This window comes from Neoarius graeffei, chromosome 2 (genome assembly GCF_027579695.1).
Source record: "Neoarius graeffei isolate fNeoGra1 chromosome 2, fNeoGra1.pri, whole genome shotgun sequence".
In the NCBI taxonomy this organism is placed as follows: domain Eukaryota; kingdom Metazoa; phylum Chordata; class Actinopteri; order Siluriformes; family Ariidae; genus Neoarius; species Neoarius graeffei.
Genome location: NC_083570.1, coordinates 1,929,451 through 2,073,629, shown reverse-complemented (window position 1 = coordinate 2,073,629; position 144,179 = coordinate 1,929,451). Strand labels below are relative to the sequence as shown.

At 45.0% G+C, this 144,179-nt stretch overlaps 14 protein-coding genes across 14 annotated transcripts; all 14 read left to right on the top strand.

Annotated features, from left to right (window-relative positions):
• The first annotated feature begins 12,271 nt into the window (after positions 1 to 12,271).
• On the top strand, positions 12,272 to 13,264 carry LOC132871300 (trace amine-associated receptor 13c-like). The gene has a single exon (XM_060905418.1). The coding sequence runs from the start codon at positions 12,272 to 12,274 to the stop codon at positions 13,262 to 13,264; it is 993 nt and encodes a 330-aa protein (XP_060761401.1).
• Positions 13,265 to 33,656: 20,392 nt separating this feature from the next.
• On the top strand, positions 33,657 to 34,649 carry LOC132871286 (trace amine-associated receptor 13c-like). The gene has a single exon (XM_060905406.1). It carries the CDS (start codon positions 33,657 to 33,659, stop codon positions 34,647 to 34,649), a length of 993 nt encoding a protein of 330 aa, XP_060761389.1.
• Positions 34,650 to 40,113: 5,464 nt separating this feature from the next.
• On the top strand, positions 40,114 to 41,106 carry LOC132871279 (trace amine-associated receptor 13c-like). Its single transcript, XM_060905401.1, has one exon. It carries the CDS (start codon positions 40,114 to 40,116, stop codon positions 41,104 to 41,106), a length of 993 nt encoding a protein of 330 aa, XP_060761384.1.
• An 11,276-nt stretch (positions 41,107 to 52,382) lies between these two features.
• On the top strand, positions 52,383 to 53,375 carry LOC132871270 (trace amine-associated receptor 13c-like). The gene has a single exon (XM_060905393.1). It carries the CDS (start codon positions 52,383 to 52,385, stop codon positions 53,373 to 53,375), a length of 993 nt encoding a protein of 330 aa, XP_060761376.1.
• Positions 53,376 to 64,505: 11,130 nt separating this feature from the next.
• On the top strand, positions 64,506 to 65,498 carry LOC132871260 (trace amine-associated receptor 13c-like). The gene has a single exon (XM_060905384.1). It carries the CDS (start codon positions 64,506 to 64,508, stop codon positions 65,496 to 65,498), a length of 993 nt encoding a protein of 330 aa, XP_060761367.1.
• Positions 65,499 to 76,716: 11,218 nt separating this feature from the next.
• Positions 76,717 to 77,709, top strand: LOC132871249 (trace amine-associated receptor 13c-like). Its single transcript, XM_060905375.1, has one exon. The coding sequence runs from the start codon at positions 76,717 to 76,719 to the stop codon at positions 77,707 to 77,709; it is 993 nt and encodes a 330-aa protein (XP_060761358.1).
• Positions 77,710 to 83,525: 5,816 nt separating this feature from the next.
• LOC132875926 (trace amine-associated receptor 13c-like) lies at positions 83,526 to 84,518 on the top strand. The gene has a single exon (XM_060913085.1). It carries the CDS (start codon positions 83,526 to 83,528, stop codon positions 84,516 to 84,518), a length of 993 nt encoding a protein of 330 aa, XP_060769068.1.
• A 4,639-nt stretch (positions 84,519 to 89,157) lies between these two features.
• On the top strand, positions 89,158 to 90,150 carry LOC132871239 (trace amine-associated receptor 13c-like). Its single transcript, XM_060905363.1, has one exon. It carries the CDS (start codon positions 89,158 to 89,160, stop codon positions 90,148 to 90,150), a length of 993 nt encoding a protein of 330 aa, XP_060761346.1.
• Positions 90,151 to 101,361: 11,211 nt separating this feature from the next.
• On the top strand, positions 101,362 to 102,354 carry LOC132871229 (trace amine-associated receptor 13c-like). Its single transcript, XM_060905353.1, has one exon. The coding sequence runs from the start codon at positions 101,362 to 101,364 to the stop codon at positions 102,352 to 102,354; it is 993 nt and encodes a 330-aa protein (XP_060761336.1).
• Positions 102,355 to 108,447: 6,093 nt separating this feature from the next.
• On the top strand, positions 108,448 to 109,440 carry LOC132871220 (trace amine-associated receptor 13c-like). Its single transcript, XM_060905341.1, has one exon. It carries the CDS (start codon positions 108,448 to 108,450, stop codon positions 109,438 to 109,440), a length of 993 nt encoding a protein of 330 aa, XP_060761324.1.
• Positions 109,441 to 114,224: 4,784 nt separating this feature from the next.
• On the top strand, positions 114,225 to 115,217 carry LOC132871214 (trace amine-associated receptor 13c-like). The gene has a single exon (XM_060905329.1). It carries the CDS (start codon positions 114,225 to 114,227, stop codon positions 115,215 to 115,217), a length of 993 nt encoding a protein of 330 aa, XP_060761312.1.
• A 5,833-nt stretch (positions 115,218 to 121,050) lies between these two features.
• LOC132871207 (trace amine-associated receptor 13c-like) lies at positions 121,051 to 122,043 on the top strand. The gene has a single exon (XM_060905319.1). It carries the CDS (start codon positions 121,051 to 121,053, stop codon positions 122,041 to 122,043), a length of 993 nt encoding a protein of 330 aa, XP_060761302.1.
• A 4,633-nt stretch (positions 122,044 to 126,676) lies between these two features.
• LOC132871200 (trace amine-associated receptor 13c-like) lies at positions 126,677 to 127,669 on the top strand. Its single transcript, XM_060905312.1, has one exon. It carries the CDS (start codon positions 126,677 to 126,679, stop codon positions 127,667 to 127,669), a length of 993 nt encoding a protein of 330 aa, XP_060761295.1.
• An 11,234-nt stretch (positions 127,670 to 138,903) lies between these two features.
• On the top strand, positions 138,904 to 139,896 carry LOC132871192 (trace amine-associated receptor 13c-like). Its single transcript, XM_060905300.1, has one exon. The coding sequence runs from the start codon at positions 138,904 to 138,906 to the stop codon at positions 139,894 to 139,896; it is 993 nt and encodes a 330-aa protein (XP_060761283.1).
• Positions 139,897 to 144,179: the final 4,283 nt, after the last annotated feature.

The following is a 144,179-nucleotide window of genomic DNA, read 5'->3' as shown; positions in this document are numbered from 1 at the left end:
TGTGTTCTGCTAAAGGTAGAGATTCATTTAGTAAAAACAGGGATTGTTAGCAGAATTACAATTTCAAAATAGGTTTTAAAATGAACAGTATACTGCCAGTGCATACGCACACACATATTACAAAACTTCACGAGTCTCAGGGCGGAGTATACTTCAGGCATGAGAATTTTCCGCCGATCGGCGGATTTCCGACTTTTTCAGACCAAAATGATCGTTTTTGAGATCGATGTAAATCCGTTGAGAAATTTTTTTTTGGGGGGGTGTATGATTAACGATCTGTGGTCACCTTATAACGCAGACATCCCAAGTCTCCCGGAACTTCCGGGAGTCTCCTGCATATTGATAGACGTGAGCAAGAGCGTGCGCGCGCAACATTAAGGTCTGCATCACGCATCTTAGAATGTGCGCGCGCAAGGGAGACTGTGTGCAGTGTTGCCAGATACTGCTGACATTTTCCATCCCAAAATATGTTCAAAACCCACCAAAATGCACTTAAAACTGCCCAATGTGGCAACACTGCCTGTGTGCCTGTTCATGTAGCGCATGCCAGACAAAGAGCATCCTGATTGGGTTACTCAGCAAAATAAGCCAATCAGCTTTCACTGTGGGCGGGCTTTTATCCCTTTTCTTGAGGACCGAAGTTTTCAGTTGAGTCAGTGCGGCCTACAGGATCGTCATGGCAGAGAGAGCACGCGCCCCAAAAAACCAAAGTACAAAACCCACTTCACCTCAGATTACACAAAATAATCTCCCTGTCGAATAAGGGTCAACAATAATGACAGTTTCGCGTGATGTACTGTTTGCAACAGTGATTTCAGCATTGCCCATGGTGGCTTAAGTGATTGTAAAGGACATGTTGAGGTGTGGAGTGTCATTTCATGCGTGTAGTGGTTCAGTATTGGTGGGTGGAGCACAGAGGACGGCAGGACAGAGATCAGGTTCACAAAAGCATTTATTGCTAGACTTTTCAGGCTAACAACTTCCCACACTCAAACAGACACACACAACTGGCGTCTTGTTCAGGGCTGAGCTCCTTCCGCTCTCGCTCTCCCTCCTGATATAGGGCGCGGTCACTGGGAAGACACACAAACACAGGTTAATTGCTCTCAGGTGTAGTGATTCTGCCACTTACCTTCCCTGACTCCGCCCTCCTGTCACAGACCGGTGCTTGACCACGCCCCCGCTGCCACATACCCCCACCGCCCGACTCAGGCCGGGCGGCTGTCCGGCCTGCAGCCGACTCCCCCCCCCCGACGGGAGAGGAAGTCCGCCATGACCATCTGCGCCCCCGGCCTGTGGTCCACCTTGAAATTAAAAGGTTGGAGCGCCAGATACCAAGGGGTGGTCCGCGCGTTGGCATCTTTCATGCGGTGGAGCCACTGGAGGGGCGCGTGGTCCGAACAGAGGGTGAAAGGGTGCCCCAGCATGTAGTACCAGAGGGCAAGAACCGCCCACATGATGGCCAAACACTCTTTCTCTATGGTGCTGTAGCGCCCCTCACGCACCGACAGCTTCCTGCTGATATACAGGACAGGGCGGTCCTCCCCCTCCACCTCCTGGGACAAAACCGCCCCCAGCCCTCTGTCCGACGCATCGGTCTGCAACATAAAAGGGAGAGAAAAGTCAGGGGAGTGTAGAAGTGGCCCCCCACACAGTGCAGCCTTTACCTCTGAGAAAGCCCGCTGGCACTGCTCCGTCCACTGGACCGGATCTGGTGCCCCCTTTTTAGTGAGATCAGTCAGCGGGCTGGTGACGTCCGAATAATTAGGTATAAACCTAAAATAATAGCCAGCCAGCCCCAGGAACTGTCTCACGCCCTTTTTGGTCTTGGGCCTCGGGCAGGCCGCAATTGCTGCCGTCTTATTAATTTGGGGACGCACCTGCCCATTGCCCAAGTGGAAGCCCAGATACCATACTTCCACCCGCCCAATAGCACACTTCTTTGGGTTGGCTGTGAGCCCCGCTCGTCTCAGCGACCTAAGGACGGCCCTCAGATGTTCGAGGTGCCGCTGCCAGTCATTACTATAGATGATGATGTCATCTAAATACTCGGCCGCGTAAGTGGCGTGAGGGCGGAGGACTCTGTCCATCAGCCGCTGAAACGTAGCGGGCACCCCAAACAGCCCAAACGGAAGGGTGATGAATTGGTGTAAACCAAACGGTGTGGAAAAGGCCGTTTTTTTCTCGGGATAGTGGAGTCAAGGGGATCTGCCAATATCCCTTCGTCAAATCCAGCGTCGAATAAAAGCGAGCAGTGCCGAGTCGATCGAGCAACTCATCAATACGAGGCATTGGGTATGCATCGAATTTAGACACCGCGTTGACTTTTCTATAGTCCACACAGAACCGGACCGACCCGTAGGCCTTGGGTACCAAGACCACCGGGCTGCTCCAGTCACTGTGGGACTCCTCGACGATGCCCATTTCGAGCATGGTCTGAAGTTCTTCCCGAACCACCTTTTTTCTGTGTTCGGGTAGCCTGTAAGGGTGGCTACGCACTACCACCCCCGGGGGCGTCTCTATGTGGTGCTCTATGAGGGTAGTGCGACCGGGCAGGGGCGAGAACACATCCGAAAACTCGGTCTGCAACTGGGCGACCTCTGTGAGTTGGGTCAGGGAGAGGTGGTCTCCACAGGGGACCGGAGAGGTACGTGATGCCAATGTCCCTTTTTGAACCTCCGGCCCCAGCTCCGCCTTCTCCGGAACCACCAACACCAACACCACGGGGACCTCCTCATTCCAGAGTTTAAGCAGATTGAGGTGGTAAATCTGTAGCGCCCCACCCCTGTCCGTTCGCCTCACCTCATAGTCGACGTCCCCGACTCGCCGTGTGACCTCAAAGGGTCCTTGCCACTTGGCGATCAATTTGGAGCTTGACGTGGGCAACAGTACGAGTACCTTATCTCCCGGAGTGAACTCTCTAAGGCGCGTACCCTTGTTGTACAGGCAGGCTTGCCGTTCCTGGGCCTGCCGCAAATTCTCCTGAGTTAGGTGGGTGAGCGTGTGGAGTTTTGCGCGCAGGTCCATAACGTACTGAAATTCGTTCTTACTTTGTGAAGGTCCCTCCTCCCAATTTTCCCGCAGCACGTCCAGGATGCCGCACGGCTTACGCCCATATAATAATTCGAATGGGGAGAACCCCGTGGAGGCTTGGGGGACTTCTCGCACTGAGAACAGCAAGGGTTCGAGCCACTTATCCCAATTACGTGCGTCCTCACTTACGAATTTCTTAATAATATTTTTGAGGGTGCGGTTGAACCGTTCGACTAAGCCATCCGTTTGTGGGTGATACACACTGGTGCAGATCGGCTTAATCCCCAATAACCCATACAGTTCGCGCAGTGTTCGTGACATAAACGTAGTGCCTTGATCAGTCAGAATCTCTTTCGGGATTCCAACTCGGGAGATGACGCGAAAGCGTGCCTCTGCAATACTGCATGCTGAGATATTGCACAGAGGCACTGCTTCCGGGTATCGCATTGCATAGTCCACCAGAACTAATATAAAGCGGTACCCTCGTGCTGACCGATCTAATGGCCCGACGAGATCCATCCCAATTCTCTCAAACGGGGTCTCGATTAATGGTAGAGGGCGCAAAGGCGCTTTTGGAATGGCCGCTGGGTTTACTAACTGGCATTCGCGGCATGCCGTACACCACCTACGGACATCGCCGCGAATCCCCGGCCAATAGAATCGGGCCATTATTCGGGCTAGTGTTTTATCCTGCCCCAAGTGTCCAGCCATGGGATTAAAGTGAGCCGCCTGGAATACCAATTCCCGGTGGCTCTTCGGAATTAAAAGCTGCGTGACTCGCTCCTTAGTTTGAGTGTCCTGCGTCACTCGGTATAATCTATCCTTCATAATCGCGAAGTAGGGGAAGGACGGGGTGGCGTTCGGCTGGAGCGTTTGACCATCGATTACTCTCACTTGGTCAAATGCATGCCGCAGAGTCTCGTCTCGCAACTGCTCTAATGGGAAATCCGTGAGGGATTCCCCAATAGAGAGAGGAAGAGCCGGCAGCTCCTCACTCTGGCGCAGAGATGACGTAGATGGCTCTGTGACACCTGCTCCCGCCAAAGCAACACCGGGACCTCCCCCTGTCAAATGGCAGGACCCACTCTCTACTAGGCAAGTCATTAAACCCCGAAATCCCGGCCAATCAGTCCCCAAAATTAAAGAGTGGGTAAGGCGAGGATTAACCGCCGCCTTCACGATAAATTTTTCCCCTCTGAAAATAATGTGGACCGACACCAAAGGGTAGCAGTGAACATCCCCGTGCACACACAACACCTTCACCCCTTGTGCTCCCCCCAATGCCTCGTTTTGAACCAGGCTTTGGCGAATTGAGGTCTGATTACAACCAGAATCCACCAACGGCTGATATATAGCCCCTTGGATACTCACCGGTATGCGATACGCTCCGGCCCGATCGAGGGCTGCCTCTGGAGCGTGGGGGATCCGAACCACCGCGCCCACTTCCATTGCTGTGCACTGCTGTTGAAGGTGGCCCGGCTCCCCGCAGCGCCAGCAAACCGGCCCGGGCTTTCCCCCTGCACCGGTGATCTGGGGCTCACTCACCTGAGGTGGGGGAGAGACAGACACAGAAGGGAGAGACGGGAGGGCACCGTGGGTGTGGCGGGCCGGCTGGGGTGGCGCCGGCCCCCGCCTCCGCGGTGGGGGAATGGGGCGAGGACAGGACACAGGAGGAGGGGGAGAGAGAGAGAGAGAGAAGAGGATAGAAGAGATGATGCCATCTGCTGTCCTGCCGCTGGGACAGCCGCGAGATGATCCTCCACCAGCTCGACTGCCTGATCCAGCGACACCGGGCGGTGGCACTGGACCAACTCCGCGGTTCCTGCTGGTAAGCGGGCGATGAACTGTTCCAGTACCACCTGGTCGATGATTCCCTCGGCGTCGCGATCATTGGCCCTCACCCACCGCCAGCAGGCGTCCCGGAGCTGCTGGCCGAACGCGACCGGCCGGCCGACTTCCTCCAACCACAGCGCGCGGAAGCGCTGGCGCTGTTGTTCCGGTGTGCGCCCCACGCGCTGGAGGACAGCCCGGCGGAGGTCCGTGTAGGCTAGCCGGCGGTCGGCGGGGGGCTGTAGCACGGCCAGCTGTGCCTCTCCCGTTAGCAGGGGGAGAAGGCGCGCCGCGTGCTGCTCCATCGGCCACCCCAAGGCTTCGGCGACCTGTTCAAATAACATGAGGAACACCTCGGGGTCGTCCTGCGGGCCCATCTTGGTGACAGTGAGGGGAGACGGGCCCACGGCCGGAGCGCTGGTGGACCCCACCAACATGAGGAGATGCCGGAACGCCTCGCGATCTTCCTGCTGGGCCAGCACCAGGGCTTCGAAGCGCCGCTCTTGTTCCTTTCGGAGTGTGACGATCGCCTGGTGCTGGCTTTGCTGAGCCGTGGCGAGGGCGTGGACCAGGTCGGCGAACGGGGAGGATTCCATGGGGCTGCTGGGTTGGTGCTCCACTCCCGGGTTTCGGCACCACTGTAGCAGTTCAGTATTGGTGGGTGGAGCACAGAGGACGGCAGGACAGAGATCAGGTTCACAAAAGCATTTATTGCTAGACTTTTCAGGCTAACAACTTCCCACACTCAAACAGACACACACAACTGGCGTCTTGTTCAGGGCTGAGCTCCTTCCGCTCTCGCTCTCCCTCCTGATATAGGGCGCGGTCACTGGGAAGACACACAAACACAGGTTAATTGCTCTCAGGTGTAGTGATTCTGCCACTTACCTTCCCTGACTCCGCCCTCCTGTCACAGACCGGCGCTTGACCACACCCCTGCTGCCACAATGTGCATTATATTTAGGTCTACAACAGGCTGTCATGAAAAGACCAAACTTATTGAAGATTTCCGTAAAGTAACAATGTATGAATTTACATCATATATATCAAATACACGCCATATATGTGTGTATCTTTTTATAAATGGGGTTAGCTTGTCCAATGTAGCATGTTGGGGAGAATCATAGTATCGTATCTATATTTCTGATAAAATTTTAGGTATGATACCATGTATAACACTCCTACTTATTGCTCATTTCATAGGGGGACCGGGACGGGGGGATTGCTGGTATGTGCCGCGGGAGCGTCTGCCCAAATTTTTTAGGCCGAGATGAACTTATAGTTTTTGATTTAAAACATTTTTCCAATATGTAATGCCAATTGTACATGCCTGTTCTTTAACTCAAAATCACCATCTTGATCTTCAGATTGACCGTATGGTATCTGTATTACATTACACAACATCCTGTCCAGATAAAACCTCGTTAGTACACACAACAGTTGAAAGGGAAGTGATAAGTGATGTTGAATGTTGCCTGCTTAATATGCAAGAGCTCCTGCTACCATGATAACATCAGAAGAAAGCTTAAGAGAATTATATGATAGAACTTTTTTTCTGATTTACACTTCATTTTAAAGGATTAGAGTATTCAAAGACATGAATAGCTAAAATGCAGAAATATAATACTGTAGAGCTCGTTTATATTAAAAGGTGCATTGATTTTTTGAAATCATCAAATGTGAATTGATTAAAAACAAGTCTCTTGTACCATATTAATCATTTTCACCTGGTAGTCCACCAAGAAGGGGAATTTATTTCCAAATAAATGGCAACTTTTTGCTGATAAAATTAATGGTTTTGGGGTAAAAAAAAAAAAAATTGCCAAAAATCATTAGCCCCTGGAACCCCTGGGCCCCGCCCCGGTTTTTTCAGAGTTTTTAAATATTTTTCATTCTCATCCCTGATACTTCCATGGACATGGATTCTCACAACACGGACACGAACATGCACATGGCTGTCTCCAAAGTATTCACGATTTTCTGCTGTTACACAAGCTGAATGCATGTATACTCCGACTTTATTGTCACACCACTCTGGTCTTGAGTGAAACCACAGCTAATCTTACAGGAACCAATTCATTATCATTGCCTGGAGTGAAAGAAATGCTTTCACTGGGACGAAATTTCACCAGTATTGTGTCTTTAAAGCAGAAAAGGGGACAAAAACTCATCAAATGACATGAATATTGTGATACTTGGATGAGGTTACTGACCACATTTTTAACCAGGGAATTAGTAATTGTATTGAAATATATTTTAAAGTAACCTCCCAACCCTGACAATGCCTACTATGCCTATTTGTTCAAACAAGGTATGATATTCCCTAATATGTATTATGCTGTCACTCAAACTCAGGGGGCGTAATCTATTTCTATACTATAAAAGCACCAGAGCTGCATGACCCATAAGTTATTCAACTGTGACCTTACACACTGGTTTACAGTCGTAGCATGTGATACATGAGGGGTTTCTTTTAACTCTGTAGACATTAGTGAAATGCTGTATTCATGAACCTGATGGAGTTTAGACACAGTAGTGACACATACAGTGTCGAGTAAAAGCGAGCTGTGCCTAGCCGATCGAGTAACTCATCAATACGAGGCATTGGGTACGCATCGAATTTAGACACCGCATTGACTTTTCTATAGTCTACACCGAACCGGACCGACCCGTCGGCCTAGGGTACCAAGACCACCGGGCTGCTCCAGTCACAGTGGAACTCCTCGACGATGCCCATTTCGAGCATGGCCTCGAGTTCTTCCCGAACCACTTTTTTCTTGTCCTCGGGTAACCTGTAAGGGCAGCGACGCACTACCACCCCCGGGGGCATCTCAATGTGGTGCTCTATGAGGTTGGTGCGGCCAGGCAGGGGCGAGAACATGTCCGAAAACTTGGTCTGCAACTGGGCAACCTCCGCGAGTTGGGTCGGGGAGAGGTGGTCTCCACAGGGGACCGGAGAGGTACGCGATGCCAATGTTCCCTTTTGAACCTCCGGCCCCAGCTCCGCCTTCTCCAGAACCACCGACACCAATGCCACGGGGACCTCCTCGTTCCAGAGTTTGAGCAGGTTGAGGTGGTAAATCTGTAGTGCCCCACCCCTATCCATTCGCCTCACCTCATAGTCAATGTCCCCGACTCGCTGTGTGACCTCAAAGGGTCCTTGCCACTTGGCGACCAATTTGGAGCTCAATGTGGACAATAGTACGAGTACTTTATCTCCCAGTGCGAACTCCCTTAGGCGCGTACCCTTGTCGTACAGGCGGGTCTGTCGTTCTTGGGCCTGCCGCAAATTCTCCTGTGTTAGGTGAGTGAGTGTGTGAAGTTTTGCGCGCAGGTCAATAGCGTATTGGATTTTGTTTTTACTTTGTGAAGGTCCCTCCTGCCAATTTTCCCGCAGCACATCTAGAATGCCGAGCGGCTTACGCCCATATAACAATTCAAATGGGGAGAACTCCATGGAAGCTTGGGGGACCTCTCGCACTGCAATGAGCAAGGGTTCGAGCCATTTATCCCAATTACGTGCGTCCTCACTTAAGGATTTTTTAATTATGTTCTTGAGGGTGCGATTGAACCGTTCCATGAAACCGTCCATTTGTAGGTGATACACGCTGGTGCGGATTGGCTTAATACCCAAGAACCCATACAGTTCGTTCAGTATACGTGACATAAACGAGGTGCCTTGGTCAGTCAGAATCTCTTTCAGGATTCCAACTCGGGAGATAACGCAGAAGAGTGCCTCTGCAATACTGCGTGCTGAGATATTGCGACGAGGCACTGCTTCCGGGTATTGCATTGCATAGTCCTCTAGAACTAATATAAAGCGGTACCCTTGTGTTGACCGATCTAATGGCCCGATGAGATCCATCCCAATTCTTTCGAACGGGGTCTCGATTAATGGTAGAGGGTGCAAAGATGCTTTTGGAATGGCCGCTGGATTTACTAACTGGCATTCGCGGCATGCCGTACACCACCTACGGACATCGCCGCGAATCCCCGGCCAGTAGAATCGGGCCATTATTTGGGCTAGTGTTTTATCCTGTCCTACGTGTCCAGCCATGGGATTAAAGTGAGCCGCCTGGAATACCAATTCCCGGCGGCTCTTTGGAATTAAAAGCTGCGTGACTCACTCTTTAGTCTGAGTGTCCTGCGTCACTCGGTATAATCTATCCTTCATAATCGCGAAGTAGGGAAAGGACAGCGTGGCGTTTGGCTGGAGCGTTTGACCATCGATTACTCTCACTTGGTCAAACGCATGCCACAGAGTCTCGTCTCGCGACTGCTCTTATGGAAAATCCACGAGGGATTCCCCAATAGAGAGAAGAGGAGCCGGCGGCTCCTCACTCTTGCGCGGAGCTGACGTAGACGGCTCTGTGACAGCTGCTCCTGCCAACGCAACACCGGGACCTCCCCCTGTTAACTTATGGCAGGACCCACTGTCCACTAAATGTGTCAATAAATCCCAAAATCCCAGCCAATCTGTCCCCAAAATTATTGAGTGGGTAAGGCGAGGATTAACTGCCGCCTTCACTATAAATTTTTCCCCTAGAAACAAAATGTGGACCGACACTAGAGGGTAGTTGTGAACATCCCCGTGCACACACAACACCTTCGCCAATTGTGCTCCCCCCAATGCCTCGTCTTACACCAGGCTTTGGGGGATTGAGGTCTGATTACAGCCAGAATCCACCAACGCCTGATATGTATCCCCTTGGATACTCACCGGTATGCGATACACTCTGGCCCGATCGAGGGTGGCTCCTGGCATGTCGGGGATCCGAACCACCGCGCCCACCTCCATTACTGAGCACTGCTGTTGGAGGTGGCCCAGCTCCCCGCAGCGCCAGCAAACCGGCCCGGGCTTCCTCTCTGCACTAGTGATCTGGGGCTCACTCACCTGAGGGGGGGGGAGAGACAGACACAGAAGGGAGACACGGGAGGGCACCGCGGGTGCGGCGGGCCAGCTGAGGTGGCGCCGGCCCCCGTCTCCGCGGTGGGGGAATGGGGCGAGGAGGAGACACAGAAGGAGGGGGGAGAGAGAGAGAAGAAAGAAGAGAAAAGGTCGTCTGTTCAAGTTCAAGTTCAAGTGTACTTTATTGTCAAAAATCTATGTAACAGGGTTAGCACAGAAGTTTGAAATTGCGTTTGACCAGTCTCCAATGTGCAAGTTTAACTAAGCATACATATACTATTGATAAAAATCACCCACCCACCCACACACACACACACTGCAGTAAAACACACACACACTGCAGTGAAAACACACACACACACACACACACTGTGCAATAATAAGACATACTGATGGACAATAAATACACACACACACACACACACACACTGCAGTAAAACACACACACACTGCAGTGAAAACACACACACACACACACTGTGCAATAATAAGACATACTGATGGACAATAAATACACACACACACACACACACACACAGCAGCAGCAGCAGAGAGTACAATCAGTCGTCGTAAAGGTAGAGTCCTGCAGTATAGATGCAGTATATAAGGTGCGAAGGATAAGGTGCAAGGGCATGGTGAATAAATGTTCATGGAATGTTCTTGGTATCTTTGGAATGTTCATGTAGTTTTCCTCAGTGAGTTAAGGAGTCTGACAGCTTGTGGAAAGAAGCTGTTTCCCAGTCTGCTTGTGCGGCACCTGCCATCGGGACAGCCGCCAAATGGTCCTCCGCCAGCTCGATTGCCTGATCCAGCGACGCCAGGCGGTGGCACTGGACCCACTCTGCGGTTCCTGCTGGTAAACGCGCTATGAACTGTTCCAGTACCACCTGGTCGATGAGTCCCTCAGCGTCATGGTTGTCGGCCATCAACCACTGCCAGCAGGCGTCCCGGAGTTGCTGGCCGAACGCGAACGGCCGGCCGACTTCCTCCAAGCGCAAAGCGCGGAAGCGCTGATGTTGTTGCTCGGGGGTGCGTCCCACCCGCTGGAGGACGGCCCGGCGAAGGTCCAGGTATGCCAGCCGGCGGTCAGCGGGGAGCTGTAGCGTGGCTCTCCTGTTAGTAGAGGGAGGAGGCGCGCCGCGCGCTGTTCCACCGGCCACCCCAAGATCTCTGCTACCTGCTCAAAGAGCGTGAGGAATGCCTCAGGGTCGTCCTGCGGGCCCATCTTCGTGAGGGCCCGCGACGGTGGAGATGGTGGACCCCGCCAACGCGAAGAGGTGCCGGAACGCCCGACGATCTTCCTGTTGTGCCAGCACCAGGGCCTCGAGCCGTTGTTTTTGCTCCTTTCGGAGGGCGAGCAGCGCCTGGTGCTGGCTCTGTTGGGCCATGGTGAGGACGTGGATCAGGTCGGCGAAGGGGGAGGACTCCATGGGGCTGTTCTCTTCTGTGCTCTCCCGGGTTCCGGCACCACTGTGACAGTTCATGTAGGTGGGTGGAGCACAGAAGGACGGCAGGCCAGAACTGAGTTCACAAAATTCTCTTTTATTCAGCTTTTCAGCATTCATATATACTCTCACACACGCTCAGACACACGCACACACATCAGCCGTCTGGTTCGGGAGAGAGCCCCCTCTGCTCTCGTTCTCTCTCCTTAAATAGGGCGCGGTCACTGGGAAGACACACAAACACATTAATTAATGACAGGTGTAGTGATTCTGCCATTTACCTTCCCTGACTCCGCCCTCCTGTCACAGACCGATGCTTGACCACACCCCCGCTGCCACACGGGGATTGTTAGCAGAATTACAATTTCAAAATAGGTTTTAAAATGGACAGTATACTGCCAGTGCACATGCACACACATATTACAAAACTTCACGAGTCTCAGGGCGGAGTATACTTCCATGGACATGGCTTCTCACAACACAGACACAAACATGCACATGGCTGTCTCCAAAGTATTCACGATTTTCTGCTGTTACACAAGCTGAATGCATGTATAATTCGGCTTTATTGTCACACCATTCTGGTCTTGAGTGAAACCACAGCTAATCTTACAGGAACCAATTCATTATCATGGCCTGGAGTAAAAGAAATGCTTTCACTGGGAGGAAATTTCACCAGTATTGTGTCTTTAAAGCAGAAAAGGGGACAAAAACTCATCAAATGGCGTGAATATTGTGATACTTGGATGAGGTTACTGACCACATTTTTAACCAGCGATTTACTAATTGTATTGGAATATATTTTAACATAACCTCCCAACCCTGACAATGCCTACTATGCCTATTTGTTCAAACAAGGTATGATATTACCTCATATGTATTATGCTGTCACTCAAACTCAGGGGGCGTAATCTATTTCTATACTATAAAAGCACTAGAGCTGCGTGACCCATAAGTTATTCAACTGTGACCTTACACACTGGTTTACAGTCGTAGCATGTGATACATGAGGGGTTTCTTTTAGCTCTGTAGGCATTAGTGAAATGCTGTATTCATGAACCTGATGGAGTTTAACCAATCTGATCGCTGTGTGAATTTCTCCTGTCCAGAGAGATCTGTATCTCCTGCTGCTTATATCTTTCTGTACGTGTGTTCAGCTGGTGTGGTTCTTCTAACAGTGTGTGGAAATCTGCTCGTCATCATCTCTGTTTTTCACTTCAAGCAGCTTCACACACCAACAAACACACTAGTGTTCTCTCTGGCCGTGTCGGATTTCTTCGTTGGTGCTTTTCTAATGCCGCCGATATTGATCTGGATAATCGAGTCATGCTGGATATTTGGGAGAGACGTCTGTCTCTACCTTTTAATGATTTCTGGTTTCATCACAGTCGTGTCCATCTATAATATTGCTCTGATTGCTGTGGATCGATATTTGGCTCTCTCAAACCCCTTTCTCTACATGAACCATGTCTCTGTGAGGATCACTCGTGTTGTAATTGTTTTTGACTGGGGTGTAGTGATGGTCTATAACTTGGCACTCTTATATTTCAATGGAATCTTCATGAATGTTTTACTGTGTCCTGGAGAGTGTTTTTACTTTCTAAATGAGGTTTGGTCTGTAATTGATATTGTATTTTCATTTATCTTTCCACTTTCTGTCATAATCATATTGTATACTCGGGTTTTTGTGATTGCTAAGAAACATGCCACTGCGATCAGAGAGCTTAATAATCACACACGGCCTGAAACACAGAAAATCACATCACACTCGATGAAATCTGAGAGAAAAGCAGCTAAAGTCCTCGGCATTTTAGTTTCTGTATTTCTGGTGTGTTTACTTCCATATTTTATTTATAGCTTATTAGGTGATGTTATTGAAGTCCAGCAAGAAATTGTTCATCCAATCATTTTCATAATTTGTCTTAATTCCACCATTAATCCATTTATTTATGCTCTGTTTTACCCGTGGTTCAGGAGGTGCATTAAATTAATTATCACTCTGCAAATATTCCAAACAGACTCTGCATTAATCAATGTATTTTCATAAACAGCTGGGGCTTTCTTTGTTTGTTTTTTTGTTTTGTTTTAATTCCACCTGATCATGTTCCCAAATATTGCTGTTAACCTAGTAACAGAGGACGTAAAGGGAACATTAGAATTTGGTTCTCTGAAGGTTAGGTTATAACCAAACCAAAAACTACCATTTAAAGAACGTTCCCTTTGGTTACAGCAAAAACCAAACAAAGGCTAACGTTCCTTGAACTTTTAGGGAACCACTCATATGAAACGTTAGCCACTAGTTTTACTGCTACCACCACACAACATTATGCTTGGCTGTTTTTTGGTTGTTCTGAGATCCAGTGCTGACAGTTTTTGTTTCCTTGATATTTTACACTAGGCCAGCCTAGTGTGACATCATTTATTAATTTCTCCTGTTCATTTTTATGGTAGGGGTAAATTGGACCAAAGTGCAAATAGAGTAAAATACAAAAAGCTATGATATTTGTTTTAAATTCAGTGAAATGGAGACATACACAAAAGTAGGTCTAACTTACAAAGAGTGCAAAGAGTACCATACAAAGTGAATTATATTGCAAGTTGCATTCCAAACGTGGTTCCCCATTCATTGTGTGTGTGGTAGGCAAGAGCCTAATTACCTGATAATGCAAGCCATTGGTAGGCTGCTATTAAGATTCCACATATTAAATGGCTGATTAGCTGGCCATTGCATTTTATCTTTTGCAAACTTGTTTAAAGACAACATTATTGGTGCTGGATTTGGTGGACCCCTTGCATTTGTGGCCTTAAAAAACAATATTTCAAATTATATCCCGCAGTACAACAGTTTTTTCCCCCTAATGATTTGGTATGTTCTCTCCTTTTTCTCTTGGCTATGAAAAACTGTGTGCATATCACTGTATTAGTGCAGCCTTCATTCATTGTTTCTCCATTCATTGTTTTTATAGCACATTAATTGAACCAAAGCTGAAATAGAAAGAGTAAAGTAGGCTACAATAAAATAAGTACAGATGTCTCAAGTTCTTTTAAGTTGTTTTAAATTCAGTGAAATGCAGACACACATAAGTAGGCCAAGAGCCTATTTACTTGATAATGACAGCCATTGTTAGGCTACTGCTATTCAGATTACACACATTAAATGGCTGATTAGCTGGCCATTGCATTTTATCTTTTGCAAACTGGTTTAAATACAACATTTATTGATGCTGGGCTTTGTGGACCCATTGTATTTGTGGCCTTAAAAAACAATATTTCATTTTTTATCCTGCAGTACAACACAGTTTTTTCCCCTAATGACTTGGTATGTTCTCTCCTTGTTTCGCTTGGCTATGAAAAACAGTGAGCATATCACTGTATTAGTGCAGCCCACAGACCTAAAGTAAACTATAGACCCCTTTCACTGACGTCACCCGAAACCTGAAGTAAACAGACCCTGCGCCATTTTGGAAGACCAACAAACTCGTGATTAGGGCAGCGGTATGTGAACCCACGAGAATAAAGTGGAGTGGCAAACGACTTAAACAAATAAATCTGAGCTGTTTTATTTATGATTTATTGGCCCAACAGTAGACTTGGATGAAACCTGTGTGAGACTAGGCAAAAAACTGTGGATATAATGGATAAGTCTGTGCATGATCTGCAGACACTTTGAGGTAAGCAAACGCAAGAAATTCAAATTTAAAACATGCTAAATTGGCCTCAAGTTGATAACTGTATGAGGAGCAAGCCTCCCAGACTTCTACAATTTAATAATAATAATAATAATAATAATAATAATAATAATAATAATAATTTAGGATGGTTTGGGGCTTGCTCTCCCTCCTATTATATAAATAAAACATAGTTGTTGTGTAGGCATATATCATAAATACATATGTATAATTTGGATAAATTAACCTAAATTATGGATACCTTAATAGTAACAAAAAGTATTAATTTTTCAACTGAAAAGATATATTATTAAAAGATAAATATCAACAAGATTACCTTGGCCATAACTATGTGTAGGTTATTCTGAATAACAGCTGTAATATCACGAACCAAGCCACTAACAACATAATTGTAAGCCTGTAGCCCTTTGTAGGCTTTCAAGTCACCAGCAGTGTAGGCACTGGGTGTAAACAACAAATAGTTTACAATGTCTGGGTAGCAAACAGATGGCAGAATTGGTGTCCGGTCCTCCTTATGTATCTGACACGGAGAAATAATATAAATCGTGCTGCCTACCAGATTAGTCGTCTGTTTTATTGTATCAGTACTAGTATCACTTACTATACTCATCAGTCATAGATTAGTCCAGTACAACATGACCAGCTTGCTTTTTTGACTGTCGCAAGTTTTTTCAGGCTGGTACAGTCAAAAATTGAAAAAAGTTTTGGCCTACTAAACTAGTCATCGATTCTACTAGTGTATTAATTGGAGTCGACATGAAACCATTCAGTAAAAACTTTAAACCAGTACAATCTCTTCTTCAAAGTTTCATCAAATGGTTTTATTTATGCACTTAAAGCTCATAATACTGTATAACTTTGGTCGAGTAAAAACACGGAGCAAAAACATGGCTGAATCCTGAATGACTCCTATTTGTTTAAATAGGGGACTACATAGGTGGCAAAATGTAGTTTCTTTTTCCCTGCCATGGAAGCGCACTTGTAGTGGTGTGTCGTTCACGAACGAACCGTTCTTTTTGAACGAGTCTTTGAAGTGAACGACTAGAACTAGTTCACGCTGCCTCTCGTTCTCGGTCGTTCGCGAATCAGCAGTCTCTGCTCGCTGGCAGCAGGGCGGTCGCTGAATCTCGGTCGTTGGCGAATCAGCAGGATCTGTTCAGTAGCAGAAGGGCGTCCAACTTGCATTTTGATCTGTGCAGAGCAGCGCCACTTTACTTCTTTAAGGGCTATCTGAGCCCTATTATCAGAGCGTTGACACATGCCAGATCTTTAGTTTACAATTTAGAGCTCTCACTCAGCAATACTTTTCAGTTCACAGCGAACGAGCTCAGCAGTTCGCGAACGAACGAACAGCCAGCAGCCAGCCTGCCTGCTGCCATACTGGGCTGGGCGCATAGCAACGGTTTCCATGACTGTGATAAACAATGAAGAACGTGGCTCTGGAGATCGCGGCATACTGTGTTCGTTTTTTTAATGTTAATGCAATTTGTAATAAAGTGGTTTGTTCTTTGTAATGAGCGTTGCTGTTGAATATGAGCAAAATGGGTGTTACTTAAGGGGCGGCACGGTGGTGTAGTGGTTAGCGCTGTCGCCTCACAGCAAGAAGGTCCTGGGTTCGAGCCCCGGGGCCGGCGAGGGCCTTTCTGTGCGGAGTTTGCATGTTCTCCCCGTGTCCGCGTGGGTTTCCTCCGGGTGCTCCGGTTTCCCCCACAGTCCAAAGACATGCAGGTTAGGTTAACTGGTGACTTTAAATTGACCGTCGGTGTGAGTGTGAATGGTTGTCTGTGTCTATGTGTCAGCCCTGTGATGACCTGGCGACTTGTCCAGGGTGTACCCCGCCTTTCGCCCGTAGTCAGCTGGGATAGGCTCCAGCTTGCCTGCGACCCTGTAGAAGGATAAAGCGGCTAGAGATAATCAGATGAGATGAGATGGGTGTTACTTAATGGGTTTGAACAACTGCATGAAACAGTCTCTTGCTCGAACAGCTGGAAAAGGTCTCGCTAGACGTGACGTCAATCGAATGTTCGTGCATAACAACCGTTTCCATGTCCATGACCAGGCCAAACAATGAATGATCATGAATGCAGCAGAGAGACATCGCAGGCTACTGTTCGCTGAATACGATGACTTGTAAAGTTGTTTATTCTCTGAAATGAGTGTTGCTGTTAAATAAGCAATTTTTTTTTTGCTTAATGGGTTTGAGAGAACAACTGCATAGCCGGCAGACCATGGCTCTACTAAAATAAATATAATAAATATAAAAACAGCTTTATTCTCATCTACATTTAATTAACTTTCAGAGCTTTGTTTATGTAGTCTTTTTCAGATAATGCTAGGATAATGTTTTTCTTCCATCTTTTTCTCAAGCACATTGTAATGTATGAAAATCTATTGTGGATGGCACCTCTGCCACCTCTCGTTCACTCAAGATGAACTAAACTTCGGACGACAGCCATTGTTGTGCTGCTTTGGTGTGACGTCATCAAAATGAACGAGTGAACGAACTGAACGAACGAATTTCTTTGCTGAACTGACCGACATGAACGAACTGGCGGAAATGAATCGCCATGTCCCACCAATACGCACTTGTATACCGAGGAGGAAAGCAATTTGCATTACAGCCGTGAGGCGGCTCGGCTCAGTTTTCCCTTTCAGGCGCTCTCGTTTTCTGTTAGAATTTGGTAAAGAAAAAAAAATATATATATATATATATTATTTACCAGCTTACCGGGTCCATTAACATAAATCTGACAGCTGACAAGGTCAGGATATAAACGAACGTTTGCGTTAAACTGTGTGCTTGGATTCACATAATTTTTTCTGAGTCTTATCATATGGGTCAAACCCATCAATCACAGCCAGTTTCTCCACATACCATGCCCTTTCTGCAACTGGTAATGTACTCACATAACCCGAATTATCATCCATCGTGTCACTTTACTCTCGCTCGTACTTTGTTTTATATTGTGAGTGCATGTACTTGGTCTTCCAATATGGCGCCTAACAAAATCTTGCGGCGCGGTGACGTCATGTGAAAGGGGTCTATACTGGCAGTCGGTCACATGGTACCGGAATCTGCAGCCACCGTTTTTGGCTACCCCAGACTTTACTCCAGACTTCACACAGCAAACTGTTATTGCTGTGTAGCCTATAAAAAAATCAGCATGCAATGTGAAAATCCCTCCGAAAATAAATAAAATACTGTTAAACAACTCACAGCTGAGTTAGTCTGGGGTAAGATGGCGTCCAGTTTCCACCTAGTGTTTAGAACAGGCGCTGCCAGTCTAGTTCATTTTAGGTCTGTGGTGCAGCCTTCATTCATTGTTTCTCCATGCATTGTTTTTATAGCACATTAATTGAACCAAAGCTGAAATAGAAAGAGTAAAGTACGCTACAATAAAATTAAGTATATATGTCGCAAGTTGTATTAAGTCAAGTAGACTACAATAAAAAATAAAATGTAGATGTCTCAATAAGTATTTCAAACTGAGTTTTAAATTCACACAAAAAACTAGACCAAGAGCAATTAAGCTTAGCCTACTTGCTAATGACAGCCATTCAGAGGCACATGAAATGGCTGGGCTATTAAAGCCATTGTGTGTGCATTCTGGCTTTTGGAAACTGCTTCAACCAGTTTTTGTTTTTGTAACTGACAAAGCTGCTACAGCAACACTTTGCAAATTCAATAGATTGCCATATAACTCATGAGTTAACGTACACAACGGCATATTATTGTAGCAGTGGACTGAAATTATTAATCTACAAAATATGCAGTATGCCTTTAAGGCTACATCCACACGACAACGGCAAAGAGATGTTATTTAAAAATATATCGCGTCCAAATGGGCAACGGTCAGTAAAATATCAGGTCCATATGGCAACGCAATGCTTGCTGAAAACGATGCAATACACATGCCACACCTCTAGGGGCGCTGTAAGACGGTCCCTTCGGAGACACCAGAACAATAGAAGAAGTAAGGACGCATGCGCATAAACTATTATGCGCGAGACTTCATATTAGCCACAAAGTCAGAAAAATCTGTTCGTAAAATTACATTATAAAGACCAAATACAATGAAAAGTATTTTTCCAGTCTCACCTGTGAAAGGTAATCCCATGTGATCTCGTTTGGACGGCAAACCTGTTGGTACAGTTAAACGCAGCTAATCTTTATTCTCCGCTTTGACCTATCCAATATGGCGGCGAGGATGACGTATGATTCTACACGGAAGGCGGCGTCTTTAATGGTCCGGAATAAATTGAATGCTACACGTTGATGGATTAATTTTTTTTTCTCACCTGTGAAAGGTAATCCCATGTGATCTTGTTTGGATGGTAAACCTGTTGGTACAGTTAAACGCAGCACATGAATCTTTATTCTCCGCTTTGACCTATCCAATATGGCGGCGAGGATGACATATGATTCTACGCGGAAGGCGGCATCTTTAATGGTCCGGAATAAATTGAATGCTACACGTTGATGGATTAATTTGCTCTTCTACGCCCTTTTTGAGGAATGTATTGTAGGACTAAAACCAACATCTGAAGAGGTGAGATCGCTCCTTTTTTTCCCTATTTTTGCTGGCGGGATTGACTCTGCCCTAACTCACTCTCTCTCTCTCTCTCACTTTGCACCATTACACAATAAATATTCACAGTGAAAATATTTTGTAAGCGCGTTTCATGAACCAAGTTATAGGATTTGTTGACAACTCGCATCGAGTTCGTTACACTTCTACCCGGCGTGAAGCACTCACAGTCATGTGGTTGTGACATCATTGTAAACAAATCCGTTCTACTCATCCAGACGACTTCACAATGGCAACATTGCCAGATCTTTCCACTCTGGAACCCGTTCTCAAAAAGATTGCGTTTTGGGCACCCAAAACGCCAGTGCCATGTGGATGCCAGGCCTAAACGATAAGCAATTGTATCGGAGTCACCTGAATCCGTTGCCGTGTGGACAGGGCCTAAGACTGCCTCACGTGTGTGATGTCACGTCCTGTAATAGCCATGGTTAGAGAGCTCATTGGAAATGAGAGGACAACTGGATGTTTACATTTTTGCAGAGGTCTTTTTTTTCCCCTGTACACTAAACGAAAAGTCTAATGGCACAGCAATTCAGCATGCATCTATTTGAAAACGTTTCACCTTACGCCTACAGCAAGATCAACTGAAGGTATGTTGATAGTACAGCCATTTATTTAGCATGTTAGCTACCATGATGCCATCCTTTATGGAAAGAATCAAACTCTGCACTACAGTGAATTGTTATTACTAGAGTAATGCTGTAGTGCAGAACAGAATTACTACAGCGTTAGTGCAGTAAATGCTATAGTTTGGATAAAAATAAATGGCATACTGCAACGGCTCTGTACTTTAATGCAGAGGGCAATTTCGTGGACAGGAAACACTGCCGTCCTGCCGCAAGAAAAAATGTATTGTTTTCGCACAAGGGATATCTGCCTCTTGTTAGGACTTGGACTGTTTTGGCCTCTAGAGGCCACTGTTATTTCCTTTTCGTGTCTTGTTTATTTTGGCCTCTAGAGGCCGCCACTGTTCCTGTGTTTTGTGTTTTTGTTAATTGCCTGTTAGTCCTAATTATCTTCACCTGTGTCCTTAATTAGTTTGTGTATTTATACCCCTGAGTTCAGTCCTCTTGTCACGGAGTCTTTGTGCTGTTATGTTTATCTCCAGTTTCCTTTGTACTGTGTTTTGTGGATCTTCTGAGCTTTTGCATTTTTGCCTTTTTCTTTTTGAATTATACTCTTTGTTTTTGTTTTTTTTGTTTTGCCCTGGATTGTATATAGTGTACATAGTATAAATAAACCTTTTGTTACTTTTTCTACTTCCGCCTCATGCCTCTGCATTTGAGTCATTCCCCTGGTGGCCTAGTGGGGGTTTGCTGGATCATCACACCAACGAACCAGGTTCGAATCCCAGCAAAACCCTAACAGAAAGACTCCGTCATGACCGACTCAGCAGAGGCTGCTTCAACTGTCTACCCGGCCAACCTTCAGGGAATTATGGCAGCTTTGACACGCTTCGGAGCGACCATGGACGTACGCTCACCAGCCAACGTGAGGCCCTTGCTCGCCACGAGGAACTGCTTCAGCAAATTGGGAAAACCCTGGCACAGCTGACTTCTCTGCCTGCATCTCCTGCTCCTGATCCAGTTCCTGCTCCTGATCCAGCTCCCACTCCTGCTCCAGTGCCTCCTGCCATGCTGCCTTCTTCACCTCGCGAACCCAGCCTTCCTGCACCACAGAGGTATGACGGCAAGCACAGTGAGTGCCGAGAGTTCCTTACCCAGTGTCAACTCACCTTTGAGCTTCAGCCTACCACCTACACTACGGATCGCCGCAAGATTGCCTTTGTGATCACCTTATTAGCTGGTAAGGTGCGAGCCTGGGCTACTGCTATCTGGCAAAGACAGGGACCTGAGTGCTTTGATTTCCAGCTGTTTTCTGAAGAGATGCTTCGGGTCTTCGATCAGGCAGACATCAGTACCGACGCAGCCCGAAAGCTCATGTCCATCCGGCAAGGAGGAAGCGTCGCAGATTACGCCATCTCGTTCCGAACACTCGCAGCAGTAAGTGGATGGAACGAGACTGCCCTGGTGTCAGCCTTCCACCATGGTCTGTCTGACCCCATCAAGGACGGTCTGGCCTCTATTGGATGCCCAAGTGACCTCGAAACCCTCATCTCACATGCTATTCGTCTGGACAACAGGATGAGAGAACGCCACCAAGCCTTGAGCCCCCCCAGCCTCCCTACCTCTACCTGGAGACCATCTACCTCCTTCAGTGACTGTCCAGAACCCATGCAAGTGGGTCGTACTCGCCTCTCCGCATCTGAGAGGGAGCGCAGAAGGAGGGACAAGTGCTGCATCTACTGTGGCAAGCCTGGTCACTTCCGAGCATCATGTCCCGAACTCTTGGGAAAAGGACCACCCCGTCCAGCCGAGGGAGGGTTGTGACGGGGCCTACCCTCTCTCCCGGACTCCCTGGTCAAGGAATCTACATCCCGGTCTCCATCTCCTGGGGTGAGTCTGTCCACTCTTGTCAAGCTTTGATAGACTCAGGGGCAGCTGGGAACTTTATGGATATTCACTTCGCCCAAAGCATCAATATACCTACTGCACCTCTTGAAGTCCCTCTGTCTGTGTCTGCCCTCGATGGCCAAGCGTTAGGTGATGGAAGAGTCACCCAAGTTACTTCTCCAGTCTTCCTCCAGTCTCAAGGTCACAAGGAAGAAATATCCCTGCACCTGATTCCTTCACCTGAGTTCCCAGTTATTCTAGGCCTTCCTTGGCTTATTCGCCACAACCCTTGCATAGACTGGGTAACAAGCCAGGTTGTGGAATGGGGCCCTGCATGCCATGCCTCTTGTCTGCTCTCTAGCTCTCCTGTGTCTCCTGCCGAGCCCCCTGATCTCACCGAGTTATCTCAAGTTCCCACAGAGTACTGGGATCTCAAGGAAGTATTCAGCAAGAGCAGGGCCGCCGTTCTTCCTCCGCACCGGGCCTACGACTGTGCCATCGACTTGCTCCCTGGGACTACCCCTCCTCGTGGCAGACTGTTTTCCCTCTCTCAGCCAGAACGCAAGGCTATGGAGGAATACCTCAAAGACGCCCTGGTCTCTGGGTTCATTCGACCCTCCACCTCACCTGCTGGTGCCGGCTTCTTCTTTGTCGGCAAGAAGGATGGGGGGCTTCGACCATGTATTGACTACAGGGGCCTGAACAAGATCACTGTGCGCAACCGATATCCCCTTCCGCTGATGTCCACTGCTTTCGACCTGCTCCAAGGCGCCACCGTCTTCACCAAGTTGGACCTACGGAACGCATACCACCTCATCCGTATCCGACAGGGAGACGAGTGGAAGACTGCCTTTAACACCCCGTCTGGGCACTACGAATACCAGGTGATGCCCTTCGGACTCACCAACGCACCAGCTGTTTTTCAGGCCCTAATCAACGATGTCTTAAGGGACATGATTAACCTGTACGTCTTTGTCTACCTCGATGACATCCTTATCTTTTCCAAGACCATGCAGGAGCACCGCCACCATGTCCGCCAGGTTCTCCAGAGGCTGCTACAGAACAATCTGTTCGCCAAGGCCCAGAAATGCGAATTTCATGTTCCCGAGGTCTCCTTTCTGGGATTTATTGTACGGACAGGCCAACTCCAAATGGACCCTGCCAAGACCCTGGCCATCCGGGACTGGCCTACTCCCGAGTCCGTTAAGGAGGTTCAGCGGTTCTTAGGATTCGCTAACTTCTACCGCAAGTTCATCAGGAACTTCAGTTCTGTGGCAGCACCCATGTCAGACCTCACCAAAGGGACAGGTGGATCTTATGGCTGGTCTCCTCAGGCAGAAAAGGCGTTCAAAGACCTCAAGGCCCGCTTCTGCACGGCACCCATTCTGGTCCTCCCGGACACCTCCCAACCATTCATCGTGGAGGTGGACGCCTCGGACAGTGGTGTTGGCGCGGTACTCTCTCAACGTTCGGAAGGAAAGCTGCACCCCTGCGCTTACTTCTCCCACCGCCTGAGTCCTGCGGAGTCCCGGTACGATGTGGGGGATCGAGAACTGTTAGCAGTCAAACTGGCCCTTGAGGAGTGGAGGCACTGGCTGGAGGGAGCGCAACATCCATTCCTAGTTTGGACTGACCACAAGAACCTGGAGTACCTCCAGCAAGCCAAGAGACTGAACCCTCGACAGGCTAGGTGGGCCCTGTTTTTCAGTCGGTTTGACTTCACCCTCTCGTACCGTCCCGGCTCCAAGAACACCAAACCTGACGCACTGTCCAGGCTGTTCTCTGCCACTAACAGGGAGAATGAAGTCGGGCCTATTATCCCGGTGTCCCGGATTGTGGCCCCTGTCCGCTGGGGTATTGAGGAGGCTGTTCGATGAGCCCAACGCCAGGACCCCGGTCCTGGGACGGGGCCACCGGGCCTCTTGTACGTCCCACATCAAGCCCGGGCCAAGGTTCTCCAGTGGGGTCACTCTTCCCCTCTCACCGCCCACCCGGGAGCTCGGAGGACCCTGGACTTCCTGAAAAGACGCTTCTGGTGGCCTAACATGGAGCAGGAAGTAAGGTCATTTGTCCTGTCCTGTGAGGTTTGCACCAGAACCAAGAACCCACGACAGCGTCCCCAGGGTCTCCTGCATCCTCTGACCATTCCCTGGCGTCCCTGGTCCCACGTGGCAGTCGACTTCATCACGGGTCTCCCTGAGTCACAAGGTAACATGGTCATTTTGGTCATTGTTGACAGATTCTCCAAGGCCTGCCGCTTCATACCTCTGTGCAAACTCCCCTCTGCTCTTGAAACAGCGAAACTTATATTTAATCATGTCTTCCGAGTCTTTGGTCTTCCACAGGACATCGTCTCAGACCGAGGGCCCCAGTTCTCCTCCCGAGTGTGGCACGGGTTCTGCAAGGTCATCGGAGCCACTGCCAGCCTCTCCTCTGGGTTTCACCCACAGTCCAATGGTCAGACGGAGAGGCTCAACCAGGACCTGGAAACCACCCTGCGAGGCCTGGCTATGGATAACCCGACATCATGGAGCACCTGGCTGCCATGGGCAGAGTACGCCCACAACACCCTGCAGTCATCGGCCACCAAGCTGTCGCCATTCCAGTGCCAATTCGGGTTCCAGCCACCTCTGTTCCCGGACCAGGAGGAGGACGCGGGGGTGCCCTCAGTCAACCAATATGTGAGACGGTGTCGCAAGACCTGGAGCAAGGTCAGGAAGACCCTCATACAGACCTCCAGAACCAACCAGACTCAGGCCAACCGCCACAGAAGACCTGCACACACTTTCCGCCCTGGGCAGCAGGTTTGGCTGTCCACTAAGGACCTTCCGCTGCGGGTGGAGAACCGCAAGCTTGCTCCTCGCTACATTGGCCCCTTCAAGGTGGTGCGCAGGGTGAACCCTGTCTCCTACCGGCTCCAGTTGCCCCGGACTCTGAGGATCAACCCCACTTTCCATGTTTCCCTGTTACGGCCTGTACTGACGTCTACGTATGCCCCTGCCCCTAGGAACCCCCCACCCCCCCGCATCTTCCAGGGGCAGACTGTGTTCACTGTGCATCGCCTGCTTGACTCCCGCCGGGTCCGCGGCGGGTTGCAATATCTGGTGGACTGGGAGGGCTATGGTCCTGAGGAGCGCTGCTGGGTTCCTGCTCGGGATGTCCTAGATAAAGAACTGTGTCGGGACTTCCATTCGGCCCATCCGGATCGCCCTGGGAACGTCAGGAGACGCTCCTAGAGGGGGGGGTCCTGTTAGGACTTGGACTGTTTTGGCCTCTAGAGGCCACTGTTATTTCCTTTTCGTGTCTTGTTTATTTTGGCCTCTAGAGGCCGCCACTGTTCCTGTGTTTTGTGTTTTTGTTAATTGCCTGTTAGTCCTAATTATCTTCACCTGTGTCCTTAATTAGTTTGTGTATTTATACCCCTGAGTTCAGTCCTCTTGTCACGGAGTCTTTGTGCTGTTATGTTTATCTCCAGTTTCCTTTGTACTGTGTTTTGTGGATCTTCTGAGCTTTTGCATTTTTGCCTTTTTCTTTTTGAATTATACTCTTTGTTTTTGTTTTTTTTGTTTTGCCCTGGATTGTAAATAGTGTACATAGTATAAATAAACCTTTTGTTACTTTTTCTACTTCCGCCTCACGCCTCTGCATTTGAGTCATTCCCCTGGTGGCCTAGTGGGGGTTTGCTGGATCATCACACCAACGAACCAGGTTCGAATCCCAGCAAAACCCTAACACCTCTATATTTACTTGAATAAATGGTTGTTGTTGCAAACTTTATGCGGTAGGCTATGTGGGTAGAAAATAGAAATGTATTTTTAGAATGTGGTAGTTTTATATCATGAGAGGGTTCTATGGAAGTCATTTGTTAACATTTTACTATCTAAACATTTGTATCGCAATGACCGCCCTCCTCAGTTTGAAATGAACATAGACTGCTGATTGGCCACCAGGTTGCCTGACATGGTGGGGGTGTGGCTGTGAAGACATGGATAATTGGGTTGATCGCAATGAACAGAATCAATTGCTGCTATCTTCGGACGCAGAGAGCACCTTTTGCTTCGACAGCTTCTACTTTGACGACAAAGCTTTGGATTCTATACACGACTGGGATTCACTCTTGAAAAGGTAAGATTCATTTTATTGTGGTTGTATAAAGGCTAGTTTATATACACTGTCTCAGGCTGGAGCTTCACTGGATGTGGTGCGCTACGCTTAGTCAAGTTGAGTCAAAATACATGAAGCTGAAAAATAATGGGCTATTTTTAGAATGTTCTCTGTGCTGCCTTTTCTGGTGTAGCTAATTCCATTGATTATAGTTAAGACTTTAATATTATAGTAATAATACTATAATAGCTACTATAAAAGCTAATTCCATTGATTATAGTTAAGTCGTTGACTTAATGCATCCATTGTAGTCCCAGCTGCAGACACAAGTTGCCAACAAGTAATTGCAGAATATTTTATCTGCAACAGACCATTCTTTTGTTACACATTTGTTTTGCTTTCCTGCTCGATTGAATGCAATGCTACTGTCATGTTTGTCTCACACATTCTTACCTCATCCCCAGTTTTAATCCTGTGTGTATTTTTTCAAGTGCAAGTATGGTTGTAAACTGAAACACTGTGCTTAAATTTATGTTGTTGTTGTAATGTTGTATTTAAATTGTCCCCGCTTTTCATTGCAACAGGTGCACATTGTTTGGATGGTATTGCATTGCAGCCAATGAGTTCAAAGAGGTTGGCCAGACAGATCTACACAAAGGAATGGAAGAGGGCGCGGCGAGAGGTGTTGAATGTGCGAGCACTGGTGCGTGCCCAGCTGGATGCAGGAGATGCAGCAAACAGGGCAGAGGAGTCTGCGCAAGATGCAGCAAGCAGGGAAGAGCAGGCTGCACGAGATGCAGCAAGGACAGGCCAGGCTCTGCAAGAAGCAGAGCAACAACGTCATGGACCTCAACACATGCCAGAGATACAACCGGCGGAGATTGAAGAACAGCCTGAGTTCATGGCAGAGCCAACAAGTTCGGTCAGCAGCTCGGAGCAGGACAGCAGCAGTCCCTCAACCCATGTCAGTCCAGCACCCAGCCGTCGGACATTGGAAGAGTCGTACATTGAGGAACAAACATCATCCAACCCAGTTGAGGGTACATTTGCTTTGAATTTTATATTTACTATCTGATTACAAGTTCTTAACCAAGAAAGCAAACACTAACAATTTTCTTTTCAAGAACTTCAGGAATGACCCATGGCGAAGAGGAGGGGGCTTCAGGCATGGCTGCCGTAATATGGCGTAAGTACTTCATACACACTTGTTGTTGTTCACACAGGAAAAGTGTATTGGGTATAAAACTAAAATGAATTTCATCTCAATTTTACCTGTAGTCCTGGAGGAACAAAAGAGGCTCCTATTGAGGATGACGGATGACACAAAAAGAAGTAAGTACTATATACACGCATTTTCACATATGAGAAGTATATTATGTTCAAAAACTAAAATGAATTCTATCACAAATGTACCTAGCCATGGAAGAGCACATGGGGCGAATGACTAGGAGAATGGAGGCTATGGAGAGGAGGATGGAGGCTATGGAAAGGAGGATGGAGGGTATGGAGAGGAGGTCAGAGACATTGGAGGCTGCTGTGGTCTCGAACCCGCCTCAGCCTCCTCTGCAGGAAGATGTGCTGTTGGGCCTATGCAGCACAGTGGAGGAGCTAGACAGGAGTCTGGCTCAACCAGAAAGAAGGAACCAAATGGTAATTAATTGGACATAATTATATATGAAATAAATTGTCATTGGTAATGTATTGATTTGGCTAATGAAAGTAGACCACATAAGCTCTCCAAATTCATTTTCATTGTATACTTATGTTTTTCTTGTTTTTGTTTGTTTTTTTGTAGAAACGTTTCCTTGAAAGCCTGGGAGGGGCGAATCCGGGGGCAGCCATTCGTCGCATTCTACGCCAGGTGGCTACCAACAATGTCCTGGCGCAGTACAGCCTGAGGGGGAGGAGAGCAAAAAAGCCTTTCCAGAACTTAACCCTTTGCAAAATTATAACGGGTAAGTGTTCATACATTTTTCAAATCAGTGTTATGCCAAGTTTGACTGAGATTTAAATGTGTAACTTTTTTTTTTACTTCTATTTGTAGAGGCCTGCATGCAGAACTTGCCTGGCAAGAAGGTAGCTGATATTGAGGAGTGCATTGGGCATGCACTGAAGTTTGCACCACACAGACGGTAAATTAAACTTAAGTCTTTCTTTTATCAATCGCTGAATATTCACAATAATTAAATGAAATGTTGGCACTAAGTTGGTGTTAAACATTTTGTTTCTTATTCTTTTTAGGTCAGCTGGTCCTCAAGATTGAAGACGTACACCAACTTCAATGCACACGCACCCGTTTTTGGCATTTCTAAAATTTTTCTTATTTTTTGCCTTTATTGTATTTTATTAAGAAATGGTTTCATAATTGTCTATAGTTGTCAGATGTTTTATAATGTATAATAATGTTGCACTGTGTTGCTGATGTCCTTACCAATGTTGTATTCTTGATATTTTTTTCTATTAAACTTTCTAGTCCTGCAACATTTTCCTGGTTATTCATCACTGCTTATATGTTCTGAAGTAAATAGTTGTCATGCAACCAAAACTTTTACAATGAATTACATACTACAGAAATATGACAACATTATGGTGAGGGAAAGAACATTGGGGGAACACTGAGGGAACCAAACATGTAACCAGCAAGGTTACCAGAATGTTGTAGGGGAACCTTGTGGGAACCAACACATAATAAACAAGGTTGGGGGAACATCAGGAGCACGTCTAGGGAACCAAACATGTAACCAACAAGGTTATGGGAACAATATGGAAACGTTGAGGGAACAAACATGACATGAACAAGGATAAAGGGACGGTGTGAGAATGGTGAGGGAACCAAATGGGAACCACATGAGTAACGTTCTGGGAACCAAAATTAAACTTTCCTGCCAACCAAGTGACAACCTAAACAGAACCAAAAATGACTTTCAGGGAACGTAGCCAGAACCAAACTGGAACCAAAGGCTCGTGTTCCAGGAACATTCTGGGAACCAAAAATTGTTTCTTCTCCCTTGTCCAGCACTGCTGCCATGTCAGGGTCCATGTGGACCCTCTTGAGCCACATATATTAATTGGAGCATAGTTTTATGCCTGATGCCCTTCCTGCCACAACCCTCATTTCTGGGCTCAGGAAACAACCATTCACACCTATGGACAATAAGTAGCCAGTTAACCTAATTGCATGTCTTTGGACTGTGGGGGAAACCAGAGCACCCAGAGGAAACCCATGCTGACATGGGGAGAACATGCAAACTCCACACAGAAAGACCCCCGTTGGCCACTGGGCTCGAACCCAGAACCTTCTTGGGATGAGGCAACAGTGATAACCACTGCACCACTGTGCCACCCTAAATATTGCTGTTATATGTTATATTGCTAAGATAAATATAATTTCAGTTTGAGCTGGTCCACGGGCCTGAGGCACAGATAGCGGTGATGTACTACTTCTTCCAGTGGGGGGAGGGAGGGGGAAGCAGCAGGCCAGCAGGATCTGTGGCCTGAGATGGGTGGTGGGGGTCTGTGGAAGCAGAGGAGTGGTTGAGCACTGGTATGTGAATGGAGAGCAAAGCCAGGAAAAATGAATGGTAAAGAGTTACACCTGTGAGTGATTACCCATGAATGGGCATTGTGTTGCTGTCAGCAGCATGTGAGTGGAGTGTTGGAGGGGAAAAGGAGGGGAGAGATGAGAGCCACAGGTCAGAGAGAGAAAGCCAAGAACAGCACTGTGTGTGTGTTTCTCAGAGTGAAACTGTGAAATCTTTAGCACTGAAAAATGCAAGTAAAAAGAATAAACGACCTTTGGATTTGCTTGCCTGCTTTTGGCCACTTCACTCGCTGAACCCACAGTCCACACTGGCTAATGTGAACTAAATCAACAATGCATTGGCAGATTTTATTTAATATTAGTGAACACAACACATTCCACACTTACAGTTGTGGTCAGAAGTTTACATATTTATATGTAAAAAAAATATGGCCAGGCTTATACGGTAAGTCAAGTCCATGCCAAGGGAAAAAAAACAAACAAATTTAATTGAACTCTACCAATTCTACCATGAAGAGTTGTGAAATATCCAACCAGAATTCTGCCAGAAGCTTGTTCAGGGTAAACAAAAATGTTTGGTCACGGTGAATCTTGTGAAGGGACATTTTTCCCAAATATTAGGTGTGCTGTATGTATATTTTGACCCTGTGTGTATAATTTTGACTCTGTGTTGATTTAAAAAAAAAAAAAAAAAGAAAATTCAAACTTGTGCACCAAATTCTCGTGTTTTTTTTTTTTTTTATCAAACATGTATGCTGTACATTCTGCCACAGAAAAAGAACAGTTCAAAGAAATTACTGAAAGCCCAAATATTGCCATGACATTCATGTCACTGTATATAAACTTCCAAACACAACTGTACCTTGACAGAAAGCAAGGGCCCCCCAACAGTGCACTCAAGATAATGTAAGCTCTGGGAAGGGCCAGGATTTCCAGGAAGTGTCAGTTAATATCAGAATCCATAACACCTGCATGAGTCATCAGAAATGGGAAGAAATGGGACAGAAGGATTTAAGTTTCCTTAAAGCCAGATAACACCACTGCCTTGTTGGTTTTGAACAAAACCCCTACTTGTACTTTGTCCGTGTTACGGCAAGGGCCTAAAAGAATAATTTAGATTGCCAGAATAAAACACTCATCTCATCTCATTATCTCTAGCCGTTTTATCCTGTTCTACAGGGTCTCAGGCGAGCTGGATCCTATCCCAGCTGACTACGGGCGAAAGGCGGGGTACACCCTGGACAAGTCGCCAGGTCATCACAGGGCTGACACATAGGCACAGACAACCATTCACACTCACATTCACACCTACGGTCAATTTAGAGTCACCACTTAACCTAACCTGCATGTCTTTGGGGGAAACCGGAGCACCCGGAGGAAACCCACGCGGACACGGGGAGAACATGCAAACTCCGCACAGAAAGGCCCTCGCCGGCCACGGGGCTCAAACCTGGACCGTCTTGCTGTGAGGTGACAGCGCTAACCACTACACCACCGTGCCGCCCCAGAATAAAACGCTATGCAACATTATTTAACACGTAATACAGAAGCAGAATTTCTTTTTCATGACAGATGGCCTGAGATACTTGAGTCACTATGCTACTGAAACAAATAGTGTTGAGATTTTATCCCAGCAACACTTCTTACTAATGATAACTGTACTGAATATAGCAATTATACACAAAAAAGCCGAAATATAGCAATATGTTCCTTTATCATATGTGGAGGCGGCACGGTGGTGTAGTGGTTAGCGCTGTCGCCTCACAGCAAGAAGGTCCAGGTTCGAGCCCCGTGGCTGGCGAGGGCCTTTCTGTGAGGAGTTTGCATGTTCTCCCCGTGTCCGCGTGGGTTTCCTCCGGGTGCTCCGGTTTCCCCCACAGTCCAAAGACAAGCAGGTTAGGTTAACTGGTGACTCTAAATTGAGCGTAGGTGTGAATGTGAGTGTGAATGGTTGTCTGTCTATGTGTCAGCCCTGTGATGACCTGGCGACTTGTCCAGGGTGTACCCCGCCTTTCGCCCATAGTCAGCTGAGATAGGCTCCAGCTTGCCTGCGACCCTGTAGAAGGATAAAGCGGCTAGAGATGATGAGATGAGATCATATGTGGAGAATTTTTTTTGATAGCAGAGCCCCATACTTAAGAGAATACGGTAATACATCGACTTGATTTTTGATGGCTTGACCATGTGGAATCTGTGTGTACAAACGTGTACCACCACAGGGAGCCCAATCATAAGTACAAGGCAACGTCTCTCATAAACACGACCACTGGACAACAAAATTTGTATCTTTATTTAAACAAGACTGAAGGAGTGTTTTTTATACAGTGCTTATTTTTAATTTGCTTTTTAAAAAATGATGTGGAATTATTTACAAACACATTTTATGGAAAATATTCACAACAGTTTCATATAAAACTAGTGTCTCAGGGGTACAACCACAATTAATTAATTAATTAATTAATTAATTAATTAATTAATTAATTAATTAATTGATTGATTAAAAATAGGTTATCTAATATCCTAATTGTGGCTCCTATTTATGATGATCATACTGCATCAAATACTGTGTCTAAGATCATGGCATGTTAGCTGGCATGTTTTTGGATAGTATTTCAGATGGCAGTGTGGCAGTTTGCATGAAGAGACACAGCCACTCACTCACTATCACGTAATGATTTATTCTGAAAATGTGTTTGTCATCCTTTTCCACACTTATTCTTGATCTACAAGCCAGGTTTTCTCAGGATAAGCACTTTTTTTGCTGTGTAGTTGTTCGACAGATTTGCATACTGATTGGCTATAATAATAATAATAATAATAACAAGTGTTGCCAGGCAAACAGACCTCGCGTGGTAGCACCAATGACTTGACCCGCCTGATATTTGACCCCCAACCACAAAGAAACTATGAGAGATACCCCATCATGTAGCATATCAATGGAAGCAGAATTGAAAGATGAACAATTTGGATTTGGTTTGAAGTAAATATGATGAATATGAAGGAAGATATCGCAAAAAAATTATTTTGACCTTTTTGGTGACCTTAACCTTGAACGGATGACCCTTAAAATATTGGAGGTTATATTTGAGACCAATACCCATCTATCCTGCAAGTTTCATGATGATTGGTCCAGCAATTTTTCCATAATGTTGATAACAAAATAACAAAGAAACAAACAAAGAAACCCCACCAAAAACAATACCTCGCCACCTGGTGGACTCCGTCCCAGGCAAGGTAATAATAATATATACAGTATGTGTCCACAACTTACATATCATTTGATGTTTTGGAATTAAGATACAAAAAGATAACTGTGTTCTGCTAAAGGTAGAGATTCATTTAGTAAAAACGGGGATTGTTAGCAGAATTACAATTTCAAAATAGGTTTTAAAATGAACAGTATACTGCCAGTGCATACGCACACACATATTACAAAACTTCACGAGTCTCAGGGCGGAGTATGCTTCCGTGGACATGGCTTCTCACAACACGGACATGGACATGCACATGGCTGTCTCCAAAGTATTCACGATTTTCTGCTGTTACACAAGCTGAATGCATGTATACTCTGACTTTATTGTCACACCACTCTGGTCTTGAGTGAAACCACAGCTAATCTTACAGTAACCAATTCATTATCATGGCCTGGAGTGAAAGAAATGCTTTCACTGGGAGGAAATTTCACCAGTATTGTGTCTTTGAAGCAGAAAAGGTGACAAAAACTCATCAAATGACATGAATATTGTGATACTTGGATGAGGTTACTGACCACATTTTTAACCAGGGAATTAGTAATTGTATTTGAATATATTTTAAAGTAACCTCCCAACCCTGACAATGCCTACTTTGCCTATTTGTTCAAACAAGGTATGATATTCCCTCATATGTATTATGCTGTCACTCAAACTCAGGGGGCGTAATCTATTTCTATACTATAAAAGCACCAGAGCTGCATGACCCAAAAATTATTCAACTGTGACCTTACACACTGGTTTACAGTTGTAGCATGTGATACATGAGGGGTTTCTTTTAGCTCTGTAGGCATTAGTGAAATGCTGTATTCATGAACCTGATGGAGTTTAACCAATCTGATCGCTGTGTGAATTTCTCCTGTCCAGAGAGATCTGCATCTCCTGTAGTTTATATCTTACTGTACGTGTGTTCAGCTGCTGTGGTTCTTCTAACAGTGTGTGGAAATCTGCTCGTCATCATCTCTGTTTTTCACTTCAAGCAGCTTCACACACCAACAAACACACTCGTGTTCTCTCTGGCCATGTCGGATTTCTTCATTGGTGCTTTTGTTATGCCGCCGATGTTAATCTGGATAATCGAGTCATGCTGGATATTTGGGAGAGGTGTCTGTCTCTACCTTTTATTGATAAGTTGTTTCCTCACAATCGTGTCCGTCTATAATATTGCTCTGATTGCTGTGGATCGATATTTGGCTCTCTCAAACCCCTTTCTCTACATGAACCATGTCTCTGTGAGGATCACTCGTGTTGTAATTGTTTTTGACTGGGGTGTATTGATGGTCTATAACTTGGCACTTTTATATTTCAATGGAAACTTCATGAATGTTTTACTGTGTCCTGGAGAGTGTTTTTACTTTCTAAATGAGGTTTGGTCTGTAATTGAGCTTGTATTTTCTTTTATCTTTCCACTTTCTGTCATAATCATATTGTATACTCGGGTTTTTGTGATTGCTAAGAAACATGCCACTGCGATCAGAGAGCTTAATAATTACACACGGTCTAAAACACAGAAAATCACATCACACTCGATGAAATCTGAGAGAAAAGCAGCTAAAGTCCTCGGCATTTTAGTGTCTGTATTTCTGATCTGTTTACTTCCATATTTTATTTCCAGTTTTTTAGGTTATGTTATTGAAGTCCAGCAAGAAACTTTTACAACAATCATTTTCATAATTTGTCTTAATTCCACCATTAATCCATTTATTTATGCTCTGTTTTACCCATGGTTTAGGAGGTGCATTAAATTAATTATCACTCTGCAAATATTCCAAACAGACTCTGCATTAATCAATGTATTTTCATAAACAGATGGGTTTTTTTGTTTTGTTTTGTTTTGTTTTAATTCCACCTGATCATGTTCCCAAATATTGCTTTTACTGTATATTCATCATTATCTTCTTCTCCCTTGTCCAGCACTGCTGCCATTCTGGCTCCATTTGGACCCTCTTGAGCCATGTCATAATAACTGGATCATAATTTTAAGCCAGATGCCCTTCCTGCCACAACCCTCACACCGGTTCATCAGAGGGTTCACCATCTTGCTTAAGAAAGGTCCCAAGCACTTCGAGTGGAACAAGGCTGCGGAGGATGCCTTCAAAGAGCTCAAATCAGCCATCACAATAACACCAATTCTCAGACATCCAGACCCTTCAAATCATTCATCATGGCTGTAGATGCCTCCGAGACAGAAATGGGAGAGGTGTTGTCACAGCGCTTTGGGGAGAAGCCCAAGCTACACCCTGTTGCCTTTTTTTTTCGAAGAAACTCTCAACAGCTAAACAGAATTATGACATCAGGAATCTGGAACTTCTTGCAGTAAAGCTTTCCTGAGAGGAATGGAGACACTGGCTTGAGGGGGCCACACATCCGTTTGTTATTCTCTCTGATCCTAAGAACCTTCAATATCTAAAGACAGCAAAATGGCTGAATCCATGTCAGGCAATGTGGGCACTCTTCTTCACACCTTTCCAGGTCACCATCTCCAATGGTACTGGTTCCAGAAACACTAAGGCCAATGCATGATCCATAATTCAGACATCTACAACCATCAACCATGAACCCACTCCTATCCTGCAACCTACATTGTTTTATAAAAGTATTTATCCCCCTTGTTGTTTGTCCCATTTTGTTGCATTACAAGCTGGAATAAAAATGGCTTGTTTGGGGCGCGGGGGGTTCGCATCATTTTATTTATAAAACATGCCTACCACTTTAAAGGTGCAAATTGTTTTGTTTTTTTATTGTGACACAAACAATAATTAAGAGGAAAAAACAGAAATCTGGAGTGTGCATAGATATTCACCCATTTCATATGAAATCCCTAAATAAGAGCTGGTCCAACCAGTTAACTTCATAAGTCATATAATTAGTTGATTAAGATCCACCTGTGTGCAATAAAGTGTCCTATGATCTGTGACATGATGTCTGTTTAAATCAACCTTCTCTGGAAGGCCCCTGACTCTGCAACATTACGAAGCAAGCAACATGAAAACCAAGGAGCCTCCAAACAGGTCAGAGACAAAGTTGTGGAGAAGTATAGATCAGGGTTGGGTTATAAAAAAAATCCCAAACTTTGAATATCCCACAGAGCACCATTAAATCAAATATAGCAAAATGGAAAGATTATGGCACCACTACAAACCTGACAAGAGAAGGCCCCGCCCACCAAAATTCACAGACCAGGCAAGGAGGGCATTAATCAGAGATGCAACAAAAACACCAAAAATAAAACTGAAGGAGCTGAAAAGATCCACAGCGGAGATGGGAGTATCTGTCCATAGGACCACTTTAAGCCATACGCTCCACAGAGCAGGGCTTTATAGAAGAGCGGCCAGAAAAAAGCCATTGCTTAAAGAAAAAAAATATATATAAGAAAACACATTTGGCGTTTGCCCAACAGCGTGTGGCAGATTCCCCAAATACATGGAAGAAGATTCTCTGGTCAAATGAGACTAAAGTTGATCTTTTTGGCCATCATGGGAAACAACATATGTGGTGCAAATGCAACACTTTCCATCACCGTGAGAACACCATTCCTACAGTGAGCCATGGTGGTGGCAGCATCATGCTGTGGGGATGTTTTTCATCTGCAGCGACAGGAAAGCTGGTCAGAATTGAAGGAAAGATGGATGGCACTAAATATGGGGCAATTCTGAAGGAAAACCTGTTTGAGTCAGCCAGAGTTTTGAGACTGGGATGAAGGTTCACATTCTAACAGGACAATGACCCTAAACACACTGCTAAACCTACATTACAGTGGTTTAAAGGGAAACATTTAAATGTCTTGGAATGGCAGAGTCAAAGCCCAGACCTCAATCCAGTTGAGAATCTGCGGCATAACTTGAAGGTTGCTGTACACCGACGCAACCCATCTAACTTGAAGACTTGGAGCAGTTTTGCCTTGAGGAAAGGGCAAAAATCCCATTGGCTAGATATTCTAAGCTAATAGAGACATACCCCAAGAGACTTGCAGCTGTAATTGCTCTACAAAAGTGGCTCTACAAAGTATTGGCTTTGGTGAGGGTGAATGCCTATGCACACTCCAGATTTTTGTTTTTTCATCTTAAGTACTGTTTGTGTCACAATAAAAAAGTACTTGCACTTTTTAAAGTGTTAGGCATGTTGTGTAAATGAAATGTTGCTCAACCCCCCCCCCCCCCCCAATCCATTTTAATTCCAGCTTGTATTGCAACAAAACAGGACAAACAAGAAGTGGGATGAATACTTTTGCAAGACACTCTAAGTGCTTTGCTAATGCCGTCACATGGGAAATTGAGAAGGAAATAGTTCAAGCCCAACCTTGCGACCCTCCAGAAGCCTGTCCTCCTGGTCTCGTGTTCGTCCCACCACAGTTCCCAGGCCAACTCATTATCTGGGCTCATTCATCCCCTGCCACTGGACATCCCAGTAGTCAACGTACATATCAGCTCAGCTGAACTAGGCATTGGTGGGAGAACATGATGTCTGAGTTCAACAGGTTCATTTCCACTTGCTCTGCCTCTGCCTAAGCCATGGTACCCAGTGTTGGGCACGCTACTTTCAAAAAGTAATTAGTTATAGTTACTAGTTACTTTTCCCAAAAAGTAACTGAGTTAGTAATGGAGTTACTTTGTCATAAAAGTAACTAATTACCAGGGAAAGTAATTATTCCGTTACATTTTGTGTTACACCCCCCACAAAAAAAAAATCAAATTCAATTAGTGTAATCATAATAAAAGTGAATGTTAAATGTGTTTAATGACTGAAATGGACACTTAACAGAACCAATTAGTAACGTTATCTACACTATATTAATATTTTTGTAGGACAATGTGAGATAAGGCATCTATCAAATTTAATATATTTTTGTAGTTATTAAAATTATGTTACTAATTACTGGCCACTGACGAGGACAAACGCTTTGTTCCTCGACATAATGTGCATTGCACGTAGACATTTTTGCCTTTTATTTCAAGTAATGAAAAGTAATGGCTGTATTTCCAATGTGAAAACGCAGTGCTGGGCTGACCGCTCGCCATCGCTGTGTCTTCTGATTGAAAGAGCGCGCAGTAGTGCAGTAGGCGGAGCCTACCTACGTATGTTGTCCAAATCTACTCTGATTGGCTTACTATGCCGTTGTCTCGCATCTCCCCGCCACACACTAAAGCAGAGGAAAGAAAGGCTGAACGAGCAGCGTGCCAGATGAGAACAGCTTTAATAAAGTAATGCATAGTATTTTATTGTAAGTAACGGGAACGGCGTTATAACGATGTAAAAAGTAATTAGTTAGATTACTCGTTACTAAAAAAAGTAACACCGTTAGTAACGCCGTTTATTTCTAACGCCGTTATTCCCATCACTGATGGTACCTCGGGCTACACCCATGGGTCAACTCCGTCTGCTGGCTACACCCCAAAGACCCTGGTCCCATCGGGCCATAGATTTCATTACGGATATACCCAAGTCAGAGAGCAACACAGTCATCATGGTGGTCATTGACTGATTCTCCAAGGTGTTAAGGCTCATCCCCTTGCTTGGTCTACCCACTGCCTTTGAAACCACCGAACTACTCTTCTCACATGTCCTCCAGTACGATGGGATCCCTGAGGACATTGTAAGTGAATGGGGCCCCCAGTTCACTTCCAGGGTGTGGACTAAGTTCATTGACAAGCTCTGGGTTTTGGTGAGTCTAACATCAAGACACCACCCACAGTCCAGTGGCCAAGTGGAATGCGCCAATCAGGAGATCGGGTGCTTCCTGAGGGTGTTATCTCTGGAAACCCCAAAGACTGGTCACAATTCCTCCCCTGGGCTGAATGAACCCAAAATTCTATGAAACACTCTGCCACCCAGCTCACACCAATCCGGTGCATCCTTAGATATCAGCCACCATTGTTTCCATGGGACGACTCACCCTCACAAATCCTGGCAGTGGACTCCTGGTTCTGAAGCAGTGAACAAGTGTGGCAAAGTGTTCACCAGAGGCTAGAACAGGTGGCCGGCAGGTATAAACTCTATGCGGACAAGCACAGAGGGGAAACACCTGTGTACTCACCTGGAGATAGTGTGTGGGTGTCCACAAAAGACCTGTGAGATCCCAACACATGGCAGAAGCTCTATGCCTGATACATGGGTCCTTTCAAAATCCTCCACAGAATTAAGAGTCTTACAGACTTGAGCTCCCACAACATTGATGCCTGTCACCTACTTTTCATGTGTCATGCCTCAAACCTGCCATACAAGGACCCCTAGCCACCACGCAACTAGGACTGAACCTCCCTTGCCCATAGAACTGGAGGAACAACCAGTATATCAGGTCCATAAGATCATCAACTCCCATTGTAGACATGGCAACCTGGAATATCTGGTGGACTGGGAGGGGTATGGTCCAGAGGAATGCAGCTGGGTGCTTGCCAACATTATCCTAGACTCGCTTCTCACTCAATAATTCTATACCAAACATCCCAAAAAGCCAGCACACAGGAAAAGAGGTCATCCCAGAAAAGAAAGTGCTCCCAGAATGAGCACCTTGGGGTGTTGAGTGCCCTCCCTCTGCTGAATATTGATTGAAGACACACCTGTTCCATATTTCCTGTAATCAGCTCCGCCTGTTGAAGGACACCAAACACACCCATTGTGATGGATGGTTCAGTTTATCCATACCTGATCATACTGAGCTGTTGTTCCGACCTGACTCCCAGTGACTCTGACCCTATTTTCTGTTAATCCCTGACTCTGAACGCTCGCCTAATCTCTGACATACTGTCTGCACATCGACCGACCTCTTGCTCGACTGTGACCTCATCATTTGTCTCACGATTTGGATTTGGCTGCCAGTTTGTGACACACCCGTTCTCCCCTGCGACTGCATCCATAAGTGCAGACACTGAATATCGATAGAAATCTTGTTGATAGTAGTTTGAAATGAAACTATGAAGTGACAGGGACATACACCGACTCTGGCATCTTGATTTATTCATAAGATGTCTTTTCATCACCCTTTTTAAAACTTTCATTATCCATAGGGCAGGTTCTTAACATAACAACTTTGTTTAAATGTAGGCTTTGTTACATGAAATTTGGCATGATGGCGTATATTATTCTCTGGCCTGTACCTACGAGGCCTTTTTCTCAACAAAGCATGACATCATTTATTATGTTGTCAAAGAAACTGGGGAGGCGTGATCAATTTCTGAACTATAAAAACACCAGGGCTGTTTGAGTCATAAGTCATTTAATTACTTACTGTTTTCCTTGAAGCTCTGTAGGCATTAGTGAAATGTTGTATTCATGAACCTGATGGACTTGAACCAATCTGATCGCTGTGTGAATTTCTCCTGTCCAGAGAGATCTGTATCTCCTGCTGCTTATATCTTACTGTACGTGTGTTCAGCTGCTGTGGTTCTTCTAACAGTGTGTGGAAATCTGCTCGTCATCATCTCTGTTTTTCACTTCAAGCAGCTTCACACACCAACAAACACACTCGTGCTCTCTCTGGCCGTGTTGGATTTCTTTGTTGGTGCTTTTGTAATGCCGCCGATGTTAATCTGGATAATCGAGTCATGCTGGATATTTGGGAGAGATTTCTGTACCAGTTTTTTATCGATTAATGGATTCCTCACAGTCGTGTCCATCTATAATATTGCTCTGATTGCTGTGGATCGATATTTGGCTCTCTCAAACCCCTTTCTCTACATGAACCATGTCTCTGTGAGGATTATTCTCGTTGTAATTATTTTTGACTGGGGTGTAGTGATGTTCTATAACTTGGCACTCTTATATTTCAATGGAATCTTCATGAAAGTTTTACTGTGTCCTGGAGAGTGTTTTTACTTAGTAAATGAGGTTTGGTCTGTAATTGATATTGTATTTTCATTTATCTTTCCACTTTCTGTCATAATCATATTGTATACTCGGGTTTTTGTGATTGCTAAAAAACATGCCAGTGCGATCAGAGAGCTTAATAATCACACACGGTCTAAAACACAGAAAATCACATCACACTCGATGAAATCTGAGAGAAAAGCAGCTAAAGTCCTCGGCATTTTAGTTTCTGTATTTCTGGTGTGTTTACTTCCATATTTTATTTACAGCTTATTAGGTGATGTTATTGAAGTCCAGCAAGCAACTTTTCATACAGTCATTTTCATAATGTATCTTAATTCCACCATGAATCCATTTATTTATGCTCTGTTTTATCCATGGTTTAGGAGGTGCATTAAATTAATTATCACTCTGCAAATATTCCAAACAGACTCTGCATTAATAAACGTACTTTCATGAACATTCTTTTTCTGCTCCACTTGATGTTCCCAAATATTCTTTCGATTACGCTCATTATGCCATATATTAAATATGTTTTATATATATATATATAAAACAGTCCTTAATCTATATTTCAGCTTTCATTTCCTGATATTTACATATAGAAGTATTAAACAGACAAGAACATGACATCACTGGTGTGCCAAAGTATACAAACTGATAGTCTTTAGGTAAATTAAAGTAATTAACACTTAATATTTGGTTGCATATCCCTTGTTTGCAATAACTACATCAAGCCGGTAACCCTGTGACATCACCAAACTGTTGTTGTATTTTTGTAATGGGTTTCCAGGCTTGTAGCACAGCTTCTTTCAGTTTTATCACTTCTCTCTATACATGAGTGACCTCTGGCCTCATGAGGTGGAGAACCAGACACTCCAGGGTCTTCATAATATAGGATGTTAATGCCACCGGGCAGTAATCGTTTATCTCAACTGGTCACCCTACTTTGGGCATCGGTACGAGACAGGATGTTTTCCACTGCACTGGAACTTTGCCTAGTCATAGACTCATGTTGAAGACCCACCAGAGGGGCTCAGCTCGCTGGGCTGCACAGTCCTTCAGGAGTCTTGGACACACACCGTTTGGGCCTGCTGCTTTCCCTGGACGCAGTCTCCCAAGCTCCACCCTTACCTCATCAACTGTGAAGGATGGGGGCAGGTAACCAGAAGTGGTGGGTGTTGCAGCTGCATTGGTAGGGGAGCTGTTGCATACAGGAGACAGTAGAGTGGACAGTGGAGCATTTCAGGAGCAGGAGCAGCATCTGAAGTGATGGTGGGAGAGCCAAATACTTGTTTTGTAATGTTGAGTAGCTAGTCTGATAATAATAAGAAGGAATTTGGACTTACCTGAAGTAGGCTAAATGTAAAATAACAGCATTCTAGGCTGTAGGTGAATATCTTTTAATGTTTTTATTTTTATGTATAATGTTATTTTAGTCAGCAGCAACTGTTAACTGAAATTATAAGATTTAAGATGTTAACATCGTCCTGGCCTGCAGGCAATACCTGGTGGGGTCAACAATGAAAAAACAAAAAAACAATTACAGCGTTTTTTTCAAAAACTGAGCAATGTAAGTATCATATTGCCTGTTAATTTTCCCAGATGTGGCAGATATTCTTTTGATAATGTTGAGTAGCTAGTCTGACAATAATAAGAAGGCATTTGCACTTACCTGAAGGCACGAGTGTGAATCATTTCAATTTTTTTTTTATTTATTTATTTTTGGACATTCCCTTTTTGTTAGAAGTTACAGTTAAAGTTTTTGTGATGATATTCTTCATCCTGCTGAGCTCAGCAAATGTTTAAATAAAACATGCAGAAGACATGAAATTTTGGAGCCTGATTAATATACCAGACAAATAACAATTTGATCATGTATGGCTAGTGTTGACCAGGTAGGCCATTGCATACCAATGTTCATTCAGTTAGAAATCTCACAATTCTAATGTATATTGAAGCTTCAGTACATACAGTATATATATATATATATATATATATATATATATATATATATATATATATATATATATATTATAGCCCTGTGATGACCTGGTGACTTGTCCAGGGTGTACCCCGCCTTTCGCCCGTAGTCAGCTGGGATAGGCTCCAGCTTGCCTGCGACCCTGTAGAAGGATAAAGCGGCTAGAGATAATGAGATGAGATGAGATATATATATTATATGCATTTTCACAAAATGTAATCATTTGCTGACAGCTCAGTCCCCCCCAGTTCAAAAATCCTATCTGCACCCCTGATTGGCTAAAATAATAATTATAATAACAAGTGTTGCCAGGCAAAACAGACCCTGCGTGGTAGCACCAATGACTTGACCTGCCTGATATTTGACCCCCAACCACAAAGAAACTATGAGAGATACCCCATCATGTACCATATCAATGGAAGCAGAATTGAAAGATGAACATTTTGGATTTAGTTTGAAGTAAATATGATGAATATGAAGGAAGATATTGCAAAAAAAATGATTTTGACCTTTTTGGTGACTGTGGCAGCGGGGGCGTGGTCAAGCGCCAGTCTGTGACAGGAGGGCGGTGTCAGGGAAGGTAAGTGGCAGAATCACTACACCAGAGAGCAATTAACCTGTGTTTGTGTCTTCCCAGTGACCGCGCCCTATATCAGGAGGGAGCGCGAGAGTGGAAGGAGCTCATCCCTTAACCAGACGCCGATTGTGTGTCTGTGTGTGTCTGTGTTAGTAATTGCATACTGTTAGACTGAAAAGTGTGGCAATAAAGCCAAGTTGTGAACCTGATCTCTGTCCTGCCATCCTCTGTGCTCCAACCACACATAGGGAACATACTACAGTGGTGCCGAAACCCGGGAGTGGAGCACCAACCCAGCAGCACCATGGAATCCTCCCCGTTCGCCGACCTGGTCCACACCCTTGCCACGGCTCAGCAAAGCCAGCACCAGGCGCTCGTCACACTCCGAAAGGAACAAAAGCAGCGCTTTGAAGCCCTGGTGCTGGCCCCGCAGGAAGATCGCGAGGCGTTCCGGCATCTCCTCGCGTCGGGGGGGTCCACCAGCGCTCCGGCCGCGGGCCCATCTCCCCTCACTGTCACCAAGATGGGCCCGCAGGACGACCCCGAGGCGTTCCTCACGTTGTTTGAACAGGTCGCCATAGCCTGGGGGTGGCCGATGGAGCAGCGCGCGGCACGCCTCCTCCCCCTACTAACGGGAGAGGCACAGCTGGCCGCACTACAGCTCCCCGCCGACCGCCGGCTGGCCTATGCGGACCTCCGCCGGGCCGTCCTCCAGCGCGTGGGGCGCACACCGGAACAACAGCGCCAGCGCTTCCGCGTGCTGCGATTGGAGAAAGTCGGCCAGCCGTTCGCATTCGGCCAGCAGCTCCGGGACGCCTGCTGGCAGTGGTTGAGGGCCAACGATCGCGACGCCGAGGGAATCATCGACCAGGTGGTACTGGAACAGTTCATCGCCCGCTTACCAGCAGGAACCGCGGAGTGGGTCCAGTGCCACCGCCCGGCGTCGCTGGATCAGGCAGTCGAGCTGGCGGAGGATCATTTGGCGGATGTCCCGGCGGCAGGACAGCAAATGGCATCTTCTCTTCTCTCCTCTTCTCTCTCTCTCTCTCTCTCCCCCTCCTCCTGTGTCCCGTCCTCGCCCCATTCCCCCACCGTGGAGGCGGGGGCCGGCACCACCCCAGCCAGCCCGCCGCACCCGTGGTGCCCTCCCGTTTCTCCCGTCTGTGTCTGTCTCTCCCCCACCTCAGGTGAGTGAGCCCCCAGATCACCGGTGCAGAGGGAAAGCCAGGGCCGGTTTGCTGGCACTGCGGGGAGCCGGGCCACCTTCAACAGCAGTGCACAGCAATGGAAGTGGGCGTGGTGGTTCGGATCCCCAATGCGCCAGAGGCCGCCCTCGATCGGGCCGGAGCATATCGAATACCGGTGAGTATCCAAGGGGCTACATATCAGGCGTTGGTGGATTCTGGTTGTAATCAGACCTCAATTCGCCAAAGCCTGGTTCAAAACGAGGCATTGGGGGGAGCACAAGGGGTGAAGGTGTTGTGTGTGCATGGGGATGTTCACCGCTACCCTTTGGTGTCGGTCCACATTATTTTCAGAGGGGAAAAATTTATAGTGAAGGCGGCGGTTAATCCTCGCCTTACCCACTCTTTAATTTTGGGGACTGATAGGCCGGGATTTCGGGGTTTAATGATGCGCCTAGTAGAGAGTGGGTCCTGCCATTTGACAGGGGGAGGTCCTGGGGTCGCTTTGGTGGGAGCAGCTGTCACAGAGCTGTCTAGATCATCTCCGCGTCAGAGTGAGGAGCCGCCAGCTCCTCCTCTCTCTATTGGGGAATCCCTCACGGATTTCCCATTAGAGCAGTCGCGAGACGAGACTCTGTGGCATGCGTTTGACCAAGTGAGAGTAATCGATGGTCAAACGCTCCAGCCGAACGCCACCCCATCCTTCCCCTACTTCGCGATTATGAAGGATAGATTATACCGAGTGACACAGGACACTCAAACTAAAGAGCGAGTCACGCAGCTTTTAATTCCGAAGAGCCGTCGGGAATTAGTATTCCAGGCAGCTCACTTTAATCCCATGGCTGGACACTTGGGGCAGGATAAAACACTAGCCCGAATAATGGCACGATTCTATTGGCCGGGGATTCACGGCGATGTCCGTAGGTGGTGTACGGCATGCCGCGAATGCCAGTTAGTAAATCCAGCGGCCATTCCAAAAGCGCCTTTGCGCCCACTACCGTTAATCGAGACCCCGTTTGAGAGAATTGGGATGGATCTCGTCGGGCCATTAGATCGGTCAGCACGAGGGTACCGCTTTATATTAGTTCTGGTGGACTATGCAACGTGATACCCGGAAGCAGTGCCTCTGCGCAATATCTCCGCATGCAGTATTGCAGAGGCACTCTTCCGCGTCATCTCCCGAGTTGGAATCCCGAAAGAGATTCTGACTGATCAAGGCACTTCGTTTATGTCATGAACACTGCGCAAACTGTATTGGTTACTGGGGATTAAGCCAATCCGCACCAGCGTGTATCACCCACAAACGGACGGTATAGAAGAACAGTTCAACCGCACCCTCAAAAATATTATTAAGAAATTCGTAAGTGAGGACGCACGTAATTGGGATAAGTGGCTCGAACCCTTGCTGTTCTCAGTGCGAGAGGTCCCCCAAGCCTCCACGGGGTTCTCCCCATTCTAATTATTATATGAGCGTGAGCCGCGCGGCATCCTGGACGTGCTGCGGGAAAATTGGGAGGCGGGACCTTCAAAAAGTAAGAATGAAATTCAGTATGTTATGGACCTGCGCGCAAAACTCCACATGCTCACCCACCTAACTCAGGAGAATTTGCGGCAGGGTATGCAAACAAGGGTACGCACCATAGAGAGTTCACACCGGGAGATAAGGTACTCATACTGTTGCCCACGTCGAGCTCCAAATTGATCGCCAAGTGGCAAGGACCCTTTGAGGTCACACTGCGAGTCAGGGACGTCGACTATGAGGTGAGGCGAATGGACAGGGGTGGGGCGCTACAGATTTACCACCTCAATCTGCTTAAACTCTGGAATGAGGAGGTCACCATGGTATTGGTGTCGGTGGTTCCAGAGAAGGCGGAGCTGGGGCCGGAGGTTCAAAAAGGGACATTGGCATCATATACCTCTCCGGTCCCCTGTGGAGACCACCTCTCCCCGACCTAACTCACGGAGGTCGCACAGTTGCAGACCGAGTTTTCGGATGTGTTCTCGTCCCTGCCCGGTCGCACTAACCTCATAGAGCACCACATAGAGACGCCCCGGGGGTGGTAGTGCGTAGCCGCCCTTACAGGCTACCCGAACACAAAAAAAAAGGTGGTTCGGGAAGAACTTCAGACCATGCTCGAAATGGGCATCGTCGAGGAGTCCCACAGTGACTAGAGCAGCCCGGTGGTCATGGTACCCAAGGCCGACAGGTCGGTCCAGTTCTGTGTGGACTATAGAAAAGTCAATGCGGTGTCTAAATTCGACGCGTACCCAATGCCTCATATTGATGAGTTGCTCGATCGACTCGGCACTGCTCGCTTTTATTCGACGCAGGATTTGACGAAGGGATATTGGCAGATCCCCTTGACTCCACTATCCTGAGAAAAAACTGCCTTTTCCACACTGTTTGGTTTACACCAATTCGTCACCCTTCCGTTTGGGCTGTTTGGGGCGCCCGCTACGTTTCAGCGGCTGATGGACAAAGTCCTCCGCCCTCATGCCACTTATGCGGCCGCGTATTTAGATGACATCATCATCTATAGTAATGACTGACAGTGGCACCTCGAACGTCTGAGGGCCGTCCTTAGGTCACTGAGGTGAGCGGGGCTCACAGCCAACCCAAAGAAGTGTGCGATTGGGCGGGTGGAAGTACGGTATCTGGGCTTCCACTTGGGCAACGGGCAGGTGCGTCCCCAAATTAATAAGACGGCAGCAATTGCGGCCTGCCCGAGGCCCAAGATCAAAAAGGGGGTGAGACAGTTCCTGGGGCTGGCTGGCTATTATCGTAGGTTTATAACTAATTATTCGGACATCACCAGCCCGCTGACTGGGGTGTAGTGATGTTCTATAACTTGGCACTCTTATATTTCAATGGAAACTTCATGAATGTTTTACTGTGTCCTGGAGAGTGTTTTTACTTTGTAAATGAGGTTTTGTCTGTAACTGATCTTGTAATAACATTTATTTTTCCATGTTCTGTCATAATCATATTGTATACTGGGGTTTTTGTGATTGCTAAGAAACATGCCACTGCGATCAGAGAGCTTAATAATCACACACGGCCTGAAACACAGAAAATCACATCACACTTGATGAAATCTGAGAGAAAAGCAGCTAAAGTCCTCGGCATTTTAGTTTCTGTATTTCTGGTGTGTTTACTTCCATATTATATTTACAGAGTTTTAGATTATGTTATTGAAGTCCAGCAAGAAACTTTTCATACAATCATTTTCATAATTTGTCTTAATTCCACCATTAATCCATTTATTTATGCTCTGTTTTACTCGTGGTTCAGGAGGTGCATTAAATTAATTATCACTCTGCAAATATTCCAAACAGACTCTGCATTAATCAGTGTATTTTCATAAACAGCTGGGTTTTTTGTTTTGTTTTGTTTTGTTTTAATTCCACCTGATCATGTTCCCAAATATTGCTTTTACTGTATATTCATCATTATCTTCTTCTCCCTTGTCCAGCACTGCTGCCATTCCGGCTCCATTTGGACCCTCTTGAGCCATGTCATAATCACTGGAGCATAATTTTAAGCCAGATGCCCTTCCTGCCACAACCCTCACACCGGTTCATCAGAGGGTTCACCATCTTGCTTAAGAAATGTCCCAAGCACCTCGAGTGGAACAAGGCTGCGGAGGATGCCTTCAAAGAGCTCAAATCAGCCATCACAATAACACCAATTCTCAGACATCCAGATCCTTCAAAATCAATCATCGTGGCTGTAGATGCCTCCGAGACAGAAATGGGAGAGGTGTTGTCACAGCGCTTTGGGGAGAAGCCCAAGCTACACCCTGTTGCCTTTTTTTTCTAAGAAACTCTCAACGTCTACACAGAATTATGACATCAGGAATCTGGAACTTCTTGCAGTAAAGCTTTCCCTAGAGGAATGGAGACACTGGCTTGAGGGGGCCACACATCCATTTCTTATTCTCTCTGATCCTAAGAACCTTGAAAATCTAAAGACAGCCAAATGGCTGAATCCATGTCAGGCAAGGTGAGCACTCTTCTTCACACCTTTCCAGGTCACCATCTCCAACCTTACTAATTCCAGAAACACTAAGACCAATGCGTGATCCAGAATTCACACATCTACAACCATCAACCAAGAACCCACTCCTATCCTGCAACCTACATTGTTTTACAAAAGTATTTATCCCCCTTGATGTTTGTCCCATTTTGTTGCATTACAACCTGGAATAAAAATGGCTTGTTTGGGGGGGTTCGCATCATTTTATTTACACAACATGCCTACCACTTTAAAGGTGCAAAATGTTTTTTATTGCGAGACAAACAATAATTAAGAGGAAAAACAGAAATCTGGAGTGTGCATAGGTATTCACCCCTTTCATATGAAATCCCTAAATAAGAGCTGGTCCAACCAGTTAACTTCATAAGTCACATAATTAGTTGATTAAGATCCACCTGTGTGCAATAAAGTGTCCTATGATCTGTGACATGATGTCTGCTTAAATCAACCTGTTCTGGAAGGCCCCTGACTCTGCAACATTATTAAGCAAGCAATATGATAACCAAGGAGCCTCCAAACAGGTCAGAGACAAAGTTGTGGAGAAGTATAGATCAGGGTTGGGTTATAAAAAATATCCCAAACTTTGAATATCCCACAGAGCACAATTAAATCAAATGTAGCAAGATGGAAAGATTATGGCACCACTACAAACCTGACAAGAGAAGGCCACCCACCAAAACTCACAGACCAGGCAAGGAGGGCATTAATCAGAGATGCAACAAAAACACCAAAAATAACACTGAAGGAGCTGCAAAGATCCACAGCAGAGATGGGAGTATCTGTCCATAGGACCACTTTAAGCCATACGCTCCACAGACCAGGGCTTTATGGAAGAGCAGCCAGAAAAAAGGCCAATGCTTAATGAAAAAAATATATAAGAAAACACATTTGGCGTTTGCCTAACAGCATGTGGCAGATTCCCCAAATACATGGAAGAAGATTCTCTGGTCAAATGAGACTAAAGTTGATCTTTTTGGCCATCATGGGAAACACGATATGTGGTGCAAACGCAAAACTTTCCATCACTCTGAGAACACCATACCTACAGTGAGCCATGGTGGTGGCAGCATCATGCTGTGGGGATGTTTTTCATCTGCAGCGACAAGAAAGCTGGTCAGAATTGAAGGAAAGATGGATGGCACTAAATATGGAGCAGTTCTGGAGGAAAACCTGTTTGAGTCAGCCAGAGTTTTAAGACTGGGACAAAGGTTCACATTCTAACAGGACAATGACCCTAAATACACTGCTAAAGCTACATTACACTGGTTTAAAGGGAAACATTTAAATGTCTTGGAATGGCAGAGTCAAAGCCCAGACCTCAATCCAGTTGAGAATCTGAGGCATAACTTGAAGGTTGCTGTACACCGACGCAACCCATCTAACTTGAAGAGTTGGAGCAATTTTGCTTTGAGGAAAGGGCAAAAATCCCATTGGCTAGACATGCTAAGCTAATAGAGACATACCCCAAGAGACTTGCAGCTGTAATTGCTCTACAAAGGTGGCTCTACAAAGTATTGGCTTTGGTGAGGTTGAATGCCTATGCACACTCCAGATTTCTGTTTTTTCATCTTAAGTATTGTTTTTGTCACAATAAAAAACAATTTGCACTTTTTAAAGTGTTAAGCATGTTGTGTAAATCAAATGGTGCTCACTCCCCCCAAAAAAAAATCCATTTTAATTCCAGCTTGTAATGCAACAAAACAGGACAAACATGAAGTGGGATGAATACTTTTGCAAGACATTGTAAGTGTTTTGCTAATGCCATCACATGGGAAATTGACAAGGAAATAGTTCAAGCCCAACCTTGCGACCCTCCAGAAGCCTGTCCTCCTGGTCTTGTGTTCATCCCACCACAGTTCCAAGGCCAACTCATTACCTGGGCTCATTCATCCCCTGCGACTGGACATCCCAGTAGTCAACGTACATATCAGCTCATCTGAACTAGGTATTGGTGGGAGAACATGATGTCTGAGTTCAACAGGTTCGTTTCCACTTGCTCTGCCTCTGCCTAAGCCAAGGTACCTTTGGCTCCACCCATGGGTAAACTCTGTCCGCTGGCTACACCCCAAAGACCCTGGTCCCATCTGGCCATAGATTTCATCATGGATCTACCCAATTCACAGAACAACACAGTCATCATGGCGGTCATTGACCGATTCTCCAAGGTGTTAAGGCTCATCCCCTTGCCTGGTCTACCCACTGCCTTTGAAACCACCAAACTCCTCTCCTGACATGTCCTCCAGTACTATGGGATCCCTGAGGACATTGTAAGTGAATGGGGCCCCCAGTTCACTTCCAGGGTGTGGACTAAGTTCATTGACAAGCTAGGGGTTTTGGTGAGTCTAACCTCAAGACACCACCCACAGTCCAATGGCCAAGTGGAATGCGCCAATCAGGAGATCGGGCGCTGCCTGAGGGTGTTATCTCTGGAAACCCAAAAGACTGGTCACAATTCCTGCCCTGGGCTGAATACACCCAAAATTCTATGAAACACTCTGCCACCCAGCTCACACCATTCCGCTGCATCCTTAGATATCAGCCACCATTGTTTCCATGGGACGACTCACCCTTACAAATCCTGGCAGTGGACTCCTGGTTCTGAAGAAGTGAACAAGTGTGGCAAAGTGTTCACCAGAGGCTAGAACAGGTGGCCGGTAGGTATAAACTCTATGCGGACAAGCACAGAGGGGAAACACCTGTGGACTCACCTGGAGACGGTGTGGGGGTGTCCACAAAAGACCTGTGAGATCCCAACACAGGGCATAAGCTCCATGCCTGATACATGGGTCCTTTCAAAATCCTCCACAGAATTAACAAAGTGTCTTACAGACTTGAGCTCCCACAACATTGATGCCGGTCACCTACTTTTCATGTGTCATGCCTCAAACCTGCCATACAAGGACCCCTGTTCACCACTCAACCAGCCACTGAACCTCCCTTGCCCGTAGAACTGGAGGAACAACCAGTATATCAGGTCCATAAGATCATCAACTCCCATTGTAGACATGGCAACCTGGAATATCTGGTGGACTGGGAGGGGTATGGTCCAGAGGAATGCAGCTGGGTGCTCGCCAACATTATCCAAGACCCACTTCTCATTCAAGAATTCTATACCAAGCATCCCAAAAAGACAGCACCCAGGAAAAGAGGTCATCCCAGAAAAGAAAGTGCTCCCAGAATGAGCACCTTGGGGGGTTGAGTGCCCTCCCTCTGCCGAATATTGATTGAAGCCGCACGTGTTTCATATTCGCTGTAATCAGCTCCACCTATTTAAGGACAGCAAACACACACATTGTGAAGTATGGTTCAGTTTATCCATTCCTGATCATACTGAGCTGTTGTTCCTCGCTGACTCTCAGTGACTCTGACCCTATTTTCTGTTCATCCCTGACTCTGAACGCTCGCGTAATCTCTGACATACTGTCTGCACATCGACCGACCTCTTGCTCGACTGTGACCTCGTCATTTGTCTCACGATTTTGATTTGGCTGCCAGTTTGTGACACACACGTTCTCCCCTGCGACTGCATCCATAAGTGCCTGCACCCAGACACTGAATATCGATAGAAATCTTGTTGATAGTAGTTTGAAATGAAACTATGAAGTGACAGGGACATACACCCACTCTGGCATCTTGATTTATTCATAAGATGTCTTTTCATCACCTTTTTTTAAAACTTTCATTATCCATAGGGCAGGTTCTTAACATAACTTTGTTTATATGTAGGCTTTGTTACATGAAATTTGGCATGATGGTGTATATTATTCTCTGGCCTGTACCTACGAGGCCTTTTTCTCAACAAAGCATGACATCATTTATTATGTTGTCAAAGAAACTGGGGAGGCGTGATCAATTTCTAAACTATAAAAACACCAGTGCTGTTTGAGTCATAAGTCATTTAAATAGTTACTGTTTTCCTTGAAGCTCTGTAGGCATTAGTGAAATGGTGTATTCATGAACCTGATGGACTTGAACCAATCTGATCGCTGTGTGAATTTCTCCTGTCCAGAGAGATCTGTATCTCCTGCTGCTTATATCTTACTGTACGTGTGTTCAGCTGCTCTGATTCTTCTAACAGTGTGTGGAAATCTGCTCGTCATCATCTCTGTTTTTCACTTCAAGCAGCTTCACACACCAACAAACACACTCGTGCTCTCTCTGGCCGTGTCGGATTTCTTTGTTGGTGCTTTTGTAATGCCGCCGATGTTAATCTGGATAATCGAGTCATGCTGGATATTTGGGAGAGATTTCTGTACCAGTTATTCATTGATTAATGGTTTCATCACAATCGTGTCCATCTATAATATTGCTCTGATTGCTGTGGATCGATATTTGGCTCTCTCAAACCCCTTTCTCTACATGAACCATGTCTCTGTGAGGATTATTCTCGTTGTAATTATTTTTGACTGGGGTGTAGGGATGGTCTATAACTTGGCACTCTTATATTTCAATGGAATCTTCATGAAAGTTTTACTGTGTCCTGGAGAGTGTTTTTACTTAGTAAATGAGGTTTGGTCTGTAATTGATATTGTATTTTCATTTATCTTTCCACTTTCTGTCATAATCATATTGTATACTCGGGTTTTTGTGATTGCTAAGAAACATGCCAGTGCGATCAGAGAGCTTAATAATCACACATGGTCTAAAACACAGAAAATCACATCACACTCGATGAAATCTGAGAGAAAAGCAGCTAAAGTCCTCGGCATTTTAGTTTCTGTATTTCTGGTGTGTTTACTTCCATATTTTATTTACAGCTTATTAGGTGATGTTATTGAAGTCCAGCAAGCAACTTTTCATACAGTCATTTTCATAATGTATCTTAATTCCACCATGAATCCATTTATTTATGCTCTGTTTTATCCATGGTTTAGGAGGTGCATTAAATTAATTATCACTCTGCAAATATTCCAAACAGACTCTGCATTAATAAACGTACTTTCATGAACAGCCTTATTCTACTCCACTTGATGTTCCCAAATATTCTTTCGATTACGTTCATTATGCCATATATTAAATATGTTTTATATATATATATAAAACAGTCCTTAATCTATATTTCAGCTTTCATTTCCTGATATTTACATATAGATGTATTAAACAGACAAGAACATGACACCACTGGTGTGCCAAAGTATACAAACTGATAGTCTTTAGGTAAATTAAAGTAATTAACACTTAATATTTGGTTGCATATCCCTTGTTTGCAATAACTACATCAAGCCGGTAACCCTGTGACATCACCAAACTGTTGTTGTATTTTTGTAATGGGTTTCCAGACTTGTAGCACAGCTTCTTTCAGTTTTATCACTTCTCTCTATACATGAGTGACCTCTGGCCTCATGAGGTGGAGAACCAGACACTCCAGGGTCTTCATAATATAGGATGTTAATGCCACCGGGCAGTAATCGTTTATCTCAACTGGTCACCCTACTTTGGGCATCGGTATGAGACAGGATGTTTTCCAATGCACTGGAACTTTGCCTAGTCATTGACTCATGTTGAAGACCCACCAGAGGGGCTCAGCTCGCTGGGCTGCACAGTCCTTCAGGAGTCTTGGACACACACCGTTTGGGCCTGCTGCTTTCCCTGGACGCAGTCTCCCAAGCTCCACCCTCACCTCATCAACTGTGAAGGATGGGGGCAGGTAACCAGAAGTGGTGGGTGTTGCAGCTGCATTGGTAGGGGAGCTGTTGCATACAGGAGACAGTAGAGTGGACAGTGGAGCAGGAGCTGCATCTGAAGTGATGGTGGGAGAGCCAAATACTTGTTTTGTAATGTTGAGTAGCTAGTCTGATAATAATAAGAAGGAATTTGGACTTACCTGAAGTAGGCTAAATGTAAAATAACAGCATTCTAGGCTGTAGGTGAATATCTTTTAATGTTGTTATTTTTATGTATAATGTTATTTTAGTCAGCAGCAACTGTTAACTGAAATTATAACATTTAAGATGTTAACATCGTCCTGGCCTGCAGGCAATCCCTGGTGGGGTCAACAATGAAAAAACAAAAAAAACAATTACAGCGTTTTTTTTTCAAAAACTGAGCAATGTAAGTATCATATTGCCTGTTAATTTTCCCAGATGTGGCAGATATTCTTTTGATAATGTTGAGTAGCTAGTCTGACAATAATAAGAAGGCATTTGCACTTACCTGAAGGCACGAGTGTGAATCATTTCAATTTTTTTTTTGTTATTAATTTTTGGACATTCCCTTTTTGTTAGAAGTTACAGTTAAAGTTTTTGTGATGATATTCTTCGTCCTGCTGAGATAAGCAAATGTTTAAATAAAACATGCAGAAGACATGAAATTTTGGAGCCTGATTAATATACCAGACAAATAACAATTTGATCATGTATGGCTAGTGTTGACCAGGTAGGCCTTTGCCTACCAATGTTCATTCAGTTAGAAATCTCACAATTCTAATGTATATTGAAGCTTCAGTACATACAGTGTATATATATATATATATATATATATATATATATATATATATATATATATATATATATATTATATGCATTTTCACAAAATGTAATCATTTGCTGACAGCTCAGTCCCCCCCAGTTCAAAAATCCTATCTGCACCCCTGATTGGCTATAATAATAATAATAATAATAATAATAATAATAATAATAAGTGTTGCCAGGCAAAACAGACCTCGCGTGGTAGCACCAATGACTTGACCTGCCTGACATTTGACCCCCAACCACAAAGAAACTATGAGAGATAGCCCATCATGTAGCATATCAATGGAAGCAGAATTGAAAGCTGAACATTGTGGATTTGGTTTGAAGTAAATATGATGAATATGAAGGAAGATATTGCAAAAAAATGATTTTGACCTTTTTGGTGACTGTGGCAGCGGGGGCATGGTCAAGCGCCGGTCTGTGACAGGAGGGCGGAGTCAGGGAACGTAAGTGGCAGAATCACTACACCTGAGAGCAATTAACCTGTGTTTGTGTCTTCCCAGTGACCGCGCCCTATATCAGGAGGGAGAGCGAGAGTGGAAGGAGCTCATCCCTATACCAGACGCCGGTTGTGTGTCTGTGTGTGTCTGTGTTAGTACTTGCATATTGTTAGACTGAAAAGTGTGGCAATAAAGCCGAGTTGTGAACCTGATCTCTGTCCTGCCATTCTCTGTGCTCCAACCACACATAGGGAATATACTACAGTGGTGCCGAAACCCGGGAGTGGAGCACCAACCCAGCAGCCCCATGGAATCCTCCCTGTTCGCCGACCTGGTCCACTCCCTTGCCACGGCTCAGCAAAGCCAGCACCAGGCGCTCATCACACTCCGAAAGGAACAAAAGCAGCGCTTCGAAGCCCTGGTGCTGGCCCAGCAGGATGATCGCGAGGCGTTCCGGCATCTCCTTGCGTCGGCGGGGTCCACCAGCGCTCCGGCCGCGGGCCCGTCTCCCCTCACTGTCACCAAGATGGGCCCGCAGGATGACCCAGAGGTGTTCCTCACGTTGATTGAACAGGTCGCCGTAGCCTGGGGGTGGCCGATGGAGCAGCGCGCGGCACGCCTCCTCCCCCTACTAACGGGAGAGGCACAGCTGGCCACGCTACAGCTCCCCGCCGACCGCCGGCTGGCCTATGCGGACCTCCGCCGGGCCGTCCTCCAGCGCGTGGGGCTCACACCAGAAAAACAGCGCCAGCGCTTCCGCGCGCTGCAATTGGAGAAAGTCGGCCGGCCGTTCGCGTTCGGCCAGCAGCTCCGGGACGCCTGCTGGCAGTGGTTGAGGGCCAACGATTATGATGCCGAGGGAATCATCGACCAGGTGGTACTGGAACAGTTCATCGCCCGGTTACCAGCAGGAACCGCGGAGTGGGTCCAGTGCCACCGCCCGGCGTCGCTGGATCACGCAGTCGAGCTGGCGGAGGATCATTTGGCGGCTGTCCCGGAGGCAGGACCGCAGATGGCATCTTCTCTTCCCTCCTCTTCTCTCTCTCTCTCTCTCTCTCTCCCCCTCCTCCTGTGTCCCGTCCTCGCCCCATTCCCCCACCGCGGAGGCGGGGGCAGGCACCACCCCAGCCGGCCCGCCGCACCCGCGGTGCCCTCCCGTTTCTCCCTTCTGTGTCTGTCTCTCCCCCACCTCAGGTGAGTGAGCCCCAGATCACCGGTGCAGAGGGAAAGCCCGGGCCGGTTTGCTGGCGCTGCGGGTAGCCGGGGCACCTTCAACAGCCGTGCACAGCAATGGAAGTGGGCGCGGTGGTTCGGATCCCCAATCCGCCAGAGGCCACCCTCGATCGGGCCGGAGCGTATCGCATACCGGTGAGTATCCAAGGGGCTACATATCAGGCGTTGGTGGATTCTGGTTGTAATCAGACCTCAATTCGCCAAAGCCTGGTTCAAAACGAGGCATTGGGGGGAGCACAAGGGGTGAAGGTGTTGTGTGTGCATGGGGATGTTCACCGCTACCCTTTGGTGTCGGTCCACATTATTTTCAGAGGGGAAAAATTTATAGTGAAGGCGGCGGTTAATCCTCGCCTTACCCACTCTTTAATTTTGGGGACTGATTGGCTGGGATTTCGGGGTTTAATGATGCGCCTAGTAGAGAGTGGGTCCTGCCGTTTGACAGGGGGAGGTCCTGGGGTCGCTTTGGCGGGAGCAGCTGTCACAGAGCTGTCTATGTCATCTCTGCGTCAGAGTGAGGAGCCGCGGCTCCTCCTCTCTCTATTGGGGAATCCCTCGCGGATTTCCCATTAGAGCAGTCGCGAGACGAGACTCTGCGGCATGCGTTTGACCAAGTGAGAGTAATCGATGGTCAAACGCTGCAGCCGAACGCCACCCCGTCCTTCCCCTACTTCGCGATTATGAAGGATAGATTATACTGAGTGACGCAGGACACTCAAACTAAAGAGCGAGTCACGCAGCTTTTAATTCCGAAGAGCCGCCGGGAATTAGTATTCCAGGCAGCTCACTTTAATCCCATGGCTGGACACTTGGGGCAGGATAAAACACTAGCCCGAATAATGGCCCGATTCTATTGGCTGGTGATTCACGGCGATGTCCGTAGGTGGTGTACGGCATGCCGCGAATGCCAGTTAGTAAATCCAGCGGCCATTCCAAAAGCGCCTTTGCGCCCTCTACCGTTAATCGAGACCCCGTTTGAGAGAATTGGGATGGATCTCGTCGGGCCATTAGATCGGTCAGCACGAGGGTACCGCTTTATATTAGTTCTGGTGGACTATGCAACACGATACCCGGAAGCAGTGCATCTGCGCAATATCTCCACATGCAGTATTGCAGAGGCACTCTTCCGCGTCATCTCCGGAGTTGGAATCCCGAAAGAGATTCTGACTGATCAAGGCACTTCGTTTATGTCATGAACACTGCGCAAACTGTATTGGTTACTGGGGATTAAGGCAATCCGCACCAGCGTGTATCACCCACAAATGGACGGTTTAGAAGAACGGTTCAACCGCACCCTCGAAAATATTATTAAGAAATTCGTAAGTGAGGACGCACGTAATTGGGATAAGTGGCTCGAACCCTTGCTGTTCTCAGTGCGAGAGGTCCCCCAAGCCTCCACGGGGTTCTCCCCATTCTAATTATTATATGGGCGTAAGCCGCGTGGCATCCTGGACGTGCTGCGGGAAAATTGGGAGGCGGGACCTTCACAAAGTATGAATGAAATTCAGTATGTTATGGACCTGCGCGCAAAACTCCACACGCTCACCCACCTAACTCAGGAGAATTTGCGGCAGGGTACGCAAACAAGGGTACGCGCCTTAGAGAGTTCACACCGGGAGATAAGGTACTCATACTGTTGCCCACGTCGAGCTCCAAATTGATCGCCAAGTGGCAAGGACCCTTTGAGGTCACACGGCGAGTCAGGGACGTCGACTATGAGGTGAGGCGAATGGATAGGGGTGGGGCGCTACAGATTTACCACCTCAATCTGCTTAAACTCTGGAATGAGGAGGTCCCCGTGGCGTTGGTGTCGGTGGTTCCAGAGAAGGCGGAGCTAGGGCCGGAGGTTCAAAAAGGGACATTGGCATCACATACCTCTCCGGTCCCCTGTGGAGACCACCTCTCCCCGACCCAACTCACGGAGGTCGCCCAGTTGCAGACCGTGTTTTCGGATGTGTTCTCGCCCCTGCCCGGTCACACTAACCTCATAGAGCACCACATAGAGATGCCCAGGGGGTGGTAGTGCGTAGCCGCCCTTACAGGCAACCCGAACACAAAAAAAAAAGGGTGGTTCGGGAAGAACTTCAGACCATGCTCGAAATGGGCATCGTCGAGGAGTCCCACAGTGACTGGAGCAGCCCGGTGGTCATGGTACCCAAGGCCGACAGGTCAGTCCGGTTCTGTGTGGACTATAGAAAAGTCAATGCGGTGTCTAAATTCGACGCGTACCCAATGCCTCGTATTGATGAGTTGCTCGATCGACTCGGCACTGCTCGCTTTTATTCGACGCAGGATTTGACGAAGGGATATTGGCAGATCCCCTTGACTCCACTATCCTGAGAAAAAACTGCCTTTTCCACACCGTTTGGTTTACACCAATTCGTCACCCTTCCGTTTGGGCTGTTTGGGGCGCCCGCTACGTTTCAGCGGCTGATGGACAGAGTCCTCCGCCCTCACGCTACTTATGCGGCCGCGTATTTAGATGACATCATCATCTATATTAATGACTGACAGCGGCACCTCGAACATCTGAGGGCCATCCTTAGGTCGCTGAGGTGAGCGGGGCTCACAGCCAACCCAAAGAAGTGTGCGATTGGGCGGGTGGAAGTACGGTATCTGGGCTTCCACTTGGGCAACGGGCAGGTGCGTCCCCAAATTAAAAAGACGGCAGCAATTGCGGCCTGCCCGAGGCCCAAGACCAAAAAGGGGGTGAGACAGTTCCTGGGGCTGGCTGGCTATTATTGTAGGTTTATAACTAATTATTCGGACGTTACCAGCCCCCTGACTGGGGTGTAGTGATGGTCTATAACTTGGCACTCTTATATTTCAATGGAAACTTCATGAATGTTTTACTGTGTCCTGGAGAGTGTTTTTACTTTGTAAATGAGGTTTTGTCTGTAATTGATCTTGTAATAACATTTATTTTTCCATGTTCTGTCATAATCATATTGTATACTGGGGTTTTTGTGATTGCTAAGAAACATGCCACTGCGATCAGAGAGCTTAATAATCACACACGGCCTGAAACACAGAAAATCACATCACACTTGATGAAATCTGAGAGAAAAGCAGCTAAAGTCCTCGGCATTTTAGTTTCTGTATTTCTGGTGTCTTTACTTCCATATTATATTTACAGAGTTTTAGGTTATGTTATTGAAGTCCAGCAAGAAACTTTTCATACAATCATTTTCATAATTTGTCTTAATTCCACCATTAATCCATTTATTTATGCTCTGTTTTACCCGTGGTTCAGGAGGTGCATTAAATTAATTATCACTCTGCAAATATTCCAAACAGACTCTGCATTAATCAATGTATTTTCATAAACAGCTGGGTTTTTTTTTTTAATTCCACCTGATCATGTTCCCAAATATTGCTTTTACTGTATATTCATCATTATCTTCTTCTCCCTTGTCCAGCACTGCTGCCATTCCGGCTCAATTTGGACCCTCTTGAGCCATGTCATAATAACTGGAGCATAATTTTAAGCCAGATGCCCTTCCTGCCACAACCCTCACACCGGATCATCAGAGGGTTCACCATCTTGCTTAAGAAATGTCCCAAGCACCTCGAGTGGAACAAGGCTACGGAGGATGCCTTCAAAGAGCTCAAATCAGCCATCACAATAACACCAATTCTCAGACATCCAGATCCTTCAAAATCAATCATCATGGCTGTAGATGCCTCCGAGACAGAAATGGGAGAGGTGTTGTCACAGCGCTTTGGGGAGAAGCCCAAGCTATACCCTGTTGCCTTTTTTTTTTTAAGAAACTCTCAACGTCTACACAGAATTATGACATCAAGAATCTGGAACTTCTTGCAGTAAAGCTTTCCCTAGAGGAATGGAGACACTGGCTTGAGGGGGCCACACATCCATTTGTTATTCTCTCTGATCCTAAGAACCTTGAAAATCTAAAGACAGCCAAATGGCTGAATCCATGTCAGGCAAGGTGGGCACTCTTCTTCACACCTTTCCAGGTCACCATCTCCAACCTTACTAATTCCAGAAACACTGAGACCAATGCGTGATCCAGAATTCACACATCTACAACCATCAACCAAGAACCCACTCCTATCCTGCAACCTACATTGTTTTACAAAAGTATTTATCCCCCTTTATGTTTGTCCCATTTTGTTGCATTACAACCTGGAATAAAAATGGCTGGTTTGGGGGGGTTCGCATCATTTTATTTACACAACATGCCTACCACTTTAAAGGTGCAAAATGTTTTTTATTGCAAGACAAACAATAATTAAGAGGAAAAAACAGAAATCTGGGGTGTGCATAGGTATTCACCCCTTTCATATGAAATCCCTAAAAAAGAGCTGGTCCAACCAGTTAACTTCATAAGTCCCATAATAAGTTGATTAAGATCCACCTGTGTGCAATAAAGTGTCCTATGATCTGTGACATGATGTCTGCTTAAATCAACCTGTTCTGGAAGGCCCCTGACTCTGCAACATTATTAAGCAAGCAATATGATAACCAAGGAGCCTCCAAACAGGTCAGAGACAAAGTTGTGGAGAAGTATAGATCAGGGTTGGGTTATAAAAAATATCCCAAACTTTGAATATCCCACAGAGCACAATTAAATCAAATATAGCAAGATGGAAAGATTATGGCACCACTACAAACCTGACAAGAGAAGGCCACCCACCAAAACTCACAGACCAGGCAAGGAGGGCATTAATCAGAGATGCAAGAAAAACACCAAAAATAACACTGAAGGAGCTGCAAAGATCCACAGCAGAGATGGGAGTATCTGTCCATAGGACCACTTTAAGCCATACGCTCCACAGACCAGGGCTTTATGGAAGAGCAGCCAGAAAAAAGCCAATGCTTAATGAAAAAAATATATAAGAAAACACATTTGGCGTTTGCCCAACAGCATGTGGCAGATTCCCCAAATACATGGAAGAAGATTCTCTGGTCAAATGAGACTAAAGTTGATCTTTTTGGCCATCATGGGAAACACGATATGTGGTGCAAACGCAACACTTTCCATCACTCTGAGAACACCATTCCTACAGTGAACCATGGTGGTGGCAGCATCATGCTGTCGGGATGTTTTTCATCTGCAGCGACAGGAAAGCTGGTCAGAATTGAAGGAAACATGGATGGCACTAAATATGGGGCAGTTCTGGAGGAAAACCTGTTTGAGTCAGCCAGAGTTTTGAGACTGGGACAAAGGTTCACATTCTAACAGGACAATGACCCTAAATACACTGCTAAAGCTACATTACACTGGTTTAAAGGGAAATATTTAAATGTCTTGGAATGGCAGAGTCAAAGCCCAGACCTCAATCCAGTTGAGAATCTGAGGCATAACTTGAAGGTTGCTGTACACCGACGCAACCCATCTAACTTGAAGAGATGGAGCAATTTTGCCTTGAGGAAAGGGCAAAAATCCCAGTGGCTAGATATCCTAAGCTAATAGAGACATACCCCAAGAGACTTGCAGCTGTAATTGTTCTACAAAGGTGGCTCTACAAAGTATTGGCTTTGGTGAGGGTGAATGCCTATGCACACTCCAGATTTCTGTTTTTTCATCTTAAGTATTGTTTTTGACACAATGAAAAACAATTTGCACTTTTTAAAGTGTTAGGCATGTTGTGTAAATCAAATGGTGCTCACTCCCCCCCCAAAAAAAAATCCATTTTAATTCCAGCTTGTAATGCAACAAAACAGGACAAACATGAAGTGGGATGAATACTTTTGCAAGACATTGTAAGTGTTTTGCTAATGCCATCACATGGGAAATTGACAAGGAAATAGTTCAAGCCCAACCTTGTGACCCTCCAAAAGCCTGTCCTCCTGGTCTTGTGTTCATCCCACCACAGTTCCAAGGCAAACTCATTACCTGGGCTCATTCATCCCCTGCGACTGGACATCCCAGTAGTCAACGTACATATCAGCTCATCTGAACTAGGTATTGGTGGGAGAACATGATGTCTGAGTTCAACAGGTTCGCTTCCACTTGCTCTGCCTCTGCCTAAGCCAAGGTACCTTTGGCTCCACCCATGGGTAAACTCTGTCCGCTGGCTACACCCCAAAGACCCTGGTCCCATCTGGCCATAGATTTCATCATGGATCTACCCAATTCACAGAACAACACAGTCATCATGGCGGTCATTGACCGATTCTCCAAGGTGTTAAGGCTCATCCCCTTGCCTGGTCTACCCACTGCCTTTGAAACCACCGAACTCCTCTCCTCACATGTCCTCCAGTACTATGGGATCCCTGAGGACATTGTAAGTGAATGGGGCCCCCAGTTCACTTCCAGGGTGTGGACTAAGTTCATTGACAAGCTAGGGGTTTTAGTGAGTCTAACCTCAAGACACCATCCACAGTCCAATGGCCAAGTGGAATGCGCCAAGCAGGAGATTGGGCGCTTCCTGAGGGTGTTATCTCTGGAAACCCCAAAGACTGGTCACAATTCCTGCCCTGGGCTGAATACACCCAAAATTCTATGAAACACTCTGCCACCCAGCTCACACCATTCCGCTGCATCCTTAGATATCAGCCACCATTGTTTCCATGGGATGACTCACCCTCACAAATCCTGGCAGTGGACTCCTGGTTCTGAAGAAGTGAACAAGTGTGGCAAAGTGTTCACCAGAGGCTAGTACAGGTGGCCGGCAGGTATAAACTCTATGCGGACAAGCACAGAAGGGAAATACCTGTGTACTCACCTGGAGATGGTGTGTGGGTGTCCACAAAAGACCTGTGAGATCCCAACACAGGGCATAAGCTCTGTGCCTGATACATGGGTCCTTTCAAAATCCTCCACAGAATTAACAGTCTTACAGACTTGAGCTCCCATTACATTGATGCCTGTCACCTACTTTTCATGTGTCTTGCCTCAAACCTGCCATACAAGGACCCCTAGCCACCACTCAACCAGCCACTGAACCTCCCTTGCCCGTAGAACTGGAGGAACAACCAGTATATCAGGTCCATAAGATCATCAACTCCCATTGTAGACATGGCAACCTGGAATATCTGGTGGACTGGCAGGGGTATGGTCCAGAGGAATGCAGATGGGTGCTTGCCAACATTATCCTAGACTCGCTTCTCACTCAAGAATTCTATACCAAACATCCCAAAAAGCCAGCACACAGGAAAAGAGGTCATCCCAGAAAAGAAAGTGCTCCCAGAATGAGCAATTTGGGGGGTTGAGTGCCCTCCCTCTGCCGAATTTTGATTGAAGACACACCTGTTCCATATTTCCTGTAATCAGCTCCGCCTATTTAAGGACAGCAAACACACACATTGTGAAGTATGGTTCAGTTTATCCATACCTGATTATACTTAGCTGTTGTTCCTAGCTGACTCTCAGTGACTCTGACCCAATTTTCTGTTAATCCCCGTCTCTGCACGCTCGCCTAATCTCTGACATACTGTCTGCACATCGACCGACCTCTTGCTCGACTGTGACCTCATCATTTGTCTCACGATTTGGATTTGGCTGCCAGTTTGTGACACACCCGTTCTCCCCTGCGACTGCATCCATAAGTGCCTGCACACAGACACTGAATATCGATAGAAATCTTGTTGATAGTAGTTTGAAATGAAACTATGAAGTGACAGGGACATACACCCACTCTGGCATCTTGATTTATTCATAAGATGTCTTTTCATCACCCTTTTTAAAACTTTCATTATCCATAGGGCAGGTTCTTAACATAACAACTTTGTTTATATGTAGGCTTTGTTACATGAAATTTGGCATGATGGTGTATATTATTCTCTGGCCTGTATCAACTAGGCCTTTTTCTCAACAAAGCATGACATCATTTATTATGTTGTCAAAGAAACTGGGGAGGCGTGATCAATTTCTAAACTATAAAAACACCAGGGCTGTTTGAGTCATAAGTCATTTACTTAGTTACTGTTTTCCTTGAAGCTCTGTAGGCATTAGTGAAATGGTGTATTCATGAACCTGATGGACTTGAACCAATCTGATCGCTGTGTGAATTTCTCCTGTCCAGAGAGATCGGTATCTCCTGCTGCTTATATCTTACTGTACGTGTGTTCAGCTGCTGTGGTTCTTCTAACAGTGTGTGGAAATCTGCTCGTCATCATCTCTGTTTTTCACTTCAAGCAGCTTCACACACCAACAAACACGCTCGTGCTCTCTCTGGCCGTGTCGGATTTCTTTGTTGGTGCTTTTGTAATGCCGCCGATGTTAATCTGGATAATCGAGTCATGCTGGATATTTGGGAGAGATTTCTGTACCAGTTTTTTATCGATTAATGGATTCCTCACAGTCGTGTCCATCTATAATATTGCTCTGATTGCTGTGGATCGATATTTGGCTCTCTCAAACCCCTTTCTCTACATGAACCATGTCTCTGTGAGGATTATTCTCGTTGTAATTATTTTTGACTGGGGTGTAGTGATGGTCTATAACTTGGCACTCTTATATTTCAATGGAATCTTCATGAAAGTTTTACTGTGTCCTGGAGAGTGTTTTTACTTAGTAAATGAGGTTTGGTCTGTAATTGATATTGTATTTTCATTTATCTTTCCACTTTCTGTCATAATCATATTGTATACTCGGGTTTTTGTGATTGCTAAGAAACATGCCAGTGCGATCAGAGAGCTTAATAATCACACACGGTCTAAAACACAGAAAATCACATCACACTCGATGAAATCTGAGAGAAAAGCAGCTAAAGTCCTCGGCATTTTAGTTTCTGTATTTCTGGTGTGTTTACTTCCATATTTTATTTACAGCTTATTAGGTGATGTTATTGAAGTCCAGCAAGCAACTTTTCATACAGTCATTTTCATAATGTATCTTAATTCCACCATGAATCCATTTATTTATGCTCTGTTTTATCCATGGTTTAGGAGGTGCATTAAATTAATTATCACTCTGCAAATATTCCAAACAGACTCTGCATTAATAAACATACTTTCATGAACAGCCTTATTCTACTCCACTTGATGTTCCCAAATATTCTTTCGATTACGTTCATTATGCCATATATTAAATATGTTTTATATATATATATAAAACAGTCCTTAATCTATATTTCAGCTTTCATTTCCTGATATTTACATATAGATGTATTAAACAGACAAGAACATGACACCACTGGTGTGCCAAAGTATACAAACTGATAGTCTATAGGTAAATTAAAGTAATTAACACTTAATATTTGGTTGCATATCCCTTGTTTGCAATAACTACATCAAGCCGGTAACCCTGTGACATCACCAAACTGTTGTTGTATTTTTGTAATGGGTTTCCAGACTTGTAGCACAGCTTCTTTCAGTTTTATCACTTCTCTCTATACATGAATGACCTCTGGCCTCATGAGGTGGAGAACCAGACACTCCAGGGTCTTCATAATATAGGATGTTAAGGCCACCGGGCAGTAAAAGTTTATCTCAACTGGTCACCCTACTTTGGGCATCGGTATGAGACAGGATGTTTTCCACTGCACTGGAAATTTGCCTAGTCATTGAGTCATGTTGAAGACCCACCAGAAGGGCTCAGCTCGCTGGGCTGCACAGTCCTTCAGGAGTCTTGGACACACACCATTTGGGCCTGCTGCTTTCCCTGGACGCAGTCTCCCAAGCTCCACCCTCACCTCATCAACTGTGAAGGATGGGGGCAGGTAACCAGAAGTGGTGGGTGTTGCAGCTGCATTGGTAGGGAGCTGTTGCATACAGGAGACAATAGAGTGGACAGTGGAGCAGGAGCTGCATCTGAAGTGATGGTGGGAGAGCCAAATACTTGTTTTGTAATGTTGAGTAGCTAGTCTGATAATAATAAGAAGGAATTTGGACTTACCTGAAGTAGGCTAAATGTAAAATAACAGCATTCTAGGCTGTAGGTGAATATCTTTTAATGTTGTTATTTTTATGTATAATGTTATTTTAGTCAGCAGCAACTGTTAACTGAAATTATAAGATTTAAGATGTTAACATCATCCTGGCCTGCAGGCAATCCCTGGTGGGGTCAACAATGAAAAAACAAAAAAAACAATTACAGCGTTTTTTTTTTCAAAAACTGAGCAATGTAAGTATCATATTGCCTGTTAACTTTCCCAGATGTGGCAGATATTCTTTTGATAATGTTGAGTAGCTAGTCTGACAATAATAAGAAGGCAGTTGCACTTACCTGAAGGCACGAGTGTGAATCATTTCAATTTATTTTTTTTTGTTATTTATTTTTGGACATTCCCTTTTTGTTAGAAGTTACAGTTAAAGTTTTTGTGATGATATTCTTCATCCTGCTGAGATAAGCAAATGTTTAAATAAAACATGCAGAAGACATGAAATTTTCGAACCTGATTAATATACCAGACAAATAACAATTTGATCATGTATGGCTAGTGTTGACCAGGTAGGCCTTTGCCTACCAATGTTCATTCAGTTAGAAATCTCACAATTCTAATGTATATTGAAGCTTCAAACCATACAGTGTATATATATATATATATATATTATAGCCCTGTGATGACCTGGCGACTTGTCCAGGGTGTACCCCGCCTTTCGCACGTAGTCAGCTGGGATAGTCTCCAGCTTGCCTGCGACCCTGTAGAAGGATAAAGCGGCTAGAGATAATGAGATGAGATGAGATTTATATATTATATGCATTTTCACAAAATGTAATCATTTGCTGACAGCTCAGTCCCCCCCAGTTCAAAAATCCTATCTGCACCCCTGATTGGCTAAAATAATAATTATAATAACAAGTGCTGCCAGGCAAAACAGACCCTGCGTGGAAGCACCAATAACTTGACCTGCCTTATATTTGACCCCCAATCACAAAGAAACTATGAGAGATACCCCATCATGTACTATATCAATGGAAGCAGAATTGAAAGATGAACATTTTGGATTTGGTTTGAAGTAAATATGATGAATATGTAGGAAGATATTGCAAAAAAAAAGATTTTGACCTTTTTGGTGACTGTGGCAGCGGGGGCGTGGTCAAGCGCCAGTCTGTGATAGGAGGGCGGTGTCAGGGAAGGTAAGTGGCAGAATCACTACACCTGAGAGCAATTAACCTGTGTTTGTGTCTTCCCAGTGACCGCGCCCTATATCAGGAGGGAGAGCGAGAGTGGAAGGAGCTCATCCCTAAACCAGACGCCGATTGTGTGTCTGTGTGTGTCTGTGTTAGTAATTGCATACTGTTAGACTGAAAAGTGTGGCAATAAAGCCGAGTTGTGAACCTGATCTCTGTCCTGCCATCCTCTGTGCTCCAACCACACATAGGGAACATACTACAGTGGTGCCGAAACCCAGGAGTGGAGCACCAACCCAGCAGCACCATGGAATCCTCCCCGTTCGCCGACCTGGTCCACACCCTTGCCACAGCTCAGCAAAGCCAGCACCAGGTGCTCGTCACACTCCGAAAGGAACAAAAGCAGTGCTTCGAAGCCCTGGTGCTGGCCCCGCAGGAAGATCGCGAGGCGTTCCGGCATCTCCTCGCGTCGGCGGGGTCCACCAGCGCTCCGGCCGCGGGCCCATCTCCCCTCACTGTCACCAAGATTGGCCCGCAGGACGACCCCGAGGCGTTCCTCACGTTGTTTGAACAGGTCGCCATAGCCTGGGGGTGGCCGATGGAGCAGCGCGCGGCACGCCTCCTCCCCCTACTAACGGGAGAGGCACAGCTGGCCGCACTACAGCTCCCCGCCGACCGCCGGCTGGCCTATGCGGACCTCCGCCGGGCCGTCCTCCAGCGCGTGGGGCGCACACCGGAACAACAGCGCCAGCGCTTCCGCGCGCTGCGATTGGAGAAAGTTGGCCGGCCGTTCGCATTCGGCCAGCAGCTCCGGGACGCCTGCTGGCAGTGGTTGAGGGCCAATGATCGCGACGCCGAGGGAATCATCGACCAGGTGGTACTGGAACAGTTCATCGCCCGCTTACCAGCAGGAACCGCGGAATGGGTCCAGTGCCACCGCCCGGCGTCGCTGGATCAGGCAGTCGAGCTGGCGGAGGATCATTTGGCGGCTGTCCCGGCGGCAGGACAGCAAATGGCATCTTCTCTTCTCTCCTCTTCTCTCTCTCTCTCTCTCTCTCCCCCTCCTACTGTGTCCCGTCCTCGCCCCATTCCCCCACCGCGGAGCCGGGGGCCGGCACCACCCCAGCCGGCCCGCCGCACCCCTGGTGCCCTCCCGTTTCTCCCTTCTGTGTCTGTCTCTCCCCCACTTCAGGTGAGTGAGCCCCAGATCACCGGTGCAGAGGGAAAGCCCGGGCCGGTTTGCTGGCACTGCGGGGAGCCGGGCCACCTTCAACAGCAGTGCACAGCAATGGAAGTGGGCGTGGTGGTTCGGATCCCCAATGCACCAGAGGCCGCCCTCGATCGGGCCGGAGCGTATCGAATACCGGTGAGTATCCAAGGGGCTACAGATCAGGCGTTGGTGGATTCTGGTTGTAATCAGACCTCAATTCGCCAAAGCCTGGTTCAAAACGAGGCATTGGGGGGAGCACAAGGGGTGAAGGTGTTGTGTGTGCATGGAGATGTTCACCGCTACCCTTTGGTGTCGGTCCACATTATTTTCAGAGGGGAAATATTTATAGTGAAGGCGGCGGTTAATCCTCGCCTTACCCACTCTTTAATTTTGGGGACTGATTGGCCGGGATTTCGGGATTTAATGATGCGCCTAGTAGAGAGTGGGTCCTGCCATTTGACAGGGGGAGGTCCTGGGGTCTCTTTGGTGGGAGCAGCTGTAACAGAGCTGTCTTCATCATCTCCGCGTCAGAGTGAGGAGCCGCCAGCTCCTCCTCTCTCTATTGGGGAATCCCTCACGGATTTCCCATTAGAGCAGTCGCGAGACGAGACTCTGCGGCATGCGTTTGACCAAGTGAGAGTAATCGATGCCGAACGCCACCCCATCCTTCCCCTACTTCGCGATTATGAAGGATAGATTATACCGAGTGACGCAGGACACTCAAACTAAAGAGCGAGTCACGCACCTTTTAATTCCGAAGAGCCGTCGGGAATTAGTATTCCAGGCGGCTCACTTTAATCCCATGGCTGGACACTTGGGGCAGGATAAAACACTAGCCCGAATAATGGCACGATTCTATTGGCCGGGGATTCGCGGCGATGTCCGTAGGTGGTGTACGGCATGCCGCGAATGCCAGTTAGTAAATCCAGCGGCCATTCCAAAAGCGCCTTTGCGCCCTCTACCGTTAATCGAGACCCCGTTTGAGAGAATTGGGATGGATCTCGTCGGGCCATTAGATCGGTCAGCACGAGGGTACCGCTTTATATTAGTTCTGGTGGACTATGCAACGTTATACCCGGAAGCAGTGCCTCTGCGCAATATCTCCGCATGCAGTATTGCAGAGGCACTCTTCCGCGTCATCTCCTGAGTTGGAATCCCGAAAGAGATTCTGACTGATCAAGGCACTTCGTTTATGTCATGAACACTGCACAAACTGTATTGGTTACTGGGGATTAAGGCAATCCGCACCAGCGTGTATCACCCACAAATGGACGGTTTAGAAGAACAGTTCAACCGCACCCTCAAAAATATTATTAAGAAATTCGTAAGTGAGGACGCACGTAATTGGGATAAGTGGCTCGAACCCTTGCTGTTCTCAGTGCGAGAGGTCCCCCAAGCCTCCACGGGGTTCTCCCCATTCTAATTATTATATGGGCGTGAGCCGCGCGGCATCCTGGACGTGCTGCGGGAAAATTGGGAGGCGGGACCTTCACAAAGTAAGAATGAAATTCAGTATGTTATGGACCTGCGTGCAAAACTCCACACGCTCACCCACCTAACTCAGGAGAATTTGCGGCAGGGTACGCAAACAAGGGTACGCGCCATAGAGAGTTCACACCGGGAGATAAGGTACTCATACTGTTGCCCACGTCGAGCTCCAAATTGATCGCCAAGTGGCAAGGACCCTTTGAGGTCACACAGCGAGTCGGGGACGTCGACTATGAGGTGAGGCGAATGGACAGGGGTGGGGCGCTACAGATTTACCACCTCAATCTGCTTAAACTCTGGAATGAGGAGGTCCCCGTGGTATTGGTGTCGGTGGTTCCAGAGAAGGCGGAGCTGGGGCCGGAGGTTCAAAAAGGGACATTGGCATCACATACCTCTCCGGTCCCCTGTGGAGACCACCTCTCCCCGACCCAACTCACGGAGGTCGCACAGTTGCAGACCGAGTTTTCGGATGTGTTCTTGCCCCTGCCCGGTCGCACTAACCTCATAGAGCACCACATAGAGACGCCCCGGGGGTGGTAGTGCGTAGCCGCCCTTACAGGCTACCCGAACACAAAAAAAAAGGTGGTTCGGGAAGAACTTCAGACCATGCTCGAAATGGGCATCGTCGAGGAGTCCCACAGTGACTAGAGCAGCCCGGTGGTCATGGTACCCAAGGCCGACAGGTCGGTCCAGTTCTGTGTGGACTATAGAAAAGTCAATGCGCTGTCTAAGTTCGACGCGTACCCAATGCCTCATATTGATGAGTTGCTCGATCGACTCGGCACTGCTCGCTTTTATTCGACGCAGGATTTGACGAAGGGATATTGGCAGATCCCCTTGACTCCACTATCCTGAGAAAAAACTGCCTTTTCCACACTGTTTGGTTTACACCAATTCGTCACCCTTCCGTTTGGGTTGTTTGGGGCGCCCGCTACGTTTCAGTGGCTGATGGACAGAGTCCTCCGCCCTCACGCCACTTATGCGGCCGCGTATTTAGATGACATCATCATCTATAGTAATGACTGACAGCGGCACCTCGAACATCTGAGGGCCGTCCTTAGGTCGCTGAGGTGAGCGGGGCTCACAGCCAACCCAAAGAAGTGTGCGATTGTGCGGGTGGAAGTACGGTATCTGGGCTTCCACTTGGGCAACGGGCAGGTGCGTCCCCAAATTAATAAGACGGCAGCAATTGCGGCCTGCCCGAGGCCCAAGATCAAAAAGGGGGTGAGACAGATCCTGGGGCTGGCTGGCTATTATCGTAGGTTTATAACTAATTATTCGGACATCACCAGCCCGCTGACTGGGGTGTAGTGATGGTCTATAACTTGGCACTCTTATATTTCAATGGAAACTTCATGAATGTTTTACTGTGTCCTGGAGAGTGTTTTTACTTTGTAAATGAGGTTTTGTCTGTAACTGATCTTGTAATAACATTTATCTTTCCATGTTCTGTCATAATCATATTGTATACTGGGGTTTTTGTGATTGCTAAGAAACATGCCACTGCGATCAGAGAGCTTAATAATCACACACGGTCTAAAACACAGAAAATCACATCACACTCGATGAAATCTGAGAGAAAAGCAGCTAAAGTCCTCGGCATTTTAGTTTCTGTATTTCTGGTGTTTTTACTTCCATATTTTATTTATAGCTTATTAGGTTATGTTATTGAAGTCCAGCAAGAAACTGTTCATACAATCATTTTCATAATTTGTCTTAATTCCACCATTAATCCATTTATTTATGCTCTGTTTTACCCGTGGTTCAGGAGGTGCATTAAATTAATTATCACTCTGCAAATATTCCAAACAGACTCTGCATTAATCAATGTATTTTCATAAAAAGCTGGGTTTTTTTTGTTTTTTGTTTTGTTTTGTTTTAATTCCACCTGATCATGTTCCCAAATATTGCTGTTATAGTCATCATTATCTTCTTCTCCCTTGTCCAGCACTGCTGCCATTCCGGCTCCATTTGGACCCTCTTGAGCCATGTCATAATCACTGGAGCATCATTTTAAGCCAGATGCCCTTCCTGCCACAACCCTCACACCGGTTCATCAGAGGGTTCACCATCTTGCTTAAGAAATGTCCCAAGCACCTCGAGTGGAACAAGGCTGCGGAGGATGCCTTCAAAGATCTCAAATCAGCCATCACAATAACACCAATTCTCAGACATCCAGATCCTTCAAAATCAATCATCGTGGCTGTAGATGCCTCCGAGACAGAAATGGGAGAGGTGTTGTCACAGCGCTTTGGGGAGAAGCCCAAGCTACACCCTGTTGCCTTTTTTTTTGAAGAAACTCTCAACGTCTACACAGAATTATGACATCAGGAATCTGGAACTTCTTGCAGTAAAGCTTTCCCTAGAGGAATGGAGACACTGGCTTGAGGGGGCCACACATCCATTTCTTATTCTCTCTGATCCTAAGAACCTTGAAAATCTAAAGACAGCCAAATGGCTGAATCCATGTCAGGCAAGGTGGGCACTCTTCTTCACACCTTTCCAGGTCACCATCTCCAACCTTACTAATTCCAGAAACACTAAGACCAATACGTAATCCAGAATTCACACATCTACAACCATCAACCAAGAACCCACTCCTATCCTGCAACCTACATTGTTTTACAAAAGTATTTATCCCCCTTGATGTTTGTCCCATTTTGTTGCATTACAACCTGGAATAAAAATGGCTTGTTTGGGGGGGTTCGCATCATTTTATTTACACAACATGCCTACCACTTTAAAGGTGCAAAATGTTTTTTATTGCGAGACAAACAATAATTAAGAGGAAAAAACAGAAATCTGGAGTGTGCATAGGTATTCACCCCTTTCATATGAAATCCCTAAATAAGAGCTGGTCCAACCAGTTAACTTCATAAGTCACATAATTAGTTGATTAAGATCCACCTGTGTGCAATAAAGTGTCCTATGATCTGTGACATGATGTCTGCTTAAATCAACCTGTTCTGGAAGGCCCCTGACTCTGCAACATTATTAAGCAAGCAATATGATAACCAAGGAGCCTCCAAACAGGTCAGAGACAAAGTTGTGGAGAAGTATAGATCAGGGTTGGGTTATAAAAAATATCCCAAACTTTGAATATCCCACAGAGCACAATTAAATCAAATGTAGCAAGATGGAAAGATTATGGCACCACTACAAACCTGACAAGAGAAGGCCACCCACCAAAACTCACAGACCAGGCAAGGAGGGCATTAATCAGAGATGCAACAAAAACACCAAAAATAACACTGAAGGAGCTGCAAAAATCCACAGCAGAGATGGGAGTATCTGTCCATAGGACCACTTTAAGCCATAGGCTCCACAGACCAGGGCTTTATGGAAGAGCAGCCAGAAAAAAGCCAATGCTTAATGAAAAAAATATATAAGAAAACACATTTGGCGTTTGCCTAACAGCATGTGGCAGATTCCCCAAATACATGGAAGAAGATTCTCTGGTCAAATGAGACTAAAGTTGATCTTTTTGGCCATCATGGGAAACACGATATGTGGTGCAAACGCAAAACTTTCCATCACTCTGAGAACACCATACCTACAGTGAGCCATGGTGGTGGCAGCATCATGCTGTGGGGATGTTTTTCATCTGCAGCGACAAGAAAGCTGGTCAGAATTGAAGGAAACATGGATGGCACTAAATATGGAGCAGTTCTGGAGGAAAACCTGTTTGAGTCAGCCAAAGTTTTAAGACTGGGACAAAGGTTCACATTCTAACAGGACAATGACCCTAAATACACTGCTAAAGCTACATTACACTGGTTTAAAGGGAAACATTTAAATGTCTTGGAATGGCAGAGTCAAAGCCCAGACCTCAATCCAGTTGAGAATCTGAGGCATAACTTGAAGGTTGCTGTACACCGACGCAACCCATCTAACTTGAAGAGTTGGAGCAATTTTGCTTTGAGGAAAGGGCAAAAATCCCATTGGCTAGATATGCTAAGCTAATAGAGACATACCCCAAGAGACTTGCAGCTGTAATTGCTCTACAAAGGTGGCTCTACAAAGTATTGGCTTTGGTGAGGGGGAGTGCCTATGCACACTCCAGATTTCTGTTTTTTCATCTAAAGTATTGTTTTTGTCACAATAAAAAACAATTTGCACTTTTTAAAGTGTTAAGCATGTTGTGTAAATCAAATGGTGCTCACTCCCCCCCAAAAAAAATCCATTTTAATTCCAGCTTGTAATGCAACAAAACAGGACAAACATGAAGTGGGATGAATACTTTTGCAAGACATTGTAAGTGTTTTGCTAATGCCATCACATGGGAAATTGACAAGGAAATAGTTCAAGCCCAACCTTGCGACCCTCCAGAAGCCTGCCCTCCTGGTCTTGTGTTCATCCCACCACAGTTCCAAGGCCAACTCATTACCTGGGCTCATTCATCCCCTGCAACTGGACATCCCAGTAGTCAACGTACATATCAGCTCATCTGAACTAGGTATTGGTGGGAGAACATGATGTCTGAGTTCAACAGGTTCGTTTCCACTTGCTCTGCCTCTGCCTAAGCCAAGGTACCTTTGGCTCCACCCATGGGTAAACTCTGTCCGCTGGCTACACCCCAAAGACCCTGGTCCCATCTGGCCATAGATTTCATCATGGATCTACCCAATTCACAGAACAACACAGTCATCATGGTGGTCATTGACCGATTCTCCAAGGTGTTAAGGCTCATCCCCTTGGCTGGTCTACCCACTGCCTTTGAAACCACCAAACTCCTCTCCTGACATGTCCTCCAGTACTATGGGATCCCTGAGGACATTGTAAGTGAATGGGGCCCCCAGTTCACTTCCAGGGTGTGGACTAAGTTCATTGACAAGCTAGGGGTTTTGGTGAGTCTAACCTCAAGACACCACCCACAGTCCAATGGCCAAGTGGAATGCGCCAATCAGGAGATCGGGCGCTGCCTGAAGGTGTTATCTCTGGAAACCCAAAAGACTGGTCACAATTCCTGCCCTGGGCTGAATACACCCAAAATTCTATGAAACACTCTGCCACCCAGCTCACACCATTCCGCTGCATCCTTAGATATCAGCCACCATTGTTTCCATGGGACGACTCACCCTTACAAATCCTGGCAGTGGACTCCTGGTTCTGAAGAAGTGAACAAGTGTGGCAAAGTGTTCACCAGAGGCTAGAACAGGTGGCCGGTAGGTATAAACTCTATGCGGACAAGCACAGAGGGGAAACACCTGTGGACTCACCTGGAGACGGTGTGGGGGTGTCCACAAAAGACCTGTGAGATCCCAACACAGGGCATAAGCTCCATGCCTGATACATGGGTCCTTTCAAAATCCTCCACAGAATTAACAAAGTGTCTTACAGACTTGAGCTCCCACAACATTGATGCCGGTCACCTACTTTTCATGTGTCATGCCTCAAACCTGCCATACAAGGACCCCTGTTCACCACTCAACCAGCCACTGAACCTCCCTTGCCCGTAGAACTGGAGGAACAACCAGTATATCAGGTCCATAAGATCATCAACTCCCATTGTAGACATGGCAACCTGGAATATCTGGTGGACTGGGAGGGGTATGGTCCAGAGGAATGCAGCTGGGGGCTCGCCAACATTATCCAAGACCCACTTCTCATTCAAGAATTCTATACCAAGCATCCCAAAAAGACAGCACCCAGGAAAAGAGGTCATCCCAGAAAAGAAAGTGCTCCCAGAATGAGCACCTTGGGGGGTTGAGTGCCCTCCCTCTGCCGAATATTGATTGAAGCCGCACGTGTTTCATATTCGCTGTAATCAGCTCCACCTATTTAAGGACAGCAAACACACACATTGTGAAGTATGGTTCAGTTTATCCATACCTGATCATACTGAGCTGTTGTTCCTCGCTGACTCTCAGTGACTCTGACCCTATTTTCTGTTCATCCCTGACTCTGAACGCTCGCCTAATCTCTGACATACTGTCTGCACATCGACCGACCTCTTGCTCGACTGTGACCTCGTCATTTGTCTCACGATTTTGATTTGGCTGCCAGTTTGTGACACACCCGTTCTCCCCTGCGACTGCATCCATAAGTGCCTGCACCCAGACACTGAATATCGATAGAAATCTTGTTGATAGTAGTTTGAAATGAAACTATGAAGTGACAGGGACATACACCCACTCTGGCATCTTGATTTATTCATAAGATGTCTTTTCATCACCTTTTTTTAAAACTTTCATTATCCATAGGGCAGGTTCTTAACATAACTTTGTTTATATGTAGGCTTTGTTACATGAAATTTGGCATGATGGTGTATATTATTCTCTGGCCTGTACCTACGAGGCCTTTTTCTCAACAAAGCATGACATCATTTATTATGTTGTCAAAGAAACTGGGGAGGCGTGATCAATTTCTAAACTATAAAAACACCAGTGCTGTTTGAGTCATAAGTCATTTAATTAGTTACTGTTTTCCTTGAAGCTCTGTAGGCATTAGTGAAATGGTGTATTCATGAACCTGATGGACTTGAACCAATCTGATCGCTGTATGAATTTCTCCTGTCCAGAGAGATCTGTATCTCCTGCTGCTTATATCTTACTGTACGTGTGTTCAGCTGCTCTGGTTCTTCTAACAGTGTGTGGAAATCTGCTCGTCATCATCTCTGTTTTTCACTTCAAGCAGCTTCACACACCAACAAACACACTCGTGTTCTCTCTGGCCGTGTCGGATTTCTTTGTTGGTGCTTTTGTAATGCCGCCGATGTTAATCTGGATAATCGAGTCATGCTGGATATTTGGGAGAGATTTCTGTACCAGTTATTCATTGATTAATGGTTTCATCACAATCGTGTCCATCTATAATATTGCTCTGATTGCTGTGGATCGATATTTGGCTCTCTCAAACCCCTTTCTCTACATGAACCATGTCTCTGTGAGGATTATTCTCGTTGTAATTGTTTTTGACTGGGGTGTATTGATGGTCTATAACTTGGCACTCTTATATTTCAATGGAAACATCATGAATGTTTTACTGTGTCCTGGAGAGTGTTTTTACTTAGTAAATGAGGTTTGGTCTGTAATTGATATTGCATTTTCATTGATCTTTCCACTTTCTGTCATAATCATATTGTATACTCGGGTTTTTGTGATTGCTAAGAAACATGCCACTGCGATCAGAGAGCTTAATAATCACACACAATCTAAAACACAGAAAATCACATCACACTCGATGAAATCTGAGAGAAAAGCAGCTAAAGTCCTCGGCATTTTAGTTTGTGTATTTCTGGTGTGTTTACTTCCGTATTTTATTTACAGCTTATTAGGTGATGTTATTGAAGTCCAGCAAGAAACTTTTCATTCAGTCATTTTCATAATTTATCTTAATTCCACCATTAATCCATTTATTTATGCTCTGTTTTACCCGTGGTTTAGGAGGTGCAGTAAATTAATTATCACTCTGCAAATATTCCAAACAGACTCTGCATTAATAAACGTACTTTCATGAACAGCCTTTTTCTACTCCACTTGATGTTCCCAAATATTCTTTCGATTACGTTCATTATGCCATATATTAAATATGTTTTATATATATATATATATATATATATATATATATATATATATATATATATATATATATATATATAAACAGTCCTTATTCTATATTTCAGCTTTCATTTCCTGATATTTACATATAGATGTATTAAACAGACAAGAACATGACACCACTGGTGTGCCAAAATATACAAACTGATAGTCTTTAGGTAAATTAAAGTAATTAACACTTAATATTTGGTTGCATATCCCTTGTTTGCAATAACTACATCAAGCTGGTAACCCTGTGACATCACCAAACTGTTGTTGTATTTTTGTAATGGGTTTCCAGGCTTGTAGCACAGCTTCTTTCAGTTTTATCACTTCTCTCTATACATGAGTGACCTCTGGCCTCATGAGGTGGAGAACCAGACACTCCAGGGTCTTCATAATAGAGGATGTTAAGGCCAACGGGCAGTAATCGTTTATCTCAACTGGTCACCCTACTTTGGGCATCGGTACGAGACAGGATGTTTTCCACTGCACTGGAACTTTGCCTAGTCATAGACTCATGTTGAAGAGCCACCAGAGGGGCTCAGCTCGCTGGGCTGCACAGTCCTTCAGGAGTCTTGGACACACACCGTTTGGGCCTGCTGCTTTCCCTGGACGCAGTCTCCCAAGCTCCACCCTCACCTCATCAACTGTGAAGGATGGGGGCAGGTAACCAGAAGTGGTGGGTGCTGCAGCTGCATTGGTAGGGGAGCTGTTGCATACAGGAGACAGTAGAGTGGACAGTGGAGCAGGAGCAGCATCTGAAGTGATGGTGGGAGAGCCAAATACTTGTTTTGTAATGTTGAGTAGCTAGTCTGATAATAATAAGAAGGAATTTGGACTTACCTGAAGTAGGCTAAATGTAAAATAACAGCATTCAAGGCTGTAGGTGAATATCTTTTAATGTTGTTATTTTTATGTATAATGTTATTTTAGTCAGCAGCAACTGTTAACTGAAATTATAAGATTTAAGATGTTAACATCGTCCTGGCCTGCAGGCAATCCCTGGTGGGGTCAACAATAAAAAAACAAAAAAACAATTACAGCGTTTTTTTCAAAAACTGAGCAATGTAAGTATCATATTGAGGTATTTCACTCATGTGACCAAGTCATGTGATGCTGCCATTTTGGACGGCACGGCTCGAATCAGTTTGAATGCGAGGAAGGCGACAAACGAAAAACATAAAAGAAAAAGGAGCGAGATGCAGAAAACACCTTCACTATCCAGCGATGTAGGGCATTTACAGGGCGAGCAGAGGGAGAGGGATTTGCAAAAATTGAGGTTAGCAGGCTTAGAGAACGACGTTTACCTGCTTCCACCAGGATTGCTCACTGACGTACGGAAGTACACGAAGCCCTCGTCTTTACCTGACTTCGGCCCACAGGATCTGTATACCTATGTCGTTAAAAACCCATCGCCATACACAGGTATTGATCTGAAAGCGTATAAGAGTTTGGATGCCTACAAATATTTTGTCAGGCTGGGTAACATGCCTACATCAGTGGGTCGTCCCTGGAGCCGGTGGTCGCCATCTGATTACAGCTAAGGTTTGTTCACATTTTCATTTACTTTCGGTCCTCAGGATAAACAAAATGTTATTAAATGTCATTGAAATAACTTCTTAGTCTGTTGAGACATGGCCCGTTATAAATTTGCTGTTACCAGGCAATGACCAAGAACTGTATTATTAGGGTCGGTGTCTGTGTTGTAGCAGTGTACTAGCAGCTAGCTGTTAGCACTAGCTAATGTCAACAACATCGTAGCTAGTATGTTACTGTAGCAATGTTTACGTTCAGTCATTTGGATGACTGTTAAAACCTTTCAGTCTCAAGTTTTTCCTTTACTGTATTTACTAGTTTACTGAGCTAGCGCGCTCGGCCAAACCGGGAGCCATCGCGCGCTCTCCAGCCGAGCCATCGCGCGCTCTCCGGCCGAGCCATCGCGTGCTCTCCGGCCGAGCCATCGCGCGCTCTCCGGCCAGGCCGGGAGCCATCGCGCGCTCTCCGGCCAGGCCGGGAGCCATCGCGCGCTCTCCGGCCAGGCCGGGAGCCATCGCGCGCTAGCTCAGTAAACTAGTAAATCCAGTAAAGGAAAAACTTGAGACTGAAAGGTTTTAACAGTCATCCAAATGACTGAATGTAAATATTGCTACAGTAACATACTAGCTACTGTTGTTGACATTAGCTAGCTTGCTGTCCAAAATGGTGGACACCGGGGCGTCACGTGACCCTGTGACGTCAGGTGAAATACCTCAATTGCCTGTTAACTTTCCCAGATGTGGCAGATATTCTTTTGATAATGTTGAGTAGCTAGTCTGACAATAATAAGAAGGCATTTGCACTTACCTGAAGGCACGAGTGTGAATCATTTCAATTTTTTTTTTGTTATTAATTTTTGGACATTCCCTTTTTGTTAGAAGTTACAGTTAAAGTTTTTGTGATGATATTCTTCATCCTGCTGAGCTCAGCAAATGTTTAAATAAAACATGCAGAAGACATGAAATTTTGGAGCCTGATTAATATACCAGACAAATAACAATTTGATCATGTATGGCTAGTGTTGACCAGGTAGGCCTTTGTCTACCAATGTTCATTCAGTTAGAAATCTCACAATTCTAATGTATATTGAGACTTCTTTACATACAGTATATATATATATATATATATATATATATATATATATATATATATATATATATTATATGCATTTTCACAAAATGTAATCATTTGCTGACAGCTCAGTCCCACCCAGTTCAAAAATCCTATCTGCACCCCTGATTGGCTATAATAATAATAGTAACAAGTGTTGCCAGGCAAAACAGACCTCGCATGGTAGCACCAATGACTTGACCTGCCTGATATTTGACCCCCAACCACAAAGAAACTATGAGAGATACCCCATCATGTAGCATATCAATGGAAGCAGAATTGAAAGATGAACATTTTGGATTTGGTTTGAAGTAAATATGATGAATATGAAGGAAGATATTGCAAAAAAATGATTTTGACCTTTTTGGTGACCTCAACCTTGAACGGATGACCCTTAAAATATTGGAGGTTCTATTTGAGACCAATACCCATCTATCCTGAAAGTTTCATGAAGATTGGTCCAGCCATTTTTCCATAATGTTGATAACAAAATAACAAAGAAACAAACAACGAAACCCCACCGAAAACAATACCTCGTCCCCTGGTGGACTCCGTCCCGGGCAAGGTAATAATAATATATACAGTATGTGTCCACAACTTACATAACATATCATTTGGTTTTTTGGAATTAAGATACAAAAACGTAACTGTGTTCTGCTAAAGGTTTCATTTAGTAAATTCATTTAGTAAAAACGGAGATTGTTAGCAGAATTACAATTTCAAAATAGGTTTTAAAATGAACAGTATACTGCCAGTGCATACGCACACACATATTACAAAACTTCACGAGTCTCAGGGCAGAGTATACTTCAGGGATGAGAATTTTCCGCCGATCGGCGGATTTCCGACTTTTTCAGACCAAAATGATCGTTTTTCAGATCGATGTAAATCCGTTGAGAAATTTTCGGGGGGTGGGGTGGGTGTATGATTAACGATCTGTGGTCACCTTATAACGCAGACATCCCAAGTCTCCCGGAACTTCCAGGAGTCTCCTGCATATTGATAGAAGCGAGCAAGAGCGTGCGCGCGCAACATTAAGGTCTGCATCACGCATCTTAGAATGTGCGCGCGCAAGGGAGACTGTGTGCAGTGTTGCCAGATACTGCTGACGTTTTCCATCCCAAAATATGTTCAAAACCCGCCAAAATGCACTTAAAACTGCCCAATGTGGCAACACTGCCTGTGTGCCTGTTCATGTAGCGCATGCCAGACAAAGAGCATCCTGATTGGGTTACTCAGCAAAATAAGCCAATCAGCTTTCAGTGTGGGCGGGCTTTTATCCCTTTTCTCGAGGACCGAAGTTTTCAGTTGAGTCAGTGCGGCCTACAGGATCGTCATGGCAGAGAGAGCGCGCGCCCCAAAAAACCAAAGTACACAACCCACTTCCCCTCAGATTACACAAAAGAATCTCCCTGTCTAATAAGGGTCAACAATAATGACAGTTTCGCGTGATGTACTGTTTGCAACAGTGATTTCAGCATTGCCCATGGTGGCTTAAGTGATTGTAAAGGAAATGTTGAGGTGAGGAGTGTCATTTCATGTGCATTATATTTAGGTCTACAACAGGCTGTCATGAAAAGACCAAACTTATTGAAGATTTCCGTAAAATAACAATGTATGAATATACATCATATATATCAAATACACGTCATATATGTGTGTATCTTTTTATAAATGGGGTTAGCTTGTCTAATGTAGCATGTTGGGGAGAATCATAGTATCGTATCTATACTTCTGAAAAAATTTTAGGTATGATACCGTGTATAACTCTCCTACTTATTGCTCATTTCATAGGGGGACGGGGACGGGGACGGGGGGATTGCTGGTATGTGCCGCGGGAGCGCCTGCCCAAATTTTTTAGTCCGAGATGAACTTATAGTTTATGATTTAAAAAAATTTTCCAATATGTAATGCCAATTGTACATGCCTGTTCTTTAACTCAAAATCACCATCTTGATCTTCAGATTGACCGTATGGTATCTGTATTACATTACACAACATCCTGTCCAGATAAAACCTAGTTAGTACACACAACAGTTGAAAGGGAAGTGATAAGTGATGTTGAATGTTCCCTGCTTAATATGCAAGAGCTCCTGCTACAATGATAACATCAGAAGAAAGCTTAAGAGAATTATATGATAGAACTTTTTTTCTGGTTTGCACTTCATTTTAAAGGATTAGAGTATTCAAAGACATGAATAGCTAAAATGCAGAAATATAATACTGTAGAGCTCGTTTATATTAAAAGGTGCATTGATTTTTTGAAATCATCAAATGTGAATTGATTAAAAACAAGTCTCTTGTACGATATTCATCATTTTCACCTGGTAGTCCACCAAGAAGGGGAATTTATTTCCAAATAAATTGCAACTTTTTGCTGATAAAATTAATGGTTTTGGGGTAAGAAAAAAAAAGCCAAAAATCATTAGCCCCTGGAACCCCTGGGCCCAGCCCCCCTGGGCCATGGGCCCCGCCAAGGTTTTTTCAGACATTTTAAATATTTTTCATTCTCATCCCTGATACTTCCATGGACATGGCGTCTCACCACACGGACACGAACATGCACATGGCTGTCTCCAAAGTATTCACGATTTTCTGCTGTTACACAAGCTGAATGCATGTGTACTCCGACTATATTGTCACACTAATCTTACAGGAACCAATTCATTATCATGGCCTGGAGTGAAAGAAATGCTTTCACTGGGAGGAAATTTCACCAGTATTGTGTCTTTAAAGCAGAAAAGGGGACAAAAACTGACATGAATATTGTGATACTTGGATGAGGTTACTGACCACATTTTTAACCAGGGAATTAGTAATTGTATTGAAATATATTTTAAAGTAACCTCCCAACCCTGACAATGCCTACTGTGCCTATTTGTTCAAACAAGGTATGATATTACCTCATATGTATTATGCTGTCACTCAAACTCAGGGGGCGTAATCTATTTCTATACTATAAAAGCACCAGAGCTGCGTGACCCACAAGTTATTCAACTGTGACCTTACACACTGGTTTACAGTCGTAGCATGTGATACATGAGGGGTTTCTTTTAGTGCTGTAGGCATTAGTGAAATGCTGTATTCATGATTCTGATGGAGTTTAACCAATCTGATCGCTGTGTGAATTTCTCCTGTCCAGAGAGATCTTTATCTCCTGTAGTTTATATATTTCTGTACGTGTGTTCAGCTGCTGTGGTTCTTCTAACAGTGTGTGGAAATCTGCTCGTCATCATCTCTGTTTTTCACTTCAAGCAGCTTCACACACCAACAAACACACTCGTGTTCTCTCTGGCCGTGTCGGATTTCTTCATTGGTGCTTTTGTTATGCCGCCGATGTTGATCTGGATAATCGAGTCATGCTGGATATTTGGAGGAGGTGTCTGTCTCTACCTTTTATTGATTAGTGGTTTCCTCACAATCGTGTCCGTCTATAATATTGCTCTGATTGCTGTGGATCGATATTTGGCTCTCTCAAACCCCTTTCTCTACATGAACCATGTCTCTGTGAGGATCACTCGTGTTGTAATTGTTTTTGACTGGGGTGTAGTGATGGTCTATAACTTGGCACTCTTATATTTCAATGGAAACTTCATGAATGTTTTACTGTGTCCTGGAGAGTGTTTTTACTTTGTAAATGAGGTTTGGTCTGTAATTGATCTTGTAATAACATTTATTTTTCCACTTTCTATCATAATCATATTGTATACTCGGGTTTTTGTGATTGCTAAGAAACATGCCAGTGCGATCAGAGAGCTTAATAATCACACACGGCCTGAAACACAGAAAATCACATCACACTCGATGAAATCTGAGAGAAAAGCAGCTAAAGTCCTCGGCATTTTAGTTTCTGTATTTCTGGTGTGTTTACTTCCATATTATATTTACAGATTTTTAGGTTATGTTATTGAAGTCCAGCAAGAAACTTTTCCTACAATCATTTTCATAATTTGTCTTAATTCCACCATTAATCCATTTATTTATGCTCTGTTTTATCCATGGTTTAGGAGGTGCATTAAATTAATTATCACTCTGCAAATATTCCAAACAGACTCTGCATTAATCAATGTATTTTCATAAACAGCTGGGGGTTTTTTTTGTTTTGTTTTGTTTTAATTCCACCTGATCATGTTCCCAAATATTGCTTTTACTGTATATTCATCATTATCTTCTTCTCCCTTGTCCAGCACTGCTGCCATTCCGGCTCCATTTGGACCCTCTTGAGCCATGTCATAATAATTGGAGCATAATTTTAAGCCAGATGCCCTTCCTGCCACAACCCTCACACCGGTTCATCAGAGGGTTCACCATCTTGCTTAAGAAATGTCCCAAGCACCTCGAGTGGAACAAGGCTGCGGAGGATGCCTTCAAAGAGCTCAAATCAGCCATCACAATAACACCAATTCTCAGACATCCAGATCCCTCAAAATCATTCATCGTGGCTGTAGATGCCTCCGAGACAGAAATGGGAGAGGTGTTGTCACAGCGCTTTGGGGAGAAGCCCAAGCTACACCCTGTTGCCTTTTTTTTTTTTCGAAGAAACTCTCAACGTCTACACAGAATTATGACATCAGGAATCTGGAACTTCTTGCAGTAAAGCTTTCCCTAGAGGAATGGAGACACTGGCATGAGGGGGCCACACATCCATTTGTTATTCTCTCTGATCCTAAGAACCTTGAATATCTAAAGACAGCCAAATGGCTGAATCCATGTCAGGCAAGGTGGGCACTCTTCTTCACACCTTTCCAGGTCACCATCTCCAACCGTATTGGTTCCAAAAACACTAAGGCCAATGCATGATCCATAATTCAGACATCTACAACTATCAACCAAGAACCCACTCCTATCCTGCAACCTACATTGTTTTACAAAAGTGTTTATCCCCCTTGATGTTTGTCCCATTTTGTTGCATTACAACCTGGAATAAAAATGGCTTGTTTGGGGGGGGGGGGGGGGGGGGGGTCGCATCATTTGATTTATAAAACATGCCTACCACTTTAAAGGTGCAAATTGTTTTGTTTTTTATTGTGACACAAAGAATAATTAAGAGGAAAAAACAGAAATCTGGAGTGTGCATAGTAATTCACCCCTTTCATATGAAATCCCTAAAAAAGAGCTGGTCCAACCAGTTAACTTCATAAGTCATATAATTAGTTGATTAAGATCCACCTGTGTGCAATAAAGTGTCCTATGATCTGTGACATGATGTCTGTTTAAATCAACCTGTTCTGGAAGGCCCCTGACTCTGCAACATTACGAAGCAAGCAATATGAAAACCAAGGAGCCTCCAAACAGGTCAGAGACAAAGTTGTGGAGAAGTATAGATCAGGGTTGGGTTATAATAAAAATCCAAACTTTGAATATCCCACGGAGCAACATTAAATCAAATATAGCAAAATGGAAAGATTATGGCACCACTACAAACCTGACAAGAGAAGGCCACCCACCAAAACTCACAGACCAGGCAAAGTGGGCATTAATCAGAGATGCAACAAAAACACCAAAAATAACACTGAAGGAGCTGCAAAGGTCCACAGCGGAGATGGGAGTATCTGTCCATAGGACCACTTTAAGCTATATGCTCCACAGACCAGAGCTTTATGGAAGAGCAGCCAGAAAAAAGCCATTGCTTAATGAAAAAAAATATATATAAGAAAACACATTTGGCGTTTGCCCAACAGCATGTGGCAGATTCCCCAAATGAATGGAAGTAGATTCTCTGGTCAAATGAGACTAACGTTGATCTTTTTGGCCATCATGGGAAACACGATATGTGGTGCAAACGCAACACTTTCCATCACCCTGAGAACACCATTCCTACAGTGAACCATGGTGGTGGCAGCATCATGCTGTGGGGATGTTTTTAATCTGCAGCGACAGGAAAGCTGGTCAGAATTGAAGGAAAGATGGATGGCACTAAATATGGGGCAATTCTGAAGGAAAACCTGTTTGAGTCAGCCAGAGTTTTGAGACTGGGATGAAGGTTCACATTCTAACAGGACAATGACCCTAAACACACTTTTAAACCTACATTACAGTGGTTTAAAGGGAAACATTTAAATGTCTTGGAATGGCAGAGTCAAAGCCCAGACCTCAATCCAGTTGAGTATCTGTGGCATAACTTGAAGGTTGCTGTACACCGACGCAACCCATCTAACTTGAAGAGTTGGAGCAGTTTTGCCTTGAGGAAAGGGCAAAAATCCCATTGGCTAGATATTCTAAGCTAATAGAGACATACCCCAAGAGACTTGCAGCGGTAATTGCTCTACAAAGGTGGCTCTACAAAGTATTGGCTTTGGTGAGGGTGAATGCCTATGCACACTCCAGATTTCTGTTTTTTCATCTTAAGTACTGTTTGTGTCACAATAAAAAAGTACTTGCACTTTTTTAAGTGTTAGGCATGTTGTGTAAATCAAATGTTGCTCAAACCCCACCCCCCCAAACCATTTTAATTCCAGCTTGTAATGCAACAAAACAGGACAAACATGAAGCGGGATGAATACTTTTGCAAGACACTCTAAGTGCTTTGCTAATCCTGTCACATGGGAAATTGAGAAGGAAATAGTTCAAGCCCAACCTTGCGACCCTCCAGAAGCCAGTCCTCCTGGTCTCGTGTTCGTCCCACCACAGTTCCCAGGCCAACTCATTATCTGGGCTCATTCATCCCCTGTCACTGGACATCCCAGTAGTCAACGTACATATCAGCTCAGCTGAACTAGGCATTGGTGGGAGAACATGATGTCTGAGTTCAACAGGTTCGTTTCCTCCTGCTTTGCCTCTGCCTAAGCCAAGGTACCTCGGGCTCCAGCCATGGGTAAACTCTGTCCGCTGGCTACACCCCAAAGACCCTGGTCCCATCTGGCCATACATTTCATCATGGATCTACCCAAGTCGCAGAACAACACAGTCATCATGGTGGTCATTGGCTGATTCTCCAAGGTGTTCAGGGTCATCCCCTTGCTTGGTCTAACCACTGCCTTTGAAACCACCAAACTCCTCTCCTCACATGTCCTCCAGTAATATGGGATCCCTGAGGACATTGTAAGTGAACGGGGCCCCCAGTTCACTTCCAGGGTGTGGACTAAGTTCATTGACAAGCTAGGGGTTTTGGTGAGTCTAACCTCAAGACACCACCCACAGTCCAATGGCCAAGTGGAATGCGCCAATCAGGAGATCGGGCGCTGCCTGAGGGTGTTTTCTCTGGAAACCCCAAAGACTGGTCACAATTCCTCCCCTGGGCTGAATGAACCCAAAATTTTATGAAACACTCTGCCACCCAGCTCACACCATTCCGGTGCATCCTTAGATATCAGCCACCATTGTTTCCATGAGACGACTCACCCTCACAAATCCTGGCAGTGGAATCCTGGTTCTGAAGAAGTGAACAAGTATGGCAAAGTGTTCACCAGAGGCTAGAACAGGTGGCCGGCAGGTATAAACTATATGCGGACAAGCACAGAGGGGAAATACCTGTGTACTCACCTGGAGATGGTGTGTGGGTGTCCACAAAAGACCTGTGAGATCCCAAAACATGGCAGAAGCTATATGCCTGATATATGGGTCCTTTCAAAATCCTCCACAGAATTACAGACTTGAGCTCCCACAACATTGATGCCTGTCACCTACTTTTCATGTGTCATGCCTCAAACCTGCCATACAAGGACCACTAGCCACCACTCAACCAGCCAATGAACCTCCCTTGCCTGTAGAACTGGAGGAACAACCAGTATATCAGGTCCTATATATAAGATCATCAACTCCCATTGTAGACATGGCAACCTGGAATATCTGGTGGACTGTGAGGGGTATGGTCCAGAGCATTGCAGCTGGGTGCTTGCCAACATTATCCTAGACTCACTTCTCACTCAAGAATTGTATACCAAACATCCCAAAAAGCCAGCACCCAGGAAAAGAGGTCATCTCAGAAAAGAAAGTGCTCCCAGAATGAGCACCTTGGGGTGTTGAGTGCCCTCCCTCTGCCGAATATTGATTGAAGACACACCTGTTCCATATTTCCTGTAATAAGCTCTGCCTATTTAAGGACAGCAAACACACACATTGTGATGTCTGGTTCAGTTTATCCATACCTGACTATACTGAGCTGTTGTTCCTAGCTGACTCTCAGTGACTCTGACCCTATTTTCTGTTAATCCCTGACTCTGAACGCTCGCTTAATCTCTGACATACTGTCTGCACATCGACCGACCTCTTGCTCGACTCTGACCTCATCATTTGTCTCACGATTTGGATTTGGCTGCCATTTTGTGACACACCCGTTCTCCCCTGCGACTGCATCCATAAGTGCCTGCACACAGACACTGAATATCGATAGAAATCTTGTTGATAGTAGTTTGAAATGAAACTATGAAGTGACAGGGACATACACCCACTCTGGCATCTTGATTTATTCATAAGATGTCTTTTCATCACCCTTTTTAAAACATTCATTATCCATAGGGCAGGTTCTTAACATAACTTTGTTTATATGTAGGCTTTGTTACATGAAATTTGACATGATGGTGTATATTATTCTCTGGCCTGTACCTACGAGGCCTTTTTCTCAACAAAGCATGACATCATTTATTATGTTGTCAAAGAAACTGGGGAGGCGTGATCAATTTCTGAACTATAAAATCACCAGGGCTGTTTGAGTCATAAGTCATTTAATTAGTTACTGTTTTCCTTGAAGCTCTGTAGGCATTAGTGAAATGTTGTATTCATGAACCTGATGGACTTGAACCAACCTGATCGCTGTGTGAATTTCTCCTGTCCAGAGAGATCTGTATCTCCTGCTGCTTATATCTTACTGTACGTGTGTTCAGCTGCTGTGGTTCTTCTAACAGTGTGTGGAAATCTGCTCGTCATCATCTCTGTTTTTCACTTCAAGCAGCTTCACACACCAACAAACACACTCGTGTTCTCTCTGGCCGTGTCGGATTTCTTTGTTGGTGCTTTTGTAATGCCGCCGATGTTAATCTGGATAATCGAGTCATGCGGGATATTTGGGAGAGATTTCTGTACCAGTTATTTATCGATTAATGGATTCCTCACAATCGTGTCCATCTATAATATTGCTCTGATTGCTGTGGATCGATATTTGGCTCTCTCAAACCCCTTTCTCTACATGAACCATGTCTCTGTGAGGATTATTCTCGTTGTAATTGTTTTTGACTGGGGTGTAGTGATGGTCTATAACTTGGCATTCTTATATTTCAATGGAATCTTCAGGAATGTTTTACTGTGTCCTGGAGAGTGTTTTTACTTACTAAATGAGGTTTGGTCTGTAATTGATATTGTATTTTCATTTATCTTTCCACTTTCTGTCATAATCATATTGTATACTCGGGTTTTTGTGATTGCTAAGAAACATGCCACTGCGATCAGAGAGCTTAATAATCACACACAATCTAAAACACAGAAAATCACATCACACTCGATGAAATCTGAGAGAAAAGCAGCTAAAGTCCTCGGCATTTTAGTTTCTGTATTTCTGGTGTGTTTACTTCCATATTTTATTTACAGCTTATTAGGTTATGTTATTGAAGTCCAGCAAACAACTTTTCATATAGTCATTTTCATAATGTATCTTAATTCCACTATGAATCCATTTATTTATGCTCTGTTTTACCCATGGTTTAGGGGGTGCATTAAATTAATTATCACTCTGCAAATATTCCAAACAGACTCTGCATTAATAAACGTACTTTCATGAACATTCTTTTTCTACTCCACTTGATGTTCCCAAATATTCTTTCGATTACGTTCATTATGCCATATATTAAATATGTTTTATATATATATATATAAAACAGTCCTTAATCTATATTTCAGCTTTCATTTCCTGATATTTACATATAGATGTATTAAACAGACAAGAACATGACATCACTGGTGTGCCAAAGTATACAAACTGATAGTCTTTAGGTAAATTAAAGTAATGAACACTTAATATTTGGTTGCATATCCCTTGTTTGCAATAACTACATCAAGCCGGTAACCCTGTGACATCACCAAACTGTTGTTGTATTTTTGTAATGGGTTTCCAGGCTTGTAGCACAGCTTCTTTCAGTTTTATCACTTCTCTCTATACATGAGTGACCTCTGGCCTCATGAGGTGGAGAACCAGACACTCCAGGGTCTTCATAATATAGGATGTTAATGCCACCGGGCAGTAATCGTTTATCTCAACTGGTCACCCTACTTTGGGCATCGGTACGAGACAGAATGTTTTCCACTGCACTGGAACTTTGCCTAGTCATAGACTCATGTTGAAGAGCCACCAGAGGGGCTCAGCTTGCTGGGCTGCACAGTCCTTCAGGAGTCTTGGACACACACCGTTTGGGCCTGCTGCTTTCCCTGGACGCAGTCTCCCAAGCTCCACCCTTACCTCATCAACTGTGAAGGATGGGGGCAGGTAACCAGAAGTGGTGGGTGCTGCAGCTGCATTGGTAGGGGAGCTGTTGCATACAGGAGACAGTAGAGTGGACAGTGGAGCATTTCTGGAGCAGGAGCAGCATCTGAAGTGATGGTGGGAGAGCCAAATACTTGTTTTGTAATGTTGAGTAGCTAGTCTGATAATAATAAGAAGGAATTTGGACTTACCTGAAGTAGGCTAAATGTAAAATAACAGCATTCTAGGCTGTAGGTGAATATCTTTTAATGTTTTTAGTATTATGTATAATGTTATTTTAGTCAGCAGCAACTGTTAACTGAAATTATAAGATTTAAGATGTTAACATCGTCCTGGCCTGCAGGCAATCCCTGGTGGGGTCAACAATGAAAAAACAAAAAAACAATTACAGCGTTTTTTTCAAAAACTGAGCAATGTAAGTATCATATTGCCTGTTAACTTTCCCAGATGTGGCAGATATTCTTTTGATAATGTTCAGTAGCTAGTCTGACAATAATAAGAAGGCAGTTGCACTTACCTGAAGGCACGAGTGTGAATCATTTCAATTTATTTTTTTTTGTTATTTATTTTTGGACATTCCCTTTTTGTTAGAAGTTACAGTTAAATTTTTTGTGATGATATTCTTCATCCTGCTGAGATAAGCAAATGTTTAAATAAAACATGCAGAAGACATGAAATTTTCGAGCCTGATTAATATACCAGACAAATAACTATTTGATCATGTATGGCTAGTGTTGACCAGGTAGGCCTTTGCCTACCAATGTTCATTCAGTTAGAAATCTCACAATTCTAATGTATATTGAAGCTTCAAACCATACAGTGTATATATATATTATAGCCCTGTGATGACCTGGCGACTTGTCCAGGGTGTACCCCGCCTTTCGCACGTAGTCAGCTGGGATAGGCTCCAGCTTGCCTGCGACCCTGTAGAAGGATAAAGCGGCTAGAGATAATGAGATGAGATGAGATTTATATATTATATGCATTTTCACAAAATGTAATCATTTGCTGACAGCTCAGTCCCCCCCAGTTCAAAAATCCTATCTGCACCCCTGATTGGCTAAAATAATAATTATAATAACAAGTGCTGCCAGGCAAAACAGACCCTGCGTGGTAGCACCAATGACTTGACCTGCCTTATATTTGACCCCCAACCACAAAGAAACTATGAGAGATACCCCATCATGTACTATATCAATGGAAGCAGAATTGAAAGATGAACATTTTGGATTTGGTTTGAAGTAAATATGATGAATATGAAGGAAGATATTGCAAAAAAAATGATTTTGACCTTTTTGGTGACTGTGGCAGCGGGGGCGTGGTCAAGCGCCAGTCTGTGACAGGAGGGCGGTGTCAGGGAAGGTAAGTGGCAGAATCACTACACCTGAGAGCAATTAACCTGTGTTTGTGTCTTCCCAGTGACCGCGCCCTATATCAGGAGGGAGAGCGAGAGTGGAAGGAGCTCATCCCTAAACCAGACGCCGATTGTGTGTCTGTGTGTGTCTGTGTTAGTAATTGCATACTGTTAGACTGAAAAGTGTGGCAATAAAGCCGAGTTGTGAACCTGATCTCTGTCCTGCCATCCTCTGTGCTCCAACCACACATAGGGAACATACTACAGTGGTGCCGAAACCCGGGAGTGGAGCACCAACCCAGCAGCACCATGGAATCCTCCCCGTTCGCCGACCTGGTCCACACCCTTGCCACGGCTCAGCAAAGCCAGCACCAGGCGCTCGTCACACTCCGAAAGGAACAAAAGCAGTGCTTCGAAGCCCTGGTGCTGGCCCCGCAGGAAGATCGCGAGGCGTTCCGGCATCTCCTCGCGTCGGCGGGGTCCACCAGCGCTCCGGCCGCGGGCCCATCTCCCCTCACTGTCACCAAGATGGGCCCGCAGGACGACCCCGAGGCGTTCCTCACGTTGTTTGAACAGGTCGCCATAGCCTGGGGGTGGCCGATGGAGCAGCGCGCGGCACGCCTCCTCCCCCTACTAACGGGAGATGCACAGCTGGCCGCGCTACAGCTCCCCGCCGACCGCCGGCTGGCCTATGCGGACCTCCGCCGGGCCGTCCTCCAGCGCGTGGGGCGCACACCGGAACAACAACGCCAGCGCTTCCGCGCGCTGCGATTGGAGAAAGTTGGCCGGCCGTTCGCATTCGGCCAGCAGCTCCGGGACGCCTGCTGGCAGTGGTTGAGGGCCAACGATCGCGACGCCGAGGGAATCATCGACCAGGTGGTACTGGAACAGTTCATCGCCCGCTTACCAGCATGAACCGCGGAATGGGTCCAGTGCCACCGCCCGGTGTCGCTGGATCAGGCAGTCGAGCTGGCGGAGGATCATTTGGCGGCTGTCCCGGCGGCAGGACAGCAAATGGCATCTTCTCTTCTCTCCTCTCCTCTTCTCTCTCTCTCTCTCTCTCCCCCTCCTCCTGTGTCCCATCCTCGCCCCATTCCCCCACCGCGGAGCCGGGGGCCGGCCCCACCCCAGCTGGCCCGCCGCACCCCTGGTGCCCTCCCATTGCTCCCTTCTGTGTCTGTCTCTCCCCCACCTCAGGTGAGTGAGCCCCAGATCACCGGTGCAGAGGGAAAGCCCGGGCCGGTTTGCTGGCACTGCGGGGAGCCAGGCCACCTTCAACAGCAGCGCACAGCAATGGAAGTGGGCGTGGTGGTTCGGATCCCCAATGCGCCAGAGGCCGCCCTCGATCGGGCCGGAGCGTATCGAATACCGGTGAGTATCCAAGGGGCTACAGATCAGGCGTTGGTGGATTCTGGTTGTAATCAGACCTCAATTCGCCAAAGCCTGGTTCAAAACGAGGCATTGGGGGGAGCACAAGGGGTGAAGGTGTTGTGTGTGCATGGAGATGTTCACCGCTACCCTTTGGTGTCGGTCCACATTATTTTCAGAGGGGAAATATTTATAGTGAAGGCGGCGGTTAATCCTCGCCTTACCCACTCTTTAATTTTGGGGACTGATTGGCCGGGATTTCGGGGTTTAATGATGCGCCTAGTAGAGAGTGGGTCCTGCCATTTGACAGGGGGAGGTCCTGGGGTCGCTTTGGTGGGAGCAGCTGTCACAGAGCTGTCTACATCATCTCCGCGTCAGAGTGAGGAGCCGCCAGCTCCTCCTCTCTCTATTGGGGAATCCCTCACGGATTTCCCATTAGAGCAGTCGCGAGACGAGACTCTGCGGCATGCGTTTGACCAAGTGAGAGTAATCGATGGTCAAACGCTCCAGCCGAACGCCACCCCATCCTTCCCCTACTTCGCGATTATGAAGGATAGATTATACCGAATGACACAGGACACTCAAACTAAAGAGCGAGTCACGCAGCTTTTAATTCCGAAGAGCCGTCGGGAATTAGTATTCCATGCGGCTCACTTTAATCCCATGGCTGGACACTTGGGGCAGGATAAAACACTAGCCCGAATAATGGCACGATTCTATTGGCCGGGGATTCGCGGCGATGTCCGTAGGTGGTGTACGGCATGCCGCGAATGCCAGTTAGTAAATCCAGCGGCCATTCCAAAAGTGCCTTTGCGCCCTCTACCATTAATCGAGACCCCGTTTGAGAGAATTGGGATGGATCTCGTCGGGCCATTAGATCGGTCAGCACGAGGGTACCGCTTTATATTAGTTCTGGTGGACTATGCAACGTTATACCCGGAAGCAGTGCCTCTGCGCAATATCTCCGCATGCAGTATTGCAGAGGCACTCTTCCGCGTCATCTCCCGAGTTGGAATCCCAAAAGAGATTCTGACTGATCAAGGCACTTCGTTTATGTCATGAACACTGCACAAACTGTATTGGTTACTGGGGATTAAGCCAATCCGCACCAGCGTGTATCACCCACAAACGGACGGTTTAGAAGAACAGTTCAACCGCACCCTCAAAAATATTATTAAGAAATTCGTAAGTGAGGACGCACGTAATTGGGATAAGTGGCTCGAACCCTTGCTGTTCTCAGTGCGAGAGGTCCCCCAAGCCTCCACGGGGTTCTCCCCATTCTAATTATTATATGGGCGTGAGCCGCGCGGCATCCTGGACGTGCTGCGGGAAAATTGGGAGGCGGGACCTTCACAAAGTAAGAATGAAATTCAGTATGTTATGGACCTGCGCGCAAAACTCCACACGCTCACCCACCTAACTCAGGAGAATTTGCGGCAGGGTACGCAAACAAGGGTACGCACCATAGAGAGTTCACACCGGGAGATAAGGTACTCATACTGTTGCCCACGTCGAGCTCCAAATTGATCGCCAAGTGGCAAGGACCCTTTGAGGTCACACAGCGAGTCGGGGACGTCGACTATGAGGTGAGGCGAATGGACAGGGGTGGGGCGCTACAGATTTACCACCTCAATCTGCTTAAACTCTGGAATGAGGAGGTCCCCGTGGTATTGGTGTCGGTGGTTCCAGAGAAGGCGGAGCTGGGGCCGGAGGTTCAAAAAGGGACATTGGCATCATATACCTCTCCGGTCCCCTGTGGAGACCACCTCTCCCCGACCCAACTCACGGAGGTCGCACAGTTGCAGACCGAGTTTTCGGATGTGTTCTCGCCCCTGCCCGGTCGCACTAACCTCATAGAGCACCACATAGAGACGCCCCGGGGGTGGTAGTGCGTTGCCGCCCTTACAGGCTACCCGAACACAAAAAAAAAGGTGGTTTGGGAAGAACTTCAGACCATGCTCGAAATGGGCATCGTCGAGGAGTCCCACAGTGACTAGAGCAGCCCGGTGGTCATGGTACCCAAGGCCGACAGGTCGGTCCAGTTCTGTGTGGACTATAGAAAAGTCAATGCGCTGTCTAAGTTCGACGCGTACCCAATGCCTCATATTGATGAGTTGCTCGATCGACTCGGCACTGCTCGCTTTTATTCGACGCAGGATTTGACGAAGGGATATTGGCAGATCCCCTTGACTCCACTATCCTGAGAAAAAACTGCCTTTTCCACACTGTTTGGTTTACACCAATTCGTCACCCTTCCGTTTGGGTTGTTTGGGGCGCCCGCTACGTTTCAGTGGCTGATGGACAGAGTCCTCCGCCCTCACGCCACTTATGCGGCCGCGTATTTAGATGACATCATCATCTATAGTAATGACTGACAGCGGCACCTCGAACATCTGAGGGCCGTCCTTAGGTCGCTGAGGTGAGCGGGGCTCACAGCCAACCCAAAGAAGTGTGCGATTGGGCAGGTGGAAGTACGGTATCTGGGCTTCCACTTGGGCAACGGGCAGGTGCGTCCCCAAATTAATAAGAGGGCAGCAATTGCGGCCTGCCCGAGGCCCACGATCAAAAAGGGGGTGAGACAGTTCCTGGGGCTGGCTGGCTATTATCGTAGGTTTATAACTAATTATTCGGACATCACCAGCCCGCTGACTGGGGTGTAGTGATGTTCTATAACTTGGCACTCTTATATTTCAATGGAAACTTCATGAATGTTTTACTGTGTCCTGGAGAGTGTTTTTACTTTGTAAATGAGGTTTTGTCTGTAACTGATCTTGTAATAACATTTATCTTTCCACTTTCTGTCATAATCATATTGTATACTGGGGTTTTTGTGATTGCTAAGAAACATGCCACTGCGATCAGAGAGCTTAATAATCACACACAGCCTGAAACACAGAAAATCACATCACACTTGATGAAATCTGAGAGAAAAGTAGCTAAAGTCCTCGGCATTTTAGTTTCTGTATTTCTGGTGCGTTTACTTCCATATTATATTTACAGAGTTTTAGATTATGTTATTGAAGTCCAGCAAGAAACTTTTCATACAATCATTTTCATAATTTGTCTTAATTCCACCATTAATCCATTTATTTATGCTCTGTTTTACTCGTGGTTCAGGAGGTGCATTAAATTAATTATCACTCTGCAAATATTCCAAACAGACTCTGCATTAATCAGTGTATTTTCATAAACAGCTGGGTTTTTTGTTTTGTTTTGTTTTGTTTTAATTCCACCTGATCATGTTCCCAAATATTGCTTTTACTGTATATTCATCATTATCTTCTTCTCCCTTGTCCAGCACTGCTGCCATTCCGGCTCCATTTGGACCCTCTTGAGCCATGTCATAATCACTGGAGCATAATTTTAAGCCAGATGCCCTTCCTGCCACAACCCTCACACCGGTTCATCAGAGGGTTCACCATCTTGCTTAAGAAATGTCCCAAGCACCTCGAGTGGAACAAGGCTGCGGAGGATGCCTTCAAAGAGCTCAAATCAGCCATCACAATAACACCAATTCTCAGACATCCAGATCCTTCAAAATCAATCATCGTGGCTGTAGATGCCTCCGAGACAGAAATGGGAGAGGTGTTGTCACAGCGCTTTGGGGAGAAGCCCAAGCTACACCCTGTTGCCTTTTTTTTTGAAGAAACTCTCAACGTCTACACAGAATTATGACATCAGGAATCTGGAACTTCTTGCAGTAAAGCTTTCCCTAGAGGAATGGAGACACTGGCTTGAGGGGGCCACACATCCATTTGTTATTCTCTCTGATCCTAAGAACCTTGAAAATCTAAAGACAGCCAAATGGCTGAATCCATGTCAGGCAAGGTGGGCACTCTTCTTCACACCTTTCCAGGTCACCATCTCCAACCTTACTAATTCCAGAAACACTAAGACCAATGCGTAATCCAGAATTCACACATCTACAACCATCAACCAAGAACCCACTCCTATCCTGCAACCTACATTGTTTTACAAAAGTATTTATCCCCCTTGATGTTTGTCCCATTTTGTTGCATTACAACCTGGAATAAAAATGGCTTGTTTGGGGGGGTTCGCATCATTTTATTTACACAACATGCCTACCACTTTAAAGGTGCAAAATGTTTTTTATTGCGAGACAAACAATAATTAAGAGGAAAAAACAGAAATCTGGAGTGTGCATAGGTATTCACCCCTTTCATATGAAATCCCTAAATAAGAGCTGGTCCAACCAGTTAACTTCATAAGTCACATAATTAGTTGATTAAGATCCACCTGTGTGCAATAAAGTGTCCTATGATCTGTGACATGATGTCTGCTTAAATCAACCTGTTCTGGAAGGCCCCTGACTCTGCAACATTATTAAGCAAGCAATATGATTACCAAGGAGCCTCCAAACAGGTCAGAGACAAAGTTGTGGAGAAGTATAGATCAGGGTTGGGTTATAAAAAATATCCCAAACTTTGAATATCCCACAGAGCACAATTAAATCAAATGTAGCAAGATGGAAAGATTATGGCACCACTACAAACCTGACAAGAGAAGGCCACCCACCAAAACTCACAGACCAGGCAAGGAGGGCATTAATCAGAGATGCAACAAAAACACCAAAAATAACACTGAAGGAGCTGCAAAGATCCACAGCAGAGATGGGAGTATCTGTCCATAGGACCACTTTAAGCCATACGCTCCACAGACCAGGGCTTTATGGAAGAGCAGCCAAAAAAGGCCAATGCTTAATGAAAAAAATATATAAGAAAACACATTTGGCGTTTGCCCAACAGCATGTGGCAGATTCCCCAAATACATGGAAGAAGATTCTCTGGTCAAATGAGACTAAAGTTGATCTTTTTGGCCATCATGGGAAACACGATATGTGGTACAAACGCAAAACTTTCCATCACTCTGAGAACACCATTCCTACAGTGAGCCATGGTGGTGGCAGCATCATGCTGTGGGGATGTTTTTCATCTGCAGCGACAAGAAAGCTGGTCAGAATTGAAGGAAAGATGGATGGCACTAAATATGGAGCAGTTCTGGAGGAAAACCTGTTTGAGTCAGCCAGAGTTTTGAGACTGGGACAAAGGTTCACATTCTAACAGGACAATGACCCTAAATACACTGCTAAAGATACATTACACTGGTTTAAAGGGAAACATTTAAATGTCTTGGAATGGCAGAGTCAAAGCCCAGACCTCAATCCAGTTGAGAATCTGAGGCATAACTTGAAGGTTGCTGTACACCGACGCAACCCATCTAACTTGAAGAGTTGGAGCAATTTTGCTTTGAGAAAAGGGCAAAAATCCCAGTGGCTAGATATGCTAAGCTAATAGAGACATACCCCAAGAGACTTGCAGCTGTAATTGCTCTACAAAGGTGGCTCTACAAAGTATTGGCTTTGGTGAGGGTGAATGCCTATGCACACTCCAGATTTCTGTTTTTTCATCTTAAGTATTGTTTTTGTCACAATAAAAAACAATTTGCACTTTTTAAAGTGTTAGGCATGTTGTGTAAATCAAATGGTGCTCACTCCCCCCCCAAAAAAAATCCATTTTAATTCCAGCTTGTAATGCAACAAAACAGGACAAACATGAAGTGGGATGAATACTTTTGCAAGACATTGTAAGTGTTTTGCTAATGCCATCACATGGGAAATTGACAAGGAAATAGTTCAAGCCCAACCTTGCGACCCTCCAGAAGCCTGTCCTCCTGGTCTTGTGTTCATCCCACCACAGTTCCAAGGCCAACTCATTACCTGGGCTCATTCATCCCCTGCGACTGGACATCCCAGTAGTCAACGTACATATCAGCTCATCTGAACTAGGTATTGGTGGGAGAACATGATGTCTGATTTCAACAGGTTCGTTTCCACTTGCTCTGCCTCTGCCTAAGCCAAGGTACCTTTGGCTCCACCCATGGGTAAACTCTGTCCGCTGGCTACACCCCAAAGACCCTGGTCCCATCTGGCCATAGATTTCATCATGGATCTACCCAAGTCGCAGAACAACACAGTCATCATGGTGGTCATTGACTGATTCTCCAAGGTGTTAAGGCTCATCCCCTTGCCTGGTCTACCCACTGCCTTTGAAACCACCGAACTCCTCTCCTCACATGTCCTCCAGTACTATGGGATCCCTGAAGACATTGTAAGTGAACGGGGCCCCCAGTTCACTTCCAGGGTGTGGACTAAGTTCATTGACAAGCTAGGGGTTTTGGTGAGTCTAACCTCAAAACACCACCCACAGTCCAATGGCCAAGTGGAATGCGCCAATCAGGAGATCGGGCGCGGCATGAGGGTGTTATCTCTGGAAACCCCAAAGACTGGTCACAATTCCTCCCCTGGGCTGAATAAACCCAAAATTCTATGAAACACTCTGCCACCCAGCTCACATCATTCCGGTGCATCCTTAGATATCAGCCACCATTGTTTCCATGAGACGACTCACCCTCACAAATCCTGGCAGTGGACTCCTGGTTCTGAAGAAGTGAACAAGTATGGCAAAGTGTTCACCAGAGGCTAGAACAGGTGGCCGGCAGGTATAAACTCTATGCGGACAAGCACAGAGGGGAAATACCTGTGTACTCACCTGGAGATGGTGTGTGGGTGTCCACAAAAGACCTGTGAGATCCCAACACATGGCAGAAGCTCTATGCCTGATACATGGGTCCTTTCAAAATCCTCCACGGAATTAACAGTCTTACAGACTTGAGCTCCCACAACATTGATGCCTGTCACCTACTTTTCATGTGTCATGCCTCAAACCTGCCATACAAGGACCCCTAGCCACCACTCAACCAGCCACTGAACCTCCCTTGCCTGTAGAACTGGAGGAACAACCAGTATATCAGGTCCATAAGATCATCAACTCCCATTGTAGACATGGCAACCTGGAATATCTGGTGGACTGGGAGGGGTATGGTCCAGAGGAATGCAGCTGGGTGCTTGCCAACATTATCCTAGACGCACTTCTCACTCAACAATTCTATACCAAACATCCCAAAAAGCCAGCACCCAGGAAAAGAGGTCATCCCAGAAAAGAAAGTGCTCCCAGAATGAACACCTTGGGGTGTTGAGTGCCCTCCCTCTGCCGAATATTGATTGAAGACACACCTGTTCCGAATTTCCTGTAATCAGCTCTGCCTATTTAAGGACAGCAAACACACACATTGTGATGTATGGTTCAGTTTATCCATACCTGATTATACTGAGCTGTTGTTCCTAGCTGACTCTCAGTGACTCTGACCCTATTTTCTGTTAATCCCTGACTCTGAACGCTCGCTTAATCTCTGACATACTGTCTGCACATCGACCGACCTCTTGCTCGACTCTGACCTCATCATTTGTCTCACGATTTGGATTTGGCTGCCAGTTTGTGACACACCCGTTCTCCCCTGCGACTGCATCCATAAGTGCCTGCACACAGACACTGAATATCGATAGAAATCTTGTTGATAGTAGTTTGAAATGAAACTATGAAGTGACAGGGACATACACCCACTCTGGCATCTTGATCACCCTTTTTAAAACTTTCATTATCCATAGGGCAGGTTCTTAACATAACAACTTTGTTTATATGTAGGCTTTGTTACATGAAATTTGGCATGATGGTGTATATTATTCTCTGGCCTGTACCTATGAGGCCTTTTTCTCAACAAAGCATGACATCATTTATTATGTTGTCAAAGAAACTGGGGAGGCGTGATCAATTTCTGAACTATAAAATCACCAGGGCTGTTTGAGTCATAAGTCATTTAATTAGTTATTGTTTTCCTTGAAGCTCTGTAGGCATTAGTGAAATGATGTATTCATGAACCTGATGGACTTGAACCGATCTGATCGCTGTATGAATTTCTCCTGTCCAGAGAGATCTGTATCTCCTGCTGCTTATATCTTACTGTACGTGTGTTCAGCTGCTGTGGTTCTTCTAACAGTGTGTGGAAATCTGCTCGTCATCATCTCTGTATTTCACTTCAAGCAGCTTCACACACCAACAAACATGCTCGTGCTCTCTCTGGCCGTGTCGGATTTCTTTGTTGGTGCTATTGTAATGCCGCCGATGTTAATGTGGATAATCGAGTCATGCTGGATATTTGGGAGAGATTTCTGTCCCAGTTTTTTATTGATTAATGGATTCCTCACAATCGTGTCCATCTATAATATTGCTCTGATTGCTGTGGATCGATATTTGGCTCTCTCAATCCCCTTTCTCTACATGAACCATGTCTCTGTGAGGATTATTCTCGTTGTAATTATTTTTGACTGGGGTGTAGTGATGGTCTATAACTTGGCACTCTTATATTTCACTGGAATCTTCATGAATATTTTACTGTGTCCTGGAGAGTGTTTTTACTTACTAAATGAGGTTTGGTATGTAATTGATATTGTATTTTCATTTATCTTTCCACTTTCTGTCATAATCATATTGTATACTCGGGTTTTTGTGATTGCTAAAAAACATGCCACTGTGATCAGAGAGCTTAATAATCACACACGGCCTGAAACACAGAAAATCACATCGCACTCGATGAAATCTGAGAGAAAAGCAGCTAAAGTCCTCGGCATTTTAGTTTCTGTATTTCTAGTGTGTTTACTTCCATATTTTATTTACAGCTTATTAGGTGATATTATTGAAGTCCAGCAAGCAACTTTTCATACAGTCATTTTCATAATTTATCTTAATTCCACCATGAATCCATTTATTTATGCTCTGTTTTATCCATGGTTTAGGAGGTGCATTAAATTAATTATCACTCTGCAAATATTCCAAACAGACTCTGCATTAATAAACGTACTTTCATGAACAGCCTTTTTCTACTCCACTTGATGTTCCCAAATATTCTTTCGATTACGTTCATTATGCCATATATTAAATATGTTTTATATATATATATATATATAAAACAGTCCTTAATCTATATTTCAGCTTTCATTTCCTGATATTTACATATAGATGTATTAAAAAGACAAGAACATGACACCACTGGTGTGCCAAAGTATACAAACTGATAGTCTTTAGGTAAATTAAAGTAATTAACACTTAATATTTGGTTGCATATCCCTTGTTTGCAATAACTACATCAAGCCGGTTACCCTGTGACATCACCAAACTGTTGTTGTATTTTTGTAATGGGTTTCCAGGCTTGTAGCACAGCTTCTTTCAGTTTTATCACTTCTCTCTATACATGAGTGACCTCTGGCCTCATGAGGTGGAGAACCAGACACTCCAGGGTCTTCATAATATAGGATGTTAAGGCCACCGGGCAGTAATCGTTTATCTCAACTGGTCACCCTACTTTGGGCATCGGTACGAGACAGGATGTTTTCAACTGCACTGGAACTTTGCCTAGTCATAGACTCATGTTGAAGACCCACCAGAGGGGCTCAGCTCGCTGGGCTGCACAGTCCTTCAGGAGCCTTGGACACACACCGTTTGGGCCTGCTGCTTTCCCTGGACGCAGTCTCCCAAGCTCCACCCTCACCTCATCAACTGTGAAGGATGGGGGCAAGTAACCAGAAGTGGTGGGTGCTGCAGCTGCATTGGTAGGGGAGCTGTTGCATACAGGAGACAGTAGAGTGGACAGTGGAGCAGGAGCAGCATCTGAAGTGATGGTGGGAGAGCCAAATACTTGTTTTGTAATGTTGAGTAGCTAGTCTGATAATAATAAGAAGGAATTTGGCCTTACCTGAAGTAGGCTAAATGTAAAATAACAGCATTCTAGGCTGTAGGTGAATATCTTTTAATGTTGTTATTTTTATGTATAATGTTATTTTAGTCAGCAGCAACTGTTAACTGAAATTATAACATTTAAGATGTTAACATCGTCCTGGCCTGCAGGCAATCCCTGGTGGGGTCAACAATGAAAAAACAAAAAAACAATTACAGCATTTTTTTTCAAAAACTGAGCAATGTAAGTATCATATTGCCTGTTAACTTTCCCAGATGTGGCAGATATTCTTTTGATAATGTTGAGTAGCTAGTCTGACAATAATAAGAAGGCATTTACACTTACCTGAAGGCACGAGTGTGAATCATTTCAATTTTTTTTTGTTATTAATTTTTGGACATTCCCTTTTTGTTAGAAGTTACAGTTAAAGTTTTTGTGATGATATTCTTCATCCTGCTGAGCTCAGCAAATGTTTAAATAAAACATGCAGAAGACATGAAATTTTAGAGCCTGATTAATATACCAGACAAATAACAATTTGATCATGTATGGCTAGTGTTGACCAGGTAGGCCTTTGTCTACCAATGTTCATTCAGTTAGAAATCTCACAATTCTAATGTATATGGAAGCTTCAGTACATACAGTGTGTATATGTGTGTATATATATATATATATATATATATATATATATATATATATATATATATATATATATTATATGCATTTTCACAAAATGGAATCATTTGCTGACAGCTCAGTCCCACCCAGTTCAAAAATCCTATCTGCGCCCCTGATTGGCTATAATAATAATAATAACAACAAGTGTTGCCAGGCAAAACAGACCTCGCGTGGTAGCACCAATGACTTGACCTGCCTAATATTTGACCCCCAACCACAAAGAAACTATGAGAGATACCCCATCATGTAGCATATCAATGGAAGCAGAATTGAAAGATGAACATTTTGGATTTGGTTTGAAGTAAATATGATGAATATGAAGGAAGATATTGCAAAAAAATGATTTTGACCTTTTTGGTGACCTTAACCTTGAACGGATGACCCTTAAAATGTTGGAGGTTCTATTTGAGACCAATACCCATCTATCCTGAAAGTTTCATGGAGATTGGTCCAGCCATTTTTCCATAATGTTGATAACAAAATAACAAAGAAACAAACAAAGAAACCCCACCGAAAACAATACCTCGTCCCCTGGTGGACTCCGTCCCGGGCAAGGTAATAATAATATATACAGTATGTGTCCACAACTTACATAACATATCATTTGGTGTTTTAGAATTAAGATACAAAAACGTAACTGTGTTCTGCTAAAGGTAGAGATTCATTTAGTAAAAACAGGGATTGTTAGCAGAATTACAATTTCAAAATAGGTTTTAAAATGAACAGTATACTGCCAGTGCATACGCACACACATATTACAAAACTTCACGAGTCTCAGGGCGGAGTATACTTCAGGCATGAGAATTTTCTGCCGATCGGCGGATTTCCGACTTTTTCAAACCAAAATGATCGTTTTTGAGATCGATGTAAATCCGTTGAGAAATTTTCGGGGGGGGTGTATGATTAACGATCTGTGGTCACCTTATAACACAGACATCCCAAGTCTCCCGGAACTTCCGGGAGTCTCCTGCATATTGATAGACGTGAGCAAGAGCGTGCGCGCGCAACATTAAGGTCTGCATCACGCATCTTAGAATGTGCGCGCGCAAGGGAGACTGTGTGCAGTGTTGCCAGATACTGCTGACGTTTTCCATCCCAAAATATGTTCAAAACCCGCCAAAATGCACTTAAAACCGCCCAATGTGGCAACACTGCCTGTGTGCCTGTTCATGTAGCGCATGCCAGACAAAGAGCATCCTGATTGGGTTACTCAGCAAAATAAGCCAATCAGCTTTCACTGTGGGCGGGCTTTTATCCCTTTTCTCGAGGACCGAAGTTTTCAGTTGAGTCAGTGCGGCCTACAGGATCGTCATGGCAGAGAGAGCACGCGCCCCAAAAAACCAAAGTACAAAACCCACTTCACCTCAGATTACACAAAATAATCTCCCTGTCGAATAAGGGTCAACAATAATGACAGTTTCGCGTGATGTACTGTTTGCAACAGTGATTTCAGCATTGCCCATGGTGGCTTAAGTGATTGTAAAGGACATGTTGAGGTGAGGAGTGTCATTTCATGCGTGTAGCAGTTCAGTATTGGTGGGTGGAGCACAGAGGACGGCAGGACAGAGATCAGGTTCACAAAAGCATTTATTGCTAGACTTTTCAGGCTAAAGGCCCGGTCACACAGCACTCCGCGTCTATATCACGTACAAAAAGATAGAAAAATCAGGTGGACGTGGTCGTAAGTGGTAATTTTTGGTCAATTTTGGCTTTGCCGTGCTTTGTACGGGGTATGGCCGTCGGCGGCTGTTTCACTGCCATAGCACTGCCAAATCACGGGTAACCGCGGCTCAGCATCGTTGGATAAGCGGCTTGCTGCGCATATAAAAGCGGTAGGATATGTTGAGCCTGTATCAGTTGGTTCTGTTGGTGCTGGAGCATTAAGATGAGGACATCACAGCGTTGAGGGTTCATGTTCACCCCTTGACATCTAGACTGCAGGTGCCGAGGTCTCAGAAAATTACAGTATTTACATGCCGCAAATCAGAAGTGATGCAGAAGTGATTAGATAGTGATCAATCGAATTTAGAACTTGTTTGAGACGTCGTTTAACGGGCTTAGACAGTGCTATGTACGCGGAAAAATCCATTTCTCAGTGATAAGCCGCTAAACACACGCTATATCCCGTGATACCAACGCGTAACACCCGTCCGATGACCGTGCTCTGCCCGTGATAGACCGCCAAACTTTCGCGTCTTACCACGTCTCCCCAAGTTTTAATAACGGCCGGGACACTGATTATCACGTGTTTTTCACCTGTGTTGCACGTCTTTACCACGTGTGCCGGCCGTGGTTGTCCGCGGTCTAAAGTTTTGAGCAGTCCAAAACTTTTTGCCGCGTCCGACGCCGTTCCGATTTTCCCCTGCGTCCTGTCACGTCTGTATATCGACTGTAACACGTCTTAACTTCGACATCAACACGAACAATATCGTCTGCTTCACGGGAGAGCACTTTTTGACGGGTTTTGGCCGTGATAAAGCCGTAAAGCGCTGTGTGACCGGGCCTTAACAACTTCCCACACTCAAACAGACACACACAACTGGCGTCTTGTTCAGGGCTGAGCTCCTTCCGCTCTCGCTCTCCCTCCTGATATAGGGCGCGGTCACTGGGAAGACACACAAACACAGGTTAATTGCTCTCAGGTGTAGTGATTCTGCCACTTACCTTCCCTGACTCCGCCCTCCTGTCACAGACTGGTGCTTGACCACGCCCCCGCTGCCACATACCCCCACCGCCCGACTCAGGCCGGCCGGCTGTCCGGCCTGCAGCCGACTCCCCCCCCCCCCCCCGACGGGAGAGGAAGTCCACCATGACCATCTGCGCCCCCGGCCTGTGGTCCACCTTGAAATTAAAAGGTTGGAGCGCCAGATACCAAGGGGTGGTCCGCGCGTTGGCATCTTTCATGCGGTGGAGCCACTGGAGGGGCGCGTGGTCCGAACAGAGGGTGAAAGGGTGCCCCAGCAGGTAGTACCAGAGGGCAAGAACCGCCCACATGATGGCCAAACACTCTTTCTCTATGGTGCTGTAGCGCCCCTCATGCACCGATAGCTTCCTGCTGATATACAGGACAGGGCGGTCCTCCCCCTCCACCTCCTGGGACAAAACCGCCCCCAGCCCTCTGTCCGACGCATCGGTCTGCAACATAAAAGGGAGAGAAAAGTCAGGGGAGTGTAGAAGTGGCCCCCCACACAGTGCAGCCTTTACCTCTGAGAAAGCCCGCTGGCACTGCTCCGTCCACTGGACCGGATCTGGTGCCCCCTTTTTAGTGAGATCAGTCAGCGGGCTGGTGACGTCCGAATAATTAGGTATAAACCTAAAATAATAGCCAGCCAGCCCCAGGAACTGTCTCATGCCCTTTTTGGTCTTGGGCCTCGGGCAGGCCGCAATTGCTGCCGTCTTATTAATTTGGGGACGCACCTGCCCGTTGCCCAAGTGGAAGCCCAGATACCGTACTTCCACCCACCCAATCACACACTTCTTTGGGTTGGCTGTGAGCCCCGCTCGCCTCAGCGACCTAAGGACGGCCCTCAGATGTTCTAGGTGCCGCTGCCAGTCATTACTATAGATGATGATGTCATCTAAATACTCAGCCGCGTAAGTGGCGTGAGGGCGGAGGACCCTGTCCATCAGCCGCTGAAACGTAGCGGGCACCCCAAACAGCCCAAACGGAAGGGTGATGAATTGGTGTAAACCAAACGGTGTGGAAAAGGCCGTTTTTTTCTCGGGATAGTGGAGTCAAGGGGATCTGCCAATATCCCTTCGTCAAATCCTGCGTCGAATAAAAGCGAGCAGTGCCGAGTCGATCGAGCAACTCATCAATACGAGGCATTGGGTATGCATCGAATTTAGACAGGGTTAGGGTTAGGGTTAGGGTTAGTTACTGACAGTATACTGCCAGTGCACATGCACACACATATTACAAAACTTCACGAGTCTCAGGGCGGAGTATACTTCCGTGGACATGGCTTCTCACAACACAGACACGAACATGCACATGGCTGTCTCCAAAGTATTCACGATTTTCTGCTGTTACACAAGCTGAATGCATGTATAATTCGGCTTTATTGTCACATCATTCTGGTCTTGAGTGAAACCACAGCTAATCTTACAGGAACCAATTCATTATCATGGCCTGGAGTAAAAGAACTGCTTTCACTGGGAGGAAATTTCATCAGTATTGTGTCTTTAAAGCAGAAAAGGGGACAAAAACTCATCAAATGACGTGAATATTATGATACTTGGATGAGGTTACTGACCACATTTTTAACCAGCGAATTACTAATTGTATTGGAATATATTTTAACGTAACCTCCCAACCCTGACAATGCCTACTTTGCCTATTTGTTCAAACAAGGTATGATATTACCTCATATGTATTATGCTGTCACTCAAACTCAGGGGGCATAATCTATTTCTATACTATAAAAGCACCAGAGCTGCATGACCCATAAGTTATTCAACTGTGACCTTACACACTGGTTTACAGTCGTAGCATGTGATACATGACGGGTTTCTTTTAGCTCTGTAGGCATTAGTGAAATGCTGTATTCATGAATCAGATGGAGTTTAACCAATCTGATCGCTGTGTGAATTTCTCCTGTCCAGAGAGATCTGTATCTCCTGCTGCTTATATCTTACTGTACGTGTGTTCAGCTGGTGTGGTTCTTCTAACAGTGTGTGGAAATCTGCTCGTCATCATCTCTGTTTTTCACTTCAAGCAGCTTCACACACCAACAAACACACTCGTGTTCTCTCTGGCCATGTCGGATTTCTTCGTTGGTGCTTTTCTAATGCCGCCGATATTGATCTGGATAATCGAGTCATGCTGGATATTTGGGAGAGACGTCTGTCTCTACCTTTTAATGATTTCTGGTTTCATCACAATCGTGTCCGTCTATAATGTTGCTCTGATTGCTGTTGATCGATATTTGGCTCTCTCAAACCCCTTTCTCTACATGAACCATGTCTCTGTGAGGATCACTCGTGTTGTAATTGTTTTTGACTGGGGTGTAGTGATGGTCTATAACATGGCACTCTTATATTTCAATGGAAACTTCATGAATGTTTTACTGTGTCCTGGAGAGTGTTTTTACTTTCTAAATGAGGTTTGGTCTGTAATTGATATTGTATTTTCATTTATCTTTCCACTTTCTGTTATAATCATATTGTATACTCGGGTTTTTGTGATTGCTAAGAAACATGCCACTGTGATCAGAGAGCTTAATAATCACACACGGTCTAAAACACAGAAAATCACATCACACTCGATGAAATCTGAGAGAAAAGCAGCTAAAGTCCTCGGCATTTTAGTTTCTGTATTTCTGGTGTGTTTACTTCCATATTTTATTTACAGCTTATTAGGTTATGTTATTGAAGTCCAGCAAGAAACTGTTCATATTATCATTTTCATAATTTGTCTTAATTCCACCATTAATCCATTTATTTATGCTCTGTTTTACCCGTGGTTCAGGAGGTGCATTAAATTAATTATCACTCTGCAAATATTCCAAACAGACTCTGCATTAATCAATGTATTTTCATAAACAGCTGGGGCTTTCTTTGTTTGTTTTTTTGTTTTGTTTTAATTCCACCTGATCATGTTCCCAAATATTGCTGTTAACCTAGTAACAGAGGACGTAAAGGGAACATTAGAATTTGGTTCTCTAAAGGTTAGGTTATAACCAAACCAAAAACTACCATTTAAAAAACGTTCCCTTTGGTTACAGCAAAAACCAAACAAAGGCTAACGTTCCTTGAACTTTTAGGGAACCCCTCATATGAAACGTTAGCCAGTAGTTGCACTGCTATCACCACACAACGTTATGCTTGGCTGTTTTTTGGTTGTTCTGAGAACCAGTGCTGACAGTTTTTGTTTCCTTGATATTTTACACTAGGCCAGCCTAGTGTGACATTATTTATTAATTTCTCCTGTTCATTTTTATGGTAGGGGTAAATTGGACTAAAGTGCAAATAGAGTAAAATACAAAAAGTTATGATATTTGTTTTAAATTCAGTGAAATGGAGACATACACAAAAGTAGGTCTAACTTACAAAGAGTGCAAAGAGTACCATACAAAGTGAATTATATTGCAAGTTGCATTCCAACCGGGGTTCCCCATTCATTGTGTGTGTGGTAGGCAAGAGCCTAATTACCTGATAATGCAAGCCATTGGTAGGCTGCTATTAAGATTCCACATATTAAATGGCTGATTAGCTGGCCATTGCATTTTATCTTTTGCAAACTTGTTTAAAGACAACATTATTGGTGCTGGATTTGGTGGACCCCTTGCATTTGTGGCCTTAAAAAACAATATTTCAAATTATATCCCGCAGTACAACAGTTTTTTCCCCCTAATGATTTGGTATGTTCTCTCCTTTTTCTCTTGGCTATGAAAAACTGTGTGTATATCACTGTATTAGTGCAGCCTTCATTCATTGTTTCTCCATTCATTGTTTTTATAGCACATTAATTGAACCAAAGCTGAAATAGAAAGAGTAAAGTAGGCTCCAATAAAATAAGTACAGATGTCTCAAGTTGTTTTAAGTTGTTTTAAATTCAGTGAAATGCAGACACACATAAGTAGGCCAAGAGCCTAATTACTTGATAATGACAGCCATTGTTAGGCTACTGCTATTCAGATTACACACATTAAATGGCTGATTAGCTGGCCATTGCATTTTATCTTTTGCAAACTGGTTTAAAGACAACATTTATTGATGCTGGGCTTTGTGGACCCATTGTATTTGTGGCCTTAAAAAACAATATTTAATTTTTTATCCTGCAGTACAACACAGTTTTTTCCCCTAATGACTTGGTATGTTCTCTCCTTGTTTCTCTTGGCTATGAAAAACAGTGAGCATATCACTGTATTAGTGCAGCCCACAGACCTAAAGTAAACTATAGACCCTTTTCAGTCACATGACCTTCGTAAACGCGACCGCCATTTTGGACATGTAGTGGACTTCAGCTCGAATCGGTTTGAATGCGAGGAAGGCGACAAACGAAAAACATAAAAGAAAACAAAGCGAGATGCAGAAAACACCTTCACTATCCAGCGACGTAGGGCATTTACAGGGCGAGCAGAGGGAGAGGTATTTGCAAAAATTGAGGTTAGCAGGCTTAGAGAATGACGTTTACCTGCTTCCACCAGGATTGTTCACTGACGTACGGAAGTACACGAAGCCCTCATCTTTACCTGACTTCGGTCCACATGATCTGTATACCTATGTCGTTAAAAACCCATCGCCATACACATACACGCCAACGTCCGAGGTTCCGGAGCGCGCTCCGGCTTGCTCCCCCTCAAATTAAGCAGCAAATTAATTTGAGAGGAACCTCGGCCGGAGCACTCCGGGAGCAAGCCGGCGCACGCTGCTTAATTTGAGGGGAACCTCAGCCGGAGCACTCTGGGAGCAAGCCGGAGCGCGCTGCTTAATTTGAGGGGGAGCAAGCCGGAGCGCGCTCCGGAACCTCGGACGTTGGCTCCAGCAGCTATTTATACTGGATCCGATGTAAATAGCTGCCGGATCATAATTACAGTAAACTAGTAAATACAGTAAAGGAAAAACTTGAGACTGAAAGGTTTTAACAGTCATCCCAATGACTGAACGTAAACATTGCTACAGTAACATACCAGCTACTTGTTGACATTAGCTAGTCAACAATAGCTACTACAGAAGAACAAAGAGGTTACAATGGGTTATTTTAACCTATTTGGTTACACACTCGCCGCCACAGAATGTTAACACCAATGTAATGCCTTTTCTGGCTAATTTTATTCGTCTTACCTCCAACAAAGTGGTCACTACACAAGCGTTGGTATGCCGAGGGCTGCCAATCTTTCCTGTTACTGGCCGCTATCCATCTTCTCCATTGAGATCCGATAAAATGATAAACCTTGCCTTGTTTGTTGATGGTTACTACATCCAGGTGCACAACAATATAGTGGCATGATGGAAGTCTTGCTGAAAGTAAAAACTTTCTTTGCTGCCATTCCTCAATGTTGGCTGTGGTAAACTACTGGTAGTGCATGTCCAAAATGGCGGCCGCATTTGTCATGACGTCACGTGAAAAGGGTCTATAGACCACTTTCACTGACGTCACCCGAAACTGGAAGTAAACAGACCCTGCGCCATTTTGGAAGACCAACAAACTCGTGATTAGGGCAGCGGTATGTGAACCCACGAGAATAAAGTGGAGTGGCAAACGACTTAAACAAACAAATCTGAGCTCTTTTATTTATGATTTATTGGCCCAACAGTAGACTTGAAAGAAACCTGTGTGAGACTTGGCAAAAAACTGTGGATATAATGGATAAGTCTGTGCATGATCTGCGGACACTTTGAGGTAAGCAAACGCAAGAAATTCAGATTTAAAACATGCTAAATTGGCCTCAAGTTGATAACTGTATGAGGAGCAAGCCTCCCAGACTTGTACAATTTAATAATAATAATAATAATAATAATAATAATAATAATAATAATAATTTAGGATGGTTTGGGGCTTGCTCTCCCTCCTATTATATAAATAAAACATAGTTGTTGTGTAGGCATATATCATAAATACATATGTATAATTTGGATAAATTAACCTAAATTATGGATACCTTAATAGTAACAAAAAGTACTAATTTTTCAACTGAAAAGATATATTATTAAAAGATAAATATCAACAAGATTACCTTGGCCATAACTATGTGTAGGTTATTCTGAATAACAGCTGTAATATCACGAACCAAGCCACTAACAACATAATTGTAAGCCTGTAGGCCTTTGTAGGCTTTCAAGTCATCAGCAGTGTAGGCAGTGGGTGTAAGCAACAAATAGTTTACAATGTCTGGGTAGCAAACAGATGGCAGAATTGGTGTCCGGTCCTCCTTATGTATCTGACACGGAGAAATAATATAAATCGTGCTGCCTACCAGATTACAGTCGTCTGTTTTATTGTATCAGTACTAGTATCACTGACTATACTCATCAGTCATAGATTAGTCGAGTACAACATGACCAGGTTGCTTTTTTTCCATTTGACTGTCGCAAGTTTTTTCAGGCTGGTACAGTCAAAAATTGAAAAACGTTTTGGCCTACTAAACTAGTCATCGATTCTACTAGTGTATTAATTGGAGTCGACATGAAAACGTTCGGTAAAAACTTTAAACCAGTACAATCTCTTCTTCAAAGTTTCACCAAATGGTTTTATTTATGCAATTTAAAGATCATAATACTGTATAACTTTGGTCGAGTAAAAACACGGAGCAAAAACATGGCTGAATCCTGAATGACTCCTATTTGTTTAAAGAGTGGACTACATATGTGGCAAAATGTAATTTCTTTTTCCCTGCCATGGAAGCGCACTTGTATACCGAGGAGGAAAGCAATTTGCATTACAGCCGTGAGGCGGCTCGGCTCGGTTTTCCCTTTCAGGCGCTCTCGTTTTCTGTTAGAATTTGGTAAAGAAAAACATATATATATTATTTACCAGCTTACCGGGTCCATTAACATAAATCTGACAGCTGACAAGGTCGGGATATAAACGAACTTTTGCGTTAAACTGTGTGCTTGGATTCACATAATTTTTTCTGAGTCTTATCATATGGGTCAAACCCATCAATCACAGCCAGTTTCTCCACATACCGTGCCCTTTCTGCAGCTGGTAATGTACTCACATAACCCGAATTATTATCCATCGTGTCACTTTACTCTCGCTCGTACTTTGTTTTATATTGTGAGTGCATGTACTTGGTCTTCCAATATGGCGCCTAACAAAATCTCGTGGCGCGGTGACATCATGTGAAAGGGGTCTATACTGGCAGTCGGTCACGTGGTACCGGAATCTGCGGCCTCATCATTTGTCTCACGATTTGGATTTGGCTGCCAGTTTGTGACACACACGTTCTCCCCTGCGACTGCATCCATAAGTGCCTGCACCCAGACACTGAATATCAATAGAAATCTTGTTGAAATGAAACTATGAAGTGACAGGGACATACACCCACTCTGGCATCTTGATTTATTCATAAGATGTCTTTTCATCACCCTTTTTAAAACTTTCATTATCAATAGGGCAGGTTCTTAACATAACAACTTTGTTTATATGTAGGCTTTGTTACATGAAATTTGACATGATGGTGTATATTATTCTCTGGCCTGTACCTACGAGGCCTTTTTCTCAACAAAGCATGACATCATTTATTATGTTGTCAAAGAAACTGGGGAGGCGTGATCAATTTCTGAACTATAAAATCACCAGGGCTGTTTGAGTCATAAGTCATTTAATTAGTTACTGTTTTCCTTGAAGCTCTGTAGGCATTAGTGAAATGTTGTATTCATGAACCTGATGGAGTTTAACCAGTCTGATCGCTGTGTGAATTTCTCCTGTCCAGAGAGATCTGTATCTCCTGCTGCTTATATCTTACTGTACGTGTGTTCAGCTGCTGTGGTTCTTCTAACAGTGTGTGGAAATCTGCTCGTCATCATCTCTGTTTTTCACTTCAAGCAGCTTCACACACCAACAAACACACTCGTGTTCTCTCTGGCCGTGTCGGATTTCTTTGTTGGTGCTTTTGTAATGCCGCCGATGTTAATCTGGATAATCGAGTCATGCTGGATATTTGGGAGAGATTTCTGTACCAGTTTTTTATCGATTAATGTTTTCATCACAATCGTCTCCATCTATAATGTTGCTCTGATTGCTGTGGATCGATATTTGGCTCTCTCAAACCCCTTTCTCTACATGAACCATGTCTCTGTGAGGATTATTCTCGTTGTAATTATTTTTGACTGGGGTGTAGTGATGGTCTATAACTTGGCACTGTTATATTTCAATGGAATCTTCAGGAATGTTTTACTGTGTCCTGGAGAGTGTTTTTACTTTCTAAATGAGGTTTGGTCTGTAATTGATATTGTATTTTCATTTATCTTTCCACTTTCTGTCATAATCATATTGTATACTCGGGTTTTTGTGATTGCTAAGAAACATGCCACTGCGATCAGAGAGCTTAATAATCACACACAATCTAAAACACAGAAAATCACATCACACTCGATGAAATCTGAGAGAAAAGCAGCTAAAGTCCTCAGCATTTTAGTTTCTGTGTTTCTACTGTGTTTTCTTCCATATTTTATTTATAGCTTATTAGGTGATGTTATTGAAGTCCAGCAAGAAACTTTTAATACAATCATTTTCATAATTTTTCTTAATTCCACCATTAATCCATTTATTTATGCTCTGTTTTATCCATGGTTTAGGAGGTGCATTAAATTAATTATCACTCTGCAAATATTCCAAACAGACTCTGCATTAATAAACGTACTTTCATGAACAGCCTTTTTCTACTCCACTTGATGTTCCCAAATATTCTTTCGATTACGTTCATTATGCCATATATTAAATATGCTTTATATATATATATATATATATATATATATATATATATATATATATATATATATATATATATATATATAAACAGTCCTTAATCTATAATCTTATATATATATATATAGTCCTTAATCTTTCAGCTTTCATTTCCTGATATTTACATATAGATGTATTAAACAGACAAGAACATGACACCACTGGTGTGCCAAAGTAGACAAACTGATAGTCTTTAGGTAAATTAAAGTAATTACTACTTAATATTTGGTTGCATATCCCTTGTTTGCAATAACTACATCAAGCCGGTGACCCTGTGACATCACCAAACTGTTGTATTTTTGTAATGGGTTTCCAGGCTTGTAGCACAGCTTCTTTCAGTTTTATCACTTCTCTCTATACATGAGTGACCTCTGGCCTCATGAGTTGGAGAACCAGACACTCCAGGGTCTTCATAATATGGGATGTTGAGGCCACTGGGCAGTGATCGTTTTTCTCAACTGGTCGCCCTACTTTGGGCATCGGTACGAGACAGGATGTTTTCCACTGCACTGGAACTTTGCCTAGTCATAGACTCATGTTGAAGACCCACCAGAGGGGCTCAGCTCGCTGGGCTGCACAGTCCTTCAGGAGTCTTGGACACACACCGTTTGGGCCTGCTGCTTTCCCTGGACGCAGTCTCCCAAGCTCCACCCTCACCTCATCAACTGTGAAGGATGGGGGCAGGTAACCAGAAGTGGTGGGTGCTGCAGCTGCATTGGTAGGGGAGCTGTTGCATACAGGAGACAGTAGAGTGGACACTGGAGCAGGAGCTGCATCTGAAGTGATGGTGGGAGAGCCAAATACTTGTTTTGTAATGTTGAGTAGCTAGTCTGATAATAATAAGAAGGAATTTGGACTTACCTGAAGTAGGCTAAATGTAAAATAACAGCATTCAAGGCTGTAGGTGAATATCTTTTAATGTTGTTATTTTTATGTATAATGTTATTTTAGTCAGCAGCAACTGTTAACTGAAATTATAAGATTTAAGATGTTAACATCGTCCTGGCCTGCAGGCAATCCCTGGTGGGGTCAACAATAAAAAAACAAAAAAACAATTACAGCGTTTTTTTCAAAAACTGAGCAATGTAAGTATCATATTGAGGTATTTCACTCATGTGACCAAGTCATGTGATGCTGCCATTTTGGACGGCACGGCTCGAATCAGTTTGAATGCGAGGAAGGCGACAAACGAAAAACATAAAAGAAAAAGGAGCGAGATGCAGAAAACACCTTCACTATCCAGCGATGTAGGGCATTTACAGGACGAGCAGAGGGAGAGGGATTTGCAAAAATTGAGGTTAGCAGGCTTAGAGAACGACGTTTACCTGCTTCCACCAGGATTGCTCACTGACGTACGGAAGTACACGAAGCCCTCGTCTTTACCTGACTTCGGCCCACAGGATCTGTATACCTATGTCGTTAAAAACCCATCGCCATACACAGGTATTGATCTGAAAGCGTATAAGAGTTTGGATACCTACAAATATTTTGTGTCAGGCTGGGTAACATGCCTACATCAGTGGGTCGTCCCTGGAGCCGGTGGTCGCCATCTGATTACAGCTAAGGTTTGTTCACATTTTCATTTACTTTCGGTCCTCAGGATAAACAAAATGTTATTAAATGTCATTGAAATAACTTCTTAGTCTCTTGAGACATGGCCCGTTATAAATTTGCTGTTACCAGGCAATGACCAAGAACTGTATTATTAGGGTCGGTGTCTGTGTTGTAGCAGTGTACTAGCAGCTAGCTGTTAGCACTAGCTAATGTCAACAACATCGTAGCTAGTATGTTACTGTAGCAATGTTTACGTTCAGTCATTTGGATGACTGTTAAAACCTTTCAGTCTCAAGTTTTTCCTTTACTGGATTTACTAGTTTACTGAGCTAGCGCGCTCGGCCAAACCGGGAGCCATCGCGCGCTCTCCAGCCGAGCCATCGCGCGCTCTCCGGCCGAGCCATCGCGCGCTCTCCGGCCGAGCCATCGCGCGCTCTCCGGCCAGGCCGGGAGCCATCGCGCGCTCTCCGGCCAGGCCGGGAGCCATCGCGCGCTAGCTCAGTAAACTAGTAAATCCAGTAAAGGAAAAACTTGAGACTGAAAGGTTTTAACAGTCATCCAAATGACTGAATGTAAATATTGCTACAGTAACATACTAGCTACTGTTGTTGACATTAGCTAGCTTGCTGTCCAAAATGGTGGACACCGGGGCGTCACGTGACCCTGTGACGTCAGGTGAAATACCTCAATTGCCTGTTAACTTTCCCAGATGTGGCAGATATTCTTTTGATAATGTTGAGTAGCTAGTCTGACAATAATAAGAAGGCATTTGCACTTACCTGAAGGCACGAGTGTGAATCATTTCAATTTTTTTTTTGTTATTAATTTTTGGACATTCCCTTTTTGTTAGAAGTTACAGTTAAAGTTTTTGTGATGATATTCTTCATCCTGCTGAGCTCAGCAAATGTTTAAATAAAACATGCAGAAGACATGAAATTTTGGAGCCTGATTAATATACCAGACAAATAACAATTTGATCATGTATGGCTAGTGTTGACCAGGTAGGCCTTTGTCTACCAATGTTCATTCAGTTAGAAATCTCACAATTCTAATGTATATTGAGACTTCTTTACATACAGTATATATATATATATATATATATATATATATATATATATATATATATATATATATATATATATATATTATATGCATTTTCACAAAATGTAATCATTTGCTGACAGCTCAGTCCCACCCAGTTCAAAAATCCTATCTGCACCCCTGATTGGCTATAATAATAATAGTAACAAGTGTTGCCAGGCAAAACAGACCTCGCATGGTAGCACCAATGACTTGACCTGCCTGATATTTGACCCCCAACCACAAAGAAACTATGAGAGATACCCCATCATGTAGCATATCAATGGAAGCAGAATTGAAAGATGAACATTTTGGATTTGGTTTGAAGTAAATATGATGAATATGAAGGAAGCTATTGCAAAAAAATGATTTTGACCTTTTTGGTGACCTCAACCTTGAACGGATGACCCTTAAAATGTTGGAGGTTCTATTTGAGACCAATACCCATCTATCCAGCAAGTTTCATGAAGATTGGTCCAGCCATTTTTCCATAATGTTGATAACAAAATAACAAAGAAACAAACAAAGAAACCCCACCGAAAACAATACCTCGTCCCCTGGTGGACTCCGTCCCGGGCAAGGTAATAATAATATATACAGTATGTGTCCACAACTTACATAACATATCATTTGGTTTTTTGGAATTAAGATACAAAAACGTAACTGTGTTCTGCTAAAGGTTTCATTTAGTAAATTCATTTAGTAAAAACGGAGATTGTTAGCAGAATTACAATTTCAAAATAGGTTTTAAAAGGAACAGTATACTGCCAGTGCATACGCACACACATATTACAAAACTTCACGAGTCTCAGGGCAGAGTATACTTCAGGGATGAGAATTTTCCGCCGATCGGCGGATTTCCGACTTTTTCAGACCAAAATGATCGTTTTTCAGATCGATGTAAATCCGTTGAGAAATTTTCGGGGGGTGGGGTGGGTGTATGATTAACGATCTGTGGTCACCTTATAACGCAGACATCCCAAGTCTCCCGGAACTTCCAGGAGTCTCCTGCATATTGATAGAAGCGAGCAAGAGCGTGCGCGCGCAACATTAAGGTCTGCATCACGCATCTTAGAATGTGCGCGCGCAAGGGAGACTGTGTGCAGTGTTGCCAGATACTGCTGACGTTTTCCATCCCAAAATATGTTCAAAACCCGCCAAAATGCACTTAAAACTGCCCAATGTGGCAACACTGCCTGTGTGCCTGTTCATGTAGCGCATGCCAGACAAAGAGCATCCTGATTGGGTTACTCAGCAAAATAAGCCAATCAGCTTTCAGTGTGGGCGGGCTTTTATCCCTTTTCTCGAGGACCGAAGTTTTCAGTTGAGTCAGTGCTGCCAACAGGATCGTCATGGCAGAGAGAGCGCGCGCCCCAAAAAACCAAAGTACACAACCCACTTCACCTCAGATTACACAAAAGAATCTCCCTGTCTAATAAGGGTCAACAATAATGACAGTTTCGCGCGATGTACTGTTTGCAACAGTGATTTCAGCATTGCCCATGGTGGCTTAAGTGATTGTAAAGGACATGTTGAGGTGAGGAGTGTCATTTCATGTGCATTATATTTAGGTCTACAACAGGCTGTCATGAAAAGACCAAACTTATTGAAGATTTCCGTAAAATAACAATGTATGAATATACATCATATATATCAAATACACGTCATATATGTGTGTATCTTTTTATAAATGGGGTTAGCTTGTCTAATGTAGCATGTTGGGGAGAATCATAGTATCGTATCTATACTTCTGAAAAAATTTTAGGTATGATACCGTGTATAACTCTCCTACTTATTGCTCATTTCATAGGGGGACGGGGACGGGGACGGGGGGATTGCTGGTATGTGCCGCGGGAGCGCCTGCCCAAATTTTTTAGTCCGAGATGAACTTATAGTTTATGATTTAAAAAATTTTTCCAATATGTAATGCCAATTGTACATGCCTGTTCTTTAACTCAAAATCACCATCTTGATCTTCAGATTGACCGTATGGTATCTGTATTACATTACACAACATCCTGTCCAGATAAAACCTAGTTAGTACACACAACAGTTGAAAGGGAAGTGATAAGTGATGTTGAATGTTCCCTGCTTAATATGCAAGAGCTCCTGCTACAATGATAACATCAGAAGAAAGCTTAAGAGAATTATATGATAGAACTTTTTTTCTGGTTTGCACTTCATTTTAAAGGATTAGAGTATTCAAAGACATGAATAGCTAAAATGCAGAAATATAATACTGTAGAGCTCGTTTATATTAAAAGGTGCATTGATTTTTTGAAATCATCAAATGTGAATTGATTAAAAACAAGTCTCTTGTACCATATTCATCATTTTCACCTGGTAGTCCACCAAGAAGGGGAATTTATTTCCAAATAAATTGCAACTTTTTGCTGATAAAATTAATGGTTTTGGGGTAAGAAAAAAAAAGCCAAAAATCATTAGCCCCTGGAACCCCTGGGCCCAGCCCCCCTGGGCCATGGGCCCCGCCCCGGTTTTTTCAGACATTTTAAATATTTTTCATTCTCATCCCTGATACTTCCATGGACATGGCGTCTCACCACACGGACACGAACATGCACATGGCTGTCTCCAAAGTATTCACGATTTTCTGCTGTTACACAAGCTGAATGCATGTGTACTCCGACTATATTGTCACACTAATCTTACAGGAACCAATTCATTATCATGGCCTGGAGTGAAAGAAATGCTTTCACTGGGAGGAAATTTCACCAGTATTGTGTCTTTAAAGCAGAAAAGGGGACAAAAACTGACATGAATATTGTGATACTTGGATGAGGTTACTGACCACATTTTTAACCAGGGAATTAGTAATTGTATTGAAATATATTTTAAAGTAACCTCCCAACCCTGACAATGCCTACTGTGCCTATTTGTTCAAACAAGGTATGATATTACCTCATATGTATTATGCTGTCACTCAAACTCAGGGGGCGTAATCTATTTCTATACTATAAAAGCACCAGAGCTGCGTGACCCACAAGTTATTCAACTGTGACCTTACACAATGGTTTACAGTCGTAGCATGTGATACATGAGGGGTTTCTTTTAGTGCTGTAGGCATTAGTGAAATGCTGTATTCATGATTCTGATGGAGTTTAACCAATCTGATCGCTGTGTGAATTTCTCCTGTCCAGAGAGATCTTTATCTCCTGTAGTTTATATATTTCTGTACGTGTGTTCAGCTGCTGTGGTTCTTCTAACAGTGTGTGGAAATCTGCTCGTCATCATCTCTGTTTTTCACTTCAAGCAGCTTCACACACCAACAAACACACTCGTGTTCTCTCTGGCCGTGTCGGATTTCTTCATTGGTGCTTTTGTTATGCCGCCGATGTTAATCTGGATAATCGAGTCATGCTGGATATTTGGGAGAGGTGTCTGTCTCTACCTTTTATTGATTAGTGGTTTCCTCACAATCGTGTCCGTCTATAATATTGCTCTGATTGCTGTGGATCGATATTTGGCTCTCTCAAACCCCTTTCTCTACATGAACCATGTCTCTGTGAGGATCATTCGTGTTGTAATTGTTTTTGACTGGGGTGTAGTGATGGTCTATAACTTGGCACTCTTATATTTCAATGGAAACTTCATGAATGTTTTACTGTGTCCTGGAGAGTGTTTTTACTTTGTAAATGAGGTTTGGTCTGTAATTGATCTTGTAATAACATTTATTTTTCCACTTTCTATCATAATCATATTGTATACTCGGGTTTTTGTGATTGCTAAGAAACACGCCACTGCGATCAGAGAGCTTAATAATCACACACGGCCTGAAACACAGAAAATCACATCACACTCGATGAAATCTGAGAGAAAAGCAGCTAAAGTCCTCGGCATTTTAGTTTCTGTATTTCTGGTGTGTTTACTTCCATATTATATTTACAGATTTTTAGGTTATGTTATTGAAGTCCAGCAAGAAACTTTTCCTACAATCATTTTCATAATTTGTCTTAATTCCACCATTAATCCATTTATTTATGCTCTGTTTTATCCATGGTTTAGGAGGTGCATTAAATTAATTATCACTCTGCAAATATTCCAAACAGACTCTGCATTAATCAATGTATTTTCATAAACAGATGGGGTTTTTTTTTTTTTTGTTTTGTTTTAATTCCACCTGATCATGTTCCCAAATATTGCTTTTACTGTATATTCATCATTATCTTCTTCTCCCTTGTCCAGCACTGCTGCCATTCCGGCTCCATTTGGACCCTCTTGAGCCATGTCATAATAATTGGAGCATAATTTTAAGCCAGATGCCCTTCCTGCCACAACCCTCACACCGGTTCATCAGAGGGTTCACCATCTTGCTTAAGAAATGTCCCAAGCACCTCGAGTGGAACAAGGCTGCGGAGGATGCCTTCAAAGAGCTCAAATCAGCCATCACAATAACACCAATTCTCAGACATCCAGATCCCTCAAAATCATTCATCGTGGCTGTAGATGCCTCCGAGACAGAAATGGGAGAGGTGTTGTCACAGCGCTTTGGGGAGAAGCCCAAGCTACACCCTGTTGCCTTTTTTTTTTTTCGAAGAAACTCTCAACGTCTACACAGAATTATGACATCAGGAATCTGGAACTTCTTGCAGTAAAGCTTTCCCTAGAGGAATGGAGACACTGGCATGAGGGGGCCACACATCCATTTCTTATTCTCTCTGATCCTAAGAACCTTGAATATCTAAAGACAGCCAAATGGCTGAATCCATGTCAGGCAAGGTGGGCACTCTTCTTCACACCTTTCCAGGTCACCATCTCCAACCGTATTGGTTCCAAAAACACTAAGGCCAATGCATGATCCATAATTCAGACATCTACAACTATCAACCAAGAACCCACTCCTATCCTGCAACCTACATTGTTTTACAAAAGTGTTTATCCCCCTTGATGTTTGTCCCATTTTGTTGCATTACAACCTGGAATAAAAATGGCTTGTTTGGGGGGGGGTCGCATCATTTGATTTATAAAACATGCCTACCACTTTAAAGGTGCAAATTGTTTTGTTTTTTATTGTGACACAAAGAATAATTAAGAGGAAAAAACAGAAATCTGGAGTGTGCATAGTAATTCACCCCTTTCATATGAAATCCCTAAAAAAGAGCTGGTCCAACCAGTTAACTTCATAAGTCATATAATTAGTTGATTAAGATCCACCTGTGTGCAATAAAGTGTCCTATGATCTGTGACATGATGTCTGTTTAAATCAACCTGTTCTGGAAGGCCCCTGACTCTGCAACATTACGAAGCAAGCAATATGAAAACCAAGGAGCCTCCAAACAGGTCAGAGACAAAGTTGTGGAGAAGTATAGATCAGGGTTGGGTTATAATAAAAATCCAAACTTTGAATATCCCACGGAGCAACATTAAATCAAATATAGCAAAATGGAAAGATTATGGCACCACTACAAACCTGACAAGAGAAGGCCACCCACCAAAACTCACAGACCAGGCAAAGTGGGCATTAATCAGAGATGCAACAAAAACACCAAAAATAACACTGAAGGAGCTGCAAAGGTCCACAGCGGAGATGGGAGTATCTGTCCATAGGACCACTTTAAGCTATATGCTCCACAGACCAGAGCTTTATGGAAGAGCAGCCAGAAAAAAGCCATTGCTTAATGAAAAAAAATATATATAAGAAAACACATTTGGCGTTTGCCCAACAGCATGTGGCAGATTCCCCAAATGAATGGAAGTAGATTCTCTGGTCAAATGAGACTAACGTTGATCTTTTTGGCCATCATGGGAAACACGATATGTGGTGCAAACGCAACACTTTCCATCACCCTGAGAACACCATTCCTACAGTGAACCATGGTGGTGGCAGCATCATGCTGTGGGGATGTTTTTAATCTGCAGCGACAGGAAAGCTGGTCAGAATTGAAGGAAAGATGGATGGCACTAAATATGGGGCAATTCTGAAGGAAAACCTGTTTGAGTCAGCCAGAGTTTTGAGACTGGGATGAAGGTTCACATTCTAACAGGACAATGACCCTAAACACACTTTTAAACCTACATTACAGTGGTTTAAAGGGAAACATTTAAATGTCTTGGAATGGCAGAGTCAAAGCCCAGACCTCAATCCAGTTGAGTATCTGTGGCATAACTTGAAGGTTGCTGTACACCGACGCAACCCATCTAACTTGAAGAGTTGGAGCAGTTTTGCCTTGAGGAAAGGGCAAAAATCCCATTGGCTAGATATTCTAAGCTAATAGAGACATACCCCAAGAGACTTGCAGCGGTAATTGCTCTACAAAGGTGGCTCTACAAAGTATTGGCTTTGGTGAGGGTGAATGCCTATGCACACTCCAGATTTCTGTTTTTTCATCTTAAGTACTGTTTGTGTCACAATAAAAAAGTACTTGCACTTTTTTAAGTGTTAGGCATGTTGTGTAAATCAAATGTTGCTCAAACCCCACCCCCCCCCCCCCCAAACCATTTTAATTCCAGCTTGTAATGCAACAAAACAGGACAAACATGAAGCGGGATGAATACTTTTGCAAGACACTCTAAGTGCTTTGCTAATCCTGTCACATGGGAAATTGAGAAGGAAATAGTTCAAGCCCAACCTTGCGACCCTCCAGAAGCCAGTCCTCCTGGTCTCGTGTTCGTCCCACCACAGTTCCCAGGCCAACTCATTATCTGGGCTCATTCATCCCCTGTCACTGGACATCCCAGTAGTCAACGTACATATCAGCTCAGCTGAACTAGGCATTGGTGGGAGAACATGATGTCTGAGTTCAACAGGTTCGTTTCCTCCTGCTTTGCCTCTGCCTAAGCCAAGGTACCTCGGGCTCCAGCCATGGGTAAACTCTGTCCGCTGGCTACACCCCAAAGACCCTGGTCCCATCTGGCCATACATTTCATCATGGATCTACCCAAGTCGCAGAACAACACAGTCATCATGGTGGTCATTGACTGATTCTCCAAGGTGTTCAGGGTCATCCCCTTGCTTGGTCTAACCACTGCCTTTGAAACCACCAAACTCCTCTCCTCACATGTCCTCCAGTAATATGGGATCCCTGAGGACATTGTAAGTGAACGGGGCCCCCAGTTCACTTCCAGGGTGTGGACTAAGTTCATTGACAAGCTAGGGGTTTTGGTGAGTCTAACCTCAAGACACCACCCACAGTCCAATGGCCAAGTGGAATGCGCCAATCAGGAGATCGGGCGCTGCCTGAGGGTGTTTTCTCTGGAAACCCCAAAGACTGGTCACAATTCCTCCCCTGGGCTGAATGAACCCAAAATTTTATGAAACACTCTGCCACCCAGCTCACACCATTCCGGTGCATCCTTAGATATCAGCCACCATTGTTTCCATGAGACGACTCACCCTCACAAATCCTGGCAGTGGAATCCTGGTTCTGAAGAAGTGAACAAGTATCGCAAAGTGTTCACCAGAGGCTAGAACAGGTGGCCGGCAGGTATAAACTATATGCGGACAAGCACAGAGGGGAAATACCTGTGTACTCACCTGGAGATGGTGTGTGGGTGTCCACAAAAGACCTGTGAGATCCCAACACATGGCAGAAGCTATATGCCTGATATATGGGTCCTTTCAAAATCCTCCACAGAATTACAGACTTGAGCTCCCACAACATTGATGCCTGTCACCTACTTTTCATGTGTCATGCCTCAAACCTGCCATACAAGGACCACTAGCCACCACTCAACCAGCCAATGAACCTCCCTTGCCTGTAGAACTGGAGGAACAACCAGTATATCAGGTCCTATATATAAGATCATCAACTCCCATTGTAGACATGGCAACCTGGAATATCTGGTGGACTGGGAGGGGTATGGTCCAGAGCAATGCAGCTGGGTGCTTGCCAACATTATCCTAGACTCACTTCTCACTCAAGAATTGTATACCAAACATCCCAAAAAGCCAGCACCCAGGAAAAGAGGTCATCTCAGAAAAGAAAGTGCTCCCAGAATGAGCACCTTGGGGTGTTGAGTGCCCTCCCTCTGCCGAATATTGATTGAAGACACACCTGTTCCATATTTCCTGTAATAAGCTCTGCCTATTTAAGGACAGCAAACACACACATTGTGATGTCTGGTTCAGTTTATCCATACCTGACTTTACTGAGCTGTTGTTCCTAGCTGACTCTCAGTGACTCTGACCCTATTTTCTGTTAATCCCTGACTCTGAACGCTCGCTTAATCTCTGACATACTGTCTGCACATCGACCGACCTCTTGCTCGACTCTGACCTCATCATTTGTCTCACGATTTGGATTTGGCTGCCAGTTTGTGACACACCCGTTCTCCCCTGCGACTGCATCCATAAGTGCCTGCACACAGACACTGAATATCGATAGAAATCTTGTTGATAGTAGTTTGAAATGAAACTATGAAGTGACAGGGACATACACCCACTCTGGCATCTTGATTTATTCATAAGATGTCTTTTCATCACCCTTTTTAAAACTTTCATTATCCATAGGGCAGGTTCTTAACATAACTTTGTTTATATGTAGGCTTTGTTACATGAAATTTGACATGATGGTGTATATTATTCTCTGGCCTGTACCTACGAGGCCTTTTTCTCAACAAAGCATGACATCATTTATTATGTTGTCAAAGAAACTGGGGAGGCGTGATCAATTTCTGAACTATAAAATCACCAGGGCTGTTTGAGTCATAAGTCATTTAATTAGTTACTGTTTTCCTTGAAGCTCTGTAGGCATTAGTGAAATGTTGTATTCATGAACCTGATGGACTTGAACCAACCTGATCGCTGTGTGAATTTCTCCTGTCCAGAGAGATCTGTATCTCCTGCTGCTTATATCTTACTGTACGTGTGTTCAGCTGCTGTGGTTCTTCTAACAGTGTGTGGAAATCTGCTCGTCATCATCTCTGTTTTTCACTTCAAGCAGCTTCACACACCAACAAACACACTCGTGCTCTCTCTGGCCGTGTCGGATTTCTTTGTTGGTGCTTTTGTAATGCCGCCGATGTTAATCTGGATAATCGAGTCATGCTGGATATTTGGGAGAGATTTCTGTACCAGTTATTTATCGATTAATGGATTCCTCACAATCGTGTCCATCTATAATATTGCTCTGATTGCTGTGGATCGATATTTGGCTCTCTCAAACCCCTTTCTCTACATGAACCATGTCTCTGTGAGGATTATTCTCGTTGTAATTGTTTTTGACTGGGGTGTAGTGATGGTCTATAACTTGGCATTCTTATATTTCAATGGAATCTTCAGGAATGTTTTACTGTGTCCTGGAGAGTGTTTTTACTTACTAAATGAGGTTTGGTCTGTAATTGATATTGTATTTTCATTTATCTTTCCACTTTCTGTCATAATCATATTGTATACTCGGGTTTTTGTGATTGCTAAGAAACATGCCACTGCGATCAGAGAGCTTAATAATCACACACAATCTAAAACACAGAAAATCACATCACACTCGATGAAATCTGAGAGAAAAGCAGCTAAAGTCCTCGGCATTTTAGTTTCTGTATTTCTGGTGTGTTTACTTCCATATTTTATTTACAGCTTATTAGGTTATGTTATTGAAGTCCAGCAAACAACTTTTCATATAGTCATTTTCATAATGTATCTTAATTCCACTATGAATCCATTTATTTATGCTCTGTTTTACCCATGGTTTAGGAGGTGCATTAAATTAATTATCACTCTGCAAATATTCCAAACAGACTCTGCATTAATAAACGTACTTTCATGAACATTCTTTTTCTACTCCACTTGATGTTCCCAAATATTCTTTCGATTACGTTCATTATGCCATATATTAAATATGTTTTATATATATATATATAAAACAGTCCTTAATCTATATTTCAGCTTTCATTTCCTGATATTTACATATAGATGTATTAAACAGACAAGAACATGACATCACTGGTGTGCCAAAGTATACAAACTGATAGTCTTTAGGTAAATTAAAGTAATGAACACTTAATATTTGGTTGCATATCCCTTGTTTGCAATAACTACATCAAGCCGGTAACCCTGTGACATCACCAAACTGTTGTTGTATTTTTGTAATGGGTTTCCAGGCTTGTAGCACAGCTTCTTTCAGTTTTATCACTTCTCTCTATACATGAGTGACCTCTGGCCTCATGAGGTGGAGAACCAGACACTCCAGGGTCTTCATAATATAGGATGTTAATGCCACCGGGCAGTAATCGTTTATCTCAACTGGTCACCCTACTTTGGGCATCGGTACGAGACAGAATGTTTTCCACTGCACTGGAACTTTGCCTAGTCATAGACTCATGTTGAAGAGCCACCAGAGGGGCTCAGCTTGCTGGGCTGCACAGTCCTTCAGGAGTCTTGGACACACACCGTTTGGGCCTGCTGCTTTCCCTGGACGCAGTCTCCCAAGCTCCACCCTTACCTCATCAACTGTGAAGGATGGGGGCAGGTAACCAGAAGTGGTGGGTGCTGCAGCTGCATTGGTAGGGGAGCTGTTGCATACAGGAGACAGTAGAGTGGACAGTGGAGCATTTCTGGAGCAGGAGCAGCATCTGAAGTGATGGTGGGAGAGCCAAATACTTGTTTTGTAATGTTGAGTAGCTAGTCTGATAATAATAAGAAGGAATTTGGACTTACCTGAAGTAGGCTAAATGTAAAATAACAGCATTCTAGGCTGTAGGTGAATATCTTTTAATGTTTTTAGTTTTATGTATAATGTTATTTTAGTCAGCAGCAACTGTTAACTGAAATTATAAGATTTAAGATGTTAACATCGTCCTGGCCTGCAGGCAATCCCTGGTGGGGTCAACAATGAAAAAACAAAAAAACAATTACAGCGTTTTTTTCAAAAACTGAGCAATGTAAGTATCATATTGCCTGTTAACTTTCCCAGATGTGGCAGATATTCTTTTGATAATGTTCAGTAGCTAGTCTGACAATAATAAGAAGGCAGTTGCACTTACCTGAAGGCACGAGTGTGAATCATTTCAATTTATTTTTTTTTGTTATTTATTTTTGGACATTCCCTTTTTGTTAGAAGTTACAGTTAAAGTTTTTGTGATGATATTCTTCATCCTGCTGAGATAAGCAAATGTTTAAATAAAACATGCAGAAGACATGAAATTTTCGAGCCTGATTAATATACCAGACAAATAACTATTTGATCATGTATGGCTAGTGTTGACCAGGTAGGCCTTTGCCTACCAATGTTCATTCAGTTAGAAATCTCACAATTCTAATGTATATTGAAGCTTCAAACCATACAGTGTATATATATATTATAGCCCTGTGATGACCTGGCGACTTGTCCAGGGTGTACCCCGCCTTTCGCACGTAGTCAGCTGGGATAGGCTCCAGCTTGCCTGCGACCCTGTAGAAGGATAAAGCGGCTAGAGATAATGAGATGAGATGAGATTTATATATTATATGCATTTTCACAAAATGTAATCATTTGCTGACAGCTCAGTCCCCCCCAGTTCAAAAATCCTATCTGCACCCCTGATTGGCTAAAATAATAATTATAATAACAAGTGCTGCCAGGCAAAACAGACCCTGCGTGGTAGCACCAATGACTTGACCTGCCTTATATTTGACCCCCAACCACAAAGAAACTATGAGAGATACCCCATCATGTACTATATCAATGGAAGCAGAATTGAAAGATGAACATTTTGGATTTGGTTTGAAGTAAATATGATGAATATGAAGGAAGATATTGCAAAAAAAATGATTTTGACCTTTTTGGTGACTGTGGCAGCGGGGGCGTGGTCAAGCGCCAGTCTGTGACAGGAGGGCGGTGTCAGGGAAGGTAAGTGGCAGAATCACTACACCTGAGAGCAATTAACCTGTGTTTGTGTCTTCCCAGTGACCGCGCCCTATATCAGGAGGGAGAGCGAGAGTGGAAGGAGCTCATCCCTAAACCAGACGCCGATTGTGTGTCTGTGTGTGTCTGTGTTAGTAATTGCATACTGTTAGACTGAAAAGTGTGGCAATAAAGCCGAGTTGTGAACCTGATCTCTGTCCTGCCATCCTCTGTGATCCAACCACACATAGGGAACATACTACAGTGGTGCCGAAACCCAGGAGTGGAGCACCAACCCAGCAGCACCATGGAATCCTCCCCGTTCTCCGACCTGGTCCACACCCTTGCCACGGCTCAGCAAAGCCAGCACCAGGCGCTCGTCACACTCCGAAAGGAACAAAAGCAGTGCTTCGAAGCCCTGGTGCTGGCCCCGCAGGAAGATCGCGAGGCGTTCCGGCATCTCCTCGCGTCGGCGGGGTCCACCAGCGCTCCGGCCGCGGGCCCGTCTCCCCTCACTGTCACCAAGATGGGCCCGCAGGACGACCCCGAGGCGTTCCTCACGTTGTTTGAACAGGTCGCCATAGCCTGGGGGTGGCCGATGGAGCAGCGCGCGGCACGCCTCCTCCCCCTACTAACGGGAGATGCACAGCTGGCCGCGCTACAGCTCCCCGCCGACCGCCGGCTGGCCTATGCGGACCTCCGCCGGGCCGTCCTCCAGCGCGTGGGGCGCACACCGGAACAACAACGCCAGCGCTTCCGCGCGCTGCGATTGGAGAAAGTTGGCCGGCCGTTCGCATTCGGCCAGCAGCTCCGGGACGCCTGCTGGCAGTGGTTGAGGGCCAACGATCGCGACGCCGAGGGAATCATCGACCAGGTGGTACTGGAACAGTTCATCGCCCGCTTACCAGCATGAACCGCGGAATGGGTCCAGTGCCACCGCCCGGTGTCGCTGGATCAGGCAGTCGAGCTGGCGGAGGATCATTTGGCGGCTGTCCCGGCGGCAGGACAGCAAATGGCATCTTCTCTTCTCTCCTCTCCTCTTCTCTCTCTCTCTCTCTCTCCCCCTCCTCCTGTGTCCCATCCTCGCCCCATTCCCCCACCGCGGAGCCGGGGGCCGGCCCCACCCCAGCTGGCCCGCCGCACCCCTGGTGCCCTCCCATTGCTCCCTTCTGTGTCTGTCTCTCCCCCACCTCAGGTGAGTGAGCCCCAGATCACCGGTGCAGAGGGAAAGCCCGGGCCGGTTTGCTGGCACTGCGGGGAGCCGGGCCACCTTCAACAGCAGTGCACAGCAATGGAAGTGGGCGTGGTGGTTCGGATCCCCAATGCGCCAGAGGCCGCCCTCGATCGGGCCGTAGCGTATCGAATACCGGTGAGTATCCAAGGGGCTACAGATCAGGCGTTGGTGGATTCTGGTTGTAATCAGACCTCAATTCGCCAAAGCCTGGTTCAAAACGAGGCATTGGGGGGAGCACAAGGGGTGAAGGTGTTGTGTGTGCATGGAGATGTTCACCGCTACCCTTTGGTGTCGGTCCACATTATTTTCAGAGGGGAAATATTTATAGTGAAGGCGGCGGTTAATCCTCGCCTTACCCACTCTTTAATTTTGGGGACTGATTGGCCGGGATTTCGGGGTTTAATGATGCGCCTAGTAGAGAGTGGGTCCTGCCACTTGACAGGGGGAGGTCCTGGGGTCGCTTTGGTGGGAGCAGCTGTCACAGAGCTGTCTACATCATCTCCGCGTCAGAGTGAGGAGCCGCCAGCTCCTCCTCTCTCTATTGGGGAATCCCTCACGGATTTCCCATTAGAGCAGTCGCGAGACGAGACTCTGCGGCATGCGTTTGACCAAGTGAGAGTAATCGATGGTCAAACGCTCCAGCCGAACGCCACCCCATCCTTCCCCTACTTCGCGATTATGAAGGATAGATTATACCGAGTGACGCAGGACACTCAAACTAAAGAGCGAGTCACGCAGCTTTTAATTCCGAAGAGCCGTCGGGAATTAGTATTCCATGCGGCTCACTTTAATCCCATGGCTGGACACTTGGGGCAGGATAAAACACTAGCCCGAATAATGGCACGATTCTATTGGCCGGGGATTCGCGGCGATGTCCGTAGGTGGTGTACGGCATGCCGCGAATGCCAGTTAGTAAATCCAGCGGCCATTCCAAAAGCGCCTTTGCGCCCTCTACCATTAATCGAGACCCCGTTTGAGAGAATTGGGATGGATCTCGTCGGGCCATTAGATCGGTCAGCACGAGGGTACCGCTTTATATTAGTTCTGGTGGACTATGCAACGTTATACCCGGAAGCAGTGCCTCTGCGCAATATCTCCGCATGCAGTATTGCAGAGGCACTCTTCCGCGTCATCTCCCGAGTTGGAATCCCAAAAGAGATTCTGACTGATCAAGGCACTTCGTTTATGTCATGAACACTGCACAAACTGTATTGGTTACTGGGGATTAAGCCAATCCGCACCAGCGTGTATCACCCACAAACGGACGGTTTAGAAGAACAGTTCAACCGCACCCTCAAAAATATTATTAAGAAATTCGTAAGTGAGGACGCACGTAATTGGGATAATTGGCTCGAACCCTTGCTGTTCTCAGTGCGAGAGGTCCCCCAAGCCTCCACGGGGTTCTCCCCATTCTAATTATTATATGGGCGTGAGCCGCGCGGCATCCTGGACGTGCTGCGGGAAAATTGGGAGGCGGGACCTTCACAAAGTAAGAATGAAATTCAGTATGTTATGGACCTGCGCGCAAAACTCCACACGCTCACCCACCTAACTCAGGAGAATTTGCGGCAGGGTACGCAAACAAGGGTACGCACCATAGAGAGTTCACACCGGGAGATAAGGTACTCATACTGTTGCCCACGTCGAGCTCCAAATTGATCGCCAAGTGGCATGGACCCTTTGAGGTCACACAGCGAGTCGGGGACGTCGACTATGAGGTGAGGCGAATGGACAGGGGTGGGGCGCTACAGATTTACCACCTCAATCTGCTTAAACTCTGGAATGAGGAGGTCCCCGTGGTATTGGTGTCGGTGGTTCCAGAGAAGGCGGAGCTGGGGCCGGAGGTTCAAAAAGGGACATTGGCATCATATACCTCTCCGGTCCCCTGTGGAGACCACCTCTCCCCGACCCAACTCACGGAGGTCGCACAGTTGCAGACCGAGTTTTCGGATGTGTTCTCGCCCCTGCCCGGTCGCACTAACCTCATAGAGCACCACATAGAGACGCCCCGGGGGTGGTAGTGCGTTGCCGCCCTTACAGGCTACCCGAACACAAAAAAAAAGGTGGTTCGGGAAGAACTTCAGACCATGCTCGAAATGGGCATCGTCGAGGAGTCCCACAGTGACTAGAGCAGCCCGGTGGTCATGGTACCCAAGGCCGACAGGTCGGTCCAGTTCTGTGTGGACTATAGAAAAGTCAATGCGCTGTCTAAGTTCGACGCGTACCCAATGCCTCATATTGATGAGTTGCTCGATCGACTCGGCACTGCTCGCTTTTATTCGACGCAGGATTTGACGAAGGGATATTGGCAGATCCCCTTGACTCCACTATCCTGAGAAAAAACTGCCTTTTCCACACTGTTTGGTTTACACCAATTCGTCACCCTTCCATTTGGGTTGTTTGGGGCGCCCGCTACGTTTCAGTGGCTGATGGACAGAGTCCTCCGCCCTCACGCCACTTATGCGGCCGCGTATTTAGATGACATCATCATCTATAGTAATGACTGACAGCGGCACCTCGAACATCTGAGGGCCGTCCTTAGGTCGCTGAGGTGAGCGGGGCTCACAGCCAACCCAAAGAAGTGTGCGATTGGGCAGGTGGAAGTACGGTATCTGGGCTTCCACTTGGGCAACGGGCAGGTGCGTCCCCAAATTAATAAGAGGGCAGCAATTGCGGCCTGCCCGAGGCCCACGATCAAAAAGGGGGTGAGACAGTTCCTGGGGCTGGCTGGCTATTATCGTAGGTTTATAACTAATTATTCGGACATCACCAGCCCGCTGACTGGGGTGTAGTGATGTTCTATAACTTGGCACTCTTATATTTCAATGGAAACTTCATGAATGTTTTACTGTGTCCTGGAGAGTGTTTTTACTTTGTAAATGAGGTTTTGTCTGTAACTGATCTTGTAATAACATTTATCTTTCCACTTTCTATCATAATCATATTGTATACTGGGGTTTTTGTGATTGCTAAGAAACATGCCACTGCGATCAGAGAGCTTAATAATCACACACAGCCTGAAACACAGAAAATCACATCACACTTGATGAAATCTGAGAGAAAAGTAGCTAAAGTCCTCGGCATTTTAGTTTCTGTATTTCTGGTGCGTTTACTTCCATATTATATTTACAGAGTTTTAGATTATGTTATTGAAGTCCAGCAAGAAACTTTTCATACAATCATTTTCATAATTTGTCTTAATTCCACCATTAATCCATTTATTTATGCTCTGTTTTACTCGTGGTTCAGGAGGTGCATTAAATTAATTATCACTCTGCAAATATTCCAAACAGACTCTGCATTAATCAGTGTATTTTCATAAACAGCTGGGTTTTTTGTTTTGTTTTGTTTTGTTTTAATTCCACCTGATCATGTTCCCAAATATTGCTTTTACTGTATATTCATCATTATCTTCTTCTCCCTTGTCCAGCACTGCTGCCATTCCGGCTCCATTTGGACCCTCTTGAGCCATGTCATAATCACTGGAGCATAATTTTAAGCCAGATGCCCTTCCTGCCACAACCCTCACACCGGTTCATCAGAGGGTTCACCATCTTGCTTAAGAAATGTCCCAAGCACCTCGAGTGGAACAAGGCTGCGGAGGATGCCTTCAAAGAGCTCAAATCAGCCATCACAATAACACCAATTCTCAGACATCCAGATCCTTCAAAATCATTCATCGTGGCTGTAGATGCCTCCGAGACAGAAATGGGAGAGGTGTTGTCACAGCGCTTTGGGGAGAAGCCCAAGCTACACCCTGTTGCCTTTTTTTTTGAAGAAACTCTCAACGTCTACACAGAATTATGACATCAGGAATCTGGAACTTCTTGCAGTAAAGCTTTCCCTAGAGGAATGGAGACACTGGCTTGAGGGGGCCACACATCCATTTGTTATTCTCTCTGATCCTAAGAACCTTGAAAATCTAAAGACAGCCAAATGGCTGAATCCATGTCAGGCAAGGTGGGCACTCTTCTTCACACCTTTCCAGGTCACCATCTCCAAACTTACTAATTCCAGAAACACTAAGACCAATACGTGATCCAGAATTCACACATCTACAACCATCAACCAAGAACCCACTCCTATCCTGCAACCTACATTGTTTTACAAAAGTATTTACCCCCCTTGATGTTTGTCCCATTTTGTTGCATTACAACCTGGAATAAAAATGGCTTGTTTGGGGGGGTTCGCATCATTTTATTTACACAACATGCCTACCACTTTAAAGGTGCAAAATGTTTTTTATTGCGAGACAAACAATAATTAAGAGGAAAAAACAGAAATCTGGAGTGTGCATAGGTATTCACCCCTTTCATATGAAATCCCTAAATAAGAGCTGGTCCAACCAGTTAACTTCATAAGTCACATAATTAGTTGATTAAGATCCACCTGTGTGCAATAAAGTGTCCTATGATCTGTGACATGATGTCTGCTTAAATCAACCTGTTCTGGAAGGCCCCTGACTCTGCAACATTATTAAGCAAGCAATATGATAACCAAGGAGCCTCCAAACAGGTCAGAGACAAAGTTGTGGAGAAGTATAGATCAGGGTTGGGTTATAAAAAATATCCCAAACTTTGAATATCCCACAGAGCACAATTAAATCAAATGTAGCAAGATGGAAAGATTATGGCACCACTACAAACCTGACAAGAGAAGGCCACCCACCAAAACTCACAGACCAGGCAAGGAGGGCATTAATCAGAGATGCAACAAAAACACCAAAAATAACACTGAAGGAGCTGCAAAGATCCACAGCAGAGATGGGAGTATCTGTCCATAGGACCACTTTAAGCCATACGCTCCACAGACCAGGGCTTTATGGAAGAGCAGCCAGAAAAAAGCCAATGCTTAATGAAAAAAATATATAAGAAAACACATTTGGCGTTTGCCCAACAGCATGTGGCAGATTCCCCAAATACATGGAAGAAGATTCTCTGGTCAAATGAGACTAAAGTTGATCTTTTTGGCCATCATGGGAAACACGATATGTGGTACAAACGCAAAACTTTCCATCACTCTGAGAACACCATTCCTACAGTGAGCCATGGTGGTGGCAGCATCATGCTGTGGGGATGTTTTTCATCTGCAGCGACAAGAAAGCTGGTCAGAATTGAAGGAAAGATGGATGGCACTAAATATGGAGCAGTTCTGGAGGAAAACCTGTTTGAGTCAGCCAGAGTTTTGAGACTGGGACAAAGGTTCACATTCTAACGGGACAATGACCCTAAATACACTGCTAAAGCTACATTACACTGGTTTAAAGGGAAACATTTAAATGTCTTGGAATGGCAGAGTCAAAGCCCAGACCTCAATCCAGCTGAGAATCTGAGGCATAACTTGAAGGTTGCTGTACACCGACGCAACCCATCTAACTTGAAGAGTTGGAGCAATTTTGCTTTGAGAAAAGGGCAAAAATCCCAGTGGCTAGATATGCTAAGCTAATAGAGACATACCCCAAGAGACTTGCAGCTGTAATTGCTCTACAAAGGTGGCTCTACAAAGTATTGGCTTTGGTGAGGGTGAATGCCTATGCACACTCCAGATTTCTGTTTTTTCATCTTAAGTATTGTTTTTGTCACAATAAAAAACAATTTGCACTTTTTAAAGTGTTAGGCATGTTGTGTAAATCAAATGGTGCTCACTCCCCCCCCAAAAAAATCCATTTTAATTCCAGCTTGTAATGCAACAAAACAGGACAAACATGAAGTGGGATGAATACTTTTGCAAGACATTGTAAGTGTTTTGCTAATGCCATCACATGGGAAATTGACAAGGAAATAGTTCAAGCCCAACCTTGCGACCCTCCAGATGCCTGTCCTCCTGGTCTTGTGTTCATCCCACCACAGTTCCAAGGCCAACTCATTACCTGGGCTCATTCATCCCCTGCGACTGGACATCCCAGTAGTCAACGTACATATCAGCTCATCTGACCTAGGTATTGGTGGGAGAACATGATGTCTGATTTCAACAGGTTCGTTTCCACTTGCTCTGCCTCTGCCTAAGCCAAGGTACCTTTGGCTCCACCCATGGGTAAACTCTGTCCGCTGGCTACACCCCAAAGACCCTGGTCCCATCTGGCCATAGATTTCATCATGGATCTACCCAAGTCACAGAACAACACAGTCATCATGGTGGTCATTGACTGATTCTCCAAGGTGTTAAGGCTCATCCCCTTGCCTGGTCTACCCACTGCCTTTGAAACCACCGAACTCCTCTCCTCACATGTCCTCCAGTACTATGGGATCCCTGAAGACATTGTAAGTGAACGGGGCCCCCAGTTCACTTCCAGGGTGTGGACTAAGTTCATTGACAAGCTAGGGGTTTTGGTGAGTCTAACCTCAAAACACCACCCACAGTCCAATGGCCAAGTGGAATGCGCCAATCAGGAGATCGGGCGCTGCATGAGGGTGTTATCTCTGGAAACCCCAAAGACTGGTCACAATTCCTCCCCTGGGCTGAATAAACCCAAAATTCTATGAAACACTCTGCCACCCAGCTCACATCATTCCGGTGCATCCTTAGATATCAGCCACCATTGTTTCCATGAGACGACTCACCCTCACAAATCCTGGCAGTGGACTCCTGGTTCTGAAGAAGTGAACAAGTATGGCAAAGTGTTCACCAGAGGCTAGAACAGGTGGCCGGCAGGTATAAACTCTATGCGGACAAGCACAGAGGGGAAATACCTGTGTACTCACCTGGAGATGGTGTGTGGGTGTCCACAAAAGACCTGTGAGATCCCAACACATGGCAGAAGCTCTATGCCTGATACATGGGTCCTTTCAAAATCCTCCACGGAATTAACAGTCTTACAGACTTGAGCTCCCACAACATTGATGCCTGTCACCTACTTTTCATGTGTCATGCCTCAAACCTGCCATACAAGGACCCCTAGCCACCACTCAACCAGCCACTGAACCTCCCTTGCCTGTAGAACTGGAGGAACAACCAGTATATCAGGTCCATAAGATCATCAACTCCCATTGTAGACATGGCAACCTGGAATATCTGGTGGACTGGGAGGGGTATGGTCCAGAGGAATGCAGCTGGGTGCTTGCCAACATTATCCTAGACGCACTTCTCACTCAACAATTCTATACCAAACATCCCAAAAAGCCAGCACCCAGGAAAAGAGGTCATCCCAGAAAAGAAAGTGCTCCCAGAATGAACACCTTGGGGTGTTGAGTGCCCTCCCTCTGCCGAATATTGATTGAAGACACACCTGTTCCGAATTTCCTGTAATCAGCTCCACCTATTTAAGGACAGCAAACACACACATTGTGATGTATGGTTCAGTTTATCCATACCTGATTATACTGAGCTGTTGTTCCTAGCTGACTCTCAGTGACTCTGACCCTATTTTCTGTTAATCCCTGACTCTGAACACTCGCTTAATCTCTGACATACTGTCTGCACATCGACCGACCTCTTGCTCGACTCTGACCTCATCATTTGTCTTATGATTTGGATTTGTCTGCCAGTTTGTGACACACCCGTTCTCCCCTGCGACTGCATCCATAAGTGCCTGCACACAGACACTGAATATCGATAGAAATCTTGTTGATAGTATTTTGAAATGAAACTATGAAGTGACAGAGACATACACCCACTCTGGCATCTTGATATATTCATAAGATGTCTTTTCATCACCCTTTTTAAAACTTTCATTATCAATAGGGCAGGTTCTTAACATAACAACTTTGTTTATATGTAGGCTTTGTTACATGAAATTTGGCATGATGGCATATATTATTCTCTGGCCTGTACCTACGAGGCCTTTTTCTCAACAAAGCATGACATCATTTATTATGTTGTCAAAGAAACTGGGGAGGCGTGATCAATTTCTAAACTATAAAAACACCAGGGCTGTTTGAGTCATAAGTCATTTACTTAGTTACTGTTTTCCTTGAAGCTCTGTAGGCATTAGTGAAATGTTGTATTCATGAACCTGATGGACTTGAACCAATCTGATCGCTGTGTGAATTTCTCCTGTCCAGAGAGATCGGTATCTCCTGCTGCTTATATCTTACTGTACGTGTGTTCAGCTGCTGTGGTTCTTCTAACAGTGTGTGGAAATCTGCTCGTCATCATCTCTGTTTTTCACTTCAAGCAGCTTCATACACCAACAAACATGCTCGTGCTCTCTCTGGCCGTGTCGGATTTCTTTGTTGGTGCTTTTGTAATGCCACCGATGTTAATCTGGATAATCGAGTCATGCGGGATATTTGGGAGAGATTTCTGTACCAGTTTTTTATCGATTAATGGATTCCTCACAGTCGTGTCCATCTATAATATTGCTCTGATTGCTGTGGATCGGTATTTGGCTCTCTCAAACCCCTTTTTCTACATGAACCATGTCTCTGTGAGGATTATTCTCATTGTAATTGTTTTTGACTGGGGTGTATTGATGGTCTATAACTTGGCACTCTTATATTTCAATGGAAACTTCATGAATGTTTTACTGTGTCCTGGAGAGTGTTTTTACTTACTAAATGAGGTTTGGTCTGTAATTGATATTGTATTTTCATTTATCTTTCCACTTTCTGTCATAATCATATTGTATACTCGGGTTTTTGTGATTGCTAAAAAACATGCCACTGCGATCAGAGAGCTTAATAATCACACACAATCTAAAACACAGAAAATCACATCACACTCGATGAAATCTGAGAGAAAAGCAGCTAAAGTCCTCGGCATTTTAGTTTCTGTATTTCTGGTGTGTTTACTTCCATATGTTATTTTCAGCTTATTAGGTGATGTTACTGAAGTCCAGCAAGCAACTTTTCATACAGTCATTTTCATAATTTATCTGAATTCCACCATGAATCCATTTATTTATGCTCTGTTTTACCCATGGTTTAGGAGGTGCATTAAATTAATTATCACTCTGCAAATATTCCAAACAGACTCTGCATTAATAAACGTACTTTCATGAACAGCCTTTTTCTACTCCTCTTGATGTTCCCAAATATTCTTTCGATTACGTTCATTATGCCATATATTAAATATGTTTTATATATATATATAAAACAGTCCTTAATCTATATTTCAGCTTTCATTTCCTGATATTTACATATAGAAGTATTAAACAGACAAGAACATGACATCACTGGTGTGCCAAAGTATACAAACTGATAGTCTTTAGGTAAATTAAAGTAATTAACACTTAATATTTGGTTGCATATCCCTTGTTTGCAATAACTACATCAAGCCGGTAACCCTGTGACATCACCAAACTGTTGTTGTATTTTTGTAATGGGTTTCCAGGCTTGTAGCACAGCTTCTTTCAGTTTTATCACTTCTCTCTATACATGAGTGACCTCTGGCCTCATGAGGTGGAGAACCAGACACTCCAGGGTCTTCATAATATAGGATGTTAATGCCACCGGGCAGTAATCGTTTATCTCAACTGGTCACCCTACTTTGGGCATCGGTACGAGACAGGATGTTTTCCACTGCACTGGAACTTTGCCTAGTCATAGACTCATGTTGAAGAGCCACCAGAGGGGCTCAGCTCGCTGGGCTGCACAGTCCTTCAGGAGTCTTGGACACACACCGTTTGGGCCTGCTGCTTTCCCTGGATGCCTTCTCCCAAGCTCCACCTTTACCTCATCAACTGTGAAGGATGGGGGCAGGTAACCAGAAGTGGTGGGTGCTGCAGCTGCATTGGTAGGGGAGCTGTTGCATACAGGAGACAGTAGAGTGGACAGTGGAGCATTTCTGGAGCAGGAGCAGCATCTGAAGTGATGGTGGGAGAGCCAAATACTTGTTTTGTAATGTTGAGTAACTAGTCTGATAATAATAAGAAGGAATTTGGACTTACCTGAAGTAGGCTAAATGTAAAATAACAGCATTCTAGGCTGTAGGTGAATATCTTTTAATGTTTTTATTTTTATGTATAATGTTATTTTAGTCAGCAGCAACTGTTAACTGAAATTATAAGATTTAAGATGTTAACATCGTCCTGGCCTGCAGGCAATACCTGGTGGGGTCAACAATGAAAAAACAAAAAAACAATTACAGCGTTTTTTTCAAAAACTGAGCAATGTAAGTTTCATATTGCCTGTTAATTTTCCCAGATGTGGCAGATATTCTTTTGATTATGTTGAGTAGCTAGTCTGACAATAATAAGAAGGCATTTGCACTTACCTGAAGGCACGAGTGTGAATCATTTCAATTTATTTTTTTTTTTGTTATTTATTTTTGGACATTCCCTTTTTGTTAGAAGTTACAGTTAAAGTTTTTGTGATGATATTCTTCATCCTGCTGAGATAAGCAAATGTTTAAATAAAACATGCAGAAGACATGAAATTTTGGAGCCTGATTAATATACCAGACAAATAACAATTTGATCATGTATGGCTAGTGTTGACCAGGTAGGCCTTTACCTACCAATGTTCATTCAGTTAGAAATCTCACAATTCTAATGTATATTGAAGCTTCAGTACATACAGTGTATATATATATATATATATATATATATATATATATATATATATATTATAGCCCTGTGATGACCTGGCGACTTGTCCAGGGTGTACCCCGCCTTTCGCCCGTAGTCAGCTGGGATAGGCTCCAGCTTGCCTGCGACCCTGTAGAAGGATAAAGCGGCTAGAGATAATGAGATGAGATGAGATATATATATTATATGCATTTTCACAAAATGTAATCATTTGCTGACAGCTCAGTCCCCCCCAGTTCAAAAATCCTATCTGCACCCCTGATTGGCTAAAATAATAATTATAATAACAAGTGTTGCCAGGCAAAACAGACCTCGCATGGTAGCACCAATGACTTGACCTGCCTGATATTTGACCCCCAACCACAAAGAAACTATGAGAGATACCCCATCATGTAGCATATCAATGGAAGCTGAATTGAAAGATGAACATTTTGGATTTGGTTTGAAGTAAATATGATGAATATGAAGGAAGATATTGCAAAAAAAATGATTTTGACCTTTTTGGTGACTGTGGCAGCGGGGGCGTGGTCAAGCGCCAGTCTGTGACAGGAGGGCGGAGTCAGGGAAGGTAAGTGGCAGAATCACTACACCTGAGAGCAATTAACCTGTGTTTGTGTCTTCCCAGTGACCGCGCCCTATATCAGGAGGGAGAGCGAGAGTGGAAGGAGCTCATCCCTAAACCAGACGCCGATTGTGTGTCTGTGTGTGTCTGTGTTAGTAATTGCATACTGTTAGACTGAAAAGTGTGGCAATAAAGCCGAGTTGTGAACCTGATCTCTGTCCTGCCATCCTCTGTGCTCCAACCACACATAGGGAACATACTACAGTGGTGCCGAAACCCAGGAGTGGAGCACCAACCCAGCAGCACCATGGAATCCTCCCCGTTCGCCGACCTGGTCCACACCCTTGCCACGGCTCAGCAAAGCCAGCACCAGGCGCTCGTCACACTCCGAAAGGAACAAAAGCAGTGCTTCGAAGCCCTGGTGCTGGCCCCGCAGGAAGATCGCGAGGCGTTCCGGCATCTCCTCGCGTCGGCGGGGTCCACCAGCGCTCCGGCCGCGGGCCCGTCTCCCCTCACTGTCACCAAGATGGGCCCGCAGGACGACCCCGAGGCGTTCCTCACGTTGTTTGAACAGGTCGCCGTAGCCTGGGGGTGGCCGATGGAGCAGCGCGCGGCACACCTCCTCCCCCTACTAACGGGAGAGGCACAGCTGGCCGCGCTACAGCTCCCCGCCGACCGCCAGCTGGCCTATGCGGACCTCCACCGGGCCGTCCTCCAGCGCGTGGGGCACACACCGGAACAACAGCGCCAGCGCTTCCGCGCGCTGCGATTGGAGAAAGTCGGCCGGCCGTTCGCGTTCGGCCAGCAGCTCCGGGACGCCTGCTGGCAGTGGTTGAGGGCCAACGATCGCGACGCCGAGGGAATCATCGACCAGGTGGTACTGGAACAGTTCATCGCCCGCTTACCAGCAGGAACCGCGGAGTGGGTCCAGTGCCACCGCCCGGCGTCGCTGGATCAGGCAGTCGAGCTGGCGGAGGATCATTTGGCGGCTGTCCCGGCGGCAGGACAGCAAATGGCATCTTCTCTTCTCTCCTCTTCTCTCTCTCTCTCTCTCTCCCCCCTCCTCCTATGTCCCATCCTCGCCCCATTCCCCCACCGCGGAGGCGGGGGCCAGCACCACCCCAGCCGGCCCGCCGCACCCGCGGTGCCCTCCCGTTTCTCCCTTCTGTGTCTGTCTCTCCCCAACCTCAGGTGAGTGAGCCCCAGATCACCGGTGCAGAGGGAAAGCCCGGGCCGGATTGCTGGCACTGCGGGGAGCCGGGCCACCTTCAACAGCAGTGCACAGCAATGGAAGTGGGCGTGGTGGTTCGGATCCCCAATGCGCCAGAGGCCGCCCTCGATCGGGCCGGAGCATATCGAATACCGGTGAGTATCCAAGGGGCTACATATCAGGCGTTGGTGGATTCTGGTTGTAATCAGACCTCAATTCGCCAAAGCCTGGTTCAAAACGAGGCATTGGGGGGAGCACAAGGGGTGAAGGTGTTGTGTGTGCATGGGGATGTTCACCGCTACCCTTTGGTGTCGGTCCACATTATTTTCAGAGAGGAAATATTTATAGTGAAGGCGGCGGTTAATCCTCGCCTTACCCACTCTTTAATTTTGGGGACTGATTGGCCGGGATTTCGGGGTTAATGATGCGCCTAGTAGAGAGTGGGTCCTGCCATTTGACAGGGGGAGGTCCTGGGGTCGCTTTGGTGGGAGCAGCTGTCACAGAGCTGTCTAGATCATCTCCGCGTCAGAGTGAGGAGCCGCCAGCTCCTCCTCTCTCTATTGGGGAATCCCTCACGGATTTCCCATTAGAGCAGTCGCGAGACGAGACTCTGCGGCATGCGTTTGACCAAGTGAGAGTAATCGATGGTCAAACGCTCCAGCCGAACGCCACCCCATCCTTCCCCTACTTCGCGATTATGAAGGATAGATTATACCGAATGACACAGGACACTCAAACTAAAGAGCGAGTCACGCAGCTTTTAATTCCGAAGAGCCGTCGGGAATTAGTATTCCAGGCAGCTCACTTTAATCCCATGGCTGGACACTTGTGGCAGGATAAAACACTAGCCCGAATAATGGCACGATTCTATTGGCCGGGGATTCACGGCGATGTCCGTAGGTGGTGTACGGCATGCCGCGAATGCCAGTTAGTAAATCCAGCGGCCATTCCAAAAGCGCCTTTGCGCCCTCTACCGTTAATCGA

Coding starts and splice junctions, on each gene's coding strand:
- LOC132871229 (XM_060905353.1), top strand. CDS start 101,362: ATGAACCTGATGGACTTGAACCGATCTGATCGCTGTATGAATTTCTCC.
- LOC132871200 (XM_060905312.1), top strand. CDS start 126,677: ATGAACCTGATGGACTTGAACCAACCTGATCGCTGTGTGAATTTCTCC.
- LOC132871249 (XM_060905375.1), top strand. CDS start 76,717: ATGAACCTGATGGACTTGAACCAATCTGATCGCTGTATGAATTTCTCC.
- LOC132871239 (XM_060905363.1), top strand. CDS start 89,158: ATGAACCTGATGGACTTGAACCAACCTGATCGCTGTGTGAATTTCTCC.
- LOC132875926 (XM_060913085.1), top strand. CDS start 83,526: ATGATTCTGATGGAGTTTAACCAATCTGATCGCTGTGTGAATTTCTCC.
- LOC132871279 (XM_060905401.1), top strand. CDS start 40,114: ATGAACCTGATGGACTTGAACCAATCTGATCGCTGTGTGAATTTCTCC.
- LOC132871260 (XM_060905384.1), top strand. CDS start 64,506: ATGAACCTGATGGACTTGAACCAATCTGATCGCTGTGTGAATTTCTCC.
- LOC132871192 (XM_060905300.1), top strand. CDS start 138,904: ATGAACCTGATGGACTTGAACCAATCTGATCGCTGTGTGAATTTCTCC.
- LOC132871214 (XM_060905329.1), top strand. CDS start 114,225: ATGAACCTGATGGAGTTTAACCAGTCTGATCGCTGTGTGAATTTCTCC.
- LOC132871270 (XM_060905393.1), top strand. CDS start 52,383: ATGAACCTGATGGACTTGAACCAATCTGATCGCTGTGTGAATTTCTCC.
- LOC132871207 (XM_060905319.1), top strand. CDS start 121,051: ATGATTCTGATGGAGTTTAACCAATCTGATCGCTGTGTGAATTTCTCC.
- LOC132871286 (XM_060905406.1), top strand. CDS start 33,657: ATGAACCTGATGGAGTTTAACCAATCTGATCGCTGTGTGAATTTCTCC.
- LOC132871220 (XM_060905341.1), top strand. CDS start 108,448: ATGAATCAGATGGAGTTTAACCAATCTGATCGCTGTGTGAATTTCTCC.
- LOC132871300 (XM_060905418.1), top strand. CDS start 12,272: ATGAACCTGATGGAGTTTAACCAATCTGATCGCTGTGTGAATTTCTCC.